Here is a 144,179-nt window from a genome sequence, read left to right on the forward strand (position 1 = left end):
TGAGGAGATTTTTGTCCATGTGAAACCCTAAGTCAGCTTCAAATCCGGCTCTTAGAGAGACTTTTGAAGGCATTTGGCCTATTGTGAGAGCCAAAGTCAGTTCCCTAGTAACTAACCTTACATGCAATGCTGTGGGGCCTGCACACTACATTCTCATCTCCTGTCCTCCATCGCCCTCTGCTGGTCCCTGTGCGATACTGCAAGCACTGTTGGCTGTGACCAAGGATCCTCACTTTGTAGACAGACTTGAGGCAGTTTTCTGACCAACACAGCAGGGCAAGGCCAGGTGTCTCAGGAAGACAGCACCTCGAGTCACAAAACACTTGCTCGTTTGGTTTTCCTGTCCCCTCTGCCTCGCCTCTGTTCCTAAGCTCTGAAGGGAATTCACAGTCATTGTGCAGCCCTTCCCGCCCCGCTAATAGCAGCTGACACATCTCAGCCTGGGGAATGCCCTAGAACATTCCGAGAAATCATTTGAAACAAATTCTGGTTCAATTTCTAAAGTTCTCGAGTTTGAATCACACTGTCTAAAATACTCTGAGGAAGGGAACTTTGTAGGAAAATTGTGTGTGTGTGTGTGTGTGTGTGTGTGTGTGTGTGTGTGTGTGTGTCAGTGTGAGAGCATTCTCCAGAAACGAAGGCTGGTTAAGATATGGCAGACACTAGCCGTTGGTGCGGTTATGGTGATTACTAAGCATTTCCCATATGCCAGTCAGCTAACAGTTTCGTTTATTAGTGACATCAAGCTCCAGCCTCAACTGTGTGGTTTCCACTGTCCTTCCATGGCCAGAAACTTGAACGCTGTCTGGCAGAAGGTGGGCATTTTATACAATGAAGGCACAAGACAATGTCACATCGTCCACCTAGAGCCACGGAGTGATGAAATCACCAGCTAGAGAAACCACAGGGATGGCTGCCTTTCTCTTGTTCTCTTTACCAGCCTTAGGTAGGGTCTTAGCAGAGTTCATTACACCCATAGAAAGGGAGCCAAGTCGTTGGCACCTGCAGGTCCCTTATGTAAGAGGAGTTTTCAGGTCACATATTTATAGACTTTTAGAGCTGGAGAAGACCTTAGAGATTATTCCAGTCCAATCCTTTCATTGCTGTAAAATGAAGTACAGAAAATGGAAGTGACATTCCAAGGTCACACTGACAGAGACACAGCTGGGATGAGAACCCCAGCTCCTTGACTGCTTTTCTTCTGGCTGATCTTGATTTCTGGTATCATTTCTAGCTGGAAAGTACTCTGGCTTCAAGGGAAGATTTTTAAAACTGATTTTTTTTTAAATACACAAAGGGAAAGAGAAGAAACCCACCACATAGTAGGCACTCAATAACTGGGTTTGTAGGTTTGGGTGTTATGGAATAATCTTACTTTATGCAACTTAACAAAATTAGACCCAATTAACCTTGAATTTGTTTCATTCTTTATTCTCCCCAATGACCCAAAGGTGGTTAGAGGCTTGAATCTCATCCCATTGTCCCATTAAGATTTTTTGTGTGTGGATCTGAGGTGATAATATGATGTTCACTGGTTCGAAGGAAAGGCTGCCTGAGGAAGGCACGTGGATTTAAAGTAGCTTACGTTCAAGCTTCTGGAGGTTTGTGGGATTCCAGAAGGACAGACACTGTCAGCCCGTGAGGTTATACCGTCTGTCTAGTGAGTTGGGACATAGCACAAACACTTCCTGAATCTATTTAATCACATACATGATTAAGACAGACCTGAAGAGACCCTTCATTACCTATTAGCCACTTGGGCCTTGGGCCTAATAGGTCTGAATTTGCTTATCATTATGTTTACAAATCACATTTTTTATCAGAATTTTCCAATGCATTTAGTGTTCTTCCAAACACCTGCAGGTTCCTTGTCATCCTGCGGCTTTCATAGATTCGTGTTCTTCAGGGCATGTTCCATGCTTCATGCGAGAAGAGTCCCCTGAGGGCTTTCTCTTCAGACCCTCTGAGACCAGGGTTTACAGTTTCCTGGTACATCAGTGACACACTGGAAAGGAACGACAGAGAACTCACTGCCAGGGTCTTCCCATAGCGCATGCCCCCTCCCACCCTCTGTACATGCCACCTCCCACCACTGCCAGCCACCATTCTAAGCCCAAACACCACTGTGCAATCCAAGCTGTTGGAGATGCCCCCTGGGAGGACCCCTTAATTTCCTAGTCATTCCCTTCTTTCTACTGAGCACTTTTCATGTGGCAGGCACTCTAGGAGGCTCTGGAGGTACAGGATGACCAAATCCAGAAGTAGTCCTTCTAGGACACAGTTTTTCAAAAGCATAGAACCAGCTGCTTGGTCAAGTCCCCTGCAGGGACTTTAAATCACTGGTGTGTTGTAACATAGCAAAGGGGCTCATTAAGTCACTGAGTTGTGCATCAGATTGCTTGCAAGGAGCTAACTTTGCAACCTGTGCAGTTTATAGGGAGCCATGCAGCACTTCCCCTCTTAGGGAATGGGGTTTGGGGACCTGTCAGCACTGGGGCCATGGTGGAAGGCACTGGGCTGTGGGAAAGTTGCTGCACAGCTGTGGGCATCCTCCCTGCCTGGTAGCTCCTGCCCCATAACTAACACTGTTGGCAGACCTGAAGCATGACCAGACTAGAGCCGCATCGGCCTTCCTTCTTCTCAGTGCTGAGGTCTGGGATGTCAGATGTGCCTGCCCGAGGGGCTCTCCTGTCCCCTCCCCATCCCTGGGACACTTTGGGTCCATAAGTACCTACTTCACCTCTCAACCCAAAGGGCCTATCAAATTTCCCACCAAATAATCCAGGAATACAACTTGGGGATTGGGAAGAACCTGGTTCTGCTACCTCAACAGAGGCTGCCATTGCAAACTCAGAGCCCAGGTTGCTTCGGAGGGTCTAACAGTAGAAGACACTGTCCTAGCCTGGCCTCCTGTTGCCAGGCATTGTCCACTATGAGTGCCACATAGGGCCGTCCCCAAAAGATCCCAACGTCCATGAAATTCCTGTTCTATTCTGCTACAAACATCTCCAAGCTGGTAACCCACATAATGAGATGACGTGGCTTCTTGAAAGGCTGAAAAGTCTTCAAGGGCACCCGTGTGTCCCCAGGATCTGCGTGGCACATGGTAATCACAGAACAACTGTGGTCATCTGATTATTTAACTTGTTCTCCTCTTTCTCTCCATCTCCTTTGTACCTCACACAGTGTTTCTAACAAAGAAGGGTTTCAAAACACATGCTAGTGGTGGACACTAACAATTAGGCTCTTCTGGAGCTTTATCCATCACCCTCACCTTCATGGAAAATAATGAAATCCTGTATAGACTGCCCTCCTTCCTCTAAGGAGGCCCAGCTACAAGCTGCAGCTTTAAGGGGAGTTATTGTTCTTTTCCTGTAAGAACTGCCTCAACCTGAGAGTGGAGGGTGGCCTTGGCCAGTGTGTGGTTGTGTGGTTGAAAGAGAGCCTAATACCTCTGTCCCCTGCAGAACTCGCCCCTGCAGTTCACGGGCCTGTGCCCTGGCCTCCCCCAGACTGAGTGGGTGCTCCAGAGCCATCATACCAGGGTGGTGAACTTGTCCACGCAGGCATTGCGGATCTTCTCCGGGGTGGCAGGGCTGTCTAGCCGGAAGAGCTCCTTCGTATTATTGTCTGCATGCTGAGCTCGGGCTGCACGGATGGCATCCTTGATGGCAAAGAAGATGGAGGCGGCCAGGAAGAGAGGCGGCTCCCCGACAGCCTGGGGGGACAGCGTGGGGGACAGGAACTCAGGCCGAGAAGCCCCAGCCTCCACAGCAGGAGGGACAGTGGTGCTGGAACGCCAGCCGCCAGCACTGACAGGCCTCAATCCATCAGGGGCTCAGAGCACTCACTCTAGTAAATGACTCCACCTGGTAGGCATATTTCTTTGAATTCTGACTGTGTGATTGCTTGATGACACCATGCAAATATAATGTACCATGAAATGTAATATTCAATAGTTACAGTTTACAAACAAACAAAACCTGGCATGAATTTTAACCCTTTCCTCACAGTGATGAGCCTAGGGAAATAATCTACCTGCAACTCCGACCTTACCACGTACCGGCATCGTAATTATACGCACACCATCTACAGGAATATAGGCACCATGACAAACATGAATTAAAACACTTTCTAGCAGAGGTGCTTTTGTCCCCCAAAGCGCAGATCAGAGATTGTGTATCAGAATCACTAGGGACACTTGTTAAAAATGCATGTTTCAGGGCCCGAGCCCAGATCTACAGAATCAAAATTTCTAGGGGTGGGCCACCGAGAACTGCTTTTTAAAAATATTTTTTAATTGATTTCAGAGAGGAAGGGACAGGGAGAGAGAAATAGAAATATGAATGATGAGACTCATTGATCATCTGCCTCCTGCACACCCCACACTGGGGATTAAGCCCATAACCTGGGCATGTGCCCTGACCAGGAATCGAACTGTGACCTCCTGGTTCATAGGTCAATGCTCATCCACTGAGCCACACCAGCTGGGCCAGAACTGCATTTTTATCATGAGCCAGTGGCAGGGGTTGCAAAGTGTCCCAGATGCTCCCATGGTGACATAACCCATGAGATGAGCAAATGGGTGGGTTTCATTGCTTTCAAATGATCAACTGTCTTCCTTAGACCTAGGACTAGATCAATCAGCTTGATTGATTTTCAACCATTTTTCCATACATATTGGGGACAGGGAAGAAACAGAGGATGGTTATCATCCTTCAGGCATGCTGATCCAGTCTTAAGGTCAGGGGGCAGCCCCTGAAGGAGGTGATGGGATGCACAGAGGGACTGCCCCGTCTACAGTGAATGTGCTGGTTCTCATAGGAGACAGGGGTACTGTATCTGTGAGATCGTGTCTAGGACCAAACCTCAAGGATGGACACCTGAGATGAGAAAGTAGGTCAGGGTTTGGCCTATAGGATTGGGTTAAGGAACTCCTCGCTGTACCCAAAGTGGCTGGCTTCTACCACAGAGAGGAGCTGTCATGGTCAATCCAGTTCCCTGGTTCTCAGGCAGGACTGCCCGCCCCTCCACCACCATTGCCAAAGTCAATATCAAGCCCTCTTCTCAGATGAGCCCCCTGCAGACCCACATGGTCGGGGAGATGGGGGGCGGCCTGTCACCACCCGGGGCCTCCCACAGTGCAGACAGGAAGGCAGCCCAGGCCCAGGGCGCCATTACCTTGGATGCGTAGATGGCCTTCTTGTTGGGAGAGTCACGGAGCAGGGACACCCTGAACTCCGTGGGGATACTGCCAAACGCCGGGATCTTGTAGGTGCTGGGGCCGCGGGTGAGCAGGTTCCCCTCGGGGGAGTAGTGCAGCTCCTCCAGTGTGAAGAGGCCCAGACCCTGGACAAATGCGCCTTCCACCTGCAGGGCAGACGGACACCGTGGACACACTGCCTCCCCACTCCCCAGACACAGGTCCTGCTTCCACCACGGGCACCAGGCCACCCGGAGTGGGGCCTGGAATGAAGCTGGCAAGCCCTGCACTGCTTACCTGGCACCCAACCACCCGAGACAACCTCTCCAGGCCTCCGCCAGGCATGGGCACTGAAGCTCAGTTTTAGAACTCAGCGGCGATTCCGGAGGCCCATGCAGTGGTAGCACAATCTCCCATTAAAACTTGCCACAGGGCAGTGCAGATGCCCCTCCTTGTCGCCACTGGGGAAATGGTCGCTCTGCACCGAGGCAACAGCTCACAGGCTAATGGGTGCTGAGTGTCCCTCGGAGCCCATGCTCCTCTGTGTGCTAAGTGGGACCTGCACTTCTGAGCAGCCCCAGGAGAGAGGAGGAGATTTTTGATAGTAGATTGCAGGCTTTTTGAACTCCCAGCCCTGCCTGCCCTCTGGGAAAAGGAGTGCCGCTGCTCTAGCTTACAGGTCTGTTAGGGGCACCTGCCTCGCTCTACTGGCCCACAGAGCCTCACTCTCACAATCGGGTAGGTGGTGCCATGTAGCCAAACAAGAGTGTTTAGGGGAGACCAGGTGCTAACCATCTTTGTGTCTGCGGTGCCAGCTCAGCGCCTGCGCAGAGCAGGGGCTCCCCCCATAGTTGTTCAATGAATGAATGAAATGATTGACTAGTGATGAGGTTTCTATATAGTCCATAATTGTCCATTCTAGAGAGATATTCATTCACATTTTCTACCAGGTGCTCAGTATTTCCGGTCCTGATTCCTCCCTCAGTCTCCTCCTGTTCCACCTGCTCTATCCAATACTCTCATGTTTTCCAAAAGTGCTTTTCCTTGGCCATTCCTTTACCTCTCTTGCTCGAACCCAGGCTTCAACACATTGCTGTCCTGGGTAGAAGAGAAAGGAGGAGGGGAAAGCTCGCTAACCTCAGACCTCACTGCCTGCACATCGATCCCAAACTCCAGCTCCATCTATGCATGTGTGTGCGACTGTGTGTGCATGAGTGTGCGGGCATGTGTGTGTGCATGCATGTGCATACCCAGTGTTTTCCCCATTCATCTTGTTCTCTGAGGAGAGAGAGCCCCCTCTAGATCCATCCACTAATCTACCTTCTGCCTCAAAAGGTGCGTGGGCTCTCACCCATCTAAGCATCACTCTGCAGAAGACACTCTTGGTAACATGTTCAGACCCACGTAAAAATGACATTGGACAAGATGCTATGGCTGGTGGCTCTGGGAAGGGGATGGGGCTCCTCAGTAGCCGAGTCCATCACCACCCAGGTTCCCTGTGAGCCTTACCTGCCCAATGTCGATGGCAGGGTTCAGACTGCAGCCAACATCCATGACGATGTCTGTGCGAAGGTTCTACGGTGGACAGGGAAGTAAAAGCAGCTTGAGAAGAAGGGGATGTGTGGAATGACAGGTGGGTCTCGGTGACCCTTAGACTATGAAGTGCCAACCCAGATGGTACTTCCACAAGCAGAGGGCTCTGGGCACCCTCAGGCAGTCCCCAGTCTCCACTGCCACCGTCACTGCTGAAGTCTGAGTTCTTAGGAGCAGGGGAAGGAGTGGGAGTGACCAGAGTCTCAGTAATCCAAAATAACTGTACACACACCCACGTGGGAGTGGGAGGGACAGGTTTGCCGGTTCCTGGGGCTTTGAACCTAAGTCTGGGTAGTTCATGTAAGGAAGGAGTCAACACACAACATTCCATGGGCTGAGTCCAGCTGGTCCCCTGTCTTTGTACAGCCTGTGAGCTACTAATGGTTTTACATCCTTAACTAGCAGACAGAAATAAGAAGAGTATGTGGTGATGTGAACACTGTGTGAAATCCACACTCAGTGTGCATCATAACGCTTTAGGGGCCCACAGCCACGCTCGCTTGTTTCCACAGGTCTTGGCTGTTTTGTGCTGCAAAGATAGAGTTCAGGCAGTGGCTCTGTGGCCCCGAAAACCTAAAGTTTTTACTCTCTGGTCCTTTAAAGAAAGTTTCCCAAGCCGTGATATAAGGCATTATTTTCCCAACCACAGATTTTGTCTTTGGTATTATAATTGAGTTGTTTCTCTTCTTTTTCCCCCCTTAGTACTGAAGTTTTGCAAACATCTTACCTTATGGTCCCCTGTTAAGCAGTCAATTTCCACTTCTGAGCAAGCCACCCCGTAGGTGAAGTAGTGGAAGGGGTTCCCTGAGTTGGTCTCAAAGCTGTAGCCAAGATTGGGTGTTCTGGGGGAGAAAAGAGAAGATATTGCATGTGTATTAAAATGAATATGCCTCCCCCCGTCCCCCGCTCCCCATACACACACAAATGGCTTGTCCCACAAAATCTTAAGACCCAAAGGCTTTATTTTTTTTCATTCAGCTGTTCTTCCCAGTAGCCCATGTGCTTTGGACATTTTAACCTGTGAATGAAACCCAGGAATTTCAGAGCACTGATCTGTTTTGCCAATGGCCCTCGGGTGAATCATTCCGTACAGTTGAGCGGTGTTTAGAGTCAGCGTGCTGGCCTCTATGTGGTGGAAACTGACAGAGTTCTCCCAGCTCACGAGGACGTGAAAGTCACACTCCAGAGGATCTATGAGCTAGAATTCAAGATCTCAGAACCGAAGGCTCCTGCGCTGACTCCTGGGCTGTTCCCACAGGCTCACCTGCCCTTCTTCCTCAAGGTGGAAGTTAATAAGATCAGTATCTCAGGCCAGCCTGGGTGCACCTTTAAGCAGCCTCTTGCCTGCATTACTCTTCATCTATTGGTCCCTTCTAAATTTCAGCAAATGATTTGAGGAAAGTGTTATTAATAAAAGCAGATGGCCTCTTACATTTTTTTCTTCTTCAACCCTATCTTATATAATTCTAATTTTGCATGAGTCCCATATACATGTGGGACTTCTCATGCAGATTCTGATCACGTTAGCTCAACGTGATTTCTGTGTGATGTACAGAATACCATAGGTACTACTATAAACTCTGGTGTGTGTGTGCGCGCATATATACTCACACCAGAGTTTATAGTAGTACCTATGGTATTCTGTACATCACACAGAAATCATGTGAGCTAACATGATCAGAATCTGCATGAGAAGAACGCCAATGCAGGGCTGAGGGAGAAGGCTTCTCCCAGGGGAAACCACCAGTTTCTTTGACCTCTGGCTTCCCCACCTTCATCTGGGTGTTTCTGTATAGAACCCGTTTGTCAACTCGAAGAATGGAATGTGAATTTGTGAGAAAACCTCCACTAGCTTATGTTTGTGTACGCCAAATGTTATATAACCCAGGGAGCACTGACAAAACATTACTTTGCCTACAAAATAAAAATACATATATACAAAAAAGACCTTTTGAAGTAAACACTGAACTGTTTGCCAAATCCATTGATCAATGAAAGAAAACGTCCTGGTTAAACTTCCCAGAGAAAGCTAAAACCTTGTGGCTGACAGTCGATATGATCCTGTCTTTTTACAGCTTCCAAATCAGATGGGATGGGTCTCTAATTCTTCATGCAGCTACTGAATTTTAAAGTTACAGAAGATACATGCTCTTTTCTAAATCTCACTTTAAGTTATGTTGAATTCTACATCTTGTAACAAGACCATGTACTCTAAATCTTCCTCTCATTCTCTTTTTTTATGTTTTTATTGATTTTTTAGAGAGAGAGGGAGGAAGAAAAATAGAGAGATGGAAACATTGATGAGAAACATCAATTTTCTGCCTTCTGCATGCCCCCTACTGTGTATTTAGCCCACAACCTGGGCATGTATCCTGATCAGGAATCAAACTGGTGACTTCTTGGTTCATGGGTTGATGCTCAACCACTGAACCACACTGGCCAGGCTTCCTCTCATTCTTTTGAAGGAAAGTCTTCATAAAGAAATCCGATACATGATAAAAGGAAGGAAGGAAGGAAGGAAGGAAGGAAGGAAGGAAGGAAGGAAGGAAGGGAAAAGAAAGTTAAAGGAAAGAGAGGAAAAGAAAAGAAAAGAAAAGAAAAGAAAAGAAAAGAAAAGAAAAGAAAAGAAAAGAAAAAAAAGAAAAGAAACCCAATGCATAGTACAAAGTAGCATGAGTAGGTAACTCAGAACATAGGACGCCCCTGGTTGTCACAGGGGAGTGCTGATGGAGGAGTGGTTGGTAACTGTCCCATTCTGTCATAAATGAGGTTACAGGTTCAGAGGGAATCACTGATTTCCCCAAGGGCAATAGTCCACTAAGACCAGAACTCTGATATGGCAGCTCATGCTTTTGCCTCCTGGGCACATAGCTTGGTAACCCCACGTATTTTAGAGCATCTTTACGTTGAAATGAGTGGAAGTACACTGAAGAGATCAGAGTTTTGGTAGAACTGTTCTCTCCTAACCACAGGCTGATAGAATTCAGGATTAGGAAGGACCTGAGAGGCCAGAATGACAGCACATTGTGAGATGGGTGAGATCACCACCATACATACTTGTAAAACCCAGTAGCAGACAAGCTCACTGCATCCTGGTAGGCAGCCGTGACCTGAGGAGAAGAAATGGCCATCAGGAAGGAGTGAGCATGGTGTCCAGTAATCGTGACCCAGCACTAAGCTTTTGTATGCTCATCCTCCTCATCTGGAAGTTGATCAACCCTTGACTGGTGACTCTCACTTCCACACCTCACCTCACACCCTCACCGCCACCTCCTGCATCAGGTCTTTGACATCAAAGCCTGGAGCACTACAATGGTCTCCTAACTGGTCTTCCCGCCTCAAGTTGCCTCCCCAACTGCTGTGTAACCCAGCCCAGCCGAGTGATCATCTTACCATACTGCACTGCCCATGTCACTCTCCTACTCTAGAGCTTTCGACGATTCCCTATTGCCTACAGAGCAAATACCTGATGTTAAGGACTCTAGTCTTCTCTGGTGTAGCACACATGCCATTGCCACTCCTCCGATTGCCTTGCCTCGGTCTTTACATCAGCAACTCTCTACATTGTTTATTTGATACCTATGTTCTTATGGGTACTTTCCTATTAATAAAGCTATCCATCTATCTATCCACCCACCCTATCTCCTTAACTACATACATTTTCTAGGTTATCCCTAGCACTGGCACAGCACTAAGATTTAATTTATTGTTGATATAGTTTGCATCATGATTATTGTCAATAATCAAGCTCTTTACTATGTACCAGATGCTATTGAATAATTTGCACACATCATCTGACTTAATATTCAGTACAACCCTATAAAATCAGTATTATTATTATCTTCATTTTATAGATGAGAAAACAGAGGTTTAGAAAAGTTTCTTTAGGATCCTTACCATATGTATATGGAATCAAATATATGCATATATAGTGGTAGTGGTATTAATGGTTTATTTTCCATACAGTACAGACACTGAAGAGATTCGGTGCCTATGATTCCTGGTCATGTCTTTTTGATCATTGCCTTTTTTGAGGTTATCTGCTTATAAAGAACACTGGACTATACAGCTAATGGTTGAGGACAAAGCTTAAGTCAACAGATTGTAAAGGCTGTTGTTGAAAACATTAACATCACCTTCCAAATCTACACTAAAACATAAACTACCCAAATCAACCTACCTCTATGAGGTATTTATGTGTGTGGTGTTATGAATGTGGGAAGGGAAGAAGAGGTTATGGGAGGCTAAGATGAAAAACATCCATCAGCTGCCTCCTGAACGCCTCCTACTGGGGATGATAGAAAGAGTTCATTTTTTGAACCTATTGTACTATCTGTGCAGTCACATATTATGTTACTGCTGTGACCAGATCTCCCATTCTGACACTGGGGGTGGTAAAGCAGGGCCACCATTAATAGTTCTGCCTCTTGGAGAAGCTGAAGTCTCCTATCTGAGAGCCTTCCTGCAGCTTCCCTCCCAGGGTTTCTCAAATGCAGTCCTGCCAACCAGAAATCAGAGAACCGGGTTCACTCTTATTAGGAGTGCTTGTTGTGTGACTCCCTAAACCACAGGAATGATATAACCCTTGTACAATGTCTTCCTCCCGCTCCTTCACAGATGGAATCTCAGTGGACCCGGACTCCAAAGCTGGGTAAGGGGAGAGGCTGGTAGGGGCAGACCTCTGAGAGAAGGAGTTTGAAGAAAACCCAGCTGATCAAGCCTATGGACAAATGAGGTGTGGGACCAAGCCAAGTGAAGAATTCTCAGTGAGGTGTGTTCACTGAGCCTGTCTTCTCAGGCTCAGGGTAGCCAAACCCCCAATTCCCACACAGCTGTCAAAATCCTGGATCCAACATTTTCCTCAGTGACTTCCCTCAATGAACACCACTGAGAAACGGGACCCAGCAAGGGTGAGCATCTACTTGTCCTGTAAAAGCATGCAGACTCCCTCAACTTCTCCCTGCTGTGTGACTAGATCAACACCTCCTATTCCTGCTCTTCATTTCACTCTCATTTGCAAAAGCGACTTGGAGAAGTTCAGACTTACCCAGTCTTCCCAGGAGCCGCTGGGATTCTTTCTCTTGAAGGGCTCCAGCCTCTTCAGGATCGTCTGACAAGCTTCCTAAAGAACACATGCACCACGCACCAGACCCATCAGCCCTGTGCATGCCCCAGTGCAGGGAAAGCCTGAGAGCCTCCACAGAGCCACCTCCCAGGGATGCTGTGCCCAGGGTGCCACTCAGCCTTGTCACCCTCTAAGACAGCATTCGCCAACCGGTGGTCCATGCACCACTGGTGGTCCGTGAGGTCTGAAAGGTTGGCGACTGCTGGTTTAAGGAAACCTTTAGAGCAGCAGTCACCAACCAGTGGTCCATGGTGGTCTGTGAGGTCCAAAAGGTTGGCGACCACTGGTCTAAGACATCACTGAGGCTAGGGTGGAAACCACTAGACCCTTCCCAAGGGACCACCACTGGCCTGTGCTTAGAGAGCACTCCTGAGCCAGTTCTCACACTGACAACAGGTAAAATGCTTGAGGGCTCTCTAAAGAGGTACTTTCTCACATTTGTTTGATAATATCCTCCACCTGGGAGAAGAAGCAGGTAGGTCTGACCTGGCCAACTCCATTTCAATTTCAGCCCATTGTCAGTTGGCCAGTTCTCACACCAATAGTATATCTTCCCAGAATCCCCTGTATTTCCCCAACTCTCCTCCCCCTCCTCCCCTCATCCTTCCTGACTCTGATGGAAGTGGTGGTGGTTCTCTCTTTTAGCTCAGCATTTGGAGGAGCAGGGTTCTCCTCAGTAAGAGAGCCCAAGGCATGGTCACAGCCAAGAGCCTGCAAGGGCCACTCCAGCTCCCACCCCAGGGACTCTGGGCCCAATGTCCTGGTCTGGCCCTCAGCTCTACTGGTTCCTGGGGCTCCTTACATAGACGGCCTGTCCATTGATGTCAGTGCTGACAGAGGCGGCCGTGGGAGAGGTGTTGGGTACCGTGTTAGTGCTTGTCTCACTGATGTAAATCTTAGAGGTGGGGATTTTCAGAGCTTTGCTGGCCACCTGCGAAGAAAGACAACATAAATAGGATAGAGAAGATTCTTTGAGAATGTTCCTTTAGGGAAGGGGAGAGCATGGGGCTTGGCTGCCTTTCCCCCAAGACAGGATTCGGGTTCACAGGTACAGGCAAGGAACCAATTCTGTAAACTATAATTCTGCTGAGGCTGGAATGTTCCCAGGTCTGCCTGAACTTGAAGCAGCACTTTATGGAATGGTTTGGATGGAGAAAAATGTTTAAACCTCATCGTGATTAAAGTGCCTTTTAACAAGTTGGAAGTTACAATATAGTCCTGGGGATGTAAATTACAGCATAGGGAATATGGTCAATAATATTGTCATAACTATGTATGGTGCCAGGTGGATACTGGAAAAATCGGAGGGAACACTTTGTAAAGTATATGATTGTCTAACCACTATGCTGTACACCTGAAACTATTACAAAATAACATTGAATGTAAAGTGCAATTGAAAAATAAAATTTTTGTCAAGTGCCATTTAAAGCTAACCCTTATTTTTTAAAAATCCCATTTGGCCAGTCCCCAGGAGCCAAGCAGATGTGCCCACTCTCATCCAGCTTCACCATCCAACTCCATTGTGAGGCGTCTCGCTTATGCGGAACTAGCTACCTTTATACACACAACACCCACCTAACACATAGTCACAGAACCCTAGAGTGTTGGTGACAGAAGTGACCTCAGACAGCACATGGCCAACCCCTTGGCACAAATGAGGAAACCCTTGCTCAAGGTCACATTTAAATGGGCAGCAGAGCCAGGGCCAGAGTCTAGGCCTGATTCTGCTCCCTGGATAGCCCATTCCTCCATTTCTCTCAGCATCTCCCCTAAACAGACACCACAATCCTCAGGCCGCTCACCTGGACCATCTTGGTGTGGAGGCCCTGGCCCATCTCAGTGCCCCCATGGGTCAGCAGCACGGAGCCATCTGTGTACACATGAATCAGGGCTCCTGCCTGAGGGGAGAGAAGAATGCCAGCCATAAAGGTAGTCAATTCTAGTTCAGCTTAAGACTTGATACAAAAGTACTGCAGCCCAGGGAAAAAGGAAGCAGCAGCAACATTTTGGATATAAACCCCTGACAAAAATTAAAACAGTATAAATCTCATGGTTTAACTAGGCAGCCCTTCAGCACTTTGCAAAATTTTTTTTTTTTTCTCTCTCTCTCTCTCTCTCTCTCTCTCTCTCTCTCTCTCTCTCTCTCTCTCTCTCTCTCTCTGCCTCCCATCCTCAGAGGGAGGGAGTTTAAATATCTTTGTCCTCCCTCTGTAAATGAAGAAAGAGGATCAGAAAGCTGAGTAACTGTCCATGGTCCTGCAATCAGGAAGGGTAAGAACTAGAATTTGACCCCAGGTCTCTGAGTCTCAGGCTGTCTCCTGGCATACTGGACAAATAAGAATATGCAAATTCATTTACACAGCAAAGAGCTCCTCTAGTCAGCTCTGTTATGAGGGGCAGTTGGCTTTCCCTTGCAAAGAGGGGGAAATGGGGCCCCAGTCTCCTGGAGATGGACAGAATTATATAAAGCAATTACCTGATTCAGAAAAGAAAGAGTGAAGGATATTCCAAACTTGGTAGGAATTATGCACAGCCCTCTCTTTTTCCAACAATTCTCCCTGGAGAAAAAGGAACATTCTCATAGAATCTTCTCTATCATATTTTCATCTGGTAGAACAAGTTTTCTGGCAATAACTTAAAATTGACATCAGGCATCCTCAGAGCTGCCCAGATAGTCACTGTGATATCTGCATCGTGTAGACAGCATGAGAAAGGCAGGGATTTGGGTTCTGGGTCCTTCAAGCAGCCAGAGCAGAGCCCACCCTAAGCATCTGACTTGAAAGTATCACCACTCTTCTTCTTCCCCGAGTGGAATTCAGATTAAGTCAGACTGTCCTGGTGACCTTGGACTATGATCGTCCCAGGGAGGGACTGTGGCTCACTGATGATAATGATAGCACCTCCTCTGTGCTTTATATTTGGTTTTCCCAATAATTTAGCGAAGAAGACAGAGCCAGCATAATTACCCCCACTTCGTATATGATGAAGCTGAGGCCCAAGGAGGGGGAGTGACTGCCAAGGTGACATTTATAGATTAGTGTTAGAGGCAGGCGCATAACTGTGGCATTCTCAGTCCTGGGCTGGTGTCTAGAGAATGTGGTATGACCAGGAGGCAGACAAACAAGTAAAGACACCACACTGAGGGGTTATGACATTGAATGCAGGCTGAGCTCACCTGCCCCGGGCTAAGATCATTTCACAATCTTAAAGGGATGGCTATGAATGATTTGGCAAATACAGCAACCTCATAAGTTATTCATTAAATTATTAGCTTTGTATTCTGAGTTCAGCAAAAAGGCTGTAGTATATAAAACTCCTCCCCTCCCAGCACTTACCTGTTGAACTTGTCAACCTCACTCCTCCGAGCGTGATACTGAGAGCTTGCTAGACATTCATCCCAGCACCTGGGCAAGGTGAACCCCTCAAGCTTCTGGTTGAAGTGTGTCAGGTCCCCTTCTTTGTACATGTTCTTCATCCGCACCTTCCCAAGGAGAGAGACACTGAGGCCTTGTTGGCGCAAATCCTACAGTTAAGCTTCCAGCCCCTCTCATCAGCCCCTGCCTGTCCTCTGCCCCCAGAGGAAATACCCAAAACACAAAGCCCCTGTCCCCCGAAAGTAGACTAGCCCACTATGACCTGTGCCACCAAATTCCCAGCTTACTTCCTCAGCAGGCAGCCCACAGGTCACTGCGACTTCACTCATCCAGTGCTCGGCAATGAGCATCCCCTGGGGCCCCCCGAAACCTCGGAAGGCCGTGTTGGAGGACAGGTTGGTCTTGCACAGCCGCCCAGTGCCCCGGATGTTGGGGATTTTGTACGAGTTGTCCATATGGAATAGAGCTCGTTCCATTATCTGAAGCAGAGGGAGCGAACATGGGAGAGAACTTTTTTATTTTTTTATTTTTGCATTGCAAAAAGTTTTATTGGACAGCATTGTTACAGACAAATAAAAATGAGCAATCTGGGTGTGCATGTTTCAAAATACATAATCTCAAAAATGTAAGGTTGATAGGAAAAAGGAAGCAAGTTGCAGGAGGACAACTAGAGTATCCTCCCATTTAAATAGGTTGAAAGGAATGGATTACAGTTGCCTTCAGGAAGGGAAGTGTGTGGTGAGAGATGAAGTGGCTGGGGGACTTCTCATATATGTCCTTTGCATCTTTTAAATGTCAAACCATGCAATTGTATCATCTATTTAAATTTAGTAAGAGAGCCCTAACTGGTATGGCTCAGTGGATAGAGCGTCGGCGTGCGGACTCAAGGGTCCCAGGTTCAATTCTGGTCAAGGGCATGTACCTTGGTTGTGGGCACATACCCAGTAGGGAGTATCCAGGAGGCAGCTGATCGATGTTTCTCTCATCCCTGTTTCTAACAGGGATGTTTCTAACTCTCTATCCCTCTCCCTTCCTCTCTGTAAAAAAAATCAATAAAATATATTTTAAAAAAATAAATAAATATAGTAAGAGAATTCTCCTGGCCCCCAACCAGTTCAAGATAAAGGCCCAATGTATGTACAGTCTGTTTGGACCTTGGCAAAACCATATTTATTAGTTATTTATTGACATCTTCCCATCAGGTTATTTAAAAAAAGTAATCCTATGTTTCTTCTCTGTGATATTCTTTATCAGCTATTTAATGAACAGTCATATGTCTAAGCATGTGCTTATATTGCCACCCATAACTTTTCCAGTTGTAGACTTTTGAGGACTTAATTTTCACCAAACGCCCTTTCCCTGAATGCATATCTACTTTCTGTTCCCAGTCCTTCCCATATAGTTAAATTTCTATCTATATTTTAATGTTATCATTACTTCTCTTGCTTGATAACATTTCCCCTTAGAGTTTATAAATTGTGTCTTTATTTTTCCATTTGCTTAGTTCTCTGTGCATTTATTACTAAGTCAACTTAAAAATGTATGCTCATGAGTTGGGGGAAACTGCTTGAATTACTTCTTGAGAGTTTCCTTCACTCTTTTTTCCATTCTTCCCTTTTGAAATTCTACTATATAGATCTTCTGGACTGGTCCTCAAATTTTGTTGTATTTTCTCTCCTACTTTTCCACGTTATTTCCTCTTTGGGGGGCAGAGCTCCTCCATGTTCTTTCAAAACTTCTGCTTCCACAGTTATGATTCACAAGAGGTCATTTTTATTCTCTGACTGGTCCATTTTTATAGCATACTGTTCTTCCCTTAAGGTATAATAACTCAACTCTCTGAAGCCGTAAATGGTAGCTTTTATTTGTTTCATTTAGGTGTGGGTTTTATTAGTTTGAGTTTTTAATATATTTTTTATTGATTTCAGAGATGAAGGAAGAGAGAGAGATCAGTAATGAGAGAGAATCACTGATTGGCTGCCTCCTGCATGCCCACACTGGGGATCAAGCCTGTAACCGAGGCATGCACAATGACCGGGAATCAAACAATGACCTCCTGGTTCATAGGTAGATGCTCAACCACTGAGCCACACCGGCCAAGGTGTTTCATTTGGGTTTTAGCTTACTTCCTCATGCATAGTTTCTCTTTCCCACAGATTACTATTTGTGTCTAATTATTTCAGTCCTAGCCATCCTAAACAATTTCTGTATGTCTCAGTTTCCTCTTTGCTTTTCCTTTGCACGCTATCAACTTGCACTTTTATTTCCTCTTGTCCATCATTATCTGCCTCCCTCGCCATGCCGGGAACTTCCTGAGGGCAGAAACAATGCTATATGCTTTTTCATGTTGCCACCTAGGTACTTGATAAATATTTGCTGGGTTGAATCTAAAAGCTTGTAAAATCTTTGGGGACAAGTACTACATCTTTTTCAACCTGATTTTTCTACAACACCAAGAAGCCAGAGTTATGAATTGTAAGAACACTAAAAATGTTTCCTCTTTTGAACAATTTTTACAGCAGAGCTGAAGTGTGAAGTTTCCTAATTGAGCCTATTAGAGAGCCCCTAGCAGGGAGGGGTTGCAGAGGCAGATAGTGAGAAACTTCTGCTTTTCCTGAAGTGTTTGACTTTATCTTTTTTAAAATATATATTTTTATTGATTTCAGAGAGGAAGGGTGAGAGTGATAGAAACATCTATGCTGAGAGAGAATCACTGATTGACTGCCTCCTGCACACCCTCTACTGGGGATAAAGCCCGAAACCCAGGCACGTGCGCTTGACCTGAATCAAAACCAGGACCCTTCAGTCTGTGGGCCAATGCTCTATCCATTGAGTCAAACCAGCTAGGGCTGACTTTTTCTTTACAACAAAAATCTATGTACATGTAACTAGTATGGTTATAAAATTAAGGTTTTTTAAAGAAAAAAATAACTTTAAAAGGAGTACCACCAAGGTAACTTAATTTTCAAGGTTGACACAAATATGTCTATACAAGACTCTTAGGAGAAGGTTCAAAGCAGCATTAGCCACAAAAGCTAAAAACTGGAAATAACCCAAATGTCCATCAAATAGTGAACAGAAGACCAAATATGGTCTATATCAAGAAATATTGTTCGTCAGTAAAAATGAATGGAGGAATGATGCATGCTGTAACATGGATGAACTCAAAAACATTATTCTGAGAGAAAAGCCAGATACAAAGGTCTACATAGTGCATGATTCCAATTATTTGAAAAGGAAAATCTACAAAGACTGAAAGTGGATTAGTGGACATCTGGACCTGGGCATGGGAACAAGTGTAACTGCAAATGGGCATAAGAGGTCATTTGGAGGTGATAGAAATGTTCAACACCTGGATGGTGATAATGGTGCATGACTTTAAAACCATGAAATTATATCATTCAAATGGGTGAACTTTGTGGTATGTAAACTACACTGAGTGACCAGATTATTATGACCACCTCATCAGTACTTCATTGACACTTCCAAAAATACTGAATATTGAAAACTTCCTAAGCAAATACTCTTAAGGTTTTATTATTATTATTATTTGCATAACTAATTCACTTCATTGTACTGATGGGGTGGTCATAATAATCTGGCTGGTCATAATAATCTGGCGAATCAGTATATATTTCAACAAATTGTTTTTTAAAAAGTAACTCAACTCCTTAATTAAAATTCAAATATCACAGAAATGTGCAGTGTAGAAAATGACAGTGCATGCCCCCCACACCCGCCCTTAACCCATCCAATCACTGTTTGGTGTGTCTTCTTTCAGACTTTTCCATGCATATGACTAGACATACGTGCACCCACACACAATGTCACCATATTATATATGAAGTTTTGTAACTAATTTTGCTTGCTTATTAGAATATCTTGCACAAGAAGGATGAGTTCCAATCAGAGAAGAAAGATGATCATCTCTGTGCTTTAGAAATGAACCAAGGATAGAGAATCTGAAGGCAGAGACCAGTTGGGAAGCTTTACAACATAACAGGCAAGAATGAAGGAGGTGTGTACCTGGCTGTATGAATAGGTTGGGGCCGGGGGGGGGGGGAGGGGGCACGCCCTTAACCTCCCAGTCACCTCGAAGTGCAGGAAGAGGCCCTACTTACACTCTGAGAGAGATCCAGGGAGTTCCCGGCATTGCTGTAGTGCTCCACCTCCAGGGCCACAATCTTTCCTGTCTTCATGAAGCCAACCTGACAAGAAAGAGAGTGGTTTCCCAACAGTCCCCTTGCTTGTCTATCTCTACCTCCCCCCTCCCACCCACGCTTCCTGGAGGAAACAGAAAAAGCAAGACACCACACCATGAAGAAAGGGGAACATAGGACATCATCAGAACCAGAAGAAAGAAACTAACATCTCCCCAGGGACGGACCCAGGGCTCAACCTTGGAACACCTTCTCCCTACACTCCTCCTCCTTTCTACCTGCTCCTGGCTTCTGGTTCTACCCCTGTCTATCTCTACCTCTTCCTTCCCACTTTTGCTACCTGGAAAAATATAGAAAATATAGTGTTGGTAATGACAGGGCAGGCAGGGAGGGCTGGGAAAAGAAACTGGGAAAGTAACTGGAGTCTCTCCTCATAGCTTTTGACCAGCAAACAATAAAAGCTACACTTTACAAGAGCTTCAGTGTACTCTGACACCCCTCACCTTACACAATCATCAAAACAAACTCTTAAGGGTCATTTGATAAGTGAAGAAACTGGGACCCCCAAAGACCAAGTTACTTTCTTTAAGCCCACAAGAATTAAGAGAAATATAATCCCTTTGGGGAAGTTTAATCATGAAACAATGAGAAGAGTTCAAAGTGCGGATGTTCAAAGCCAGCTCGTGGAGAGAGAGGACGCCCAGGTTCACAGAGCTGGAGCTAGACTGGAACCTGAAAGGTGATACTGGTGTGCAAGGGGACAGGATGCAGGGTGAGAACAGGAACTGGTCACCCATGGGAGCCCAGAATAGGCCTGTCTTACAGGGAAATTGGGCAATGCCCAGCCACACGTGATCTGGCAGAGCAGGTGCCCACCCTAACATGTGCCTCTAACAACTTGTGCCTGTCCAGGCCCTGGGAAGTTCTGTTTCTCGTTGTGAAATATTAAATAGTCATTCTGGTTTCCACAACCAGCTGTGAACATGTTAACACTAGGCCATCCTGCAGGAAGGATTTCCCCAGGTCTGCTGACAAATCATGTTTCTGAACCTGAGTGGACAAAAACTGAATTCACAAAAGCTGTGACACCACCCTGTGACAGGAGGAGGCCTACAGGAGGAGGCCTGCCAGATTCCACAGCATCACCCCTCTATGTTGGCCAATATGAATGTCTCCTGTGGCTATTTCTCCTTGGAACTTTTACAGATAGTCCTAAGAAAAGTGAGAGTCCATCCTAAGGAGATGGCACTGCCCGCCCTGGCACAGCCCCCAGCATCTGGAACCTTGTATCTGGCCAGGAAGGGATGTCTGCCGCCTGTGATCAGCATGTCCTCATCGCGATCCAGCATGCAGCGTACAGGGCGGCCGGTCCTAAAGGAGACATTGGAGGGTAAGAAAACTGGGGTCCCCGCAACAGTCTAGCCCTGTGAGTCTTGGGGGTGAAAACAGTGGGAAGTCTTCTTTTTCCACCTGGCACACTCAGCACACTTGGGCCGGGCTGCTTTGCTGTCTAGACACTGGGTCCGACAAGGTGGGAAAGATAGGATATGAGCTGTGTCCTTGCCCTCACACCCTCACAGCGAGGTGGAGAGATAAGGACACAGGCACCAGAACAAGAAGAATCACTTGATGTTATCTTCACCCCTATGCCCCAAAGTTCTAAAAACAGCAAAGTAAAGAGAATCTACTTCCCAAAGAGGGAAATCCAGGAAGCCTTCATGCCAGAGGCAGCCTTCTTCTTCCCAGAGCCCATGGGGAGGACTCACTTGTATGCAGCCAGGGCCACTGCCGTGGACACCAGGGTGCTTCGGGTCTCCTTCCCTCCAAAGCCTCCTCCCATTCTCTTCACTCGGACCACAATCCGGTTTTCTGGAACCCCCAACATGCTTGCAACAAAGCTCTGTGGGCAAAAGACAACATACTTGCTCTGAACACATCATCTGGACTTACTTCAGCCTTGACCCAGAGCCTGCCTGATAAGAAGAGGCCTAATTACTGCTGTGAATCTGAAATTCCCAGATTCGAGAGTCCACCCTCCTCCCAGTGCTGACCCTTGGGTAGTGGTGCTGGGGTCCAACACTAATGAGTCACTGGAGACTGAATTCAGACACTTGCTTTTAACCAAAGGGGCAAGCAGCTAGGCACAGCTACTTTCAGAGCAAAACTCATTCCACTGAGCCAAGAACTGGTGAGTCATGAGGGTAGAACCGGCTGCCAAAAACGCTGGCATCTGCTGTCACATAATAGGCAGTAGAGAAATGAGGACTATTCAAGCTGCTGCAGATAATTTAGTGATTCCTGTAGCTATCACTTACCCAACCCCTTCATTCTACACGCGAGGAAGCTTAGGCCACATAAGATGTGACCAAGGCCATATAGCACTGGAATCACAATAGCTAACACTAGGCTCTATCCAACTATTAAGACCCATCTAATCCAACCCTACCAGGCCCTATTTTATAGAAGAGATTGATTTTGTAACAAGCTCAGTGACACAAGCTTGTTGGTGATAGGGTCTGGTCCAGGACCACTACCCTCCAATTCCCTTCTGGACCAACCCAGGTCTCCTTCTTCCCATTTCCCACAATGCCAGGAGCTCCCTGGTGTCCTCGCCAGGCCCCTGAGCTGACCCCACAGGACACCTACCTGGGTCTTCATGGTGTTCTGTGTGGACACAAAGAGCTCCATCTCCCCTGCCTCGCCTTTTGGGACAGCGATGGTGCAGTGAGTCTCCAGGTAGAAGTGCTCTTGGCCACCAATGTACAACTCACCTGGGGAAGCAACAAGACCCCCACAGTGAGCCTGCTGCTGCAGAGGGGACACGTTTGCTTAAGAAGAGTGTGTACTTGCCAAGTGCCCAAGGCAAGAACCAAGTGCTCGCAGGTAACCTCTAGGTTCCCCAACTGGTGTGAAAAGGGGTCTCAGTCTTAGCAATCTGGGAGCTGAACCCCCACCTCAACAAAGAAACCAGAATGACACTGAAATGCATCAGGCATGAAGCGCTCTTCATGCTGCAGCCAGTGGAAATCGGAGACATTCAAACTATTACTGTAAAATGTTGGAAAAGATAAAGAAAGAATCAAATAGAGGTAATTGACAAGCTAAAAATACCTTCCAGAACGAAAGCTATCAGGCCAGTTAGTGAGCTAACTTACAAGTGACTTAGCGATGCACAATAGAAACATAGAAAATTCCAAAAGGGGCCTGTCTGCTCAGCAGCTTTACCCTGGGGTTAGAGCTATGCACCTGATTTCACAGTGTGGATGGTGGAGGAGAAGGAGGGGGGCAGGGGACCCGCTAGCTGAAGATGGGTGAGAAAGGCCTTTGCAGGGGAAAGGGGAGGGCCAGGAGTCCATGTGGCTAAAGGCCTGGCAGATCCGAGGCTGACCAGGCATCTGAGGCTATTATCTTCCCCAGACAAATCCACCACACTAATCCACCAAATCCACCACACTAATCTCTCTCTAGATCATTCAGGTGTCTCCCGTCCACAGTCAGGAGAGTGGAGATGACTGAAGGTCTTTCCCAGCCAACTGTCTACTATTTCCTTACAAACACCAGAGGAACTCTTCTGTTCAGAAATGATAGGAAATCACTTCCCTGCCCCAGGACTCAAGATACAGCTCTTGAATTTCATTCACAAGCCAGGGCCGGCCCAACCCCACTGCTGCACGTGCAGCTGTACCTGAAACAACGTTGTCTGCTTCCGAAAACCCCTTCTTGAGGTTTCCTTTCTCAATCTTCAGCTCCGGCCCCCAAAAGGAGTTGTTTTTTATCGCATCCTGAGGATCAACAAGAAGCTTCAGCGACTTGACTTTCAGAGGGAGGAAGGTGGTTTCTGAGTGCGGAAGAGAAGCTCCCAGAATGGTTGCCCTCTCTTCTCACATGGGCATCTCTGCAATCTTCTCATACAGATTTAAAGTAAGCTCATGGCAGAGAAAGATAAATATCACATGATCTCACTCATTTATGGAATATAATGAACAACATAAGCTGATGAACAAAAACAGATCCAGAGACAGAGAAACATTGATCAGACGGTCAAACCGTTCCTCAGACAGAGGTGGACTACCTTAGATCTTGAGGAAAAGCAAAGAATCCCTCAAGGACCCAAATGGAGCTGAAATTGGGTAGGAGGGACTTCAGGGTGGCTGTTAGTGGACTGAGTCTAGGATCACGATGGGGAAGGTTTCACAGGACCACTCAATCCCAGGGCCGGAAGAGATTAAAAAACCTATCTAGTCAAATCCCACCTGCTGCTCGAATCTTCACTAGAGGATCCCAAACAGTGTGCTCCCAGAGACAGGGAGCTCAGCCCTCTCACAGGCAGCCCGTTCTCATTACCTCAATGGAGATAATGGCTGGAAGTTCTTCATAGGTGATTTTCACTCCTTGAGCTGCTCTCTGTGCGTGCTCTGGGGTGTCCGTGACCACAGCGCCAATGATGTGCCCAATGCAAGTCACCTAGGAGTAGAGCCAGACTATTGAAGGACACCACAAAACTCCTCAAAAAGCCAATTATTTTGAATTGTCCAAAAGGGCAAAAAGCAAGTCCCCCGTCCCCACAATTTCCTATTAAGGCACATCGTAGGAATGCGCTGGGGCCTTTTCACGTCCTTATTCTATTATTTGGGTTGTGTGCTCCTTCATACGTGTTTAGAATCTGTGGGAGTAGAATGGAACTTGGAGATGACTAGTATTAGAGTGGCAAATTTACTTCATCTCGAGGGCCAATTCTGATGATTTAATACTGACAGCCTGTTGAGAAGCGGCCCAGGATAGAAAGTGGTGATTGATTAGTGATGTCTGCCTTGAGCAGCAGAATGGGAGATATAGGCAGCATGACCTGTATCTGTCAACTCGGATCTACTACAACCCCCTTGTTCTTCATACAAAGAGATGGAGACCCAGACAGCAAGATCACAATTGGCTTGTTACCAGCCCATGATTAAATCTTAGGCCCTGACTCCCAGTTTTATTTTCCTTCCACCACCCACTCTCTTTCATCTTCTGTTTGCAGATTTATACCAAAAAATCCTCACAGGCAGCCATCATGTCTTAAATTTACCTAGATGCCCAGAAGCAGTAGTTTCCAAATGCTAGTTCTTAAACTTGATGACTCATAAACTAGTTTTTTGTTAGATTTATAAAATAATTATTATCTTTAATTAATAGTTCAGTTCCTATAAAAGATTAATGAATCTCCTTCAGAGAGAATTTTCTTTCAACATGCCCCCCAAAATAAACAACAAACAAAAAATTTGTCCAATTCATCTCTTTGGACAATGAGGTTTCTGACAATAGGAACCAATACTTAGTATGCCTGTCTCTGATCATTGTTTCTTGAGGACCCTGTTAAGTTATTGACTTAATTGGTTAGTGCCGTGGTCGGCAAACTGCGGCTCGCGAGCCACGTGTGGCTCTTTGGCCCCTTGAGTGTGGCTCTTCCACAAAATACCATGGCCTGGGCGAGTCTATTTTGAAGAAGTGGCGTTAGAAGACATTTAAGTTTAAAAAATTTGGCTCTCAAAAGAAATTTCCATCGTTGTACTGTTGATATTTGGCTCTGTGGACTAATGAGTTTGCTGACCACTTGGTTAGTGCAATGGCTGTTGAACCTGAATGACTCTCACTAACCATCATGCTGGCTGTGCTCCTGGGGTTCTGGGAGTTTGTAAAGCAATTGGTTTTTCAAAAGCTCTCCCTCTGGAGTCCTGGTGCCTTGGGTCTACAGTTTTTCTTTTGCTTCTTCACTTTTACAGCAAAAATAAGGTGAATTTGCCCTTTAGCAAGACCAATCCACTTCTAATTTGCAACATTTGGAATTATAAAGTGACTGCTTAAGAAATACTCTGTAAGTATATGGATTTTGTAGCAGCTGTCTTAAATGTTTGGAAACTTGTGTTTTTGGCAGGACTTTGTATATAGTTGGAATCAATATATAGACTTTCATGTAAGTGAATTATCAGTACACACATAATGGTGGTATTGTGATTTCTATCTGCTTAGTTTATTTAATGTATTTTTATTTTCTTTTAGTAAAGGAACTCAATATCGTACCCTTAAGAACCTGATTGCTAGTCCAAATACAATCACCAGCCTTTTTTTAATGTCATGTTGGCATGGAGTCATTCTACTATGTACAAACAGCAGCCATCAATTAAATAAACAAATAAACATTAAATGGAAATAAAAAGTGCTACCAAGCATATTCTCTCCCTTTACTGATTGTCCTGAATATTGGCCAATGGGATGATGCCAAGATGTGCAAATGTTTAGTCTTTTCAATATGAGGGATTTGGAGGAATGTGCACAAATTAAAACTTAAATACTCATTTCACTAACTTTATATCTTAAAAATGCAAACCATACCTTATCTTTCGCAAAGACTGTTTCATCATTACCAAGTCCAGTTTTGTTACTCCCAGGAATATCATCAGCAGAGATAAAGCAAACAAACCCCGGCACCTTCTGAGCTTCTGAAATATCTATGGACCTGCAAGAATGAGCAGCATGAGGGGCCAGCAGGAAAACCAAAGTGGGAGACCCGCCATCCAACTGTCCTCATGTTCATGGTTTTCCTCCACTCTAACTTCTCCCTTCTCCACATGCTATTCTATTCTATTCTATTCTATTCTATCCTGTCCTATTTTATTAGGAAAGTATTGATTAAATGCTTACTATGTGAAGGCTGCTATGCTGAATACTGCTGGGAAGATAAGATGAACAGGACAGTCCTGCCCTCATGGACTTATCACTATGCCCTGTTCCAATGTCCACGTACAAGGGAACCAAATCATAGTGAACAGCAATGTAAATGCTGACTAAAACCCACCTCACAGCTAATACCCATCCAGAATGAGCATGCTAGGGCCCTTGCTGTACTCATCCAATGGATATGAGCATCGTCACACAGACAAATTTCTCTCCCCACATTCACAGAGCTATCCCGGAATGTCAGGGCACCCCGGTTATAATTAGACAATTCAGGCTTCCAAGGGAAAATGCGTGAAGAGTCCATCAGATATAACAATCTGAACTGTGTCCCGCTCACTCTGGCCCATGACCCGATGGGGACATAGAGCAGAGGCACCTCAGAGAAAGGTATGGGAACTGCTCTGTACCAACCACCTTTCAAATAGTTAATCCTCACCAGAGCCCCAGAAAGTCACTGTCATTGTCCCACTTTACATTTGGGGAAACTCAGGCTCAGGACAGTTAAAGAGCTTGTCCAAAGCCACCCAGCCAGAGAGCAGTGTAGCGAGATTAGGACTGGTGTTGAGTTGTGAAGAGCGCCAATATCAGGTCCACTTAAGCTCTACCGCACTCCCTCCCAGGTGTCGGCAGCGGGGAGAGCCCCATCACTGCAGTTACCACAGAGTCCCCCACCTCGCCCTCCCACATCCATTCAGACATGGCTGGAACAGAGCAAAGCTGTTTTGAATGGAGACGGTGCAGGTCGTGGTACTCTCAGTATGGGCTCTAGACAAGGGCAAAGGCAAATGAATTTACCCCATGGCTGGCAACCATATCATCTTAAACAAACTTTTTTTTTTCAGGAACCTGGAAGAGTTTCCCATTTCTGGGATCTTTCTCCAGGCTAAGAGTGTCAGCAGAGGAAAAATCAATGACAAGGAGACCCGATCCCACATCCATGCTAGGGTAAGACCCAAGGAGGGTCACTCTTCAGCGGGATGTGTCTCTAGGGCTCACCAGAAAATGAAGTTCCAGGCTCCAGCCTGAACACCCACCCAGAGGCAGGGCTGCCCAGTTGCTAACGCTACCTGGCTTCAAACTCTGGCTCTGCCACTTAGCAACCATGTGACCTGGGCAAGTCAGTTACCCTGCCTGTGCCTCCGTTTCCTCATCTGGAACATGGAGAGAATAATAGGACCTGCCTATAGGATTATTGTGAGGAATAAAGAAGCCAATATATGTAAAATGCTTTACACCGAAATGTGGTAATTAAGTTCCATATAAATGTTAGGGGGTTTGTTATAATCATTACTATTATTATTAATTAATTATTATTAACATAGAGGTGGCATTCTTGCCGTTCAGGCTCTCGAAGTTCCACAAGCAGCTACAAGTGACTATTTTCTGCTAGGTCCTTTGTGGACACTATCACTAACCCTCACAAAAGCATCCTATTACATACTAGTACATATGGGGGAACTAAGAGCTTAGGCACACAGGCCAAGGTGACGGTTTCAAGCACCAGAGCAGGCATCCAATCCCAGGTCCCTCACTCTAAGGCCGTGTTAGTGCGGACTCAAGTTCTTCTCTAATTTTCCATGGAAGTTTAGCCCAATCCCAAAGTGCAGATCTAACCTGATCCTGTTAAGGGCCTTTTAGCAGCTCCTCATTGCTATTTGGTTCAAGTGTAATCTCTCTGCCCAGCAAATCCAAGGCTTTGCTGATCTGGCCCCTGCTTACCTCTGCAAGTCCACCCTTCATCCTCCTAGCATCCCCAAGCCCCTAACCTCTCCGGCTCCTCTCCAGGCTGTAGTTTTAAGATGATCCCCATCTTCCCCTCTGGACTGACAAGGGAACCTCTCCAGTGCCTGGCCGGGTGCTCCCAGCGCCCTCCTCTCCAAGTCTATTTACTACACTCACTTGATCTTGGCGTGCGCCTGGGTGCTGGTGACCAGCCGGAGGGTCAGCTCATTCTCGTAGCGAGGGATGTCGTCACAGTACACGGCCTCCCCGGAGGCCTGCATGGCCGAGGCCAGGTGGGGCAGAGGCCGGCCCACCATATCCTCCTCAGACTGACCCTTAGGCACCTCCTGGAATGACATGGCCACCAGTCAGGCTGAGCTGGGGGGGACACTGTTCTCCCACAGGCCCAGGGAAACCATGGGGAGTCTCAGGCCAGGTGGCAAAGCAACCCTAAGGAGTGAGAATGGAGGGGCAGGAGGGGAGCAGGCGAAGGAAACAGAAAGGCACATGCTAAGTCTTCAGGAAGGTGGTCACAGGCTCACCCCACACAGGACCGTAAAAAAACAAGAGAGGAACCTTATGTCCATTCACTGGGGATTGGGTAAATAATGTTACTCTCATACAATGAATAGTATGCAAATGTGAAAACATACTTTGGAAGAATTTTAATTAGAAGGAAGGAAGCGCGTGTTAAGTGTAACAGGGCATAAAGCATTGTGTATGTGTATATGTAAAAATGATTTGAATTTCATAGTAAAAAAAGAGCATGTGTTATCAATATAGCATATACATGTCCATATATACATAAAAATGGTAAATATACAAAAATATAATAATGATTTTTCTCTTAGAGGTAAGATTTGGGGTGAATTTTATTTTCTTCTTTAGTCTTTTCTGTATTTTTCCAAGTGTTCTAACATGTGTTCATTTCATAATAAAATTCTGTCTTATGTTTTAAGTAAAACTGATAATGGACAATATTTATTGAATGTTTACTATATGCCAGGAACTACCTAAGCTATTTACTTTTACGGATACATTCAATCCTCAAAACTCTCCCATGAAAGAGGTACCATCATTATCCAGATCGTGGGAGTAATTAGCTTGCCCAAAGACACAGGAATTGAGGATCTTGTCTAAGCTTCAACGGTGATGTAATGGCAGAGTTGGATTGCAGTCCAGGCAGCCGGGCCCCAGAGTTCACGCACTGAGCCACTACATTCTAGTGATGGGCTGATGAACTGTGGCCCGTGGACCAAATCTGACCCACTGTCTGTTTTTATAAGTAAAGTTTTTTTGGAACACTACACATTCATCTATGTATTGCCTCTGGCTGTGCCACAATGACAGAGCTGAGGAGTTGCAACACAGACTAATATGGCCCACAGAATCCAAAATGTTTCTAGAAAAAATGACCCTTTACCTAGTACCTCTCAAAAAGATTCTGCTGGTAGAATGTTGGTTTTGTTGTTGTTCTGTTTTGTTTGCTTACATGATCCAGAGAACTCCTGGCTCTGCATATTAGTCCCACAGAGGGGCCAGAAAAGATAAAATGGGAGGGAAATTTCTCTTTACGGAGCAGGTGAAGATGAAAGTAATCCCAGAAGAAAAATTTAGGTGAGTAAGGGGGGGAAATAGCTTCACTGACATGAACATAGTTCCCATTTTCTTCCCTGGATACTTATGCACAACAGTACGGAGCTTTCAGCACCTACATGCAATTCAGGTAAGTCATTTGATGAACTCTGCAAGGGCCCCTGATGTTAGCCACACACTGTCTCCACTCACCTGGAAGAGCTGGACATTGGCCGGAGGGTCTTTCTGAAAGAGGAAGGTGGCACTGGCAAAGGTGGGGTCCAGTTTGCCACATTGCTGTGGAGGCAAGATAACAGAGGTGACCTTGACTATTTCCATCATTGACCCCAACCTTGGTTGTCCCCCAACTGGTAAAAGTAACAGCTGTTCCCCTCGTCTCTTCATTTGACACTCCTTCTCACACTGGCTGGATCTGTCTCAGCATCTGACCGTGGGCTCTGGGAGCTCAGTATTCACTCACAGCCTCTGCCTCTCTGCCCCCACCGTGCCCGCTGTGTAATGAGTGGCACGTACTTCCGCCCACACACCTAACGGCTTCCGTCCTCCCTGCATTTATGCATGCTGCGCTCTGTTGGCTATCCTCCTCCCAGCCTTCCTGGAAAAGTCTTCCTTTCCCTCATCAATTCTGTGGGAAATATTTAATGATATGGGAAATGCTCACAATATAATCTCAATGGACTCAAGGGGGAAATAAAACTGCATGCAGCATGACCTCAAATTTATTTAGAAAATGATATATCTAGGTAAAAAAGATTTTAAGATGATAGCTATATTGATGGATAGAAGGAAGGACAGAGAGAGAGAGAGATGGAGCAGACAAACAGAATGAGACAGATGGACAGATAAATATAGGGCAAAGTTCAGAGGAAGAAGCAAAAATATTAGCAGTGGTTTTCTCTGGGATTTGAGAGTGATTTCTTTATACAATTCTGTATTTTTCTACAATAAGTCTTTATTACTTATATAATCTGAAAGCATTGCCTCATGACGATTTTCAAAAGAGGAATTTTGCTCTGCTGTCCCCACACCTGTGAAGCCTCCCCTCCATCTCGGCAGTTATCACGCTAGACTGGCCTTCACTGTCCATGCTCTCTCCACACTCGGCTGCCCCCTGGTGCCCAGTGCAATCTTACCCCGTCTAAAAGGTGCAAAATAAGTGCTTGTTGGTGAACCCATCGGGGGAGCTGGGCCCACATCAGCCAGCACCCTCTCCTGAATGCACATCCTTGCAGTGGCTGGAGAAGCCCCACTTTGCATTCTCCTTCCACGCTCCACATTCTCATCATTCTCTGCGCTCCCATTCCAACTACAAAACCATGGTTGTCTCAGCTGTATGGCTGAAGGATCATCTGGTCTACCTGCCCCCCTTTTGCAGATTTTATAATTGCGACTTGGAGGTGTGAGCTATGTAAGTTCCCACGTGAGATAATGACACAGATGGAACAAGAACCCATACCCCTGACTCCCAGCCCAGGCCTCTGCCTCTCAGCCATCCAGCTGGATCCCATCTCCCTGTGGCTCCCGGGGCTATGTCCCAGGTCCTTGCTCCTCTGCCCTTTCACATCCACAGGAAAGAAGCAAGTTCACCACCTGGTCCGCAGCACTGTCTCCCCCACACCAGCTACCCAAATTCCCAACAAAAGTGCTGCAGAGAGTCCGTGCTTTGCCCAGGCCCCACACTCACATCTTCCGGGTGCTCTTTGCCCAGCTTCTGAAGCACCGTCAGGTAGAACTTGAAGAAGAAGCTGAGGGTGAGTGTGCGCCGGAAGTCCACCATGCCGCCCGGGGCGTCGGGGGGCAGATGCAGCTCCTCCGCCAGGCCTGCACACACCTCCTGCAGCAGCTTCTCGTTCCAGAAACTGCCGGAGAGCAGGTGTGGGAGAGCGCTCCCATCCCGCCCCCCGAATCATTGTGCAGGCGGTGAGCACAGGGCCCCAGAGTCATGTGAACCTCAGTTCGAAATCCGGCTCAGAGACTCATGGTTTTGTGACTTTAGGCAAGTTACTTAGTCTCCTAGAGTCTCAGTTCTCTCCTCTTTAAAAACAGATCCAATTTTAAAAGACCACAAAAATAATAGTTAAGTCTATTAAGTTCTTACAATGTCCTAAGTGTTTCTTATGAAGCATCATTTTTAATTTAAATAAAAATGTATAGTAGGAAAATTTTATACTCATTTTGCCAGTGAGAAAACTAAGGTGTTGTTGACTTGTTCTATACCCATCTGGTAAGTGTTGGAGCCAAGAATTGGAACCAAACTCCAACATTAAGATTTATCTATCCATACAGGTATGGTAAGGATTACATAGGATAGTGCCAGTGAAGTGCTTGGTTCAATTGCCCCCATATAGAACCTATAGTGATAGTAGTAGCCATAGTAATAGTATAGCACTAGTAATAACATTAATAGCAATACCAGCATTAGTGGCATTACTACTGGTAGTAGTAATACTAGCATTAGCAGATGCAGTGCTAGTAGTAGTACTGGTGGAAGCAATAGTAATAGTAGTAGTAGAAACAGAAGTATTATGGTAGTAGTAAAAGAAGCAGTAGTAGTAACAGCAATAGCAAAAGCACTAGTAGTAATAGTAGTAGTAGAAGAAGTAGTAGCCGCAACAGCAGTGATACCACTACTAGGAGTAACAGCACTAGAAGCAACAATTCTATATAATAAAGAAGTGATATGCAAATTAACCCTCATGCCCTCATAAGATGGCTGCCTATGACCAGGCTGGAGAAAGGTTAGTGAGGGACGACCAAACGACTGAACAATCAGGCTGCATGGGGCGACCAGATCGGCAGAGGAGTTAGTGTGGGATGACCAAATGACTGAACAGCAGGCTGCGTGGGGCGACCAGGCTGGTGGGTGACCAGGCCGGCAGTGGGGGCAGTTGGGGGCGACTAGGCCAGGAGGAGGGTCATGAGGGGTGACCAGGCCGGCAGTGGGGGCAGTTGGGGGCGACTAGGCCAGGAGGAGGGTCAGTTGGGGATGACCAGGCCAGCAGAGGGGGGCATTTGGGGGTAACAAGGCGGGCATGGGGGGGCTGTAAGAGGCAACCAGGCCAGCGGGGGGAGGGGGGGCAGTTAGGGGAGAAGAGGCAGGCAGGAAGATGAGCGATTAGGAGCCAACGGTCCAGGATTGTTAGAGGGATGTCTGACCGTCTATTTAGGCCTGATCCCAATGATCAACAGTCGGCAGTCGGACATCCCCCAAGGGGTCCCGGATTGGAGAGGGTGCAGGCTGGGCTGAGGGGATTCCCCCCTCCATGCACGAATTTTGTGCACTGGGCCTCTAGTAGTAATAATAGTTGTAGCTGTGTAGTACTAGTAATAACAGTAACAATGGTAGCAGCAGGAGCAGCAATGGTAATAGTACAGTAGTAGCAATACTATTGGTCATTATGCTACTAGTAATAGCAGTAATCACAGTAGTAGTAACCTTGCTAATAGCAGTAGTAGCAGCAATAGTAATAATGCTGGCAGGCACAGGAGGAGGAGCAGCAGCATAGGGCAGCAGCAGGGCTGTTTTGCTGTTAGCTCTTACTTCGACAGCTGCTTCCGAGTGGTCTTGAAGGCTGAGATGGTTCTGTCGGCCATTCCGCCATAGCAAAGGGCCAGCTCCTTCACCTGTGTGGTTCCTGGCTGGAACAGGACTCTCATGCCGCAGGTCACCTTGGCTATGTCATCTTCTCTCCGGGAGGCCTGCTTAAATGCTGAGAAAAACTCGCCCTGAAAGAGAACAGGAAGGGACCAGTTTCCCACCCTGTTTTGCAAGGACTGCAAATGGTGAGCCTGAAACACGGGGATATGAGGTGAGGTGAGGTGAGGTGAGGAGACAACACCATTGCACATCAGCAAGGAGCTGGTGACAGGGATCAATGATTGAGGCCTACCCATCACATTTTCAGAAGTTCCAGATAGCATTCCCCAAATCTGGGAGGGTCAGGGTTTCTCCCTATTAGTCAGGAAACAAAGTCGGGGAACAAAGAAGAACGGGGTGTTTTCAACCCAACAGTGGGGAGAAGGAAGTTTTCACCAAGTCTCCTCCAAGACCCCTCAGGACCGAGAACCTTCCCCACACTGGTGCCCAGTATCAGAGCACAGGGCCTCTCAGGGGCTGTACTGAAACCTCTGTTGGCCGGACTGCCTCTCAAGCAGATACAGAGAAATGCCCAAGAGTGTTTGAAACAGCCTGCAGCTTGCAGCCTCCTCACTGGCTCCCTAACCAGCTCTCCCACCAGCCTATGGGCAGTGCTTAGAAATCTGGCTTTCTGGCCGAAAGAACTAACCACACTATGAGGCAGTGGCTGCCTTTGTGCTTTGATCACCCATGTCCTGAGTCTAAGCCACCTCTGTCTTGGGGACAGGAGGAAAGCGTGAGTTGCTTTCCAGGTAAGGACCCTGTGCTATCCAGCCCTCTCTGTGTCAGGTTCTGCTTGAGGTTCGAACTCACCCTGGCAGCACAAACTCTGATTCACCTCCCAGGGGGAGGTGTAAGGAAAGGGCTGTTGGAGAAAGACCCACTGCTGAGGTCCGAAATGACCACAGGCTTTTGTTTGAAGAAGCCATAGAGGCCCCTCCTGATCCTAAAGCTGGTTCCACTTCCTGGTGTCAGACAGTCCCTGAGGACATGAGCCCAGACCTTGAACTTGATCCTGGGACAGAGGTTCCAGCTGCTTACGTCCAGGGCTGTGCCAGTCCCCTGTCACGTTTTCACTGGGCTGCCAGGAAATGTCAGTGTCGGCTCAATTGTTCTTTCTTGAGAAATCTCTCCTAATCCTGGGTGTTAACATGTCCTTTCTTTAAGGAGAGATATTTTATGTCCCTTGCCTGGCAAAATAAAAACTGGGCAGTTCTATGCCTGTTCTTGCCTCCTTTACCAACCTCATAATTTAACATTTTTTTTCTGATCTGTGAAATACAAAACTCTGGGAATCTCTGCTCAAAATGGTCTATATAAGGAGGAGCTAGAGCACCATTAAGAAACCACCTCAGGGATGTAATTGCTCTAATTTAATTAGCATTTTCATTAAAGAGGTTAAAATTAGCCAGGGTGAAACATGCCTTGTAACACTCAAGCACTAGCTGTGGAAAACCCTTAACATGCTCCCTTATCGCTGGTTCCCCAGCCTCTCACAGGTCACTTCCTACAAGGCCCATCATGGAATGATGTGCTGCTGAGAGAGGCGAGAGTCACGCCAGGTGAAGCCACCACAGGTCCCAAGGAACAAGAGCAAGGCGGCCAGAGGCGCCCTGATCTGCTGAACAAGCTGGAGCCGTCATCCACCCAGAGCAAGGTCAGTGAGTAAACACCTTGTCACGCCCAAGGTTGGCATGTGAAGGTCTGACTGACAGGCAGCTTCTTCCCTTAGCACACAAGCCCCACACTTCACCTGACAAAATCGAGTCTCCTCTGACCCGGGGAGGAATACTCGCCAGCAGGTTGCGTCCTTGAAACTGTGTTGCGAGTTACCAGCTGGTGATCTCCACCGGCTCCCAGCCATCCGCCAGGAACCTTCACAATTATTTTTCAGTCCTCACAATCACCTTCCCAGTAGGTGACATCGTGCCCATCGTACAGGTAAGAAAACTAAGGCTCAGAAAGGTAAATTGACTCACTTAGGATCACACATCTAGCTTCTGTCCATGAGGTATGCTCCCTACCCTAAAACTTCTCATTGTCCAGAGAGGAATATGGCTGGTCAGAGGCAAAGTTCAGAGACAAGAACATCAGTATTACAGTTGAGAGATGCTAAGGTTGGTCCTGAGGCCAACTCTGCTCTCCTTGTCCGGAGCCTGGTGGGTGTAGGAGTGATTCGGGCCCAGCATCTTACCTCCCTGCTATAGGGGATCTCAATGGAAAGCAGTATCTCTTCCGGACTTAGCAGTGTCTTTCTGTAGCCAGGGAAGAAGGTGTGGTCCATCGGAACCGTTCTCCTGGTGCCTGTACAGAGGCAAGATGAAGAGGGACTGATGTGAGAAAGCACAGGGCAACCCTCCAGTGGGCTTCTGCATCCTGGTCTCTGATGCCCACAGTCAAAGGGAGTGGATGACACAACTGGGGTCAAGGCCCTCCATCTGAAATCCTTCAGCAATGGTGCGCTGGTGGCTGGTTAACAATCAGCTGCTGGGGGTGTAACCTTGGTTTGCTAGTGTCTATGGTATAAATACTCCCACCATAGCCCATTTCAAGCTACCAGAATGACATTACTGATGTGGAGTTAGAAAAAGTGTAGCCGAGTTGAGTCAGCAGGCCTGCTGCCCTCTGAAAGGCCTGTTTACAAGGTGGCCTATTGGTGTCCTCTGGGAACGTGGGTCTCCAGAGGGTTCCTAGCATTCCCTGATAAGAATGGCTCACAGTTTGTAAAAACAACATGGCTTATGCGGAACACCTGCTTTCCTTCTGGGCCTCTGGACTTTGGTATGTACCAGGCAGACCTGTGTGTCCAGCCCCCAGTTAGATCTCTGGGTGCTGAGCCCCTAACGAGTTCCCTGGTCACCTGCACTTCTCATGGGGCACTTGCTGCTGGGGGAGTCAAGCGCCTCCTGTGTGATCCGCTGGGAGGCCCTGGGAGCTTGTGTCAGATTTCCACTGGACTTTGCTCCATGTGCCTTTCCCTGTGCTGATTTTGCCCTGATTCCTTCTCCTGTAACGAGTCGTAGCCATGAGCATGACTATACGCTGAGCCTGCGAGTCCTCCTGGCAAGTCATCAACCCAGGGGAGGTGCTGGGGACCTTCTGACAAGGAAGGAAGCACAGTAGCACACCACTACATAGCATCTCCACTGCAGACAGATAGATGGAAGGAGCCTCAACAGCACAGACAATAGTAAAATAATTAGCAAGTGGTGAATTTTGAGTATTCATTCCCTTTGTCATTAATATAATCTGTCTTATTGCATGCTTATATAATTTAATTTTTAATAACAGCCATGTTTCACAAACGCTGACGACCCAGCAATCCGCTGTGGTGAGCTGGTGCATTCTGGCTCCAGCATCCCACAAGGTAAGGCATCTGGACAGAGCCTGCTGTGAATTCTTAATAAAGAAGTCGCCCAGCTCTCCTGGCCCCCAACACGAGTGATCCCTTGTAGCTTCCAGGAATCCAAACCGTAGGCCAGCAGGGTCATTGGACCTTGGACTCTGTCTCTCCAGGAAGTAACCCATCTTGTGAGACTTTCCTCCCCCAGGACCCTCTGCACGAGGCAGCTCACCTCTGGACACGATGGTCAGCTTGGCCCCGCTGGCCATGAACACCGGGTTGAGGTCGGAGATGGGGCTGGCGGTAATGATGTTCCCTCCGATGGACTAGGACAAGCAGAGAGTGTGCGTGAGAGCCCAGCCCGGAAACCCGTGCTCACCCAGCTGGCTCCCAAACGCAGGGCGGGAGGATGACAGGTGTTATCTGTGAAGGGAGGCCCGACCTCCAGCCCCTGGAGACACAGCCCGGAGCTCCACAATCAGAACATCGAACTTCATGCGAAATGTGAGATCTGACCTCTTGGGATTGGGGTCCAGCTCTGAAATGTAGCAGTCAGTGCACCTCACTCAGTTAACCCGAGTCAGCCCCTTGAAATTCAAGTGCTTAATGTCACCCAACCTTTTACTGAAAGAGTTAAGGTGGCTTATCACAGAGGCCATAGAGAGTCAGTACAGCAGAAATAGAAGATAAAGTTCAAGGACAAAGAGGAGGAAGATTTAAGAATGAATGATTTGTTCTAATTGGGTCTGAGCTTCCTGGCAACTTGGCAAAGAATGTTGGGAGAACCAGACCCATCGTGCTCACTACTGGAAACGAGGGAGAAAGCGGCTGCAGGATGAAAACAAGTCCTCCCTGGGAGTAGATGCCAGCTGAGCTGGGGCCTCGGTAGAGGTTGCTTGTTTATATTTCCTCATCTACACCCAGAAGTGGCCGGGGCTTGGGGTAAGGTGTGGCGGGTGGAGTGGGTTATTTTGCTTTATTTTTTTTTAATTTTAAAAACCATTTTTAAAAAATAGAATAGAAGGATTAGCTTTCCTGTCAATACCATCAACAATTATGAGCCTCAAATGGCACTGTGTGCGAACGCCGCTTGCAAACTGGGAATCTGGAGTGTAGTCGGACGGCTGACTGTGACAGCCAGCAGGTGGAGCCCTCCCTCCTCTCAGGGGGTCTACCTCTGGTTCTACCCCCAATGCTGAAAGGCTGTGCCCCTCCCTGGTTTGGCTTTTCTCTAACTTATCTCTCATCCATCTGTTGAAAGCCTGGGCCAATCAGAAAGGGGGAGGGGGGTGGGCAGGAGGCCCCATCTCTCCAACCTCAGGGAGAAGACTGAGTCCAAGTGAGTGTCCTGAGTGTCACCTGGAGTGGCCCACAGACCACCTGCATCAGCAGCACCTGCAGGCTCCACCCAGCCCTTCCAGGCCAGCATCTCAGAGGCAGGGCCCAGGAATCTGCATCTTTAACAAACACTCAGGCAGTTCTACCCATTCAAGTGTGAGGCTCCTGGTGTGATGAAAGGCCCTGTCCCCTGGGCCTCAAGGCCCCTGAGCTGGGACTCACCGCCACAGACTTGACCTGCTTCCCGGCAAACCAGCGCAGCTGCTCCAGGACGCCTCTGAACACCTCTGTCTTGTGGGCAGGAAGCTCAGCAACGGCATCTTGCAGGGTCTTTTCCACAGAGTCCAGAGGGCAAGCGGCTCCAAAGGAGATACCTGGGAACACATGCTCAGAATAAGCGATCCCCTGCCCAGCGCAGAAAACACTTTCAGACACAGAGTCTCTGAAGCTTCGCAGCAACCTGAGTGAGGCTGCACCAGGACTCACATCCTTATCCTGATGAAGAAAAGTTGGCCCAGAGAGGTTAAGTGACTCGCCCAACACCACACAGCTATTGAAAGATCCAAGACTCAACCCCAGGCCTCTTGGCCTACAACCAGAGTGCTCTTTCACTAAACCAGCGGTTCTCCACTCAATAAAATCAGGTTTCTGAGGATAAAGTCCTGGAATATATTTTTTTAAAGCATCGAAGCACGCCTGCCCAAACCGGGTCCCTGACCCCATGAGTGATTCCAAGGTGAAGCCAGGATTGAGAATACTATTGGAGATCGCACAGCCCTTGCCCACTGATGCCTACCATGATGGAGAAAGGTGGTGAAGGTTGCCCTTTCCCCTGTGCACCCATCCCCAGCATCCCAGCCCCTCTGGGGGCCCAGATGAAACTCCCTTACCTTCTGGGCCGCGCTCCACTAAATTCAGCTCGGGGATCCAGGCTGGGCTGATGATCACAGGAAACAGCCTGTTCTTAAACTTCATCTCAATGCCTCGAGGGAAACAGAAAGCCTGAAGTTAAAGGTGTGTGTGTGTGTGTGTGTGTGTGTGTGTGTGTGTGTGTGTGTGTGTGTGTGTTTAGGAGCAATATTAGAAAACATGGGACATTAAAGTATGTCAGTAACTCTCCTAAGCACTATGTATTTTAACTCATTTAATCCTCACAACAGCCCTGGGAGATGCTGTGATTTTCTCTGCTTATAGATGAAGAATCCGAGGCACAGCGAGGTTAGGTTTCTTGCCCAAGTTACACAGCTAAGCATGGGCAGATTTCAGTACTTGAGCTATAATTAGAGCTGGGATATAACTAATAATGACACGAAAGTTTAACATTCAGAGAAAAAGGAAAATTGACTGAGAGAAAAACTTCAAATCTGCTAATCAAGGTAGAAACTCTAAGGACAGACTCGCCCCATTCCTCAGACTCAGTTACACAGCACCTCTGCCAGCCTCGCCCACGGGGCAATAGAGGGAAAAGGTAAAACGGAAATGACTGTGCATCGTCCCACGTCCTCCCTCTCAAGTGCCGTTTGGGATTTCTGAAGGAGGCCCAGGCTGTGGGGAGTCTGGCCTGTCTGAATACCAGCTCCCAGGACAAAGAACGCAGATGGAGACAGAAAGTCTTAAGTTTCTCTGTACACCCAGCTTCCCCAACACCTGCCCCAGCTGTGGGTGGTTACTCTGTAGGGTCTGTATAAGGAAGGAGGAGGTGGAGCCGATGGAGTGATCTTAAAAAATTATTTCTAGCCCTAGCTGGTTTGGCTCAGTGGATAGAGCGTCGGCCTGTGGACTGAAGGGTCCCAGGTTTGATTCCAGCCAAGGGCACATGCCCAGGATGTGGGCTCAGTCCCCAGTGGGGGTCATGCAGGAGGCAGCCAATCAATGATTCTCTCTCATCATTGATGTTTGTTTCTTTCTCCCTCTCCCTTCCTCTCTGAAATCAATAAAAATATATTTTTAAAAAATTATTTCTAACTTGAAGCTTATAAAATTTGGGGAATTCCTTTCTCTAAGAATCTGACTTGGTCCAGGATGTTTATGGCTCTTGGTAAGGAATCTGTCACATGTCAAAGGATCTTGAAGATTCTTCCATCCAGTCATTCTCCACTTTAACTCATGCTACCTGGGACCCTGGCTATATGGGCCATAGGATTGCATCACCTGAGGCAGATCTCATGGGCCAACCTGCCATCCAAGTGTCACAAAACTGGCTGGGACTCTGTACCACACACATGCTCATAGGGCATGGCCAGCTCTGTGCTCCATCAGCATAGAACCGAGCCAAGCTCTCTTATCTGTAGCCACAGAACCAACCAGAACCCAGGGTCCTTCCAGAACCAGAGCCATGAATCTCCCACAGGCTGGATTTGGTTGCTTAAAAGTATGTCAGGTTTCCCCAAAACCAGAGGTCCTCTGTGGCAGACCTCAGCTGTGCTACAATCTTCTCCTTCTGTCCTCTCTGAGCCTGGGAACCAGCAAAGTGGAGATGGGCCAAGCCAGGCTTAGATATGGATGGAGATGAGCACAGCCTTGGGCACCTCTGCTCCAGACCCTTCACGCACCAGGAGAGCTGCACAGCTCGAGTCTCCCTGACCTGTTGGCATATTGTGGGCCTCAAGTCCCAGGAGGAGACACCACCAGGACAGGTAGCCATGGTCATGGGCAACATAAACGATCACCCTTGGACATCTCCTCTCCTTTGCCTTACCACAGCACCCGCAGAAAAGGGTGGAGAAGGGAGTGACATGTATGGAACCCCTAGCATCCATCAGGCACCAGCCTGGACAGTTTACCTACATCGCTCCCTCCTGCCTCCGACTGGGAGACATGCGAGGGAAGGAACTGTGTCCAGTTCATCCTGGCACCCAGTACCTCCCAGGGTCCCTGGCACAAAGCTGGCACTTTGTAAGTGTCTATAGAAAACAGTCAACAAGGATCTCAGTTAATACTCAGGACAACTCTTGAAGGAGGCATTATTAATATTAACCCCACACATGAAACGGGAAAATGAGAGCAAGGGAGGAGATGTCGTTTTTCTAAGGACCCACAGCCAACAAGGGGTGGGAACAGGTCTCCAAAGCCAGGAGTTTTATATAGTTCAAGGGCCCCGGGTTCTTCAGTGGATCCCTGGCCCCCAGGCAGGCCGCGAGCCACCCCAGGCCCTTACCGATCTCCGTGTTCCCCACCACCAGCTTGGCCTCGGGGTGCTGCGCCTTGAGGTCCAATAGCTCCTTCAGGGTGGAGGCCTGGATCCAGGTCACACGCTCCCCTTCAAAACACAGCTGCTTCCGAGGTGCGTCTTTCAACCTCTGGAAAATGCCATTTTCCAATGAGCCATTTCCTACCCCCCACTCCATTCCCACCGCCATTCCCACGGCCCTTGCTTCAGGGCTACAGTGGGATCAGCTCTTCTGTGGACTTGTTTATTACTGACTTCAGAATGAAAATACTTGTCAAAGAGAAGGGAGAAAAACTACATGAATGGAGGCGGGAACTAGGTTGCAGCTCTTACATACATTAGCTCGCTGAGCCATCAGAAGACTTGGTGAAGGAGGCACTGTGAGCCGCATCTTGTACAGGTAAGGGAGAAACCTGAGGAAGTCATGTGACCTGCCAAAGGTCACTAGCCGCAAGGCAACCTGGACTGTCCCCACTGTCTCCAGGAGGAGCAGTGGACAAGGTATGGGTGGAGCCGGGGCAGCAAAGGAAGGGCTGTCAAAGGGAATGCAATGCAGAGCTGGTCCCAGTGCATGAGGGAGGGGTGATGCTGGGGAAGAAAACCCCAAAATCACACTGACGGTCTCAAGGTTGCACAATCTAGAGGAGGATATGCTGGCGGCCTGCTGCACAGCCCTTCTCTCTGGCCCTTGAACTCAGAGAGTCCTCATGTGCTCAACAGCCCCTGAGAAATCTGCACTTGAGAAGCTCTGAGGGTGGCTTGATTCTTTCCTCGCCATAAATGTTGGAGCGAAGGAACTAAATCATCAAGGGAAGAAAGGGTGTGTGAGAGGAGTCCTTAAAGCAGAGCTGCAGGCCTTGGGTGTGTCCTTTGAATCCAGCTTTGCTTGTTGGTTTGTTTGTTTGTTTGTTTGTTTGTTTATTAAATGGACTATTTGCTTGGGGGGCTTATGCATTAGATTTAGTCAGGAGGCCAGCAGATACTTCTGGAGCACTTCAGATACACAGGGCGCCAGAGAGATCCACTTCCTGTCCTCAGAGTGACACGTGTGAAAAGGAGAGAAATGTGGGTCCCCTGGGTGTCAGAGAAAGGAAGGCAAATTCAGGCTGAGACCTGAAGGACAAGGAGAAGACAACATTCCCAGGGGGTATGAAATAAAGCAGGTCTCCAGGGGCTCCTGGCACAGAGCCTCAATGGGCCTTTCCTTGGGGCATCACCTACCAGCAACTCTGGTGGGAAGATGGGCTCCTGGGTAGGATCCAAGGGCATGAACTCCTCTGGGTTGAATAAAGATGGAGAGGGAGTGACCTGCTGGAAAAGGGAACAGATGTGTGGTACAGTAACTCCCCGTTAAAATGCTCTATAGCACCAATGCAGCCCTTGGTCCAAGCAAGCTCACTCACAACCCCCAGGCAGCTCCTGGATACAGGAACCAGAAGTTCTTGCCAGAGGACCCAGAGCTAATGTACACAGTCACCACCCTCTCAGTCTGGGCTTAACTGTTTCCTCTTCCAGCCACCCTTGCTAAGAGTGTGTAGCGAGACCACTGGCTCCTTTGAACTGTGATTGGCCCCCAGATTTCCAGGGAGAGAAGGGCCCACTTACTGTGTGGTCTTTCTTCTGGTTCATGCAGCAGTTTGGGTTGTCCACATTCCCTCCACAGCACCCACCATCCTACAGAGATGACCAACATTCACACAAAAATATTTGCAAAGAGTTTCACAGAAGCTGAAGAATGTGCATTATTAATTTCCAGTGAAATCCAGCTCTGATACCTACTCCAGCATTAATGGTATTAGTAAATATCCTGTCCTCTGCTTTACCTACTTCCTCTTGCTTGGTTAATGTCGATTAAATAACTTGTGAATAAACAAATAAGATCTATCCTGGAAACAGCAGGGAAACTTAATGTTAAGAACATTTCTCCATAAAGATAGGTCCTCCTATTTTATCACAACACTAGAGGCCAGGTGCACGAAATTCGTGCAAAGCAGGGAGGGGGTGTGTCCCTCAGCCTAGCCTGCACCCTCTCCAATCTGGGATCCCTCTCACAATCCAGCACTGCTGGCTCCCAACTGCTCCCCTGCCTGCCTGCCTGCCTGCCTGCCTGCCTGCCTGATTGCCCCTAACCACTTCTGCCTACCAACCTGATCACACCCTAACCACTCGCCTGCCAGCCTGATTGATGCCTAACTGTTCCCCTGCCTGCCCGATTGCCCCTAACTGCCCTCCCCTGCCAGCCTGATTGCCCCTAACTGCCCTCCCCTTTAGGCCTGGTCACCCCCAACTTCCCTCCTCTGCCGGCCTGGTCACCCCCAACTTACCTCCCCTGCAGACCATGTCCCTCCCAACTGCCCTCTCCTACAGGCCTGGTCACCCTGAACTGCCCTCCCCTGCAGGCCCGATCACCCCAAACTGCCCTCCCCTGCTGGACTGATCACCCCCAACTGTCCTCCCTCGCAGGCCTGGTCCCTCCCAACTGCCCTCCCCTGCTGGCCATCTTGTGGCGGACATCTTGTGTCCACATGGGGGCAGCCATCTTTGACCACATGGGGGCGGCCATCTTATGTGTTGGAGTGATGGTCAATTTGTATATTACCTCTTTAGTATATAGGATTTCTTTATGCCCATTTCCCTCTTCAGTGCTGCTCCCTTAGGAAGCCGCTGAGACAGAAATTCCCTTGGTTCTCTCAGTACTCAAGAAACCACTCTTTTAGATCAACCAAGTTCTTGTCTGGGCACCTTCCAGGTTGGAGTCTTTGTGGGGCTCCCAACAAGAATGTCCAACATTGTTTGCTGGGTCCAGAGCTGTGTCCAGCAAGTGTGCCTGGGCCTCACCACGGCTGATTAGACACTTCTTGCCAGAAAGCTAAGCGCTCTTTATTCCTCATTGTGGGCCTGTTCCGGGGAGAGTGCATAGGTCCGATGACCCATTAACTATGAGGAAAGGACTTGACCAGGACCTCTCAGGGTGCCAATAGCAGAGCACAGAAGAGAGCCCAGCTTGCTGCCTCCCACCTGACTGATGTGCCCCAAAGAAAGCAGGACTCCCAGCTCAGGACCCCAGGGGACACTCCAGAATCATGGACTTGTGCTGAGAGGCAAAGTGGGGGAAACTTCCAGGCACAGCCCGGGCACATTTCCAGGGCAGCCAATTCCTGGAGGAGCTGACCGGAGGCAGCCCCTCTGCACATGAGTCACGGGAGACACCCTTCTATCCTGACATTTCCCAAAGGATGAGTCACAACCTACTTTTTTTTCTAAGAAAGCTCTCAGAGGGCCAGGGTGTGGCCTTTGAGAGCTGGAGGGCACTGGTAGACTTGGCATTGGGAGAGAAACCCTCTCTTGCCTTGACCCTCTGCAACGCTGCCCTAAGTACAGGCCCTTCTGGAATTCACAGCTTTGCCATCAGATCTCAGAGCTGCCCTGGTTTGGACCTTTCTATCCCCACCTTGTCCTTGCCCTTCCTTTTTAGACAGGAAGGAAGGAAGGAAGGAAGGAAGGAAGGAAGGAAGGAAGGGAGGGAGGGAGGGAGGGAGGGAGGGAGGGAGGAAGGAAGGAAGGAAGGAAGGAAGGAAGGAAGGAAGGAAGGAAGGAAGGAAGGAAGGAAGGAAGGAAGGTTTCTATAGTACCCCTTCTCATCTTTCTTCTTGGAGAAGGAGTGATGCAGGGAGTCACCAGGTCCCAAGTGAAGTGAGGGGCATCAGCCGCACTCACCCAGTGCTGGTGGGAAGGATGTATTTCACAGACACACATTTTTCCAGGGGATTGAATGCCAACATGTTCTTACTTAAATCTTTGCTCTTGATAATTCATTGTTGTTTATGACATAAACGATTGTGATGGACAATGTGTCACTGTCCTCAAGGTCTACTAAGGCTGGATAGGACTGCCTTCCCCTGCAGGGATTTCCACTTTTCTCAAGAGACACTGAGCTCAGGGCTGTTTTTATGGTTCCTTCCCTTCCTTCCTTGCTGCTGGATGGACACTGTCATTTCTCACTGGGAACAGTGTGCCTCCCCCTAGAAGATACTCCTTACCCTTTTCTAGTGTGTGACGTGGCCATGAAGACGAGATGGCCAGGTTTGTGAGAACTGTGTGTAAAACAGGAGTGAAAGGCTCTGCCTGGCTGGTTTGCTCAGTGATTAGAGCGTGGGACCCTCGGACCAAAGGGTCATGGGTTTGATTCCGATCAAGGGCACATATTTCAGTTGCAGGTTCAATCCCCAGCCCTAGACAGGGTGAGAGCAAGAGGCAACCAATCGATATATCTGTCTCATATCAAGTTTTTCTCTCTCTCTCTCTCTCTTTTTCTCTCTCTCTCTCTCTCTCTCTCTCTCTCTCTCTCTCTCTCTCTTCTCTTCTCTTCTCTTCTCTTCTCTTCTCTTCTCTTCTCTTCTCCCTCCCTTCCACTTGATCTAAATATCCATGGGAAAAATATCCTCATTCCTCAGGTGAGGATATTTGTTTAAAAGAGTGAAAGGCTCTGAATAACGGATGGGGGTCTCTAATGAGTCATGGACATGAGCTTCCAAGGACACTGTGTGCAGGGCATGTCGGCTGCTCAGAGAACTCAGCTCAGCTCAGCTCAGCTCAGCTCCACACTGACCTGCAGTTGGACAGAGAGAAACGCTGCCAAACAATGGAGTCAGGACCCAGTTACACCCTCGAAAAAAGCTACACTCAGAAGCCCTTCTCTTTTGAGAAACTAGGAGGGCTGGTTAAATTGTTTCTCTTTGAGCATCCTCCTATGAATACACTCATGGACAAGATTAACAATTCCTGGTTCTCAGGGAAGCCTGCACCATTTATAGAGATCAAGTATTAAGTCATGGAAGAAAAGGACCGGCATCGTGGTTCATAGTTGCCACTTACTGAATACTTAAGACATGCCCAGGCTTATTCTGAGGACACTTTGCAAGAAGTACTTTCAACATTCTTGATAAGGTAGGTATTATTATAATCCACATTTTAGAAATAAGGAAATTTGCCCAAGGCCATGAACCAGTTAAGTGATGAAATGGGATTTGAGCCTAGGTCTGGCAGACTCTAGATCTGAGTTTTCAATCATTTTTCTCTAAATTCACACCTCCTAGTTCCTCATCAGGGTGTGGTGTCTTCCACCCTTATAAGCCCCACTTCCATCTCCACCCCTGAGAATTATTTGCATGAAACACTCCTTTTTGTAATGCACTTACAAAAAGCTGACTCTACCCTCAACCCTGAATCACCCTGAGAGGAGGTGTTGGACTGGAGTCAGGATCAACCTGACCCAGTGGGAGAATCAGGTAAAATATGAGGAGATTAAGCCAAGAAAGGAGAGGCCAGCCATGAGTCCTCCTTGCCAGTGGCAGGTGTGTGCCTGTGTGTATATGAGCGATGCCCATACACCTGGCTGTGGCTTCTCACTCAGTATTCTGTGAACACTGCAGGGCTTCGCAAACTGGTGATTTGATCAGCAGTTTCATCAGCCCAGCAGAGCGCCAACTGCAGAAGGCAGCCAGGAGAGGAAAGGATGAGGCGCCTGGGTACTGAGTCATTCAGCACCTGTGCCATGGCCTGAGCAGGCCAGTCTCCAAGGAAGGCTGCCAAGCCTAAGTGCCCTGGAGGAAATTAGCTCTGGGGCACCATGCCTCTTCCAGGAACCAGTTCCCCAGGCTCTTCCTGGAGAAAAAGTCCTGGTACTGTTGGTGAGAACCCCTCTCTGAATAAGAATGGCAGAGTCTACCGCCCCTGCCAGGTAGCCGCAGTGGGAGGACCTGCCACCTGGCCATCTTCTCTCGCTTCTCTGTAATGCAGAGGCCCTTGGCATCCCTCCCAACTGTGATTGCAGGGTGTTGCTGCTTTAGGAGCAGGGCCACTGATGTCCTGGGGCACCCACTTACCCTGGCAAAGGTGCGGAAGCCCTGGAGGATGGGTCTGTAGCCTGTGCAGCGGCACAGGTTTCCTGTGGGACAGGGAACAGAGGCAATGTCAGTGCAGGCTCCAGGGCAGGTGAGGGGCTCTGGCTGAGCCCGAGGCTCAGACGCCTTCTGAATATTTTGTTTTCTCTTCCTAGAATGCCCCTCCTCCTCCCTTGTGCTGCTGGCTTCAAAACATCTACCACTTCTTCCAGGAAGACTTCCTGAAATGCCCTAAATGCTTCCATGGTGCCTAGTCATCGTTTTATGAGTGAAACTCTCTCTCCCTCAGAGGATGAACTCCCTGGAGTAGGGTTGTGTCTTTTATCCCCATGTCCCCTTGTTCCCTGTGTAGTGCCTGGCTCATGATAGGACTCAATAGAACTGGTTGAATAAATCGTGGACTGAAATGGTGAATGGACGGGGAGAATTCTCTATTCAGTTCAGAGAAACAGACACCTGGCCCAGGCTCCTAGGTCCCTGCACTGAGGGAACGTGGGAAGCCAACCCTGCCTGAGCTCAGAATCCTGGCTGCCTTCTCAGATGGGCCTTTGCCCTGCAGAGTCCTGTCCTGGTGGAAGCCGAGATGGAAGAAAATGTTATCACTAGGCCCTGTGGAGTTTCCAAATGGTCTCCCCACTGCCACCCACCCCAGTGCAGAGGGAGGGCAGGAAGGCACCTTGGGAAGACGAACACCAAGACTGTCTCCAACCCACCTGTGTGTTCCTCAAACTAAGAGAGGCCAGCCCTCCAGTAGATCTTAGCCAACACGTGCGGGTAGGCTGAGCTTCTCCTAAGGGCAGTGCCTCGGACTCCTGGCCTATCCCCGGCTTCCACTTGGGCCCTGCACTGACCCCCTCAGAGCCCCATCTGCCACCCTACGTCCTGGGCTGTGCCCGGGGCCCGTACCTTGGAAGGCATCCTCGATCTCCTCCATGGTGGGCTCGGGCTGGTTCCGGAGCAGCGTGTACATGCTCATGACGATGCCGGGGGTGCAGAACCCACACTGGGAACCGTGGCTTTTGGCAATTCTCTCCTGCAAGGGACAGATGACATGGACACCTGTGTTGGCAGAACCCCTCTCAGACTTGCTACGTGACTCAACTGAAGCCAGGCCACGTCGACCAGGCAGTGTGGGCGCTGCACTAAGTCAAATCCCAGTACCACCACTTGCCAACTGTGGCCTTGGGCACATCACTGAGCCTCTCTGAGCTGCAGGTCCCTTGTCCTGGTACTTACCTCTAGAGCTGTGGCGAGGATTCAATGAGATAATTCACAAAAACTCTTGCCATTATACCTGGCATACAGTGGGAATTCAAGCAGTGTTCGTTATTAGTAGGAAAGGCCCTTCATAGAAGAGTGACTATTAGAGCCAGAAGCATCTTCTCTCCCTCCATTCCCTTCACTGAGCAGAGGAGGAAGCAGGTCCATAGATTAAGAGATTTACCCAGAGACACTCACAGTGAACCGAAGAGCTGTGTCACCTTCTGTTACCTACACTGCCCCGCAATCCACCTCAACCAGCCTTTGTTCAGAACCAACTGAATGCATCTTATTCCAAACTACAATACCACTGTCTAGTGGTAACTCTCAACATCCAGTGGGGACATAAGAGCTGAGAAATGGATCATATAGAACATATGAGCCCTAACTGGTTTGGCTCATTGGATAGAGCATTGTCCTGCAGACTGATGGGTTCCAGGTTCGATTCCAGTCAAGGACATGTAGCTTGGTAACGGGCACATTCCCAGTAGGGGGTGTGTAGGAGGCAGCTGATTGATGTTTCTCTCTCATCTATGTTTCTAACTCTCTATCCCTCTCCCTTCCTCTCTGTAAAAAAAATCAATAAAATATATTTTTAAAAAATAAAAAAATAGAACATATGATATGCAATGATTATTACAAAATTTTCATTAGAACCTGCCAGATTTTCCACATTATTATTATTATTATTATTATTACTATGTCTCTTAAGAGTCTCTCTTGGCACTTACATTAAGTAAAATTATTAGAATATTGTATCCCCAGGCCTAGCATATCTATTCATTCATTTTATAAATAATTACTGAGAAACTATTATGTGCCAGGCATGGTAGGGGACCAGACAGTGAGGAAGAGAGATAAGGTCTCTGGTCTCATGAAGCTCAAGTCCTAGTCAGAAAAATATTGACACACACAAAAAAAGAAAATCCAGGAGGAGATCAGCGCTATGTAAAAATTAGTTCAGGATGACAGGACCCTGAGTGACCATGGCTCCTCACAGTGGTCAGAAGTGGTGGCTCTGAAAAGGTGACTTTTAAGTTGAATTTAATTACAATTTGGATCAGGGAAGAGTGTATTCCAGGCAGAGGAACAGCACGTGCATAGCCTGGTGTGCTAGAATGACTAAGGATCAGTGTGGATGGAACCCGCTGGAACAAGAGAAATTCTGGCAGAGATCACGTACCTCCTCGTAAGCCAGGGTCAGGACCCAGATTTTTATTCTGGGTGTGATGGAAAGCCATATTGGGATAAGATCTAATTTATGTTTTTAAAGAATCTTCTGGCTGTTGGGTGGGGAATGGATGGTAGGGGGGCAACACTAGAAACAGAAGATCAGGCAAGAGGGGATGGCGGCTCAGACCAAGCAGTAATAGGGAAACTGAGAGAAAAAGGAGGTGTCACTGTAGGATTGGGAGGTAAACACTACTTCTGGATGGAGTGGGGGTGGCGTAAAAGAGAAGGCATCAAAGGTGACTCCTAGATGTTTGTGTTGAGCAAGTGGATGGATGCTTTTGCCATTGACTCAGATGGAGACAGACTGGGGAGGAAAGAAGTAGGAAAAGAATGGGCCTTTGTTACATTTGAGACTAGACACCATGTAGTGATGCCAAGTAGGCAGCTGGAAATCTGAACCTAATCTCTGAGGAGAGGTCAAAGCTGAAGATATAAATATGCGTACTGTTCACATGTAGATGGTATTAAACTCACATGTAGATGGGAAGGGTGTGAAGATGGAGAAGGGAAGGGCCCGGGAGGGAGCCCTGGGGAGCTGCAGCCACAGGGACTGAGCAGAGAGGACCAGTGCATGGATGTTGGAGGAGAATGAGGGGAGTGTAGTGTCATAGAAACCAAGAGAAAAAACTGAGTAGACAAGGAAAAGTGGAATATAGCTCTACAGCTTATCTGGGAACCAAAATAAGAGCATGGGAATAAGGATTTGTGTCACTGGAAAGGCAGGGTTTTAGCCTAATTACACATACATGATCTCAGTATTTAAACTGTTCATTCTTTCTTTCTATTTGTCTCAAGGATAATTATAAGAAGCCCTAATGAACCTTCTCACATCTCCTTCAGGTTGGACAAGTTTAGCAATTTTCCCTTTTCCTGCCTAAGCTAAGAATGAAGTCACAGAGTGAAGCAATACCATCCCCACCCCGCCCTGGCCTCACCTGGCTGGTCCCAGATACTCCTCCCAAGGAGTATAACCAGCTTGCTCAACCGGATGCCTGGCTCCCACATTCACGTCAGAGCCCAAGGACAGCATGCTCTGGACAACTGGTCTCCCCGAATGGTCAAAGCAGGACGAAGACCTGGGTGTAGCTCTGGCACCCTCTGTGATTGTAATCTCGCAAAGACCTCCCTACCTCAGTTTCCCCAAACAAAAAGCACTGGGAATAACGGCCTTTTCTTCCCGCAGTGCTCTGCTCCCACGCATACTCCATTACACTTCACCTGAGAGCATCCTGCTTCTCGCCACAAAACCTCCCAGACTACTGCCCACTCTAACCCAAAAGCATTCCCAGTTTCAATCTGTTCCCAGGGGGTCTGGTAGCATCATGAAGAAAGCCTTGGTCAGACACTCGAATGTCTCTGTTCTCTTATTCAGGCCTTGTTTACCTGCATTTAATGAGGATGGAGGCCTAGCAGCCCACATTTATATAATCTGCGGGGGGCAGGTGAGAGGTGCAATGGAATTACCATTCGAGGGGGCAGGGAGTAAGTGGGCTTTTTATCAAGGGACACACAGCACCTGGAATCTTGAATCTGGGAAGGCAGGGGGTTTCCCAAGCATATTCAAGCTCAAGGTGAGGAAGTTCCCCCACCTCCTCCCTCCAGTTCTGGTGCAGCTGGACTGTCCAGCCACCAGATCCAGTTGACCTATTGGTCCCCTTGGAGTCATGCAATGTTGCATTCACTCCGCCACAGCATGGGCGCCTCCTCCTTTTTCTGCCTCACAGCCCACCCCCAACCCTCACCCCTAAGGAGATGGGGAAGTGGCCCGGTCACAACGCCTCCTTTGCCCAGAGGTGATAGCCCAACAACCCAAAGCAAGTCTGTAGCTTTGTCATGAGCTCCCTTTGCTCTGCTTACCTGCACGGGATGCAGCCTGGACTTGGTGCTTCCTATCCCTTCCACAGTCGTCACGGCAACATGGTGCAAGGAGCAGATGGGGGCCAGGCAGGCATTGGCAGAAAAGTGGCTGAAACCCCAGATTAAGGTCATTCCATTGTCCATGCAGGCCATCAGGATGGACCTGACTGAGTGCAGGGCCTGGGAGACTGTGATGCTGTGTCATTTCTTTCCACTCTACATTATGTCCTTTTCTCTTCTACAGCTGTTCTTGACTCTCCACCCAAGACTCGGACCGAGGAACAAAGGACACTCCCCCTCGCCCAACACCCACCCCCGGTGAGGCCTGAACCCTCCTGCATTTGGGGGTCAGGCAGCAGGGCACCCTATGCCTCCCAGCTGGAGCAAGGGAGCCAGGGTCACTTTCAGACGCCTCTTACTCAGCCCGACCCTGGAGTCTGAGTTAAGGGGAAGTTTTTGGCAGGTGCCAGACCCAACACGTGCTCCTCTCTCTGTAGGGCCCTTCCCTCGCCTCTTCAATTTTAGTACCTCCAGGCACTTTTGCTTTCCTGTTTTCACCCACCTCTACCTCCCCCATTTCTCAAGGGACATGAGATACCAACCCCTTAGAGCGTGCTTATATCCATTCCTTTATCCATCATTCATTCACTTGATCTGTTATTGATTGCCAGCCATACACCAGGCACTCTACTGAGGGCTGAGAAGTAAAGGTGAATAAGATGAAATCTCTGTTCTTTAGTCATTTGCAGTCAACCAGGAAATAAGCCAGTGTGAAGGTGAAATTTAAATATCTTATTATCGGTGCTGAGGAGGGCTGTGCACAGGGCACTATGGGACTAGCTCAGACAAAGGGCACCTAACACGTTTAAGAGATCAAGAAAGCCTTCCTGGAGGAGGTGGTATTTTTCCGAGTCCTCAAGACAGCAGTGCATTCTCAGCCTCCCAGAAGGAGCCATGTACAGAAGTCCTGGAAGAAAGGATATTCAAAAAGACTTGGAAAACAGCTTACGCAAAGACCAAGAGATTAGTGGGAATGGAATGTTAGTTGTTCACAATTGTCTCTGCAGGAGGGACTAGGATGCACTGATGAATGGAGTGCTGGGCCCATGGAGAGAAAGAAAACTGGAGAGGAAAGGTGGGGTATGTTGTGAAGGGCTTCGTGTGCTAAGCAAAGAGATTGGACTTTATCCTGGGGGTGATGGAGACCTGTTGAAGGATTTCATGGGATGTGAAATGAGACTGGATTTTAGAAAGGTCACATACACATACACTCACATGCTCGCTCACTCACAAGCTGACTCCTGCTTCATAGTCCGCACATGGGCAATAAGCCAGCAGGAAAAGGATACATGATCTTGTTCTGGAGACGATCATACTTGGAAAACATCACGGTGCAAGCTCCACAGCCCCCTTCTCCACAGCCCAGCTTGGTCCCGCTCAGCCCCACTGAATGGTCAAGGGTTAAGGAACACAAACTCAGAGAAAAAGCGTCTTTGCTGGGCTGCTGGGAAGTACTGGGCAGAGCTTCGAGTGTAGAGTCATCCACTGTCACACACAGGCCCCTCCACTAGGGAGGCAGCAGACCGACATGGCCTCCTCATCAGAGAGGCTGCACTGACCCCAGGAGGCAGGGATGGGGCCATGTACTTGACCAGGACTTGAATACTAGAAACTTTTCTTGGTGTCATAGTCTTCCAGGCATGGCCTTATAGCCCCCCAGTCCTGTGATCTCCCTAGGCAAGAGAATTGGGCACCTCAAAATCTGCGCATGTAGACAGCTGTCACACCCGCCCAGCAGGGTTGCCATGAAGTCACTCGGACCAGAGAGAGACGTTGATCTGTTCTGGGATTTGCTGAGTCCCAGCTTTTTATCCTGAACCTTTGAGGCTGATGAAATACAGTCACCCAAATTAGGGCTGGGCCTGGCCTTTTGAATGTCCAGTCCATAGGATATGTGAAGGGAAATTAAAATGATAATATTTTTGAGGTCAGAGACCAATATTGGAGCCATGTCTTACACATGCTTGCAGAAATAAATAATCTGATACTTTGCAGGCTCACTTCTGTGAGTGTAGAAACAATCCTTTGTTGTCCCCAAATATGTCACTGGGATCAGCCACTGGATATTCTTGCCTCTGGGAACAAGAGGTCAGGATGAGCATTGTCCTGACAACAGACCCCGGGAGAGTTTCCAGTACAGGTAGCAGTGAAGAGCATGGCTCTAAGCTTTAGTCTAGGTTGTGCCAATGTTTGCCCAGAATGCACGAGTGAGGAGGTCCCTCAACATGTGCAGACCTCACTTCCTCCTCTGTCAGAGGCATTGCTGTGGGGACCAGTGAGATAACCCACAGATATCACCTTGAACTCCCCCTGGACATAGTAAGTGCTCATTAAATGTCAGCTCCTGTTATATTTTTGTTATTGTTTTTGTTCCAGGGTCTCAGAATATTTTCCTACCCTGAAAGAACAAACATTACAAGGGCTCATTACAAAATATGGGGATATAAAGTACAGCATAGGAAATACAGTCAATAATCCTATCTAATAAAGAGGAAATATGCTAATTGACCCTCACGCCATTGCAAAGTTAGCAACGCCCACAGCCAATAAGGAGGGAATATGCTAATTGACTGCCCCGCCCTCAACAATGGCAGAACCCACAGCCACAAATGGTGGCGCCCAGTTCCCTCAGCCCCACTGGGGTGCCTGCCTCCAGAGTCCCCCAGCCCCCTCAGCCCCCCAGCCACCCAGGGCTGGCCCAAGGCTCAAGTAACCAGGGCCAGCCAAGGCTTGCGCTGCCAGCAGTGGCAGCAGCAGAAGTGTGATGGGGGTGTCACCTTCCCCTGGTCGCCGAGTAGCGTCCCGCCCCTGAGGGCTCCCGAACTATGAGAGGGGCCAGGCCTGGCTGAGGGATCCCCCCTCCAGTGCATGAATTTTCATGCACCGGGCCTCTAGTATTGTAATAACTATGAATGGTGCCAGGTAGGCACTGGAAATATTAGAGGGGAGGAGGGGAACACTTTATAAAGTATGTGATTGCATAACCACTATGCTGTACACCTGAAACCAATCCAAAATAATATTAAATGTCAATTGTAATTGAAAAATAAATAAATAAAATCTTTACAAGGTTTGGGGGCTCTTACTGGCACCCTCCCCACGCTCAATGAAGAGCAGAATCTGAAATCCCTGTCAGGTGTCCCCTGCCCAAGCCTCCCAGCACTGTCATTTCCACAATGGGTGGCACCTCTACATAGTTCCCCACCTCAGGCTTCTCTTCTCCAACACACACTGCTTCCTCTGACTTTCTCTCCACCTTCTCTGAACTGGAAACTTTCCCCAGGAAGCCCATTTAGGTTGCAGGCAGAGATGGGCTGAGGATGGTCCGGGTCCTCTGAGAGGGAATGACCATGAAGCTGGCCAGGGCTAATGAGTGCCTATGGGAGCTGCTTGTTTTGCAGGCCCAGGGTCAAACCTTGGTTTCACTAGAGTCTTCGCTGAAAGAGATCTTAAGGAGCACACAAGAATGATCTTCCTATTCAATAGCTGAGAATTGCAGACCCAGAGCTCAAATGACTTCCCAGGGTCACACGGCAGCCAAGTGCGGCTAGAATGCAGGTGTCCAGAGCCCCAATCCAGTGCTCCTGCCTCCACACGCCACAGCCTCCCCAGCAGTCACTAGGAAATGACATGCAACCCGGAGAAGGAGTCCCACCAGCCCGCCCCCTCACCCCACTCCAAAGTCAGGATACGCTTTCTTCTCAGGTAGGCCAAAAGGGTTGTTTCTGGGTCTGCATTTTTCTCCACCACCTACAAAATAACAGAAAAATATATCATAGGTGTACTTAGCCATTTTCTTACTGAAAAAAAAATTGTTAAAGTTAATGGGGATGTGTTAAATATCTTACAAAAACTAAAGGGCTTTCTCTTGAAAATTCCATCAGAATGAACATATTCACTACAAGCCAAACTACGTATGTGCTGACATCCTCAATCCTAAGGTTCTACAGTAGGACCCACCACGAGCACTTAGGTGTTTCACCTGCCGTGCTGGGCTGACCGAGGCAAAGCCCTTTCTAAATCAAACATGTCACCTCATTTCCAGCTGCTGATCTGTGAATGCCAGGGACAGCTGAGGTGGCAGTGTGCAGGCTCTGGGTTTTCCTCCTGGGGTGTCCACACTTGGACAGCGGAGAGCCAGTCCATGGACCTGTGCTCACAGTGGAGTATTGTGCTCACTGGGCTATCACAGTCAACAACATTAACACCTGTCAGAAAAGGAGAACTCTCCAACCAAAGGGCCACAAATGGGATTTCCAATAAAAGGGAGGAGGTTGTCTACAGAGCGAAGTGCGCATTCTACAGACACAGTGCAAATTTTCAGAGGAAATCCATGGAAAAACATTTCATGCCTCCTCACACATGATCAAGGGTGAAAGGGTTTGGGTGAGTGGGGTGGTTAAAGGGAGAGAATTTGTGATGAGGGTTTCTGTAGAGAGCCCTGTGGTATGACTTCCACACCTTCCTAAAGTCAGGAGAGAAGTATCTGCTCGCACCTCACACATCGTGAGGGGGCTTCCATAGCACCATGCAGGAAGCTAGCGTGTGACCTTTGCAGTACTGGGGAAGCGGTGGTCTGGCCCATCTAAACAGCCAGAGGCAGGCCTACCAGACAGCTGAAGAAGCAGCGTCAGCGTTGGGATTGGGGTGCACTCCCAGAGTTCGGGAGAGCAAAGCGCGTGAAGTGTTGACCATGGATGGACCTAATGGAGGCCATGCAAAATAGAGAGACAACGAGAGAGAAAGAGAGGCGGGGAGGAAATTAGGGAGGGAGAGAGGAAAAGAGAGGGAGAGAGAGAAAGAGAGAACTGTTTAAATCATTCTCCAAAAAAAACAACTACAGGTGATAGGACCTCCAACAGAGTCTGTGCAGAATGGACCTCCCAAACTGGAGGCTGAGAGAGAACAGCGGCCTGGGATGAGCGCAGACCCCATGTCAGAGCTCCCAGTGAATGTGCCCCTGGTGGGAAGCCACCTTATCCCAGCACCAATCAAATGGAAACCTTCTTGCTGCCCCCACCTCTGTCCTGAACTGAGACTGTGTTTGGCAACTCAGAAATGACCATAGGGTTTTTTATTAACCAAAAGTAGCCAAAGAGGTAACAAAATGCCAGAATTTGCCTCTTGAATCAAGTTTGAGGGAAAGGGAAAGATAGGATGAATTTTCCTTTTTTATTATACCCCACAGCTTATTCAAGGTCCTGGTTACAAAGTTTACAGAGAAACTATGCCTTTCCTCTTGGAGAAGAAATCATAAATGTACAAACTAAAGATCCCCAGCGCCTGTTCTGTAGACGGATGTAAGGGCCTTAGCTACTGTCTTCTCCCCAAGTGGGTCCTTCCTCCTTCCCTCCAGCTCTGCTTCCGTCACATCACATCGGTTCCCTGCTCTGCCTTCAGTGACCTGCAAGGTCTCCCAGGTTCCTTAGGCTGTCTGTCAAGGCCCTTTTCAATATGTCCCCCATCTTCATTATCAGCCTCCCCGCCCCCCAAACTTTCCCTGCCAAGCTGGTCTTCGTACTCCAGTGAAAACACACCATCTACCTTCTGACTCATACGTCTTCAACCATTTCACTCCTCTTCCATCTGCGTCTTGACTTATCAGAAGACCCTGGACACCTCCCTAGTAAGGCTTTCCATATCACCCCAGCCACAAGCCCACCTCCCTGAATTCCAACAGAGAATGGCTGTGCCACTCTCAGGGCCTGGCTGCAGGGTTTGCCCCCAGAAAACCCCATGGAACCCTCTCTCAATGGGACGCCAGTGGGTATCCCACAGGAAAAAACACTTTGTGGGGAAGGGGGCTTAGGAGACACTGGATTAGGCAGATTGTTTTAGAAAACCTCAATCACCAACACAAATAATGGCCAAAATGGGTTTATACTCCATTAAGTAAAGTTAAAACTCATGAGTCTGAACTCATAATTAATAAAGAAAGAAACAAATGGGAGAGAAGGGAAACTTTTCTTGGCAGAAGAAAACCAACTAATAAACATGACTGGCCATCTTATAACCTGCCCCATAATTGATCCAGTTGAGAATGATTAACATTAATGGATAATAAAACGAGTGTGAGTGTAAGTTTGATAATGAGATATGTACAGCCTCAGAGTAACTTCCTACATATCATTTACTAATGATAAAGGAAGCAAGAGTAACCTGACAGCTCAGAAACCTGAGCACCACCTCACCCAAGGAGCAAGTTCACACCCACTAACATGGACACTGACATGATATCCTTCCAAGAAGGTCGCACCACTTATCTGGAATTCCCGCCCACAGTGCAGACTCTGGATGGAATTATTAGGAAGCATGACACAAACTCAAAATGAGGAACATTCTAAAAAACAACTGACGTGTTCTCTTCATAAACATCAACGTCCCAAAAGACAAGGAAAGCTAAGGAACTGTTCCAGATTAAAGGACACTAAAGAGACTTGACAATTAACTGCAAGATGCAATCCTGGGCTGGGGCGGGATGGGGGAAGTCAGGAAGGACGTCACTGGACGTCCATGAAATAATGTTGCATAAAATCTATAGATTTTAGATCATAGTATTATGTCAACACTAAACTTCCTGATTTTTAAAATCTATGGTTCTGTTATAATATCGTTATTTTTAATTTAAGGGATAAGAGGGTATGATGTCTGAAATTTACCCTCAGATGATTCAGAAATAAAATGTTATGATTTATATATTTAGTTCAATTATTTACATACATAATAAGTATATATTTGTGTACTTATAATACATATACCTATATATCTATGTACATGCCTATAAATACATACATATATATGGAGAGAGAGAGAGAAATAAAATACAAATGTGGCAAAATGTTAACAGGTAGGAAAAGTCTATTTAATATTTCTTTGCATCCTTCCTGTAACATTTCTGCAAACTTAAAATAAAAAGTTTAAAAAATAAATTTCTTTGCCAGAAATTTATTATTATTCATCTATTCATCTATTCATCCCACTCACATGAACTAGGCACCTATTTTGTGCCAGCCCTGGGCTGAGTGCTTTAAGAATATCCAAGAAGGGTATCTCATGGGGATAGTTTCCTGTGAAATACATTTTGGAATATATTACTTTGCCTAACCATAATCCACCTCTGCAACTAGTTCATAAACTCTTGAATGGCAATGCCTCCAGCCCATGTACATCCACAAGCCCAGGGCTGGGAGGAACTTGCAAAATGTCAATGATGTGAGGGAGGGAGAGAGAGCGGCTCGAGTCACTGACACTGACTTCTTGTGGGGGGATCACTATTGGACACCTTCAGCTGCACCCTACATGCTAAACCTCCCTAGCTTCCTCCAAATGCCACAGTCTCCACTAAACGAGAGCGATTGCTCCGAAAAGCAAGGATCCTACCCTCCCAAAGGACTATCACTACAATAGCAAAACCCTGGGCAGCTCTTTCCCTTCCACTCTGACTTCCGATCAGAAGATGTGAAAACAACAGCCATCAAGGCCCATCACCTCCACAGAAGGCCCCCTGGGTACTTGATGGTTGGTATCTTACATCCTCCCCAGGACCCCAGCTAGTGAAGCAGAGGGAGAGTAGAAGGCTCACACTGAAGAGTGAGTCACCAAGTTCTGGCCCCTTGTTTGATAACGTCTGTGTATAATGTCCTGTAACAAAAGGTCTAGAACATTTGGGACTCCACCTGGGAATACGCTTACTCACACCTGCCTGAATTTGTTTGGGGATCCCTTGGCTGGGTCTTATTTTTAGAGTACTGCTTTTACGTCATCACTCATTGCACTGCCTGTCCTCTTCCCAGCGGTTTCTCAAACATGGGTATTCATCACCAAAACTGGCCATAATAGGTGGTAGGGTTTGATGTGACGATACCATCTACACATTCGAAATTGCTTTCCTCAAGTGAAAATAAAACTCATGAGGAAGCAATTTTTTCCAAGCCGGATTTCCCTTCAAATGTTCCAGTGCATCGGGGCAAACAATGTGTAAAGAACAGAAGCTTGTACTGACGCACAGGAATTGATGGCTCAATAAAAAAATCAACTTTAGAGGGGGCGTGGCCTTGGAAGTCATTAAGTCCAGCTGCTCATTCAATGTAAAAATTGCTTAGAACAATCCCACAGAAGACACCCTTCTAGAAAGCCAATTCAACAACTGTTTCTTAAATCTCTACAGTGTAATTGCTGAATGCAATAAAATTGTTGGAAATATTGGGTGCAAAAGTCCTACTGCCACCAACGTGGAAGCTTCGCCCTACCTCTTGGTTCGCTGCCAGATGCCAATCCTGGAAAGAAACTGGCACGGAGAGACAACTTTGAACCCAGAAGGGCATGGCTGACCCCGCTCCCCTGTGCCTCCCGGTGACTCCACTCACTGAATCCACAGCCCCTGGAGCACTGATGTTACGGTAGCTCATGGAATTTTCTCCACACCCTAACACTTAAGCACTAGATGTCCTATGAAGCACAGTTTAGTTCTTGAAAATTACTGGGAAAGTCACCCTGTTTTTCTTCTCAAAACTGCCAATACAACAAAACAAATAAAATTGCCTTTTGGGGGGGCCCACAGGCACATTATTCACCCACATGGTCACATGGCTATTTTCAATGTGCAACAATTTCTCTTACTGTCCCATTCATTCCCAACTGAGGAACTAAAGCAAGTCAGCAGCGGTGTAGGGAGGGCAAGATGAAGATGGAGACAATGTAATGTGCTTGCACCCTCTCTGTCTACACCTACATTACAATTTGCAAAGGTCCTCATCCTTCCAGTGCTGCAAGGACATGGTCCCCATGTCATAAGTCCCCCTCTGCCCCATCCTACCCTCACCTTCCCTAGGTCCCTGGCCACCCATGAAGATAATCCAAATGGTCCATTTTTATCAAAGGGATTTGCAATATTAATATGTAGAACTAAGGGCAGGGGCAAGGATGACCTTCATGAAAATAAATGTGTCTGCCACAAGATGTCAGTATATGTATTCCCACAAGTTAGCTGCTATATTTCCATACATGAAATATCAGAAGCAAAGGCTGCGTACACCTTATATCCTGATATTAGCAAGAAAACACCTTCCTGTTCCTTCCCTCGGTAAAGACATCAACAGAAACCTTAGGACATATTTGATTAAATACAGAAATAGAAGTGTGGTGGATGACCTCCAGTCTCACCTAGAACCCTGTCCTCCCTTCTCAGCTTCCTGCCAGTGTGGGGTGGGTGGGATGGGGGAAGATCACAGACACTTCTCTCCTCGCTTCCCTGCCCCTTATTCCTTTGCCCCTTGAGTATCTATCTTGACTCTGTTCTAGCCCAGAGAAGGTCTTCTTTCCCCAAAGTCACCCCAAACGCAGCCACACCTTTAAAGGGAGACAGAGAGAAGAGAACACGAAAGAGAGAGAACAGCCTCTTCCACAGGACACACAGCCCTTTCCAGGGAGCAGGGAAGCCAAAGCAAAGGTCAGCTCCTGCTTACCTTTTTGCCATTCACAAAGAAAACCAACTCGTCCGCTGTCATTGTCAACAGGTGGGGCCCCTGAACTCCAGGTACCTCACTCCCAAGAGGCAAGGGCAGTTATCACTCCTCTGTCACTTGAAAAGTACGCCTCCCCAAAATAATGAGACCAAGTAGGCCAATAGGAGGGAACCAGCGTACAGCCTCAGGGAGTAAAGTTCCTGGCAAAAGCCACCAGTTTGCATAATCAAGGAAAATGAAAGCGATCATTCACAAGCAAATCACACCCCCAACACCTGTGTCATAGAGCACAGAGGAGGACAGGGAATCAGCAAGGTTATCAGCCTTGGTAGTGTCTCCATGGTTTTAGGCACTGCCCCGTGGAACCTGCTTCATCCTCCCACTGGCTGAACACAGAGAAGGGGGAGGGGCCATTGTCAGAGTCAGGGCAGAAGGTCTGACTCACACCCTCCTTGTCTGCACTTGATGTTTCACCATTTATAGTTACAGCGACGCAGACTCAGCACTTACACGCAGGGCTCATCCTTCTGGAGGAATATGGAGGTCACAGATGTGGTGCCCAGTGATCCAGATGCAAAACCTGGCATTGGACCTCAGCCAGTTACTTATCTCCTTCAGAACTCTGCTGTGCTCACCCTCTAGGGCACACCAATGACTCCAAAAGCAGAAGGCTGAGGGACATATGATACATTTTGGAAGCGCTTTGTTAAGTTGCAAAGAACTAAAATACTGATTACTAATGCTGATGTATACTCAACAACACAACAAAAATAATTCAACAACTGTTTCTTAAATCTCTACAGTGCAATTGCTGAATGCAACAAAATTTTGAGGCTTTTCTTTTACTTACGTATCTCAGGAATATGCCCTTTATATGTCATCAGAGTAACTCATAAAAATATTTCGTAATACCAAATAAATTGAAATGCTCACACTACCTAGTCATAGGCCAAGTTAGCTCGGAGCTGAAAACCTGCCCTCATCCAGTATTCATTAACTCCTAATGTAAACACATATGCACATTGCCCACCTGGGCAGCACCAATGAGCTCTCTGCAGTCTGGCACCCAAATGCCCCTACCAGTCCATACACACACACACACACACACACACACACACACACACACACACACCAGCATTCTCTCTGGTCTCCTTTCATTCTAAAAGGACCCACACAGTTACTCAAACAGCCCTTGGAAACAGGTAACTTTCCCCATACTCCTGGCAAGCTATGTGGAGTGGGGTGGAGAGAAAGGAGTATTAAGCAGAAGTGCCTGGCACAGCAGCAGCTTAGAGAAACGGAAGACTACAGGACAACCGTGTTATCCACACAGGCGTGTCTCCCAACCACAGCCTTCATGTAAGCAGGAGATGAAATTCTATTTGTAGGGTGGCCACTCATCCCAGTTTGCCCCCCACCTATCCTGGTTTTAGCACTGAACCCCTTCAGTCCGGGGCAAACTATGTTGGTTGGTCACCATAAACCAATGATTCTTAACTGGGGTGGGCGAGGATTCCCAATCTCAGAAGCCATTCGGCAATGGCGGGGGTTGTGTTTTATTGCTATGACCGGGAAGGGTTGCTACTGGTATCTAGTAGACAGAGGCCAAGGATGCTACAAGACACTCTGTAATATACAGGACAGCCCCAACAACAAACAATTATCTGGTCTTCCATGTCAGTAGAGCCAAGATTGAGAAACCCTGCTCTAAAAGAAAGAAGGAAAGAGGGGCTGAGCCTGGGGTGGTGTTTGGTAATGGGTGACTTCTCCCTGACCTTTCGCCTCTGTGCTGGAGCGGCTTTTCCTCTATTCACTGATCCACCCAGCTATCCAAGCCCTTTACTTCCTAGCCAGTCTCTACCCAAAGTCCCAAGAAACTCTCAAGGTAAAGCGGGAAGGCTGAGGCAGGGCCTCAGGTTTGATGTAGGTAGACTGGCTTGAATATTAGCTCTACCACTTCTGTGAGACCTTTGGCAAAAATCCCTCTCTTGGCCTCAGTATGCTTATCTATGGAATGGGGGCGACTATACCTACTTGGTAAGAATCACTGTGGTGAGAATTAAATGGGACTTAGGTTAGGCGTGTGACTCACAGTAGATGCTCAGTGCATACATAGTGATTTACTTGTCCGCCGTCTGCCAGTCTTCAGCCTCTCAGAGATGAAGTTCCCCTTTACCGGGAATCACTGAAAAAATGAGAGCAAAATACATTTTCAAGAAGGACTCATGCTGTCTCTCATACTTTATTTCTGTAATAATAATTTATTTCTATAATACTGAGATTTAACCAAAAAAACCCTTTAAATTAGTATTACTTTTTATTCAGCAAAATATTTGTGACCATTTTTTTCTCTGTGGTTTTTCCAGATGTTATAAATTAGGGGAAAACAGTCTAAAATAAGCTTCTTTTTTTTTTTTTCCACAGATGATGCCCTCCTATATCTGTTTTCAATGTTGAATGAATTCCCAAATTTGGGCTGAATTAATGGAATTCATGGTCTGGGAATAGGCCAACTATAACTTACATTACATTCACTTACCGCACTTTTCAAAAGAACATGTTGCTTTATCATTTGCACCGCGTTGGTAGACGAGGTCCCAAAGTCCATGGAAAAGTCAGGTAAGCCCTGAGGCCCCCTGGACACAAACAAGTCTTCCTCTTGGAACAACACTTTCAGGAAATCACAAGAGATAAGAAGAGTAAAAATGCTGTGAAGAGCCAAGTCATAACTTCTGGCATAGTGAGCTCTCTGGGCCACGCATTCCCTGGAAGAAGTGTTTCAGAAAAGCGCTCGAAGGTTCTCTGAATGCCTGGCCAGGTCTGGTGCTCTGGCAGGTCTCGCTTCCCACGGAGGTCTCAGGGCCAGCCCTGTGCTGCTCACTCCCTCTCTCTGCACCCAGATGTGCATCTGTCTGTACCCTACAGGTGTCCTCTGTTCACTTACAACAAACTTCACTTGAACCCAGTCGGCGTGGCTCAGTGGTTGAGCATCGACCTATGGACCAGGAGGTCACGGTTTGATTCCTGATCAGGGCACTTGCCCAGGTTGCAGGCTCGATCCCCAGTGTGGGGTGCATAGAAGGCAGCTGATCAATGATTCTCTCGTCATTGATATTTCTATCTCTCTCTTCCTCTTCCTTCCTCTCTGAAATCAATAAAAATGTATTTTAGTAAAAAAAAAAAAAACTTTACTTGAGAAGGGAAAAAAAAATCACATTTCATGGTTCAGACTTTTCTTAATTTTCTTGCCAAAGACCTGATTTTCTTCCTACACATGCCCATTCTGGACGAAAGATTTCGCCACATTCTCAGAGCATCACTGCCCACCACCCAAGTCCTCCCTGGTTCTCCAAACATCCAGACTATTAACCAGTCCTAATGATAGCTCTTGACACCTGAAGAGCATTTCATTGTGCATGATGTGATTTCATTTGATCCTTATAAAAGCCCCGCGGGATAGGCCGGGAAGTTATTCTTATCTTTCCTCTCCAGACACGAGAGGCAGACAGTTTGACTTGCTATCTGACGGCGAGTGAGTGTCAGTTTCTACATCTGTCACCCACTCAGCAGCAGAGAAGTCATCTCTCTGGTGGCTCTTCACTAACTATGGAGCGTGAACCCCCAGGACTGTGAGCATAGCACTCAGAGTCTTTCTCAGCCCGGCTGAAATCCAGGCTTCTGGTTAGTGAAGCCCCTAAGACCAGGAGCAGAACCATGTTTCCAACTATATTGCTGGTGCCCAGCAGAGGGCCAAGTCTATAAAAAAAAAAAAATCAAAAATGCTTATGAGCTTGGCTGGTGTGGCTCATTGGTTGAGGGTCAACTTATGAACCAGGAGGTCACAGTTCGATTCCCCTTCAGGGCACATGCCCGGGGTTGTGGGCTTGATCCTCAGTAGGAGGCATGCAGGAGGCAGCTGATCAATGATTCTTATCATTGATGTTTCTATCTCTCCTTTTCCCTTTCCTCTCTGAAATTAATAAAAAAATATATATTTTTAAAAAATAAAATTTTAAAAAATGCTTATGAGTTGAGCCCACAATACAAGGAACAAATGGATTTCAGAAATGTCTAAGCCTCTGCCTTTTACCAAATGTGGAATTTTCTTCCATCATTCCACATATCAACACCATTGAACTTCCCTCACCAGCAACTTTCTTTTTATCATTGATATGAGGTAACCAACCGGTATTCCTCAACATAAAGGTCACATTATTACCAGGGAGGAAATCAACCCCTGATTGTCTACATGCATCTGGGAAGTAAGTTCCTTTAGAATCAAAAAGGGATAACTCAGAAGTGGACACAGCATCAAATCTAAATGGATGTGAACTTCAGCCTGAGTTAGTGCTGCAGACATATAAAAGCTAGAGGAATAGAAAAGGCCCAGAAGCAAATTCAACCCCACTTGACTGGTCTTCTTCTGTTATATTTTTTGAAAATGTCTTTCGCATTCAATAAGCTCTCGAACTCCAAGGTCATTTGTGGTGATGACAGCGTGGGTTTGTCTGCACACAAAGTAAAGTCTCTCTTTCCCATCTGAGCTGCTCTAGCACAATTGGGGAAGAAGAGCCTTTACTTCTTCACCCAAAGATCAAGTCATGTGCTCTGTAGACAATACGGCCCAATGAGTAACCATTGAGAAAATTCTTTTCACAACTGTTTGCAACCCCTATCCTCCTCCTCTGACTTTTTTCTTATTAATCATCTGAGATATTATACCATGACCTCACTTATGTATTTATGATCTCTTACCCTGCACCCATTAGAATGTAAGTGTGTAAGATGTCTCTGCCCCACAAATATCCATACCCTTCTTCTCTAGTGAAGAGTTTCTGCTGGGAAGTCACTGCCCAGCCAGGAATGACATTTCTCAGCCGCCTTCTACCTGTAGAAAGCCGTATAATTGAGTTCTGGTGAATGTAATATGAGAAAGTGCTGTTCACAATGTCACAGCTCCCATTCTCTCTCTCCCACAGTTGGATGGCTAATGTCAATGCCCAAGTGGACCTTGGAAGCCACACAATGAAGACAGCAGAGCTTCCATCAGCCAAAGTCCTTAAATAAATACAGTAATCTGAGCACTTCCCTCCCCCACTCTTGTCATGTATTGGACTTTGTAGGAGCAAGAAATAAGCTTGCATTGTGTTTTCTCACCAAGATTTCTGGATTTGCCTGTTACAGCGTCTAGTATTACATTCACTAATATATTAAGTTCCCCAAGGGCAGAGATGTTTATTTGTTTTCTTCAGTGCAAAACACAGTGTGGATATGTTAGACAGAGTACTTATTCAAGAAGTATTTATTAAACAATGAATGAATGAATGAACGAACAAATGAATGATAGCAGTGACAGAACGTAGTTCCAGTTAAAGGCAGGGGAGCATGGCTCAGATGTCTGGCTTGACCCACATGCAAAGCTGCACGTGCAAAAGATATCACTGAGGATCCTGGGCTCCTAAGCAGAAGACAACTTTGGTCTCATCCCTAAGTCCTTGGTCTTAAGTGTCTCCATCCCCACACTCTGCATGAAGGATGAGCTTTAGAGCAACTTCTACACTAGGTAATAGTCATACATTAATTCATTCACCAACTTTAGGAGACTCCGCATGTCTCGGGCACTGTGCTGGGCATTGATTAACTATAGGGTGGGTCAGAGAGGCTTAAAGAGCACCCTCATTATACCTTATAGACAATTCATGATCCCTGAGCCAACACTGTGGAAACTGACCCAAGTGCATCACCTTCTCTCCTAAATATCACTGCTCCCCTGAGGAAAGATGCAGATGCCAGCTTATAAATTGATATCTTTAAAATAGTTATCATATGAAAACTCGAGAGCTTCTTTCATACCTCCCACAGCTGCCTCCATAGTTTTAAGACAGTGGCCTCTACAAACTCAATTCAGAATGCAGAAATTTACAGGAAGATCACCTGCTGTTCCTGTTCTAATTTTGTCCTTGTACTAGAACACTCTCCACAGGAACTTAGTGTTATTAATACTGTTATTTGCTTTACTTTTCTTTTAAAAAAGAAGGAACCCCTTATCTCCAGGGGGAGGGGGGAGTCCATTAAACCACTTTCACAATCTGAGGCATACAGTCCAAAAAGAAAGCATAGTCCCCAAAGTGATTAGGGACAGAGAGCAAGCTGGACACCTCAGACCTGTTCTCTAGCATCTGTTCAGTTTTCCCAACACTCAAGGAGAGGAAAAGGAAAATGAAGTGACCTTCTGCATAGAGTCTTCCCTGCTGCATAAACCCTTCACTGGTGAACTTGTCCAGCCTGGCCACTGCTGTCCTCCATTGATGGGACCTTCCCTTTCATCGTTGGTTGCACTTTTGGAAGAGGTCTACCCCTCTCTCCAAAACCTTGAAGGCTAGTTGATCTGTGGCACACGTTGATGAATATTTGAGATTTTAGCTACTCGTGAGTAACACCAAAATTTCATGACATGATGTTTGCCATTTTTCTGAAGCAGGAATTTTAGTCTCATTAGCCACAACGCTGCACCCATGACACAGCACACTGAGCAAATCTTGTTGAGCAACTTAAGGGTATTACTTATACTGTTAGCTTTATTTTCGTGCCTTTTTTGATGACTGGGTACATTTAGACAATCACATTTTCTTACTGATCTAGCAAGTAATTTTAAGCTCTCTTAGAAGAGTATATAGTTCTATAAACACTGCAATGAGAGTCCTCCACTCCTGAGGCTAGTCTAAGGGTCAAGGCTATAAATCACCTCCATAGTGGAGACATTTGGAAAAGGACCTAGATTTACAAAGCTGCTAATATGTGCCAGTTTCCTAGCCTGGGCATTCTGTATGGATCTCCTTCCTTTCCACAATACCACTATGAGATAGAGATCATTTCTTGTTTTATAGAGGTGGAAGCAGCTAGGCTCTGAGAGGTTAAGTAACTCACACATCTGGGGAATCGATATTTGAACCCAAGTCCCTCTGATTCTAGAATCTTCTGACAGCAATCTTCTGGCAAGTGTGGTGCTCCTATAAAGTCATCCCAGCAACGCTGAATGGGAATATAGGCTTTCCTTAGCTAGATACCCTGCCACACACAATGGGCAGAGGAGGGACCACTTTATTGGCAAAGGATTCACTTAATGCTGAAGAGGTATCAGCAGTAAGGAACTCTGGCCTCGAGAGAATCAGAGGAAGGGGAGTAGAGAGCAAAACAGAAAGGAGGCTGGTGTGGGGCCCTGCAACCTGTCGCCTGAAAAACACAACAGCGATGATTTATGTCTCTGTTTTCACTCTGTAAAATGCTTTGAGGACAGAGATTATCCAGTGAGCAGAAATGGGGTTTCTTGGGAAATACTGTGATCTAAAATGAAATAGAGTGTAAAATGTTATAGGGAGAGAGAAGAATGAGACGGTGGGAAGTCAATACAATCCTAGCTGTCACCCATCAGACAATTCGGAAATTTGGGGATCTAGGAAAGGGCCCAGGTCCCAGCCTCACTCTGCCAGGAAAAGCAAATGAAATAGAATTTGTGACTCCTGCCACCTCTCCACCCGCACCACACCCCACCCACGGATGTGCAGAGAAGAGGCAAGGCAAGATTTATTCTTACAGGCTGCTCAGCACTTGAATCTGGACCTTTTTCTCTCAGGAGAATCAGGAGGCTTCAGGACAACAGTTCCCCTTGGTGGCTTGGTAGCTCCCTGGAACACTGAGGGACCGTGAGCCTGAATGGGGAGGGCATTAAAGCTGCATAATGACCCCTGTGGACCTGAGCAGAGATACTGATAGACTTAGACAAAAGCAAGCAAGAAGGGAGGCAGAAGACCCAAAGGAAGGAATAGTAGGAGTGGGTCCTAAGGATTATGAACATAGACTGGCAAGCATAGTTACCTCGGGGACCATGCCATGGCCTCTTAGTGAAGTCCCCACTCACTATCATTCTTGGCTGTCTTCTAGCTCCGGGTCAGTAGCCAAACCAGAAGTGTGAACAGTCCTCAGTGACCTGGCAACTATAATGTTTTAGTCTTGATCACTATCAGTGTTTCCACCGTATTAAATGCCCTCTATTCATCCTCTCTATCTTATTATCACCATTATTCCGAGAATCTCATATGGAAGTAGGAATGGGGGAACCAAGAATTGTGTAAATGAATCACACAGCTCCAATAGCCATGTCTGGGTGCCAATGAAGTAGCAGCTAGAAGCTCCTGGACAAAGGCATGAAGTACCTTGCCTGCAGCTAAATGGAAGTGCTTCAATGGTCAGTCTGTGAGCAGAGCTTGTGAATTTGTGTGTGTTTTTTAAAAAACCCACACAAAAAAAAACTTCTTCCTAGGCAAAATCCCACCAGCTCTGCCTTTGTTAAGAGCAGACAGAGGTCCCATTGGCCTGGTCTAGAGACTTTTGGCTACAAAACATTAGGTTGAGATGAAGCCATGCAAAGAGTTCCAGTCTAGGAGACAAGAGACTCAGGTGACAGCCAAGGGTCAGCTCCTCCCTCTAACCCTTTCAGTAAGACCCCTTCCCATCTGTAAAACGCCATGGACCCCTCCAGGTCTGACATCCCAGGGTATTCTGGTGTGGAAAAATACTTGGACTTTTTTTTCCATTTTTTCCAGAGGCAAACCCTACCCCAAGTGTGCAATGGCCCTTTTATTCATGTCCTCTGAGCCTCACCCATCTCTGAGGACATGGGTGTGCCTTGTCACAGGACAGTCTCCCTTCTAATCCATCATCGGTGTAGCTGGAGTGTTAAAGAAAAAGAAAACACTATCAGATGACGGAAGTGTTCTAGTTGATTTTATGCTTCTCATTTTCATGTATGTGCTTAGACCAGTAATTTCTAATATAAGTATCCTGAGTAAACTTCTCCTTAGTAAGCCTCCGAAATATTCATAATGTTTAGTGGCATTACAAAATACATTGTCTGCCTGATACTCCTGTCTACCCTGCGCATAGAGTGGACTCGCTTAAAAGATCCACGGATAAATTTGGGATGGGAATGGGGGGGATGAGGACAAATATGTGATACCTTAATCTATAAAGTAATTTAAAAAAAAAAAAAGATCCACGGATAAGAGATGGCTGATCACAGTCCCACCTTGAGGCCTACACAGAGGTGACCCTGCCCTGGACCAGCACTTTACAGGTTATGGAATAAGCTCATTGCCAGTCCAGGGACTAGATAAGGAGCCAGGCACTCCCCTGGCTGAGGCTCCTTTGTTTTAGATCTTGGTTGATTTCAGTAACTGGCCATTTGAGCTACTTGGTTTGTTGCTGTTGTTTTCTCTCATCATGCTTTCAATTTCGGCTCTTATGTTTTAAACTCACCAATAAAGAATGAGCCTACAAAACACTAGGCTCCCCTACCTTCGATCCCAATAAAAGCAGAACCCCAGGCTCACAGGCTCGTGCCCCATCCTTCCCCCAAGCCTGCGATGTCACTGTGTGGGCCCAGGTGAGTCATGTAATATCTAAGTCCTGTAGGTAATAGCCTTTTTTTTTTAAGTTTCCTCATGGTTTTTGCTGAAGGATGTTTTGCAATTACAATAAAAAACACGGCGGGGGGGGGGGGGGGGGGCGCGTTGACCTCAGAGGAAAGGCAGCACAAGGCTGCAACTTTTGCTCTCCCACAGAAATTTCAACAAGTTAACCATCTATAATTCAACAAAGAAAGCACAGCATAAACAGGGATAATTTGTGACAACAAAAACATACAAGGGGAAGAGGGAAAGGTCTCAACTGGCTAAGAAAGATGAAGATCAGCTGCACTCAAAAGAGAAAAAGCTACAGTAATATGCAACTTCATTCTTTATAAACCTAATGGTAACCACATACAAAAATCCCCAAACCAGCCCTGGCCAATTTGGCTCAGTGTATAGAGCATTGGCCTGCGAACTGAAGTGTCCCAGGTTCAATCCCGGTCAAGGGCATGTACCTTGGTTGCGGGCACATCCCCAGTAGGAGGTGTGCAGGAGGCAGTTAATCAATGTTTCTCTCTCATTGATGTTTCTAACTCTCTATTCCTCTCCCTCTCCCTTCCTCTCTGTAAAAAATCAATAATATATATATATTTTTTTAATCCCCAAACCAGGACATATAGCTTTAAAAAAAAAGAGGAAAGATATATGGAATACCTCCAAACAAAAATAACATATAAAAACATAAAGGAAAAGAACCAATGGAGGTACAGAGCTACCAGGCACAAAGCTAACTGATAAAATGGCTATAGGAAATTCTTATACATCAATAATTATCCTAAATGTAAATGGTCTGAATTCACCAATAAAGAGGCACAGAATAGCAGAGTGGATCAAAAATAAAAACAAAACCGATCATATGCTACCTATAAGAGACACATCTAATCAGCAAAAAGAAAGGTAGATTCAAAGTAAAGGGTGGAAAATTATTTTCTAAGCAAATAACATCCACAAAAAAAGCAGGTATAGACATACATATATCTGACAAAATAGATTTCAAAATAACAAGAGACAAAATGGACATCAAGAAACATAACACTGCCCAGCCAGCATGGCTCAGTGGTTGAGCTTAGACCTATGAATGAGGAGGTCACTGTTCAATTCGGTTTAGGGCTCTATTCCCAGTGAGGTGTTTGCAGGAGGCAGCCAATCAATCTCTCTCATCATTGATGTTTCTATCTCTCTCTCCCTCTCCCTTTGTCTGAAATCAATGAAAATGTATTTTTTAAAAGAAAACAACACTTTTTAATATATATGCACCCAACCGGGGAGCATCCAAATATATAAAACAACTATTCTCAGAACTAAAGGGAGAAACAGATAAAAACACAATCATAGTTTGAAACCATAATACTTAATTGATAGCTCTAAAAAATGACTGGGTCAAAGAAGAAATAAAAGATGAGATCAAAAGATAGAGAGAGACAAGTTTATATCATTACAGGCCTATCTCAAGAAACAAGAGCAATACCAAGTAAACAACCTAATATCGCATCTTAAAGTACTAGAAAAAGAAAAACAAAAGCAACCCAAAGTCAGCAGAAGAAAGAAATTAATAAAAATTAGAGCAGAATTAAATGAAATAAAGAACAAAAAGATATACAAAAAATTTAATAAAACCAAGAGCTGGTTCTTTGAAAAGATTAATAAAATCGACAGACCCCTGGCTATACTCATTAAAGAAAAAAAGAGAAAGGCCCATATAAACAAAATCAGAAATGAGAGAGGATAAGTCACCACAGACATCACAGATATGCAAAGGACCATACTAGAATATTATGAAAGTCTATACGCCACCAAATTCAATAACCTAGAAGAAATGGATAAGTTCCTAGAAATATATAACCTTCCAAAACTAAATCATGAAGAATTAAAATATCTAAAGAGACTGATTGGAACAACTATCCGTGAGGAAATTGAAACAACTATCAAAAGCCCTAGCCCAGTGGTCGGCAAACTCATTAGTCAACAGAGCCAAATATCAACAGTACAACGATTGAAATTTCTTTTGAGAGCCAAATTTTTTAAACTTAAACTTCTCCTAATGCCACTTCTTCAAAATAGACTCGCCCAGGCTGTGGTATTTTGTGGAAGAGCCACACTCAAAGGGCCAAGAGCCGCATGTGGCTCACGAGCCACGGTTTGCCAACCACGGCCCTAGCTGATTTGGCTCAGTGGACAGAGTGTAGGCCTGCAGACTGAAAGGTTCTGGGTTCGATTTCTGTCAAGGGCACATACCTTAGTTGCAGGCTCCTCCCTAGCAGGCCCCAGCCCTGATCATGGCTCATGCAGGAGGCAACCAACGATGTGTTTCTCTCACATCAATATTTCTCTCTACCTCTCTTCCACTCTCTCTAAAAATCAATGGGAAAATATCATCAGGTGAAGATTTAAAAAAACAAAAGTCCAGGACCAGATGTCTTCACCAGTAAATTCTACCAAATGTTCAAAGAAGATTTAAAACCTATCCTTCTCAGGCAGCGGGGCAGGGGGGGTGGGGGGGGGAGGGTCGGAGGGGAGAGGGGTGGATGGAGGTGGGGAGTCAACTGGGGAAAAGGGAGACATGTAATAATGTAAACAATAAAAAAACCTATCCTTCTCAAACTCTTCAAAAAAAATTGAAGAAGAGATAATACTTCCTAACACATTCTATGAGGCCAATATAACCCTGATACCAAAACCTTGCAAAGATAACACAAAGAAAGAAAACTACAGCCCTGGCCAGTTTGGCTCAGTGGATAGAGCGTTGGCCTGCAGACTGAAGGGTCCCAGGTTACTCTTTGAATGTATCAATAATTTGAAATATAAAAAAATCCAAATAAATAAGTTTGTATGAAAAGAAACTCTAGTTTTTTATTTTACTGCCGCGCTTTGTAAAATCTGGGATATTTAAAAAATTAAATCCCGAGTAGAATAAAGGAATCGAGAAAAAAGCAAGTGAGTGCAAAGGGTAAAGAAAGAAAGAAAGAAAGAAAGAAAGAAAGAAAGAAAGAAAGAAAGAAAGAAAACTACAGACCAATATCTCTAATGAACACAAAAATCCTAAACAAAATACTAGTAAATCGAGTACAACAGTACATCCAAAAAATAATACATCATGATCAAGTGGGGCTCATTCCAGGGGCACAAGGATGGTAAAACATATGTAAATCAATCAATGTAATACATCACATTAACAAAAAGGGATAAAAATCATATGATATTATCAATAGATGCAGAAAAAGCATTTGATAAGATACAATATCCATTTATGATTATAATATTCAATAAAATAAGAATATTTTTATGGTTTTTATTATGTTGAGGTACTTTCCTTATATTCCTCAGCTAATAGGAAACCACTGTGGAAAGCATTCTGGTGAGCCCTCAAAAAATTAAGAATACAGCTACAGTACGAACCAGCAATTCCACTCCTGGGCATATACCCAAAAAACTTGAAATCACGTATTCACAAAGATATATGTACCCCTATGTTGACTGCACATGATTCACAGTGGCCAAGACATGGAAACAAACAAAGTGTCCCACAATAGAGGACTGAATAAAGAAGATATGGTACCTGCTGGGGTGTGGGGGTAGCCGGGGAAAGGTCAATGGGGGAAAATGACACTTATGTAATACTTTAAACAATAAAAAAAAAATTAAATTTAAAAAAAAGAAGATATGGTACATATACACAATGGAATACTACTCAGCCATAAGAAAGGATGAAATAGCGCCATTTGCAACAAAATGGATGGACCTTGAGAACATTATGCTAAGTGAAATAAGTCAATCAGAAAAAGCTAAGAACCATATTTGGGATATAAAACTGAAATTCATGAACACAAACAGCAATGTGGTGGCTGCCAGAGGGAAGGGGTTGAGGGTAGAAGGGGTTCCTCATATAAGGTGACAGGAGAAGATTTGACTCTGGGTGATGGACACACGGTGCAATATACAGATCTTGTAACATAGAAACCCATGCCTGAAACCTATATGTTCATGTTGACCAATATCAATCAATTTAATAAATAAAAATAAATAAAACCACAGGGCTGGTCCAACCACAAGATTGGTTACTGATGGGCTGAGACCCACACACAATATATTTCCAGGAAAATTCATTGCTCCATGTCTATTTCCATTGTATTGTAGGTCTACCTCTATTATGGCATATAACACAGAAACCAGATCTTACTTATTTTTGTACACCCAGAACACATACTAGATAAATATTTGCTCAATGACCTCTGCTTAGCTGTAGAGTGCTGAAGGAAAGGGACCGGTAGGATTTGTTAAGTCTGCTTCCCTTCCAGCCAGAAGTGAGAGTCATCTTACTCTTGTGCTTATTCTTATCATCTCTCTTCTCCTTCTTCCTTCCTCTTCACCATCATTGTCATGATGCACTATGCTTTACACAATATTATGGTTCATTTGTATATATCAATTCATGGTATACTCATAAATATATGATATCATAAGCCCCGTCTTCACCTGAAAAAATAAGTTCTGAGAGTGAGTGAGGAGCAGAGTTTGAACTTGAACCCCACGTTTTAATTCCAGAGTCAATGCTCCTTCACTCTACTGGATCCCCAAGATTTTTTCTTAAGCGTACACATTGTTCTCAGAGCTGAGAAGATTGCATAGACTGGAAACTCACCAAGGCAGAGATCTAATCAACACTGGATGACAAATAAGGAAGCAGGGAGGAAACCTTCAACATTAATGAAAAAAGACAGCCAAAACCAACAATGAAAATCCAGGGATGAAGGTGACTTCACTTGAATAAACCCCAGTTACCAGAATGCTGGTTAGACTGGAACTTTCCAGAAAACAGAAGATCTTATGGGAGTTTCTCATGGTTTGAAATTCAGTCATGCGCAATGATTGCAGGGTGCTCTCATAAGGAATAGTTCAGAAGGGAGTTGAAAAGAATGTTTACTAAGGAGATGAATTGGTCCACAAATGGGCAAGTGAAGACTACAAGGAAGGGAAAAAGGGACAGGCAGGAAAACCGGTCTGGGCAGAGGATGAGGAAGAAAGCCAAGAAATAGCTGAAATAAAACCAACCCCAGCCAGAGGGAGAGTGAGCTGGGCACATCTGCTCACCTGTGTGTCCTCATAGTTTCTATGGCATGATGCCAACTTAACTATACTGTGTCAGGTGAGTCAGATCTGACAAAGAAGGAGTCAGACCCTGGGGTTGTCTGCACCTCCTCCATCCTGGAGAGCCAAGATAATCTCTTCTCACCTCCCTTCTGGTAAGGAGCAGCTGGGCTGCTGGAGCAGCTGTCCTTTCCCTCCAGAAGGTCCCACAGGTTCCCCTCAGAAAGCCAAAGTCCCCACACTCAAGTCCCTCTCTGCTTAGTCCTAGGGTAGGGCAGATGTTGTTCACTTTTACATTGTGTGGGAAGCAGCATGGTGCTGTACTGGCCTTTGTAGAGTGAGATAAGAAATAAATTAGCACCCAGCTCCTGTCAGTAAAGGCCAGTTGTCCAGAATATAAGGATATGGTATGAGAAGCAGACATCAACTCCAAGAAGCAGTAATTGGCATGTCCTGATTAAAGAGCCCAAATATGCTCCCATTTTTCACACGCCTAGCACCTGCCTACTGCCTCAAGTAAGGGCCCAGAGATCCAGCCCTTTTTTACCAGCATGCACCGAAAAGAAGGGACATGTGGGAGAAGAGGGAAGGAAGATGCTGTTTCTCTACAAAACTTAACATAACTCAGCCATGTCATTCAAATTCCCACCAACAACTAAGGCCCAAATGACTAAGGCAGGAACAGTGGGTGGTGACACTGCCCGAAATGTGGGTGCCGTGGCTGCCCCAGCATGTTCCCCTAATTATGGTGTGCTCTCTGACATGGGAAGCCCACAATTACTTCTGGGAAGTCACCTGGGGAGAGGGATCCTGCAGCTGGTCATCTGTCTGGAACAGTGGTCGCCAACCTGTGGTTCGCAGACCACTGATGGTCCATGAGTTCCGAAAGGTTGGCGACCGCTGGTCTGGAACATTCACTGCATTTAGATGGACACTATGTGGTGCCTCGGGTGTCTGAAGCATCCCTGGGAGGACTGCCCCAGGCCAGTGGTTCTCACTGGGAGCTCTAGGAACCCCTGGCCTCGCACAGCTACACTCGAGTAACTGACAGGAGTTGGGAAAGAAGGTTTGGCCATTTTGGTTCTCAAAGTTTGCCCCTCTGGGCTCTTTCACCTTATTTCTAAGAACTAGCTTTTGTTACAAAGGTACTGTTTCCAGGAAATTGAAAAATGTCCTTTAATGTCAGGCCAGAAAGAACTTCCAAGGAAAAGGTCATAGGGATGAAAGGAAATACTAAGAAATTAGTAGTGTTATGTGCAATGCCAGAGAGAGAAAGAGAGAGAGAGAAGAGAAAGAGGAGGAGGAGGAGGACAAAGAGAAAGAGAGGGAGAGAGAGAAGGGGAGATTTCAAATATTTGTGATCAAAGTCCAGGTTTTCCACTCAACAACTCTGTACCTATGAACAAGATCCCTATGATCTCTGCCCAGCCGGCGTGGCTCAGTGGTTGAGCATCAACTTATGAACCAGGAGGTCTTGGTTCGATTCCAGGTCAGGGCACATGCCCTGGTAGCGGGGTTCATCCCCAGTGGGGATGGGGGTGGGGGCAGGGGTAGGGGGCATGCAGGAGGCAGCTGATCAATGATTCTCTCTTATCGTTGATGTTTCTATTTCTCTTTTTCTCTTCCTCTCTGAAATCAATAAAAAAAAATTTAATGGGAAAATAAAAGATCCCTATGATCTCTGAACCGATGTCCCCATCTGTCTAATAAAGATATAATTTTCCTTACCTGGTGGTTGCAAGGACATGATGTTCATTAACTGCTAGGAATGGAACAGGTATACAGGGAATGTATACCTGTATACAGCAGAAGTTGAAGCTTGGTGCTCTTCTATACTGTATTTTAGCCATTCTCTTAAGAACCTCCTCACCATGTGCATCTGTCAGTAAGCCAATGATACCAATTAGGCATTTTATAAGGGAAAGGTTCTGAATCCCAGCAGGCAGGGAGGGAGCAGGGACTCTTCCTGGGAGTTTGCCTGGAGCCATACAGCTGCAGTAAGTACACAACATTCCTTCACTTCACTGGTGGAGAACCAAGGAGACAGGGGACTGAGTGATCTCTGATATCCAGGACTTCAGGACTCTTACAGATCGGCTCCTATCCAAGAAAATGCTGAGTAGCCCAAAGCCAGCAATAAGGATGTGGATGAGAGAGTCAAGGCCCATCTTCATTAGGTGAAAAGGGCCTTCTCCCAGTCAATCTCATTCTCTCTCTCTTCACAAGTCGTAAATATCTAATCTTCCCTACATTTTGTTCCTTATTTGTTACTGCTCCACTGCATTTGGACCCAGAGGCATGGCTTTTGAAGCCTAGAGAAATATGGCCAATCTCAACCCACCTAGAAGTGACCCATGTGACTTGTGCTCACATTTTGCTGGCAGAACCAATCACATTGGCCACATCCAACTTCAAGGAAGTGAATTTGTTCATCGGATTAGGTTGGGTTACACTGTGACAACGGTTTATTTCTCACTCATGTGACATGCTTCCTGCAGGTTATCTAAGGCCCTGGGATCCAGGCTGAAGGAGCAGCCCCTATGTGGTGCATTCTCATTCTTGTGATAAATGGAAATGAGAGTTTGTGGATTAATGCAATGGCTCTAATGTTTCTGCTCAGAAGTGGTACACCTCACTTCCACTCTTAAGCCATCATGAGTCACCTGGCCAATATATGACATCAGAGAAATATAATTCTCCTACAGGAGGAGTAGCCCAGGTCACATGAGCAAGCCTGATGACAAAGGGTCAGGAGGTATAATGATCTATCACATGGAGGGATAGCAGACATTGGAAACAATAATCCAACACAGTAGGAGAATGGGATATTAGTGAGTATTGGTAATGTTTAACATTAGTAGTCTTGTAAATATAAATTCAGAGGACTATAAAATAGAACTTTGTAGGAGGAGATGATACATCCTGCCTGTGGGATTAGGGAATTTGAGACAGTTACACAGAATAATAGTTAATTGATCTCAACCAAGGTTCGGAGAATCTATTGTTACCTACAATATACTCAACAATAAATTAATTCAACCAATATTTATTTTTGGGCCAGGAACTGTAATCACTGTTATACAGTGGCAAACAAAATAGGCCCTGGTCTGTACCCTCATGGAGATTAAATTTATTTAGAGAAAACTGACATTAAATCAATACACACACAAATAAATACATATATTTACAAAGTGGGCTGTTACAGTGGAAAATACTGGGCTGTCAAGAGACAGAGGAAAGAGAGTAGGCCAAAATGAGGACATTATGTTGGAACTGAGTGCTGACTTAGAGTTAGTCGGGCAAAGAATGTTCTAGGCAGAGTGAACAGGTTGTACAAACGTCCTGAGATGGAAAAGAGTTTGGTATACTTGAGGTACTGATGGGAGGAGAGAAGTCAGTGTCATGATTGAGTGGAAAAGGAGTTTCAGGGTAAGTTGGTGAGAAAGGTTACATTATGCAGGGCCTTCAGACCATGTAAAGGGTTTTATTTTTATTTTATTTTATTTGTTAATCCTCACCTGAGGATATTTTTCCATTGATTTTTAGAGAGAGTGGAAGAGAGAGGGAAAGACAGAGAGAAACATCCATGTGAGAGAAACATATCAATTGGTTGCCTCCTGCATGAGCCCAGATCAGGGCCCAGGCCAGGGAGAAGCCTGCAACCAAGGTACGTGCCCTTGAGCAGAATCAAACACGGGACCTTTTGGCCCACAGGTCAATGCTCTATCCACTAAGCCAAACCGGCTAGGGCCATATAAAGGGTTTTAGATTGTGTTTTAAGTGAAATAAGCCACTGATAGTTTTCAGTGATTCGGGGGCTGTTTATTTGTGACTATGAGACATTATCCTATACTCATTTATTCAATCATTCTGGCTGCTATATGAAGAGTGGATTGAAGTGGGGCAAGCGTTGAAACAGAAAGACCAATTTGGAGGTTAGGCAGGAGTCAGATAAGAGATGATGGTGACTTGGTTAGATCTGTGGAGATGGATAGGGACATGTCTGCAATAATTTCAAGACATATTTTAGAGATAGAATTAGTAGCAATTTGTGATGAATTAGACTGTGTTTTAGGGAGGTGAGGAGCAGGGAATGGAAGAAGGTAGCAGAAAAGATGAAGCTGGTGCTGCCTGAGAGCAGTTCTCCCAAGAGAGGAAGAATGAAGGAGTGAGAACGAGGCATCAAAGGTTTATTTTGAGACATTGAAATGTTGAGATTTCTGTGAGCCATCCAGTTGGAAATATCGAAAAAGTCATTGTGCCTGGCCAGCATGGTTCAGTGGTTGAGCATCGTCCTATGAACCAGGAGGTCATGGTTCAATTCCCAGTCGAGGGCACATGTCCAGATTGCTCAATCCCCAGTGGGGGGGGGGGGGGGGGGGGGGGCGTGCATGAGGCAACCAATCAATGATTCTTTCTCATCATTGATGTTTCTCTCTCTCTCTTCCCTCTCCCTTCCTCTCTGAAATCAATAAAAATATATATATTTTAAAAGTCATTGACTAAAAGAGTCTGGGGACCAGAAGAAAGTCTAGGTTATAGATATTCATTCAAGGGTCATAGTATATAAGTAACATCACAAATCATGGGAATGGATGGGATGAAGATTTAAAGGGAGAAGAGGAGAGGGTCGTGAATTGCTTTCTGAGGAACTCAAATATTAGAGTTCAGCAGAGGGGCTTGGATGTGGGGGAGGAAGGAATTGTTGGGAGGTGCTGGCAAAGGAGTGTGAGAATACCAAGGAGTTGGAGGAAGCCAGGAGAAGCAGCATAATATTCCAAGAAGTGGTTAAAAGCCTATAATGCCTCTAAAGGTCCAGTAAAAGGAGGACAGAGAAATCAATGTTGGCTTTGGCAGCATGAAGTGACCTAGCAAGATTGTTTTCTATGGATTGGGAGGGGGGGGGGGGGCGGGAGACAGAAGCCAAAATTAAAAACACTAAAGAATGAGTGAGAGGTGAGGGTATGCTGCAGACAGCTCTTGTAAGAAGTGCAGCTAAGTAAGGAAGCAAAAAAAGGGGGGGGGAGGGGAGACAATAGCTGGAGATTATTAGAATAACATTAAAGGGTGGTATGCAAATATTTGAATATTTGTTAGATGGATCCAATGGAGAGCTAACGGTTAAAGAGAGTGAAAGCCAAAACCCTAACAAAGGACAGATATCCCCTTAAGGTAAAAGGGGGTGGGACCCAGAGCACACATGGGAAGCCTAGCTTTGCAAAGGAGAAGGGACACCTCTTCTCAAACAAAGTAAAGGAGGAAGATTGGGGAGTAATGCCACCAGATGTTTGGATTTGGTAGTGGGGAAAAATGGATAGGGTTTCTACACTACATACTGATTGGTTGTTGTTTTTTTCAATTTAATAGGAAGCAAACTGAAAAGAACATAGAATGGGAGGTATACGACTAGAAAACTGGAGAATGAACAATTATTTGAAAAGAGTAAAAGAATGGTCTTATCTCAACAGTGAGACTGGACATCGTGAGCTTAGAAGTAAAATTGGTCATCACAGGACTGAAAAGTCCTATCAATCTACCCAATTGTGGGGATTTTTTTTTCTCTGAAACACTTAGATGCAGGCAGTGGCTTGGTTTATAGAAGATTGAGTTGCAACAGGTAAATGGAATAGAAAGAATAGAGGCAAAAAATGTTGAAGATATCTACAAGAAATTGTTAACAGACTAAAGGGATCCATTTGCCTGTGCACATCAAAGCCCAGTCAAATGCAAACAGGAGTCTGCAGTCAAGAAATGAAGGGTTTGTTTGAGGAGATAGGGCCACGCCTAGAGTCACGGGTCAGAGTAGTGTCAAAGAACTGGCTCCCAACAGCTTGTAAGGGATGGGTTTTATAGGGGACTAAGGTTCATGATCTCTACTGATTGGTTGGTGCTGGGGTAGTTGATCAGTGCATCTTGTCCTGATGTCAGCCATGGTCATCTGGTTTTGAAAAGGTGTGGTTGGTGGGGTCGTTCCACTCTTCTGGAGTCTGGAACTAAAATACAACTGAGGCCTAGATGTTGTCTGTAGTTCTATTGTCACTCTGTCTCTGTGATCAACAAACCCGAGGTTTTGTTCCTAAGGTTGTTTAATGGTAATCAGTGCATCATTGTTCTGAGGGCTTAATGATTAAGGGAGTGGGCATGCAAGGGAGAAGGAGACAGGCGAGTTATGGTGCTGGATGAGGCCAGTTTGAATCAAAAGGAAAGAATGGAAAAAGGGTTACATTAAAGAAATGAAGTTTCTACATAGTTACAGAAAAAATAATAATAATGAGCCATGGATATAGATAAATTGAAGAAACAAGGCTGGTGTATACAGAAAATGTGGTGGAGCCATCAATGTGGAGAGCTTCATGAGGTCAAAAAGAATGTAGGATCCGAGAGAAAGATGTTAGAATTTGTGATTTAGGACTTGGTATAATTTCTGGTGATTACCTTGTAATAGAGTTTTTTTGTCTTTTTAATTCATATACCAAGAGATGCACAGATCTTAAATTTATAGGTCAATGAGTTTTTGTTTGTTTGTTTGTTTGTTTTATTTTGTTTTGTTAACCCTCACCCAAGGTCATTTATCCCATTGCTTTTTTAGAGAGAGTAGAAGGGAGGGAGAAACAGAAACATTGATATGAGAAACAGCAATGTAAGAGAGACACACTGATTGGTTGCCTCCTACGCATGCCCCGACTTGGGGCCGGGGATCAAACCTACAACCCAGGTACATTCTCTTGACCAGGAATCAAACCCACAACTCTTTGGTGCATGGCTGACACTCTAACAACTGAGAAACACAGGCCAGGGTGGCCAATGAGTTTTGACAAAGGAATATATTCATATTAAACTCAATTTTTATCATTCTAGAAAGTTATTTAATGCTCCTTTCCAGCCAGTTCCAACCCTCTAGCCTCCAACAGGGGCAACCACAGTTCTGATTCCTATCCCTATAGCTTATTTTTGTCTGTTTTAGAATTTCATATAAATGGAATTATACAGTATGTGTTCTTTTGTATATTATTTCTTTCACTTAGCTTACTGTTTTTGACATTCATCCATGCTATTTTGTTCTCTACTTGTTCATTCTTTTTTATTGATGATTGATATTGCATTGTAAGAATGCACTACAATTTATTTATCCATTTTTCTATTAACAATATTTGTTTTTTCCAGTTTTTGACCATCATGAATAAGACTACTCTGAACATTTACGTAAAACTTTGTCTTGTGGACTGTTAGGGTCACCGAAGGAGGAACACGTGAAGCCAAAAGTGGTAAAGAATTATAAATGTATTGTTACATCTGCGAGCAGAAGGGCTGAGACCAAAATGGCATCAGCGAGGCAGAGTAGGGGGCGCGGGATATTTATGTCTCCTGTAAAGGTCAGAGTAAGCCGGTTGGACCAGGTGCAGGTAGGGGGCTGGGTCCACTGCAAACTGGGTGAGGCCATTTATGGGAAACTGAAGGACATTAGTCATGTCTTGCTAAATCTATGAGAACAACAGGAAAACTGCTGGGAGGGACAAGAGCCTCAAGCAGAGCATAATGAAGTGCAAGAATGTGCCTAACATTCCAGCCTCCCTATTTTTATTTTTATTTTTTTTCTATAAGCTGGGGTTCCTGTAAGCTGGGGTTGATGAGGAAGGCCGAACTCATTTTTCTGTAGCTTCTTCATGTTCAGGTAGGGTGTAGAGATGTCCCTAATTAGTCTGTGATTGAGGGAGGGGATGATATCTAGTGTAGGTCTGGAATAACATCATTTCCCCTATGGATCTATGGGTAATTGCCTGAATGTGGTTTTGGAGGAAGGAGGAAAAGGCTCTTAGGATGCATGGGCCAAAGATGAGTGCCAGGAAGAGCATTAAGAGGGGTCCAACTAGAGACAGAAGCCAGGAGGTCCAGTTAACATAGTGCGGACCAGTAGTTTTATTGCTAGCTTTACCCAGTGACCAGTTAAGTTTCTATTGAACAAAAAACAAAAAACAAAAAAAACCTTTTACAACCATTGGTTATGCTTATATGCATGCATACAAGTCCTTTGGTTGATCTCATCCTCTAAACCCCAACCTCCCCTACTTTCCCTCTGAGTTTTGAGCATCTGATCAATGCTTCTCTACTCAGCTGTGATAAAGTCAAGTCCTCTCTGATTTGGGAGGGTAACTGCTGCCAGTGAATCTGCCTGGTCCTGTACTGCAGTAATACTTGGGCAATTTCTTCTAAGCTATCTTCAAGGTCTTTTGATAGGCTCTGATAGTAGGAAAGGGAAGTTGCTAGTCCCCCTATCCCAATGCCTAGGCCTGTAGTTATTCCTAGGCCGGCAAGGAGGGGAAGGAGGGCAATGCCCCTCCTTGTCTGAGCATAAGCAGGGAAAGGAACCTTAAACAACCTGGTTATTAGGGGTAATGTCTATTTCATGGGTGAGATAGATTAGGGTGCAGGTCCCCATCCAGTTGGCTGGGAGACAGAGATAGGTATTGGTGCTACACAGAAAGAAGATTCCCTGATTTTCTAAGCAGAAAATGTTCTCAATGGTAAAGAGGTTGTCCTCATTTTCCCAAACAGAGAAAGTTCCAGCCAAGGTTGCCCCCATAAGGACCTTTGGGATTGACCTGTGTAGCCCTAGTGGTGGTGTTCTCAAAAAAATATTTTTTTTTCTCTCAGCCTCCACCCAAGATTTAGAATGTGTGAGACCATGGGAGGGGAATCAGCGGCAGCTAGATTGTAAATGTGAATGGCAACTCTGCCATGAGAAATAGCTAACACAGGAAAGGGGTCAACCTAAATAGAACTGGGAGGTATCAGTTGTTGAGATGATGGGCCAGGCTGAGAATCAAAAGGGTTTCAGAAAAGGGGCTGTTTGGGTGACAAAATAGCCCAGTCAGAGGAAGGCTGAAGGTTGAGAGTAAAGTTGCATAAACATTGATCAAGAGGTCCTAAAGCCTTTCCTGCAGGGAGTGTGCTATGAATGCAACGCGGTGCCTGATATGCTAGGACACGGTTGGTACTGGTCCTAAGAGGGGGACCTTGTTGGATGAGTGTTCAGGTATGTTGTTTAAATGTGACTGGAGTAACTGAACAGCTCTGCCTGTGAAGGTTCCTCCTGTCATTTCTGTGAGTTGGAAGTTATAAACTTCATCAAGGCACATGAGTTGGAACAGGGGGCTTCCATGTATCTTATAGTGGAAGCATAGACTGGAGTTGTTCCATGCGTGTAAGGAGGTTGGGGCTGCTGTGTAGCTAGTTGATGAGAGGGGAAGACAGAGCCAGCAGTCCCTCGAGAGAGTAGGGTTGGTGGTGTGAGGAGGTGATGTGTTAGGTTGAGGGTTCAAGAGAGACAGTGAGGACTCTTAGGAGAAGTTTAAGAGGTATTGGGTAGACCTGTGTATATAATAAGAGGAGGTGAAGGCATGGGGAGGGGGGGTCATTGTATATTCTAACAGCAATAGCATAATTCCAACCAGATGTTAAAAATTAAAAAATGACAAGGAAGATCCTGAGAAGCACTACCAGCCAGAATAAAGGGTGAGTAAGGGCCTCCCAGGCTAAATTCTAGTTAAATTAATCCCAGAGTTGACTTCTAGCCAGGAGGTTATTTGGCCCCAGGAAAAGGCTCCTTGAAGAATTGTTCTGCAGTAGGTCATTGGGGAGGGAGGGGGCTGGCCCAGGGCGGGAGCCGAGAGACAGGGACCAGCACAAACTGGACAGTGAGGGGTGATGGGAGAAGCCTGGCTCCTAGGGATTACAGTAAGAGTCCAGGTTTATGGTTCCTCAGAAATTTTTATAAGTTGAGGCGAGTCGGTCCAAGTGGGGCATAATGCAAGAATGTGCCTAACATGGACGGATCTCTTTTCATTTTTCTTAAGTAAATCACCAGTGGTAGAAATTATGGAAAGAATTCTAGAATTGGTGCATGTTAAACTTCATAAGAAATTGCTAGCTAGTTTTTCAAGATAAGTGTATTTTACACTCCCACTGGCAATGTATAAGAATTGTAGCTACTCCACCTTTTGTCCAATATTCAATGTGTCAGTCTCTTTAATTTCAACTATTTGAGTAAATGTAAAATGGTTTCTCATTGTGGTTCTAATTTTCACTTCCCTGATGACTAATGATGTTGAGCATCCTTTCATGTGCTAATTGACGACTTGTGTGTCTCCTTTTGTGGTGTGTCTTTTAAATTGAGGTTACCCTTAGTTTCTTGGCTGTGTGTGTTTGATTGGGCTTTGATACGCACAGGCAAATGGGCCCCGTTAGTCCAGTAACACCATGTATTTAAGCGTTTGGTATATCTTTTGCAAAAGAACATGGCTGAATTTTGTGTTACTGTTTTTAAAACCATCCTAAGTCTATTTTAGCTAGTATATTTAAGCTACTTACATTTTATTGATATTTGGGCTTATTCCCACCTTTTTACCTTGTGCTTTATTTTCTAATGTCTTTCTCCTTTTTATGGTATTGGGTTTCTAGCATATTTGTTTTCCTATTCCATTTCTTTCTCTTTTTTGGTTGGGAAGTTTTAATTTTTTTAATGGTTGTCCTTGAATGTTGCCATTTCCAGGTGTTTTTAAAACTGCTTTATTTCACCTTTAAATGTTCTATTCTCTTCTAAAACAGCTGAAGTTTTAAAACTTCCTCCTTTTCTAAAAACAATTAAAAGTGGCAATAGAGGAACCAAGATGGCGCCATAGGTTAAACACCTAACCTGCAGCCGGGCACAACAATTTCAAAAATACAACTAGAGGTCAGAACGGACATCGTCCAGAACCACAGGAAAGTTGGTGGACTGAAATGCCCACAGCTGGGGGGAAGGAGAAGGCCACGGGGACAGTCGGGGAAGCCGTAAAAGCCTAAGGTATGGAGAAACGGGCGGAGACACGAGCACACGTGCCTGCGGGGAGGATGGAACCGGAGAGGAAGGGGCGGCTGATGACCTGGCCGGCGTTCACTGGCAGGAAGGAGATAAAGACTCCGGAGTGCGCTGAGCGACGGCTCCGATTGCACTGAACCCCATTCCGGGCGAAACCCTGGGAAACTCACTCACTTTCGCAACTCCGCCGCCCCCGCAGGCCGCCCGGCCCAGGACGCTGGGGACGCCGCTGCAGAGGCGGTGCCCGGAGCCCGGCGGCCTCCCAGCACCCGTCCCCACCGCGCAGCCCCCGCGCGCCTGGTGCCGCGGGCCGCGGGCCGCGCGCCCCGCACACCGGACGGAGGCCCGGGCGCCCTCTCCGTGCACCTCCCGGCGGCGCTAGACTTCAGTAGAGTTGACTGAATTCAAGGGATTAAGAAGTATAAATTGGGGGGACGCCGCGGCGGCGACGTCCGGAACGCGGCGATGGCAGTGCCTGGAGCTCGGCGGCCGCCCAGCGCCCGTCCCAGCCGCGCGGCCCTCGCGCGCCTGGTTCCGCGGGACGCGCGCACCGCGCACCGGACGGAGGCCCGGGCGCCCTTTCCGTGCACCTCCCGGCGGCGCTAGACTTCAGTAGAGTTGACTGAAATGAAGGGATTAAGAAGTACAAATTGGGAAGTTTGAAAAAGATGGCGGCGGAGGTTAAAGGCTGTTCTGTTGCCTCGCACCCAGCGAAATCGGAGGGGATGAGGTGTGGAGGCGCGTGGGTCTGGCTGGTGGCGGGGGAAAGGGGCTTTTGTTCTAAACCTAGGGGAGATTAGCTCTCCATCACCCTGAAATCCATCTTCTGGCGAACCGCGGGAGACCCAGATGCCTGCGGGGAGAGCCGGGACTCTTGCGGAGGTGCGCCCAGCAATCAGTGTTTGCTGCGCTGGAGTGCGGAACGAGGGGACTTAGATACGTGGAAGGCAGAAGGACCAGACTCACAGCCATCGCGGCTCGCCGCACCATGGCCTGTTGGCGCCCTGAGACCCCGCCCCGCCCTGGGACCCGCCCCGCACGTATTGAAGACCTGCCCCGCAAGTCTTGCAGGCACACCTGCGCCCCAAGCAACGGCTTATGCATGTGGGTGGCCTGCCCTCTGGCAGCGGACCAGATGAACTGCTGTTCTAGTCGGACTGCTCCAGGGCCACTCAGACAGGAGGAAGAAACTACAGTTTTTTGCTGTAATCCTTGCTGAGTGCCTAAGGCAGTAGCTGATCTACACCCCATTGGAGACCCAGAAACGAGGGCATCTAGTGGTCTGTGGGAGATGACACCAGATTTCAACCACGTGCATAAGGGACACATTCAACAGGAATATTCAGTGAGCGCCAAAGCTTTGCTGCACCAAGACCCGGCCCATAAACGTGTCTCCTGCACAGCAACTCTTCCTTTATAGACAAAGAGAGCCCCCCCAGTGACACCAACAACAATCAAGACTTAACTATACAAAGGAGGACCAAGATGGAGGCATAGGGCGGAAGCCTGATTGTTGCCTACCACAACAACTTTGAGACTACGACAAGAGAGCAGAGCAGACACCATCCAAGACCACCATAGGGCTGGCTGAGTAGATGCTCTACAACTAGAATAAAAGAGGGGTATGTGGGATGATGCTGATGCCAGTGACCCAAAGACCACACTTTAAGAACTACGGCTCAGGCGACACAAAAGAACTATGGCTCAGGCGATACAACAGTGGCCTGGAACGTGCTCGGCGCAGTTCCCCCGGCGGTCTCCGGCTGAGGGGACGGCTCCACTGGCAGCCAAGCACGGACAGACGAGCCCCTATGAGACATGGGGTGGGAGACTCCGCGCTTGCTGACCTCCGAGTCCGTCAAGAATCTCAACGCCCCGGAAGCGGCCAGGTGCGCATGCTCGGCGACCGGCCACCGATGCAGACCCAAGGGCCGACGCAGCGACGCCAGACCGGCCCACCGCCATGCACCGGGCGCACCGGAGCTTCGCCGAGCCGCCGCCCGACGAGTTCTGCAGCAGCCATACTGGAGCTCTGGAAGGATGGCCAGGGGAATTGCTGAGGGGGGATTGACCGGCAGGAATTGGGATCGGGAAGACGGGGCCTCGCTGAGACCCGAGTGCGGGTGGGGTTGCGCGCCTCTGGGCTAGGGTGTGGTCACACGCCTCTGGGTATAAGTGAGGCCTCACGTCCCTGGGTCTAGGTGAGGCCACATGCCCCTGGGTCCAGGTGAGGCCGGACTCCGGGTCCGGGTGAGGCCATGTGCCCCTGGACCCGGATGACGCTGGATCCCATGCCCGGGCGAGGCCAAGCGCCCCTGGGTCTGGGAGAGCCCACACACCCCTGGGTCCAGGCGAGACCATGTGTCCCTGGATCCGGGTGAGACCTCGTGCACCTAGGCATGGGTGAGGTCACGTGCCCCGGGGTCTGAGAGGCCAAGCGTCCCTGGGTCCGGGTGAGACCATGTGTCCCTGGATCGGGGTGAGGCCGCGTGCACCTAGACCCGGGTGAGCCCAAGTGGCCCTGGGTCTGGGAGAGGCCAAGCGTCCCTGGGTCCGGGTGCGACCATGTGTCCCTGGAGCCAGATGAGGCCTCGTGCACCTAGGCCCGGGTGAGGCCACGTGCCCCTGGGTCTGGGAGAGGCCAAGCGTCCCTGGGTCCGGGTGAGACCATGCGTCCCTGGATCCGGATGAGGCCTCGTGCACCTAGGCCCGGGTGAGCCCAAGTGGCCCTGGGTCTGGGAGAGGCCAAGCGTCCCTGGGTCCGGGTGAGACCATGTGTCCCAGGATCCGGGTGAGGCCTCGTGCACCTAGGCCCGGGTGAGGCCAAGTGGCCCTGGGTCTGGGAGAGGCCAAGCGTCCCTGGGTCCGGGTGAGACCATGTGTCCCTGGATCCGGATGAGGCCTCGTGCACCTAGGCCCGGGTGAGCCGAAGTGGCCCTGGGTCTGGGAGAGGCCAAGCGTCCCTGGGTCCGGGTGAGACCATGTGTCCCAGGATCCGGGTGAGGCCTCGTGCATCTAGGCCCGGGTGAGCCCAAGTGGCCCTGGGTCTGGGAGAAGCCAAGCGTCCCTGGGTCCGGGTGCGACCATGTGTCCCTGGATCCGGATGAGGCCTCGTGCACCTAGGCCCGGGTGAGGCCACGTGCCCCTGGGTCTGGGAGAGGCCAAGCGTCCCTGGGTCCGGGTGAGACCATGTGTCCCTGGATCCGGGTGAGGCCTCGTGCACCTAGGCCCGGGTGAGCCGAAGTGGCCCTGGGTCTGGAAGAGGCCAAGCGTCCCTGGGTCCGGGTGAGACCATGTGTCCCAGGATCCGGGTGAGGCCTCGTGCACCTAGGCCCGGGTGAGGCCAAGTGGCCCTGGGTCTGGGAGAGGCCAAGCGTCCCTGGGTCCGGGTGAGACCATGTGTCCCTGGATCCGGATGAGGCCTCGTGCACCTAGGCCCGGGTGAGCCGAAGTGGCCCTGGGTCTGGGAGAGGCCAAGCGTCCCTGGGTCCGGGTGAGACCATGTGTCCCAGGATCCGGGTGAGGCCTCGTGCACCTAGGCCCGGGTGAGGCCACGTGCCCCTGGGTCTGGGAGAGGCTAAGCGTCCCTGGGTCCGGGTGAGACCATGCGTCCCTGGATCCGGATGAGGCCTCGTGCACCTAGGCCCGGGTGAGCCCAAGTGGCCCTGGGTCTGGGAGAGGCCAAGCGTCCCTGGGTACGGGTGAAGCCAGATCCTGGGTCCGGGTGAGGCCGTGCGCCCCTGGATCCATCCGGGTGAGGCTGGGTCCCAGGCCCGGGTGAGACCACACGCCCCTTGGGTATGGGTGAGGCCACGTGCCCCTTAGTCCGGGTGACGCCGTGCCCCTGGGTTCGGCCGAGACCAAACCAGAGGGAGTCGGACCTCCATTACCACCATTTATCCACCATCCAGAGCTGAGGGGTCAGTGCTGACATGTACACATAAGGAACTACTGGACACTGAAATTGGGTCTCAAAAGAACTGTTGGTCCAGGGGGAAGCTCGCTACAGATTGATTCATTTGCCTGTCAGCATAACTATTATTGCTCGTCTCACATTCAGTTCTTATTAGTATATATCTAGTGACATATGATCTCGCTCATCTAGGGGAAATGATGAACAACATAGACTGAGGAACAAGAACAGAACCAGAAACAAGGAGGCATCGATCGGACTATCGGGCCTCAGAGGGAGGATAGGGGAGGGTAGAGGGAGGGTGGGGGGAGGGGGAGAGTTCAACCAAAGGACCTGTATGCATGCATATAAGCCTATCCAACGGTTAAGTTCAACAGGGGATTGGGGCATGCGTGGGGAGAGGGGTGGGATGGGAATGGGGGGATGAGGACAAATATGTGACACCTTAATCAATAAAGAAATTTAAAAAAAAAAGTGGCAATAAAAGTGGCAGAAGAACAATAGAACTGTTAAGAAAAGTGTTCGGTTGATATGAAATAAAAACACTATGCAAACTGCAAATACTTATAAAACAGGAAATATCTAGACTTCAAAATCTTTATAAGATAAAGACAAATATATATTTGCCAAGGAAAAGGAAAATTACCCCTTTTAGCTGGAAAAATGTGTGTGTTTTTTAAACTGGAAGGACCTTTTGCAATCTAATCCAAGCTCTTTATTTTAGAGCTAGGGAATATGAAATCTAGTACGTAAACATAATTTGCCCAAAATGTTCATCTGTGAGAATTAGATGCACTGTGAGATCATTTCTTTTTCTGCAACTATTCCCAGATGGAAATTCAGGAAAAACTCCAGGCATAAGGTAAAAACTACAAAAGCAAGACCATTTCTTACATTCACTTCTCCATTCAAGCTGGACTAATACACCACTTGTGTCAGTCAGTGGCAGAAAGAAAAAAAAAAGCCAATTGTAAGACAGTTACTGTCACCTGACTGATTTTTATTTGCAAGTCACATGCCTCCAGTCCAGGTGGCTGCCCACCCCCACCCGGTGACAGTGGTTGTTTCCATTTTTTACAAAATCCAAACAACTCATTTTCAAGTCAGAGCACCTGTCTACACAGAGAGCTTTTTATATATGATCTCATTACGAAACTGACAAAGCATCACAGGGTAATTAACCTCTAATTGCTAATCTCTAATTGTTAATTACAAAGTTCACTAAGTATATCTATAAAGAATTGAGCTTCCAAAGTCCATGAAGGAAACTACCCATTTCTTTCCAGACACATATACTATATAGATTGGAGGAAATTTTGAATAGTGCTTTTCAAACTGATATTTTGCAGGTAGTTCTAGCAGCATTTAAGGGCTCTCTGGGAAAAGGTGTCAAATACACATGTGAAATGCGGGACTAAACAAAGCTTAATAATTTTCGATGGGGATCTCGTCCGAGACTTCTCTGTGATGGATGTGTTTTGTGTACAGAGGGTTCCCTGGCTGATTCGTCAAATAGAGTCTTTTTCTCATGAATGCTTTCATGGGACACACGTTGAAAAATGTGATTTAAACAAATGCAAACTTTTGCCAATAGCACAATATCTTTCTCACCAAGTTTGTGTGTGTGTGTGTGTGTGTGTGTGTGTGTGTGTGTGTGTGTGTGTGGTAAATATACACTAGCATTTTGAGTGTACAGTTCAGTAGCATTAAGTACATTCATATAACTGTGCAGACATCACCAACATCCATCACCAGAATTTTTTTCAACTTTCCACACTGAAACTTTGTACCCATTTGTTGATTGTAAGCAAAAAGTCAGCCAGATTTTCCTCTAGCAAAATGGGTTTATTTGGAAATAACAAGGAATCGCAATCCACAGCATGCAGTTCGCTAAGACGCTAAAACAAAGAAGAGGAAGCCCTTTTGTAGAGGCGAAAGGGATGTTTGGAAGGGCCATTACAAAGAGTTTCCCCCATTGTTCTTCAAGATCAGCACGGGGCCTGAGACCTCCCTCTCCCAGCATTCCTACTTCACTTTAAATGAGGTTGCTATTTATTAATTTTAATTCACACATTAAACAATAATTTCATTTCCCCATCACCACAGTCCTTGGCAACCACCATTCTACTTTCTGTCTAGGAATGTGACTACTCTAGGTATCTCATATAAGCAGAATAATGCAGTATGTTTGTGGCTAGATTATTTCACTTAGCATAATGTCTTCAAGATTCATCCATGCTGACATATGAAAAGATGCTCAGAATCACTTATCATCAGAGAAATGCAAACTAAAACCACAATGAGATACCACCTCACACCTGCCAGAACGGCTATCATCAATAAATCAACAAACAAGTGTTGGTGAGGATGTAGAGAAAAGGCAAGCCTCGTGAACTGTTAGTAGGAATGCAGACTGGTGCAGCCACTGTGGAAAACAGTATGGAGTTTCCTCAAAAAATTAAAAATGGAACTGCCATATGGCCCAGTGAGTCCACTTCTGGGTATATATTAGAAGAAACCCAAAATGCTACTTCAAAAGAATATATGCACAGCTGTGTTTATTGCAGAGTTGTTTACAATAGCCATGATTTGGAAGTAACCCAAGTACCCATCAATAGATGAGTAGATATAAAAGCAGTGGGACATATATACAATAGAATATTACTTGGCCATAAAAAAAGAATGAAATCTTACTATTTGGGACAGCATAGATGGACCTAGAGGGTATTACGTTAAGTGAAATAAGTCAATCAGAAAAAGACAAATATCAAATGATTTTACTTATATGTGGAATCTAAAGAGCAAAATGAATGAACAAACAAATTTTTTTAGAAAAGGAAAAGAAAGAGGATCCAAGCCACTGAACTGGCTTGAGTCTAGGACAAAAGTGAGAGGACACAAAGACAGGGTGGTGACACAAGTTCAGTGCCTCCTGTCCAGATCTCTAATGTTTCAACAAATTATATTTGTTGCTTTAGTGGACTGCCCATCCACCAGTCAATAGCCACCATGGGACACCACATTTGGATTGCTGTTCTACCCCTACTGACCATTTTAGTGACTGTTCCCATGTTGTCTCAGCCACCCTGGGGATGAGAGTGGCATCTATCTCTTTCATCCTCAGCCAGCAAGAGACAGGCGGTACAGAACGTTACAGAATTATGGTGTTTCTTTCACCAATGCATTTCTGAATGCTTTGGGTCTGCCTTGGACTTAGTGGAATATGGAAGGATCACACCTGAACTATGCATTTCAACCTTCCTCTCTCTAAGCCTTTGGATTCCATCCTTTCCATTACACCAAAGAAGTTAGGGCACCTCCACCTCATTAAATTAGTCTCCTGCGGAGTCAGGTTTCAGTCAACTAAAGAAGCAGAGTGCCAGTGATCACTCCAGCTGCTCAAGATAACACAGAGATGTCAAAATCTCTGGCAATTTGCAGCTTTATCAATAAATGCAGTTTGATCCGATGTGAGGTGCCCTCATCCTTGGTAGCAAATACTGCATCAGTCAGGATTTAGTCAGAAAAATTGAAATCAGCTTGGGTATTTTCAGCACAAAGGGATTTAATACAGGAGATATTGGTTAAAAGTCTTGAAAGGACTGGAGGACCAAAGTGGGGAGAGAGGGAGAGAGAGGTACTAAAAACCAGAGATCGGGCACTGCAAGAAGTCACTACCATCTGTATTAGTCTATTCACACTGCATACCATAAAAGTTATAAAACAATTGGAATTATCAACGGGAGTGATCCTGGTGGCTGGGTTGGAGGTGATAGCCTTAGAAATGGTTAGAAGAGGGATTTATTGATGACTTAAATGTGGAGTGTAAGAGAAAGTGGCCCTTGATCCATGGACCTCTTTTCTTCCCTCCCTACACTCACTCCCATAGTGATCTCACCCAATCTCACGGATTTAGATGCCATGCATTTCTATATATACCTCCAGCCCTGATATCCAACTCATGTATAGTATCTTCAGACTTGACATACAACTGTCTTCCCAAAAATTGTACTTGGATGACTAATAGATACATCAAAGTTATTATGTCCCAAATTAAACTTAATTCCTCTTCTATCTTTTCAAAATGTTTCTGCTCTGATATTCCCCCATGTTAATCAATTGCTCAGGCCAAAAAAAGGAAAAAATCTTGGCATTATCCTTGACTTCTCTCTTTGTCTCACACGTTATCTCCAACCCATCAACCATGACATTAGCTCTATTTTCAAAATACAATGTAAATGCAACCACTTGTCACTACCACTCTGCTTCTCACCACCACTCTATCTCACCTAGACCACTGTCATAGCCCCCAGCTGGTTTGCTTCATTCTATATTTGTGCCTTTATTCTCTGCTAGAGGCCCGATGCACGAAAATCCGTGCAAGAGCAGGCCTTCCTTCCCCTGGCTGTTGGCACCTGGGACCCGGGCTTCCTTCCTCCGGCCGCCAGCAGGCACCCAGGACCCAGGCTTCTTCCTTCTGGCTGCCTGCAGGCACCTGGGGTCCAGGCTTGGCTTCCCTCCAGGGCCAGGCCTCATCAGAAAGGACGTCCAGAATGACATCCGGAAGACGTCCAGTCTAATTAGCATATTACCCTTTTATTATTATAGATTCCCTGCTAAGCAGGCAGAGTAATTCTCTTAACACTTAACTCTGATCATGTCTGGCATCTGTCCACTTCCTGCTCCTTAATGGATACAACATACTCCACCACTCACCATTCACAACAAGTGAAATCAAGAAACTACAAGATCCTTCCAAACACTCAAACACATAAGCTTATGCCTTCAGGAGGTTTGCCAGCCCTGGTTGGGCTTTGTATTTGGTGCTCAGCCCTTTAAAATGCTATCTCTTAGCCTGTCATCCTCCTTAGCCCCAACCTCCCTTGCACAAGTTTCTCATCAAAAACCTGAAGTGAGTGGGTCATAATCCTTCAAACTTGTTTCTTCTCATTCTTCCTCACTCTCCGGGTAGTAATAGAAAGATTACAGGTCTGGGGGTTAGCCAGTCAGCCTCTCAAAGTCTCCTATCTTTCCTTCATCAATGGTCTGAACACAATATCTACTGATCAGGGTTTTATAACATTAAATGGGATAAAATATACAAGATGCCTGGCTATAGTCAGATTTCAATAAATGTTTCCTTTTCCACTCCCTTCTCCCAACATCTACTTACTTTCCCTTTCTTCTTTTTCTGCTTTCTTCTTGGATCAAGTACACATCGGCCAAGGGAGACCTGCCAAGATAAAATGGAAATTGAAGCAGGTGGCCCAGTTGTGACACTCTCAAACCCTGCTTTTAGTAATGAGAAGTAAGACTCAGGTTCAAGTCTCAGGTGAAAGCAGCAAATCATGCCATTTGAGACTAACTTCATTCTGTGGCTTTGCCTGAGTTGGGAAGACCAGGTTTTACCTCCCTACCTGTCCAGGCTGAATTACTGTTTTAAGAGTGACCCATTTGTGTGTGTGTGTGTGTGTGTGTGTGTGTGTGTGTGTGTGTGTGTGTGTGTGTTTTCTGTTGCCAAATGTAATAAGATCTCAGGAACACGGTGGCTCGGGGAGGGGAATTCAGTATGGAACTAATTTCATTTGATAGGTTACTTAAATCTCAGGGCCTGCAGAGAAACTATTTTGTTGAAATATGAGTGCATTTGGCTCACACCATGTTTTTATTTATGCTCTACAGGTTAGTATAGTGAAAAATATATTATAGGCTGACCTTCAAAAAAACAATTCTGAAAATGTGTCCCCCATTTTCTGAGAGGCAAAGGAGAGCCATGCACAAATTTCTGTATGGGAGTGAAGACCCCTGAAATAATTAAGGTCCTGGACCTTCATATGTAGAAAAATATACTTGTAAATACAAGCAGCAAACTGCTGGCAGGCAAGGTGACTGCCAAATGTTATCAGGAAACCGAAGCGGATTAAACAGACCATCTATCACGTAGTAGCCGTTTCCTTTCTTTATTATCTGTTCCCAAATGCTATTTATCCCTGATGGAATAATTTTGTTTGAAGTTTTCTTTTTCCTTTTTTTTTTCTTTTTCAATTACAGTTTGCATACAATATTATATTAGTCAGGCATATGTTTGTTGTTTTCAAAAGCATCGGTTTTTGTTTGGTTTATAAAGAAGCGGTTGTTCAGGCTTGGCTCTGTGCTCTTGGCATCCCTGTGGCATGAAGCTGAGGCTACCAACCTTGACCTTGTGGGAAGCTGAGGCTACCAACCTTGACCCTGTGTCTGAACAGCCTGGCACTGTCTCTTATTGGAGGTGCAGCTCAGTATGGAGCTGAATCTCCAAGAAAGGTGACTGTCCCCCTTCCTGGGGCGTGACTCCACCCCCACTGGATGGAGCCTGTGGTGGAGAAATGGACACAGAGCGCCTATGAAAACTGATGACCAGGAGAAATCACTGAGCAAACTTATGTGACTTGATCATTGAGCTCGGGTGGGGCCTCGCCATGGTCCATATGTTCTCTTTCTAAATGCTGTGCCAACACAAATTATCAGGCAGTTTATCTGCCATGTTCATCATTAACAGCAGGGGCAGAGAGCAGCCACCACAGAAACTGAAAGGAATCCGTATTCCCTTATCCTTGTCCTTGACCTTGACTTCGTTTTCCTTTACTTAAAGGTGAGCTGGAGCAATGAAAATCCCAGGGTTCCTATATGATTGCAATAGTGTGTATATTTTTTGCACATGCAATGAATACTTCTTCAACATTTTCTAAGTACCAGCATGTTTCCAGACAAATTTATGACATGCCTATGACAAGGTCTGTGCAGGTAATAAAAAAAAATAGTAAAGCACGCCAGGTATATTGTCGGAGGGTGGGGAAGAGGCAGTAGTGGGGACCGTGGCAAATTGCTCAGCAGATTGGCTGGCGTGTGCGTAGAATAAAGGGAGTAGCCACCCCTCGGCTCCCAGCTATTGCTGTCATGTGGAAGTTCAGGTTTCAAGAGTAGATGAAAACATGTATTTGTGTGATTGGTCATGTACTGTAAACACTCATTTAAACAAGCAAAATGTTTTTGAGGCTCCTTGGTTTGCAACCTCTGATTCAGCCAATCACTCTGACATCAATGAGACCTCTGATGTTGGGGAGCAGTTGAGGTCCCATGCCGGTCACTGACAAGGTATGAAGGGACTGGAGGACATCCTCCAGATTACACCAATACTGAGGAGGCAACATGAGGAGGAGGAGGGAAGACTGGAAATTAACAACCCAAAAAGTAGGAGGAAAAACCAAGAGGGGAAAATCACAAATACCAAGAGGGAAAAGGAGGTGGTCAGGTGAGAGAACTCCTACACGAGGGCAAAATCCCTTACTTGGTGTCTCAGTCAGTTTGGGCTACTGTAACAATAATACCATGGTCTGGGTGGCTTGAACAACAGACATTTCTCACATTTCTGCAGACTTGGGAGTTCAAGATCAAGGTGCCAGCCAGTTCAGTTCCTGTGAGAACCTACTTCCTGGTTATGAAACGTAAAGGTAAGCACATTTTTCTTATTCCTGAGATTTAGCTATTAAATATGGTGCTTGCTGTGGTGTTTAAAAAATGCTTTTTGTCAAGTAAAGAGAGGAGTTCCTTTTATTCTCAGTTACGAATTTCTTTTTTTATCATGGCTGAGGATTGACATTTCTCAAATGCCTTTTAAACATCTATTCAAATCATCATGAAGCATTTCCTTTCAGCTGATAATGTGATGCATGACACCAATGAATTTTTGAATGTTGAACCACCCTTGCATTTCTGGAGTAATCCCTCTTATTGTGATATATGTTATTTATAAATATATGTTATGCAAATATTTTATTTGAGATTTTTGTGTATCTTTACCTATAAGTTGACTATGATTTTGATGTCAAGGTTGCTCTGGTCTCATTATATGAACTGTGTAGCTTTCCATTTTAAACCATGTTCATGAGTGAGAAAGTTCAGTAAAACCTACCTGTAAATCTTCGTCTTTTGGGGTGAGGCAATTTTTTAACTAGCAACTAATTTTAATAATGGTCATTACTAGTGTAAGGACTCTGGTTATTACAATGTAATCTTTTTAATCACTCTGAGTCTCAGTTTTATCATCTGTACCCACTCCTACAGTTTATTATTACTCATTCATTCCCTCTTTCTTCTTGAGACAATTCGGTCTATTACACTTTTAGAAAAAATGCACTTTCATATTTATTGGCATATAGATTTTGTTACTTGTCATATTGCTTTTCTATGTGTAATTATGTCTCTTTTTCTTATTAAAAAAATTGCACATGCCATTTTTTTTATTTCACATTAACTCTTGCTTAAGGTTTGTCTAGTTTTTTCTCTCCAAATGACTACTTTTTAATATGCTGAGCCTATCTAAATTATTTTTATTTTCACAATTCATTATTTTCTATCCTTATTATTTCCTTGCAATGACTTGTACTCAAATATTAGTAGCAGCTTTATAGGTAAAGCCAAAATCTGGAACAATGCAAATGCCCATCAACAAGTGAATTAATAACAATATTCACGTATGGTGGCTCATGCATTCAATGGCACACTACTCAGTAAAACAAAAGTATTGATACACACAGCAGCATGGCTATAACCCAAAGACATCATGCTGAGTGAAAAATGAGTACACACTCTATGATTTTATCATATGGAATTTTGAAAAAGACAAACTAATCAATAGTGACAAAAACACTCAGTGGTCGTCTGAAGTTGAGGTGAGGGTGGGTTCATTATTGACTGGGAAGGGGCACAATCTCCACATGACGGAAATGTACTATATACTGCAGTGTATATACTATATACGGGTTGTGGTGGTAGTTACATCAGTGCATACATTTTTAAACGTCATCAAACTCACCCTAACTGGTTTGGCTCAGTGGATAGAGCATCGGCCTGCAGACTGAAGGGTCCCAGGTTCAATTCCGGTCAAGGGCATGTACCTTGGTTGTGGGTACATCCCCAGTGGAGGGTGTGCAGAAGGCAGCTGATGGATGTTTCTCTCTCATCGATGTTTCTGACTCTCCATCCCTCTTCCTTCCTCTCTGTAAACAATCAATAAAATATTTTTTAAAGTCATCAAACTGTAGTTAAAATATGTATATTTTGTTGTGCGTAAATTATACCTTCATAAGCTTATTGTTCAAAAATACTATAAGATATCACTTCTAAGCCATCTGAACTGTTGATCTTAAAAAGACTGACAACACCAATGTTGTGAGGATGTGGAGCAATTAAAACTCTCATCCATGGTTATATGAGGGTAAAGCAGTACCTCCACTTTGGACAACTCTTTGGCAGTTTCTAATAAACATATAGCAATCTTATTATCTAGAAGTTCTGCTGCTATGCATACACCCAAGAGAAATGCTGACATATGTCCACAGAAAGTATTTTCCAAAAATATCCATAGCCGCTTTCTTCACAACAGTCAGAAATGAAAACAACCCAAATGTCCATCACTAAGTGAAAAGAGATGAATCAATTGTGATACATTCATAGCAAGAAGCACTGTTCATTTAAAATGTAGCACATCACTGATGCACACAAGACCTGGATGATCCAGTACATACAGCTATCTTGTGTGTGGATCTGCTAGCAGGTGCAACGGGTCAGTCACATGTTCAGCAGCCTAGGATGCCTGCCCTCTATTCCCACCTCTCTCCCTTGGGCTTCTGAGAGGCAAAGGAGACAACTCACAGTATTTATTGTCTGTGAGATGTTTTTGGATGGCTTGTGAGATCATTCTGGTGATTCCTCTTGTTTGGAAACCCCTTACCCTGTCCCCTAACCAGCTGAGAAGCTTTGGACACCATGGTGAGAGTCATACATACTCACGTAGGTGACCTCTGAGCCAGACCTTAGCAGGAAAAGTCCTTCTTCCTTTAGTCATTGATGATCTTTTCCTTGATTGTACCTCTCTTCACCTCTCCGAACCTGGGAAGCTGAGAACAGGGAGTGGCCCAGAGAAAAGGGATCAAATGGCCCCTTTACCTACTTTTGATGTCAACATTAGCCCAATTGAAGCTGACTGGCGAGCCAGCTCACCAAGTATTTAAAGGAAGAACCACAATAATGCAGTGTTTTTTGCCTGGAGTTTTTCCTCTGTGTAGCTCCCTGGGGAGCCTGGGCTGGTCATAGTGACTAATCTCGTGGGACCCTGAGAGCTTGCCAAAGGTCACCTCAGTTGAACACACAGCTGACAGAGGAATCCTCGTTCCCCAGACCCGTGTTCACTTTTACAAGACAGGCACCCTGAGGACAAAAACAGTATGACAAGCATCTAATAGCAGCCCAACCTTCCTCAAGCGCTCTCTTCTCTTGCTCATCCCAGGAGACATCAGCTTTGGCAGCCTCTGGCCCATTCGAAAGGATCCATTAGCTAGCAGACCAGCATTAGACTTTTCTCCTTCATTCCAGGCTGCAGCAGGGCAAGGCACTCATAATAAAATGGATGGTCAAAAGAAAGATTCAGAGAATCATTGAGCTGTCCTACTAATTATGATTTTCCTTTGCACAAAATATGGGCTGTTTCTGGTATGGAAGACCAACGTAACAGAAAAAGCCCAAGGAGAATTACATCAGATTTCTCTTCTTTAGATCTCTTGGTTCCAGAGCCCTTTGCACTCCAGCTAAGCTTCCAATGTCTGTTTACAGGAGAACGTCTTCAGGAAGCTACGAAGATATTTAGTCATTATGCCTTCTTGGTTACAACATTCTAAGCAGATAAGGCAGCAAGTTACTCGCAGGGATAAGCATGAAGGGCAGGAGGCCCGGCATGGTTTTAGGTTCTCAGTGAAGGAGATGAAACAATGGATAGCTTATAGAATAGAGACATGTGTTGCAAGAACACATGCCACCCTACCCACTGTTTCATCAGCTATATCCTTGGTCAGATACCTACATCTCCCAGTAGGAAAAGTTCTACTGTTTACACCTGCGGGAGGCATATTGGGATCCAAATTACCACCGGCATTAGATCGACGCATGATAAGCTGGGGAGTGTTTGCAGGAGAGTGTTCATGAACTTGCATAACCTTAGGGGGAACTCCTTCCAAACTTTCTCTTGTGTTGACACCTAGAACTTAAGAGTTGAGTTCAAAGCTGATGAGTATAGGTTTAGTCTGAAACTAAGGGAACCTGAGATTATGGATCCTTGTGGATTTGTGAATAAATAAAAAAATGCAGAGCAAAGATTCAAAGGAACAGAAGTGAGTTGAACCGAAGTGAGTTGAGGGAATTGTGAAGCAACCTATCAAATCAACTGCAGTTACGGAGCCTTGCGTGATTTCACACAACACTGATAAAAAGATACAGCACCAGCTGGTGTGGTTCAGTGATTGAGTGTTGTCCTATGACCAGGAGGTCACAGTTCAATTCCTGGTCAGGGCACATGCCCAGGTTGGGTTGTGGCTGGATCCCCAGTAGGGGGCATGCAGGAGGCAGCCAGTCAATAATTCTCTCATCATTGTTTCTATGTCCCTTTCCCTTCCTCTCTGAAATCAATAAAAAAAGAAAAGATATAGAAGTGTGAGACAGGGCTCTGGACCACAGAGGGGACAAGACATAAACCCATAAAATTATGAAGAAACCATCTTAGGGAGCACATAATTCGGGCCCACGTTGTATGGGACCACTGGGAATTGCATGAACAACAAAGCAGCAAAGGGAGCGAGTCTGGCCTCCCTCCAGACCTCAGGGGGGGGTGTAAGAAGGGAGTGAGACTTGAGCAGGATGCTGAAGAAGAATTTGGATTCGCTGTAAAGAAGAAATGGGGAGGGGGAGCCAGTCCTGGTTTTGATGGAAGAGGAACAAAGCTTAGAGGGGGTATTGAGTGCAGAATATTCATGTGATGAGATGAAAGTAGAGAAAGAGCGGCGATGGGGGTTCATATAGATAAGGGCTAAGCCTATACTTACAAGTTGATGAGTTTGTTTAATTTCATGCTTTAGGAATTACAAAGCTTTATTAGTAAATCTATCAATTCAGGGGATTGGAGTGAGGCAAATGAGGCAGTGAGGTTCTTGCAAAATTTAAGGGGACACCAAAAACCTCAGTAAGTAATCAAGATAAATAATATTCTAGTGCAGCATTTAAAAGACAAATTAATGTAAAAATATCTATGATGAACTAAATATCAAGGTTTTAAATACAGGATCAGGTATAGTGGCATGATGAACCATATTGAAGTCTGAGACAAAAGCAATAATAAAGTAATATTGATTTTGTCTTCATTTTGGAAATTCATAACATATATTAGCATGTTAAAGAAAAGGACCCTATTCAACTTTGTTTAATCCTACAGATCCCAAATGAATTTAACCACACAACCTTTTTGTAAGCAACATCTCATATCACTGTAGAATATGTTTCAACTCAGGCTAATATACTTTAATTTATTTTTACTGGTAAAGAAACCAAGGCATTGGCAGTCAGCAAGATCTTTCTAATTAACTAAGAGCAAATCAATGAAAATGTTGTAAATGTATGAGTTTTCTTCATTAATATGTGTAATATAATGAACAGTTTTTCACCTTTCTTTAATTCTTGTTATAGACTTCAAGTCATTATGTTCATTAATGCATCATATGAATATGATTGTATAAACTGTTAAGGGATTAGTTAAAATCTGTTCTGACTTCAAGGTAAAATAATACCCTTAGTTTCTGCTTATTGTGTTGGGAAATGAACATATAAAAAACTGATTTTGCTACAAATAAGAGTTATAATATCTAGAAAAAATACAAAAACAACCACCTGAGACTCTACAGACAAAACAAAAGTAGGAAACTTTTGGAAGACAGTTGAAATTTGCATCAAGGAACACAAGGGAACACAATGAGTTTCCATTTTTTGTGGCTTTCCTCTGAAGGCCGTAACCTGAGGATGAATCAATAAAAAGTACATAACAGGATAAAATGACTAGAACCTTATAGATATATGAACCAATTTCAAAAGGTCTTACATGTGTGTAAATGTAGACAAAGAAAGAGGAAGGAAAGAAAAGAGGGCTGAAAAAGTATTTGAAGAAATAATGGCCCCAAACTTCCAAAATGTCATTAATGACTTAAATTTACAGATTCTGTAGTTCCATAAGCCCTAAACCAAATAAATTTGAAGAAAACTATTCCTAGGAACGTTATGCTCAAACAGTTGAAAACCAAAGACAAAGAGAAAATTATAAAATCATAATTGCTGAGAAAATGACTTATCACATTCAACAACTATATGAATGATCACAGTTTCTCCTCAGAAACCAAGGAGGAAGGCATACAGTGAAACATCTTTAAAGCACTGACCAAAAAAAAAAACACCCGTTAATGAAGAATTTTTATCTTGCAAAAAATATCTTTCAAGAGTGAAGGTGAAGTAAAGGTATTTTCAAATAATGGAAACGGAAGGGATTCATTGCCACCACACTTGCACTACAAGAAATGTTACAGTGCGCTCTTTAGACTGAAGGTAATGATACCACAGAAAACTACGAGTAAATTTGCAGCTGGAGATATAAGACTGTTTCTTCTCTTAATTTCTTTATAATGCTGTGTAGACATTGAATCTGACCTTCCGCAGCAAGTCATCTTGCAGCCTCTTCTTCAACACTCTAGTGATGGGGAACTCACAGCCAGGTTTTTGTCTTCCTTATGGTTAATCAAACCTTTCTCCCTTGACGTTTTCTTTTTAGCCTCTCTCCCCAGTTCCTGGGGTGCCCAGAGTTCTCACTCCAACCCCGTTTCCCAACACCCTTTCTACACATCCAGGCAGTTCCCACCAGAGGGCACTCCAAGCACTGCTCAGTCTCTCATGTCTGCTTTCATTTCTTCACCCAGCTCTCTGTCTTGCCACAAGGGGTCCACCAGATAAACGAATCCCTGCCAAGAGGTACTTGTTATTTCAGGCAACTTGGTGCTTTAACCCAGCTAAAAGCAGATAGACGCATAGAATTGGAAATGCATTAATGTATTAATGCATTAATGATTTAATTAATGAAATTTAATCAACCGTGTTCACTTTCTAGTCCATGCTGGGGGGAAAATGCATCTCTATAAGGAAGGTCCTTTTCTTTGGGCCTCTGGAGTAAAGGAAAACAGAGACCGTGAAAAGGGACACGCTGTTGGCTGCTGTCCTTCAGGATGTTCTCATCTTCTCATTGGCTGCACCGAACTTGGACACTGCACATGCTTCTCAACAATTCCTTCAACTCCTCCTCACCTGTGTCACAGCGGCAGAGACGTAAAACCACATTTATGAGGTGAGAGGACATAAATATGATTAAGTTATATATTGTGAGGCACAGCCATCTGGCTGCTGTTTAAAGAACCTCAGCTTCTTCCCTTATGAAAAAGGAGCTCAAAGAAGAGCTCATTCTCTCTCTCTCTAAGGGGCTCCTGTCCTTTGGATGACAGGGAAGGGCTCAGACTTAAAGGCTGGGCACATGGGAAATGGAAGAAGGGCACTGTGCCAGAGAGGGCCCCTTTCTCCCAAAGTCACCTGCCTCACCTCATTGTCAATCCTCCCCATCCTATCCCCACCTCTCCCACATAAGTACCCACCTTCTTCCAAGGTACCTTCTCCCTCTGTTCTCCTCCTCCTCCCAGCCAGCCTGCCAGGTGGGAGAGGGTATTGGATATCCTTCACCTACACTCTGACCACACTGAGTAAAGCCAATCCCCGAACTCAAGAAGGTTGGGACAAAAGGAAATAACACCGCTTAGTACATATTTTCACCTTCCCCAACAATGTATTTCACTCATCCAAGTCCCAAGCTATGGTTGGTGGGAAGGAATGAGGAACAATACAAATAATATATAAGTCAAGATCACAGCTCAGTGGACTTAGAGAAAGAATGAGAAAATCTCTTTCTTAGGTATTAAATGCACTCAAAGGCTATTAAATCGTCCAAGCACCCACATTACTGCCTGGCGCCATGCCTCTCCTTTTATCATGGGATATAGTGGAGGCTATAAAACAATCAACAGCCTTCTCTAGAAGGTTTTGCTTTTCATTTAGCGTTACCGTGCTTACTTCCCATGCCTGGATCTCAGCTCACAGCCTATTAGAGAACTCAAAGTCCAGGCAAGAAAGGAAATGATTCTTTTTCTAATTGAATTTATTGGGGTGACATTGGTTAATAAAATTATATAAGTTTTAGGTGTACAATTCTATAATACACCACCTGTATATTGTATTGTGTGTTTAACACCCCAAGTCAAGTCTCTTTCCATCACCATTTATCCCCCACTTTATCCTCATCTATCCCCACCCCTATTTCCCTCTGGTTGTCTGTATCTGTAAGTTTTCTTTTTTTCTTGACTTAATCCCTTCTCTTCATGAGTCCATTCCTTCATGTGTCAAGAGCTTTCCCCCTTGCTTCTTGGTGAGATGGCCATGAGGTTACCACAAGAAGTCAGGATGGCTATTGAACAACTACAGGGCGGTGAAATCATGGGTTTACTTATTTGTTCTGAAAGGGTTTAAACCACCTAAATCACTGTTGAATTGCAAATTTCTCATTAGAGGTCTTTTCTCCTTCAGAATTCAGTGGAGCTAATGTTACTTATTATATTGAGGGTAACGGGGGTTTGTGACTTAAAACCGTTTCCAAACTAAATATGAATGTCATTTCTACTACACTAAGATCTCTACTACACCTTCATTTTATCAGATACGTTCATGATAAGGGCATCAGCCTGGTCCTCCCTATAGAGCAAGGGAACTTGGTTCTACTCAATGGGCATGACAATCAGTGGGTATCTAAAATATGGTATAACCCTAACCGGTTTGGCTCATTGGATAGAGCATTGGCCTGCAGACTGAAGGATCCCAGGTTTGATTCCGGTCAAGGGCATGTACCTTGATTATGGGCACATCCCCAGTAGGGGGTGTGCAGGAAGTAGCTGATGGATGTTTCTCTCTCATTGATGTTTCTGACTCTCTATCCCTCTCCCTTCCTCTCTGTAAAAAAATCAATAAAATCTATTTTAAAAATAAAATAAAATAAAAAATACAATAAAATATGACCAGTCATGGAACCTTGGAGGCATTCTAACACCATGGATCTCAGTGTCTCCAGCTATAATATGAAGGGGTGGGACTAGCTGATGTCTAAAGTGTGCTTCAGATCTTTCAGTTCTGAAAAACAAACAAAACTCCCCAACATCCCCTACCTACAAGGTCAACAGGAAATCATTCTGACCATGAAAGTTTCAGCAAGAGCAAGTCAAAGTATCTTGTTAGTTAATAATTAGACACTTGCATTATTCTAACCGAAAACGACTCCCTACAAATTTAAATTAACCATATTTTTTTGCACTCTATTTTTAGAAGAAAGAAAATATATTTAGGGATGAGCACACAATCAGACTTTATTGTATTCAATCTATGAACATATTCTTACCCTAAGCATTGAAAACAATGGTTATAGAGCACTAAAAATACCCTAGTTATCAAGGAAAGGTTTAAGATTACACAGAGTTCATTCCACGTTATGTTTAAAACTCTTAATAAACATGTAAAATATGTTATTGATTTTTAGAGAGAGAGGGAAAAGGGAGACAGAGATAGAAACATCAGTGAAAAAGAAACATCCATTGGCTGCTTCCTGCACGCCCCCTACCGGGGATCAAGCCTGCAACCCCAGCATGGGCCCTGACCAGGAATCAAATCAGTGACCTTTTGGTGCATGGGTCAATGCTCAACCAACAGAGCCACACTGGCCAGGCTCATGATAATATTAACTCGAAAATGACAATAGTTATTTTTTATTTCAAATATGTAAGTTACCTTATCAAAGCAAAGTTGGCCAAAATAACATTCTAGAAAGAACCTTTAGTGGCAAAAAAATGTAATTGCTAAATCACAGTTTTGTCTTGAAGTTACAAGTACTGGGCAAATAATACCATTTATTGAACACTGCTACATTGCAGACTCGCGTGGAGCGAGCTTTCTGTGGTTGTAAAAGACTTAAGAATGGGACCCGCCCCGCAAGTCTTGCAGGCGCACCAGCGCTCCAAGCAACGGCTTGTGCATGTGGGTGGCCTGCCCTGTGGCAGCTTGACCAGATGAACTGCGGTTCTAGTCGGACTGCTCCAGGGCCACTCAGACAGGAGGAGGAAACTACAGTTTTTGCAGTAATCCCTGCTGAGTGCCCCAGGCAGTAGCTGACCTGCACTCCATTGGAGACCCAGAGACGAGGGCATCTAGTGGTCTGTGTGAGATGACACCAGATTTCAACCACGCGCATAGGGGACACATTCGGGAGGCAGATTCAGTGAGCGCCGGGGCCTTGCTGCACCAAGACCCGGCCCATAGGCGTGTCTCCTGCACAGCAACTCTTCCTTTGTAGACAAAGAGGGCCCTCACGGCCAATTGGCCTGGAGGACAATTCCTCCCGGTGACGCCAACAACAGTCAAGACTTAGCTATACAAAGGAGGACCAAGATGGAGGCATAGGGCGGAAGCCTGATTGTTGCCTACCACAACAACCTTGTGACTACAACGGGAGAGCAGAGCAGACACCATCCAGAACCACCAGAGGGCTGGCTGAGCGGATGCTCTACAACTAGAATAAAAGAGGGGTATGCAGGATGATGCTGATGCCGGTGACCCAAAGACCACACTTTGAGAACTACAGCTCAGGCGACACAATGGCGGCCTGGAACGTGCTCGGCGCAGTTCCCCTGGCGGTCTCCGGCTGAGGGGACGGCTCCACTGGCTGCCGAGCACGGACAGACGAGCCCATGGGAGACATGGGGTGGGAGACTCCGCGCTTGCTGACCTCCGAGTCCTTCAAGAACCTCAATGCCCCGGAAGCGACCAGGTGCGCACGCTCGGCGACCGGCCACCGCTGCAGATCCAAGGGCCGACGCAGCGACACCGGACCAGCCCTCCGCCGTGCACCGGGCACACCGGAGCTTCGCCGAGCCCGCCGCCCAACGAGTTCTGCGGCAGCCGTCCTGGAGCTCTGGGAAAATGGCCGAAGGAATTGCTGAGAGGGAATTGACCAACAGGAATTGGGATCAAGAAGACGAAACCCCGCTGGGACCCGGGTGCGGGCGAGGTTGCGCGCCTCTGGACTCGGGTGTGGTCACACGCCTCTGGGTCTAGGTGAGGCCTCACGTCCCTGGGTCTGGGTGAGGCCACGGGCCCCTGGGTCCAAGTGAAGCCGGATTCCGGGTCCGGGTGAGGCCATGTGCCCCTGGGTCCGGGTGAAGCTGGATGCCAGGTCCGGGTGAGGCCATGTGCCCCTGGACCCGGATGACGCTGGGTCCCATGCCCAGGTGAGGCCACGCGCCCCTGGGTCCGGGTGAGGCCGTGTGCCCCTGGATCCGGGTGAGGCCACACGCCCCTGGGTCTGGGTGAGGCCACGCGCCTCTGGGTCCGGATGAAGCCGGATCCCGGGTCCGGGTGAGGCCATGTGCCCCTGGATCCGGGTGAGGCTGGGTCCCGGGCCCGGGTGAGGCCACGCACCCCTGGGTCCGGGTGAGGCCATGTGTCCCTGGATCCGGGTGAGGCCTCGCGCACCTAGGTCCGGGTGAGGCCACGTGCCCCTGGGTCTGGGAGAGGCCACGCGCCCCCCGGGTCCGGGTGAGGCCATGTGTCCCTAGATCCAGGTGAGGCCTCACGCACCTAGGTCCGGGTGAGGCCACGCGCCCCTGGGTCTGGGAGAGGCCACGCGCCCCCGGGTCCGGGTGAGGCCATGTGCCCCTGGATCCGGGTGAGGCTGGGTCCCGGGCCCGGGTGAGGCCACGCACCCCTGGGTCCGGGTGAGGCCATGTGTCCCTGGATCCGGGTGAGGCCTCGCGCACCTAGGTCCGGGTGAGGCCACGTGCCCCTGGGTCTGGGAGAGGCCACGCGCCCCCGGGTCCGGGTGAGGCCATGTGTCCCTAGATCCAGGTGAGGCCTCACGCACCTAGGTCCGGGTGAGGCCACGTGCCCCTGGGTCTGGGAGAGGCCACGCGCCCCCGGGTCCGGGTGAGGCCATGTGTCCCTGGATCTGGGTGAGGCTGGGTCCCAGGTCCGGGGGAGGCCACGCGCCCCTGGGTCCGGGTGAGGCCATGTGTCCCTGGATCCGGGTGAGGCCTCGCGCACCTAGGTCCTGGTGAGGCCACGTGCCCCTGGGTCTGGGAGAGGCCACGCGCCCCTGGGTCCGGGTGAGGCCACGCGCCCCTGGGTCCAGGTGAGGCCTTGTGCCCCTGGTCCCAGGTGAGGCTGGGTCCCTGGGCTCGGGTGAGGCCACGCACCCCTGGGTCCGGGTGAGACCATGTGCCACTGGACCCGGATGAGGCTGGGTCCCTGGGCCCGGGTGAGGCCATGTGCCCCTGGGTACGGGTGAAGCTGGATCCTGGGTCCAGGTGAGGCCGTGTGCCCCTGGATCCATCCGGGTGAGGCTGGGTCCCAGGCCCGGGTGAGGCCATGCGCCCCTTGGGTCTGGGTGAGGCCACGTTCCCCTTAGTCCGGGTGAAGCCGTGCCCCTGGGTCCGGCCGAGACCAAACCAGAGGGAGTCGGACCTCCGTTACCATCATTTGTCCACCATCCAGAGCTGAGGGGTCAGTGCTGACATGCACACATAAGGAACTGGTGGACATTGAAATTGGGTCTCAAAGGAACTGTTGGTCCAGAAAGAAACTCACTACAGACTGATTCATTTGCCTGCCAGCATAACTATTATTGCTCGTCTCACATTCAGTTCTTATAAGTATATATCTAGTGATATATGATCTCGCTCATCTAGGGGAAATGATGAACAACATAGACTGAGGAACAAGAACAGAACCAGAAACAAGGAGGCATCGATCGGACTATCGGGCCTCAGAGGGAGGATAGGGGAGGTTGGGAGGAGGGGGAAGAGATCAACCAAAGGACTTGTGTGCATGCATATGAGCCTATCCAACGGTTAAGTTCAACAGGGGGTTGGGGCATCCGTGGGGAGGGATGTGGGATGGGAATGAGGGGATGAGGACAAATATGTGACACCTTAATCAATAAAGAAATTAAAAAAAAAAAAGACTTAAGAATGGCAGTTTTCAGTGTCATGGAGAGAACTGGAAGTCTTGTTTCACAGAGCCCCAACTATACTTTAAGGTTCATTTCAAGGAGTGTCTCCCGCACCTCTGTGTATTCCTGAACTCTAGGGTAGCACAATCTACGTAGCACAATTCCCTGCGCCTTTACCCCACCTCCTTGGAGTCCTGAACTGTGGAGAAGCTCTGCAAGTCATTCTTCATTTTGGTTTCAGCTCAAAGCCCCTAATTTCAAGTTGGCAAAGCAAAGACAGAAGAAGCGACACTAAAACTATGAAAAAAGAGGGGGCAAAAACCACAGCTCAATATCTTATAAAAATCTTCATGAGTCCAGGGGTCTTTTAATTCAAGCAAAGTTACTTAACATCCATGATTCAGGAGGTATTTAATGAACAGCAAAAACACTTATTTACATGATTACAATTTGTATTTTTCAGTAATCTGCAGCATCCTCAGATCATCCAAGAGTCTTATGTGAATTTCTGTGTATAGCACCACATCTGGTAACACTGGTGTTCATTTCTCAAAAGAGCTTGCTCCATTTTAGCAATGCTTGCTACAGACCTAGGTCAGAGGACACAAGTACCTTCATACATTCTCATTACAGGTTTACAGCCCTTCCTCCCACAGCCCATCGTCTCAGCACCCAGGCTTGGGTGACTCTCCACACAGGTTGCCAGTTCCAGTGAGAACTAGCTGATTAGTCCCCGTTCTTAGCAGGCTCCATGAGCTCAGGTCCTCCAACTTTTTAAAGAAACTAGAATGGCCCTAGCTGGTTTGGGTCAGTGGATAGAGCGTCAGCCTGCAACTGAAGGGTCTCGGGTTCAATTCTGGTCAAGGGCACGTACCTTGGTTGCAGGCAACCAATCAATGTGTCTCTCTCACATGGATGTTTCTCTGTCTCTCTGCCTCTCCCCTTCCCTTCTACTCTCTAAAAATCAATGGAAAAATATCCTCTGGTGAGGATTAACCTCCCACCCTCCTATCCACCCCCCATCTCCCCCCCAAAAAAAAGAAGAAAAAAAGAAACTAGAATGCAAAAACCTCCTCAATTTTAAATTTTGGAAACACTGAATATAAAAAAAGAAAATCAAGATGCTTGTAAATTACTAACTGAGCCCCCACCCCCCCCCCCAAAAAAAAAAACACACAACAACAAACAAACAAACAAAAAAACAGGCTTTCTGCCCCGATTCCTCCTTATGGTTGCAGCTCTCAGCTTCTGTTCTGGGCTCCTTTGAGAGCTGATGTTCAAGATGCACCTTCTAGATCAGGTCCTGGAGATGTGGGGAAGAAACCCAGATGAGAGTTGCTGGGTTCTTCCGATTTGCTTCACTGTCACTGTGGACACCTCGTTGAGGCAAGCAGCACCTGTCCTTAGTCGTCTCCTTACTTGACGCTCGCTCATTATTTGGATATTTCCACCGGTTTCCAAGGATAGGAGGGTTTGCAGTAGCCACTCTAAAACTCTTCTGCACGCTCTCAGGAGCCATCCCCTGCCATGTCTTTTTCTTTGTGATCATTGAAACCATCGGGAAAACCCACACCCCTTCTCTGCGTTAGGCTCTGGGACGTCTAACAGAGGGAATGAAATCCTCAGGAAGACAGAGGCACTAAGACATTGCACACATTTGAAATGGGGTCAAGAGGTGGTTGCATTTGCAGCAATAGGAAGAGAGGGCTCCTCTGTTAAAAGGCTGCCTAATCATCTCGTATCTTTCCTAATTAACTAAGGAAAAGGAAGATGTGACTGCGTTTTCATTTGGCAGATTTGCTCAGGGGCCGTGCAGCTTCAGAATTTAAATCTCTCATTCATATGGGTGTAGAATAAGCATCTTTAATTAAGTCTATAAAAACTGCCCTCAACCCAAAACTTTCTTGACTGCAGAGCTTTCTTACATTGATATAGAAGGGGTATAAAGCCACATGAACTTGGATCACACAAAGAAACACAATAGGGGAGCCTTGCACTTTCTAGGAGGAATAGCGAAGGGCATGGTTGAAGCTTCAACAGGAGATCCGGATCAAGAGCCCCGGGAGAGGGTATCACGCAGACGCTCCAGCTGAAAGAGCTCAAAAGCCTACCATTACGTATATCATATATATATATATATATACGAACTATTACATCATAGATATGTGGACCTTAAAGGTTATGGGTTAAGCAGCATGGTGATTTTCAACAACATTGTGGGAGTTTTGTTCCTTTTTTAATTTGGTTTCTTTAAAAGATAAATGGAATGAGGGCTTTCCGAAACTTGGGGTAGTTCTCAAAGATCTTGAGGTAGAACCTAAAAGACAAGAAACAAATAATTAAAAATATAATCAAGCAGTGGTCAGCGGTTGAGGTTTGCTGTATCTGAAATCTTTCTTATAAATCAACCTACATTTATTCAGGGCCCAACTCTTCCCGATGGCCATTGGTCCATCTTCTCCCTCCTGCATCCTACTCTTATCAATGTTGAAGCTTTGTGTGCTGAGAAATAATTCTTCCTATCCATGAGTATGGTATATGCTTTCATTTACTTGTATCTTCTTCTGTTTCTTTCTTCAGTGTCTTATAATTTTCCGATTACAGGTCTTTTACCTCCAAAGTTGGAGGTATCACGCCTACCTGATATCAAACTATACTACAATGCCATAGTAATCAAAGCAGCATGGTACTGACATAAAAACAGACATATAGATCAATGGAATAGAATAGAGAGCCCAGAAATAAACCCATGCCTATTCGGCTAATTAATATTTGACAAAGGAGGCAAGAATATACAATGCGGTAAAGATAGTCTATTCAGTAAATGGTGTTGGAAAAATTGGACAGATACATGCAAAAAAATAAAACTAGACCACTTTCTTATACCATATAAAAGAATAAACTTAGAATGGATTAAAGACTTAAATGTAAGACTCAAAACCATGAAACTCGTAGGAGAAAAATTAGGCAGTAAAATCTCAGACATTTCTCTTAGTAACATTTTTTTCTGACATACCTCCCCAGGCAACGGAAACAAAAGAAAAAATAAACAAATGGGACAACATTAAACCAAAAAGTTTTTGCACAGCAGAGGAAACCATCAACAAAATAAAACAACAACCCACTGAATGGAAGAACATATTTGCCACCGATAACAGCGAGAATAAACTCTGAGAGACTAAAGCCACGCAGTTTGTGGTCATCTGCTTTGGCAGCCCTAGGAGACCGATGCATCTTGTAAAAAGGCTTTACCCTTAAGTGGCCTGGCTGTCCTCTTGAAGCTGGTAGTGCTCAGGTTATAATCATGGTACACTCTGTTAAAGTGCCTTAATTTGAACTGAGGGACAGATAGAAACAATACACTCCCAGAGGTGGCTGGATGTTGGAGCTATGACTGGAGAGGTGTGGTGAGCGGCCTCACACACAGAGTCCAGTTAGCCCTGCAAGAAAGACACCGCTTGCCCTCCCTCTGGGGATGCTGACATAAAAGCATAAGGGCTCAATTCAGATTTTGTTGCTGCAACAGCTGGAATCCTCAGATATAATTGCTGTCCTTCCCCTGACCAAGCCCAACTCAATCCATGCTTCAGACTACCGACTGACACCTTCTCCTTCTCACATCCCCTTGGCCTCAGATGGGCAACAGACCCTGAGTGGGGGATGGTTACACGGACACTCTTACCATCTGGGGAGCCTCTGTTGCCCTCCACCCACTCCCCAAGTCTAGGAGGTGGCATGAGCAGGTCTTGAGGAGAGCTATTGTTTCATTCATTTCTGACAGGTCTCTGCATAAATTCCACTCTGAGGAAAAGGACACATCCTTAGTGTAGCCTTCAAGACTATGAAATTAAGTAGCTGGACTAAAACGTCTAGACAGGGTCCTGGTTCCAGGTCTGTTTCCGTTCCTTCTCAATTCTCTCTCTCTCTCTCTCTCTCTCTCTCTCTCTCTCACTCACACACACACACACACACACACACACACACACACACACACACGTCACAGGCTTTCTCTTTCCTCCATGTGCAAAAGCCATTTTAGAGAAAGAATCTGAAATTTGCATTTAAAACCTGATAACATCTTAGCATGTTACCCTTTCCCTGCCAGTGACACTTTTAACTCTCCCCATCCCACCTGAGGTGCAAGGGCTGGGAGGGAGGTGGGAGTTCGGAAAGCTTTAGGCTAACGCTAGACGTACAGAGAGGGAAGGTTGCAAACCCCAGCAATTTGCTGGAATTTCCCATAGGTAGAACAGTCCTGAAATTTCACCACACGAGTAATTGCTTACCCACCTTCCCAGAAAGCCAGCAATGGGCTTAGCTATGATTTATGGAGGGTGAGGCTAGGGGAAGAAGGAGAGTACCCAAATAAGCCCTGGTATTACAGAGATTCGGGGACATGATCCTGGCGTCTCCAGGATTCTGTGCTAAAAGCCCATTAGGAGTGGAAAGCTATGTGAGGACTGCATTGTGGGTTGACAAGTTTACCTATGGTGGTGCAAAGCTCGCAGCCCAAGGAAACAAAGTGAGAAAAATGCAAATGCAAGTGCTGGGAGGGACCAGGTGGCCAGGGCATAGCCGATCCATTCGATGATCTCACCAAGGAAATTGGCTCCAGAGACATACGTGAACAAGCCCCCTGCGTGCAGAAGAATCAAAAAGTCAACCATCAGAGCTGCATCACTGTGACATGAAAATCCCTCTGCTTTGCCCCAAAATGGTTAAGGGTGGCTAGATCAAACGTGGGCCTGGGGACTCCCTTCCCAGTCATCCCAGCTTGCCAGAATCCACTTGGGGAGAAAGGAAAACAAAGCCACAGCAGCCTGCTGTCCTCAGAACATCCTGCAACCGTGAGGAGTGGCCCAGCTGCTTGAGATCTGGCTCCATCCAGATCTCAAAATGATGGGCCCTAGCTGGTGGGACCCCTGACTCCCCACAGGACAAGGATGAGGGATGACAGGAGGTCCAGGTTTTGTTTCATTCTATTAAGTAGCGATTCCAGGCCACCTTCTCACTCCTTCCCTGCACACCCTACTGCGGGTCAGCATATTTCACATTCACAGTCACAGGGGAAAACAACGGACTCGGTGGAAGTAGTAATATGATGTGAGAAGTCATTCAATTCTCCTTTGGCCCTTGCCCTCCCAAAGCAGTACATTGTGTTCAAGTTTACAGGAGGGAGTAGGAGCTGCAGGTCTCTGACCTCCTGGAGGCCAGTGAGGTCTGATGCAATTGATTTTTTTAAGGTTTTTTTTTTTTTTAATTCAACCATGTATGTATTCTAATACCAGAACTATACCAGAAATCGCCACTTTCAAGTCATAGTAAATGTATCTGCACCCGAAATTTCTGCCCCGCATTAAACTGGCAAAGTGTCACCTAAAACAAGTACTTTCTTTCCATAGTTGCATAAAGAACATTTGTTTTTAAATCATTCTCTAGTGTAATTCAATAGTTGGAAACTACCCTTGGCAATCTAGCTTTTAAGAGCTCTCTCTGCTCTTCTTTGTCTAGTTACTAAGTGAAGCTTTAAAAATTGAAACCCCTTCAAGTTACCTTCCTGAGGCTGACATTGCATCAGCGGTTTCCGGCCTGTGATTCCCCAGGCCCCAGGAGGAACCACGGGTCTATTGCAAAGAGGCCATAAATTGTCTGTGATAGCAAATGGTACATCTCAACCTATTATTTTTGTTTGATGTAGATACTGTTAGGATGCCAGCAACACATATGCATTTAAATGTGCTATTGAATTCATAGTAGCATTGTCATTATTTTCTTAATCAATGAATATTAATCCTAAATAATTATTCATTATTAATAACATCATTAATGAATAATTATCACCATGTCATAAGTCAGGAAAAGGTTTAATGTAAAGGGTTCTATTTACATAAAAAATGATGGGCCCTAGCTGGTTTGGCTCAGTGGATAGAGCATCGGCCTGCGGACTGAAGGGTCCTGGGTTCGATTCCGGTCAAGGGCACATGCCCGGGTTGCGGGCTCCATCCCCAGTGCAGGGTGTGCAGGAGGCAGCCGATCAATGATTCTCTCTCATCATTGATGTTTCTATCTCTCTCTCCCTCTCCCTATCAGAAATCAATAAAAATATATATATATATTTAAATGATGGGAGCCACTATCCCACACAAATACCTCCCTACAAATATTGAAGGATTACAGGATTGATTCATTCCCACCTGCTTATATTTGTCAGCTCACACCCTGGTTTCTTGGGAGCAATTGGAATTTATCTCTGAAAATGCACTTGTAACACATCTCATCCTAATTTTTAATTAAGTATATAGGATTCTCTACACCTTTGAGAGTATAAAAGTGGCAGGAAATATGCAAATGCTACCCCTGACTACTCATTAGATAAATTTAATGAGACTTCATTGAAGAGGACAGAGCTGCTGGTCATGCATAATTCAGCTCTATTTGCTGCCTAGGAAGTGTCAACACTCTGTGTACACATGATAGTTCATTTTTTGTGTCAACTTGAATGGGCCATGGAGTGCCCAGATATTTGGTAAAACATTCTTGGTGTGTCCCAGAGGGTGTTTCTGGATGATACTAATATGTGAATTGATAGACTGAGTAAGCAGATTGCCCTCCCCATGGCAGGTGGACCTTGTCCAATTCACTGAGGGCCTGAATGGAACAAAAAAGGTCGAGCAGGGAGAATCATGCTGCCTGACCAGCTGAGCTGGGAGGTCTGTCCTCCCCTGCACTCTGGCTGGAATGTATACCTCCTGCTCTCCTGGGCCTCCAGCTTGCAGAAGGCAGACCCTGGGCCCTCTCAGCCTCCATAATCATAAAAGTCAATTCCTTATAATAAACATTATATATTTATATTTATACCTATAGCATATTGGTTCTGTTTCTCTGAAGAACTCTTGTACCTCTCTGGAACTTCAGGGTTCAGATCAGAAATGCACGTATTGTGGGGTGAGGTGGGATGGGGCAAGAAGTCCCCGGATTGTCTGTACACCCTCTCCATTTGTTACCGCATAATTCCTGGGACAGGCTCCCTAGGAGGAGTGAGAATCTGGAGGGCAGGGGAGACATTACCTTGTGGAATCTGATAGATGACTTCTCCAGGCTTCCTGAGCTGGCGCAATACATAGTCACTATGAATGTTGATTCCCATTCCCAAAATAAATAAGAAAACACCTAGGCAAAGAAGAGAGAGGGAAGTGAAAAATGTATCCTGATTTTGATGTATTTTGCACAAGCCAAGTTTTTTTTCTGAAAATGAAGGAAAGGGCATTTAATTTCGAATTCTAAGAATAGTACTAAGATACGCCCCCCACCACCACCAAAAAAGGGACAAGCACACAGAGATCTTTTTTGCTTCTGTTTGTTTTCCTTTGTTTTTGTGGTTCTAGCATACTCCATTGTGCACATGTTTCAGCATTCATACAACTGATCTTCTGGTTGTTTGTACTCTCAAACATTCACTCTGGCTGCTGTGTGGACAAGGGGTTACTGTAGGCCAGTTTAGTTTGAAGGTCACTGTGGCAGTCCAGGCATGAGGTACTGTGGCTTGGACCAGGTTGAAGTAAGTACCACTGTCACGTTTTGGATCTACAGGCAGCAGTACCAAGCTGATGGCTAGAATGTGATATGTGATGTAAAGAGAGGAATTGAGGGCAATCCCTAGATTTTTGGTCTGAGCCATCCTATCTAATAAAGAGGGAATATGCTAATTGACCATCATGCCCTCACAAAAATGGCAGTGCCCGCAGCCAATAAGGAGGGAATATGCTAATTGACTGCCACACCCTCAAAGATGGCAGTGCCCACAGCCACAAGATGGTGGCACCCAGTCCCCTCAGCCCCACCGGGCCGACAGGCATGCAGCTGCTCCACACACCTGCCTCCAGAGTCCCCCAATCCCCTCAGCCCCCCAGCCACCCAGGGCCGGCCCAAGGCGCAGGCAAGCTTCTGATGGTGGCTGCCCAGCCACCCAGGGCCACCCGAGGCTCAGGTAAACAGGCCTGGCTGAGGCTTGCAGCAGAGGTGTGATGGGGTGTCACCTTCCCCTGATTGCCGGGTCGCCTCCCGCCCCTGAGGGCTCCTGGACTGTGAGAGGGGACAGGCGGGCTGAGGGACCCCTCCTCCAGTGCACAAATTTCATGCAACGGGCGTCTAGTAATAACACATAAACAGTTGAACCTTCCTGGCCTTTAGTTCCTCTTGCAGATAATGAAACAAATTCAATAATTAGCATTTTCTACGACTATAGATAGCTGGTCAGGGAAAGTCTATTAGAGGAGGCGTAGATTGATAAAGACCCAAATAAAGTGAGGGACCAAGCTTCGGGAACATATAGGGTCCGAGTATTCCAGGCAGAGCGAGTGGTCTGCACAGAAAAGCTCTGAAGCAGCACAAGCTTGACCATTTCAGGCTCAGCAGGAAGGCCACTGAGGCCACAGCACAGCAATGAGGTGCATGGAGGCTGAAAATGAGGTCGGGAAATGGGGCTGAACCAAGGACACATGGGTTTCATAGGCCGTGGTAAGGAATGTGCATTTTATCCTGAAGCCATTGGAGAGTTCTGAGATAAGGAATGAATGACTTGATGTTTTTCAAAGCTCTCTCAGGTTGCTATAGAGAGAAAAGATGAGGGTAAGGGTGAGAGGAGGGGAGAATGGAATCATTGAGGGGTTACTGTGATAGGGTGGGCAGAGGTGATGGTGAGTTAGACGGTGGGGAGCAGTGTTGGGTGAAAAGCGGTCGGACGTACTTACCCAGGATAAACCGTATGTCTGTGTACCACTCGGCAGGGTACTCAGCGCAGTAAGTCAGGTAGTAGCCTTGCAGGAGTCCGTTTCCCGTACAGAAGACAAAGCCTTTGAAGAGCACCGCGACGGGAAAAGGCCTCCCTCTCATGAGGAAGGGGTAAACAAACGTCCTGGGGCATAGGGGGAGAAAGGTCAGGATCCCTTGTTAAAAATATATATATATCAACAGAGGAAAGGGTTTCAAGCAGATCATCACATCAAACCTATTTTTTTAAAAACATTTTTCCTTAAATTTGTGCAACAAAAGAACATGCTCTGGCTCTAAAACGTGTATTTATGATATTGTTTGTCTTGTTTCATTAAAAGCCATTGTAGTCACCATTTAGTATCTTATTTTATTCTTACAGCCATCCTGAAAGGTAAGTGTCATGCCCATATAGTAGTTAGTAAACTCAATCCTAGGAGCCCAGGATTGGATGCTGATACTTTCTATAGACCAAGAAGTGAAATCCAGATGATATGGGAAGAAAGGTACAGCCCGGCTTACCCCATCTGCCAGTGGAATGGCATTTCGATGGCAGCCACTTGACCATATGGCTTTCCATAATGTCTCTCTTACGTGATTTCATTACTGATATTATAGCATTATCTATCAAGGGACTACAGAATCCCTTGAGCAAACAGAAACATCTCTAAATGTTAAGAATTATGGATCTAGAGGAATCTAGGAAGAAGCACCTAAAAATATAAATAACCTCAAAATAAAATATTGCCCAAGGTGGGCTAAATCCTATACATCAAATTACATCCTCTTCATAATTTTTCTTCTCTATGGTGTAATGCAACAGGAAAGCTCATACACCTATAAGAATAGTTTAATGAATCACTATCAAATAAATGCACACTTCATCACTAAGTCAAGAAATAGACACCCCTATGTTCATAGCGGCACAATTCACCACAGCTAAGATTTGGAAACAGCCTACGTGCCCATCAGCAGATGACTGGATTAGAAAACTATGGTTAGTTATTTAACTCATCATTATGTTTCTGATACTCAAACATATTGTTGTGTATAGCTATACTTCATTTATTTTTATTGTTATATATTATTCTCATGTAAGAATATACCATATTTGTTTATCTGTTCTGCTTTGATGAATATTTTGGTTGTTTCTAGAGTGTATCCACTCAAACACAATTTTGTTATAACTCAAATTTTCTCATTAGTTTAATAATGTTTTATGTTTAAAACTTTGATACATCTGGAGTTATCTTGTTGTAAGAAGTTCAATAAGAATCTAACTTGCCCTGGCCAGTGTGGCTCAGTTGGTTGGGTGTCTTCCTGTGCATCAAAAGGTTGCCGGTTTGATACCCAGTCAGGGGCATGCAGGAGACAGCTGATTGATGTTTTGCTCTCACACCAATGTTTCTCTCTCTCTCTCTCTCTCTCTCTCTCTCTCTCTCTCTCTCTCTCTCTTTCTCTCTCTCTCTCTCTCTCTCTCTCTCTCTCTCTCTCTCTCTCTCTCTCTCTCTCTTAAAAATCTTTAAAAGAAAAAAAGAATCCAACTTACTTTTTTCCCTAGTAAATTTACTAAATATCTCTTTCTCGGAGACATGAATTGCCCCCAACTAAGCCCAAAGACAAAGTCCTTGCCTTTTGAAAGCCCAAGATACAGTGCATGTAGCCATGCTTTCAAATTAAACCATGTATCCTCCCACCCCTATCCTCTGGACCTCCTAAGTCTGAATGCAAAGTCAATACTATCGCATCTCAACCAAAGGAGTATGTATTGATCGCAGGCTCACCACTATAATAAACAATTCCAAAGTCTCAGAGATCCCACATGGAAAAGCTCATTTCTTGCTCAGGCCACTGTGCAAACCTGCTCAGGGGTGATGCTCTGCCCCGCAACCCGGAGCCAGGCTCTCCCAGCGCATCTTCCTCCTCCAGCCAGCAGACATGGGAGGGAGAGAGCAGGGATGACGGTAAAGGTCATCCAAAGGGCCAGGCTGCAGGCTGGCGGTGGTGTCCATCACTCCCATCCTCATTGCTTTGGCTTCACCAAACTACAGGGGCCCTGGCAAATGTAGCCTAGCTGGAGCTCCCAGCAGAAGGAAAGGAGGTTGGTGAACACAGCACCAACAAAAGGCTCTGGAGAGGCAGGAGTCCTGGAGAACAAATACAATTCTTCTGATCCAGATCATTTTGAAAATGAAATTTTCAAAGCTGGAAGCAGTTCAAAATAAATGTTTCCATGTAGAAAGCAACACAAACAATGATGAGGAAGAGGGAAGAAGTCAAGCAACCCAAGGGGCTGAAATTAATGCTGTGAAGGGTTGCAGATGACTTTCACCTTCAGATCCCATGGCCCACACATGGCCTGAGACTCAGTATCCCTGATTTGAGAGCACTTCCCTTTATTTCTCCCTTACATTCCTCATGTAAGTTTCCATTTTGTGTGTGTGTGTTTGTTCTGATGCAGAGACTGATAAGTACTCTGTAAATATAAAATTTTCTATCACTGCTAAGTAAATATTCATTCGGGGGAACTCTTATTGGGAAGGGTTAACTGAAATTGCAAATCCAATTTAAACCAAAGAAACAACCTTTAAAATTATACATCTTGCATAGACTAATTCATATTCAACTAAGTCTTCTTCAAATATAAATGCTATTGCTAAGATTACCAAGCTTATTGAAGACTTTTCACTATATGAAATTTTAGACTTGATTGTCAATCAAAATAAATTCAAGTTCTATATCTAAATACAAGGTTTCTATACATATATTTAATTCTTATATACTCCTTCCTCCCCCTTCAACTACCACCCCTCTTTTCTGTTTTCCTTTACAACAAAACACCCCCAAATAGTTGTCCATATTCACCATCTGTCCTCTCCTCTTCTTTCCTCCCTTCCTCCCCCGTACAGAAACTCATCTTTGCGAGACCACCAGAGACTTCCACATTTCCAAATCCAAGAGCCAATTTTCAGCTCTCTTCTTATTGGACAAGGTAATCATTCCATCCTCTGGAAACACTTCTTCATTCAGCTCCCAGAACAACACTTTGCCTTGGTTCTTCTCCGACCTCGCTGATTTCTCTTCATTTTCCTTTACTGTTTTCTCTTCACCCCCTTGGCCTCTAAATATTGGCATGCCCCAGGGCTCAGGGCTCTTTTCTTCTTTATTCATAGCCACTGTGTATGTAATCACATCTAGTATCAGATCTTTAAATATCATCTATAGAATGACCACTCCCAAATTTATGTCTCCAGACAGGATGGCTATAGTCCTTGAACTCAGACTCATATGACCAACTTCCTATTAGACATCCAGTTTAAAGATATCCTGGTCTCTATCCAAACAACCAGGAAAGGAGCAATCCAGCACAATGGAACTTAAGGAAATAGCTGCTCTACTACAGTCAAACGCCACCAAAAAAAACTGTGGCCCCACCCCACAAACACCAGCAAATGTTGATATGGAGCCAAATAAATAAGAACTATAAATTAGTTCAATAATGTTGTAGGAAATATGTCCCATGTTCATAAACCAGAATACTTAATATTGTTAAACTGTACATAATATCCAAAGGTATCTGTAAATTCAATACAATCGCTATCAAAATTCCAATGGTATTTTTCATAGAAATAGAGAAAGCAATCCTAAATTTGTATAAAACTACAAAATGCCCTTAAGAGCCAAAGAAATTCTAAGAAAGAAGAACAAAGTTGGCATCACACTTCCTTATTTCAGACTATATTACAAAGTCATAGTAATAATTAAAAAAGCAGTATGGTACTGGCATAAAAACAGATACATAAACCTATGGAACAGAATCAAGAAGCCAGAAATAAACCCACACATATGCTGTCAACTAATATTAGATAAGGGATCCAAGAATACTCGAAGAGGAAAAGATAGTCTTGTCAATAAATGGTTTAGGACAGTGGTTGGCAAACTGCGGCTCGCGTGCCACATGAGGCTCTTTGGCCCCTTGAGTGTGGCTCGGCATTAGAACCACTTCTTCAAAACTGACTCGCCCAGGCCGAAAACCGACTTCTGCGCATGGGCCACGAAGTTTCAATCGCACTGTATGTGCGTGCCCGCACGTGGTATTTTGTGGAAGAGTCACACTCAAGGGGCCAAAGAGCCACATGTGGCTCGCAAGTCGCGGTTTGCCGACCACTGGTTTAGGAAAATTGGATATCCACATCCAAAAGTACGATACTGGACTTACAAAATTTAACTCAAAATGGATTGAAGACTTAAATGTAAAAACCAATACCTTAAAACTTCTAGGAGAGCCCTGGCCAATGTGGCTCCTCCTGCTTCCCTCTTTCTCCTACTTTCTCAGGATCCCAGTCATGCATGACATAGACATGAATGTTCACACCCTAAACAGTTTCTTTTTCCAGTCTTCAAATCATTCTAGTTCTTTTCTGGAAACCTACCATTCCTTTTTCCCAATCCTTCAGGATGTTCTACCTCCTATTACCTTCGAAGTGATAGCTAAAACCTATGGCCAATACGATTTCAAAAGTGGAGTTAGCACCTGTTGTGGATACATCTGCAACTGATCTTAGGAGACTAGAAAGAGAACTAAGAATCCTGCTCAACAAACCTCTTACACCAAAATAGAAGATTGAAGATGAACGCTATTCCTTGAAAGAAAGTTGGGCCTGTCACTCACTCATGCCTTCCATGGTTGAATCACTATTTAATCAAATAGTGATCAGATGGCACTCCCCTACCTAATATCTACTTCACTGTGAAAATGAGAATTGTGATTAAGGAGGAGACGTGTCATCTTGCAACTGGAGACCCTTCGGGAAAGAAGAACTATAGACATAATGTTTCAATGTAGATATTCCTTATGGCATTGGGTATCCCTGGGGAACATGAAGACCCTGCCTGAGTGACAAAAGAAGTTGTGAGAGAAGAATCCTAAAAGATGTGGAAGGAGAGAGCATTTTTCTGCAGGTCTTGATGGTTGGCTTGCATGTGGCAATAAAAATCATCTCACAAGATGACTTTGTCTGGCTCATCCCATCCAAGATGGCATGTGAGTAGTAGTCAATGCTGGAGGATTTCATGTTGCCTCTTCTTGGGATCAACTTGCATTTTTACCTGGCTCCCTGGAAACACATTGCTTTGAACCAAATGAAACATTTGAACGGGAGGAATTTCAGATATGTTTTAGGACCACACACAAAGAGTTGTAGGGGCAAAATGGATTTTTTATATCAATCAGAGTGTGTTCAGGGAGGCCTATTCTATTTATGCATCCTGCTGATGATGGTCCTAATAAGAAGACATCTATCCTGAGGGGTGTGTGTGTGTGTGTGTGTGTGTGTGTGTGTGTGTGTGTGTGTGACCACTGGGCCAGTAAAGCATATGAAGCTCACAGAGGCGTGGTAATTTTTCTAAAGCCACACAGCTAGCTACAAAGGGCAGCAAAGATGGGATTTATATGAGGGTCCTCTGCTTCAAAACAATTCATTTCCAAGTGGAAATGAGAATTGAAATAAAAGTGTAAAACTGGGGGGAAGTCCCACATGCCCTTCAAGAGAAGACAGGTTTGGTTTTCAGTCATTTCAGTCCAATGATCTTGTTGCATCTATAGTAGTCATCTGTTATATTTGCCACCCAACATTTAGTCTTCCTTCTTACAGTAACTACCATGTTTCTCCACCAGGGACCCACCTCCTCACCCAGTCTTAACCCATGAGAGGGTTCATCCTCTCCATGCTCCTCAGCCAATTAGAACAGTGATTATTTCAAGGATGGGCATGTGACCCAACAAATCCCAATAAGCTTTTGTCTATATTTTTTATAGAACTACTAGCTTTCCCGTTGCAGGAAAAATCCTGCAATAGGATTTCCTGCTGCACTCTACCCCGCCTCCATTCCTCCCTTGTCCCCCGCCTCACCTTCTCCTCCAGCCCGCCCGCGTTTCCCTTTGCCCCCGGCCCCGCCTCCGCTCTGCCATTGTCGCCCGCCCCGCCTTCTCCTCCAGCCCGCCCGGGTTTCCGTTCGCCCCCGGCCCCGCCTCCGCCCCACCCTTGTCACCCGCGCCGCCTTCTCCTCCAGCCCGCCTGCTTTTCCGTTCGCCCCCGGCCCTGACTTCGCTCCTCCCTTCTCCTCCCTTCCCCCCCCTTTGGACGCTGTCTGGATATGCAAATTAGCCGCCATCTTTGTTGGGGTAATTTGCGTACTCGTCCTGATTGGTTGGTGGGCGTGGCTTAGGTGTAGCGAAGGTGCGGTCAATTTGCATATTTATCTATTATTAGATTAGATTCTTTCCCACATGCCTTGGATCTGAGAGGATATAAGCTCTTAGATTCTACCGTTGTCTTGTCACCCCAAAGGACAGCCTTTCTGAGAATAAGAGCCAGTAGAAGAAGTAGAGCCAAGAGCTGAAGAGAGAAACCAGGTCCTGATGGTATCTATGGAACCACAGCAGCAATCTGGAGCTGAAGTTGGAATTTTCCAGTTGTGAGAGTTAATAAGTTCAGGTTTTACTTAAGGCTATCAGAATTGATTTTTTTGTCACTTGGAACTGAGAGTCCTAATTAATGCATCATCACACTGTTCTCTTTTGAAATAAGCACCAAACTTTTCCAAATTTAAAGCCAGAATTTGTGAAGGTTTTAGGTTGCATTCAACCATAAAATAGAGTTTCCCCCAAATGATTCCCTTTGGAGCAGAACCCACCAAGATGCCTTTCCTTGTTGGAGCCTCTCCGTATGCCAAAGGGCCTTAGGCCAACCAGCCCTCTGAGCCCTTGGCCCACTTCCCTGAGTCCTTCCCAAGAAATAACACTGGCAATAAACATTCACTTGTCTGTATACTCAGATCATACCTCTCATTATAAATAATGGTTTTGGACAGATTAGAGAGTGGGATGTGTAGGCCAGCTGCAAAGGTGACTAAACACAGAATGAATCAGTGGTGCATCCCATCTGCTTACATTTCACCATGACCTTGTGTAGTGGGTTGAATGGTGGCCCTTAGACAAGATATTCCCACTCCCTAATTCAAACAACTTCTGAATATTACTTTATTATAACAAAAAAAGTTAAAATTATCTTATATGGTAAGAGATGTGATTAAATTAAGGATCTTGAGAAGAAACTATCCTGGATCATCTGCATGGAGCGTAAATGAGATCACATGTATCCTTAAACAAGAAAGGGACAGAAACCAAGAAACGGGGGAAAAAGCGGGGGACAGAAAAAGAAGCAAGACCCAGAGGGGAAAAGCAGTGGGAAGACAGTACGGAGAAGCAACGACAAGACAAGGAGTGCTGACAGCCACGTGAAGCTGACAGGGGCGGGGAATGAATTTTCCTGTAGAGCTTCCAAAGGGAGCACAGCCTGACTGACACCCTGCAGACTTCTGGCCTCGAGAATGGTGAGAGGAAACTGTCTGTTACTTTAAGCCACCCAGTTTGTGGTCATGTGTTACAGCAGCCACAGGGAACTAAACACCTTGTTAGAGTAACATTAGGCCATTGAAACTAATTTCAGTTCAGACATCCAGTTGAGGAAATACCAGCAAAGGATCATAGACTGCTAATATTTTTATAGTGCCTACTATGTTCTAAGTAATGTTCTAAGTATTTTGCACACATAAAGTCATTTAATATTTATAATAACCCCAGGAGATAGGTATTCTAATTGCTCCCGTTTTACAAATAAGGAAACTGAGGCACAGTGATAGTAACTTAGCCTAAGGTCATTCAGCTATGAAAGATCAGAGCTGGGATTCAAGTCCAGGGGAAGCTAGTTCCAGGGTTTATGTTATTGAGTATTTTGCTCTCCTATAGTTACTGTGTTTGTTTGTTTGTTTGTTTGTTTGTTTGTTTAATGAATCAGTTGCATGAGCACTTGTCTACCTCAGAGGTTCTTACCAGCTGCATAATAAAATCACCTGAAGGGCTCTAGGAACACTGAAAGGAGGAAACACACTGAAGACAAGTTAATCAGAGCCTTAGGTATAGGGCACTGTGCATTTCCCCCAGATGATTTCAAATGCGCAGTCCACACAGAGAAATTAGATTGCCTATCTAGTAGAAGAGAGGCTCAATTCAATAAAACCACATTCTTTTTTTCTCAGCCATAGAATGGTTAACCATTTTCTATCAAAAGTAGTATCAATGGCCCGGCCGGCATGGCTCAGAGGTTGAGCATCGACCTATGAACCAGGAGGTCACGATTCAATTCCACATCAAGGCACATGCCCGAATTGCGGGCTCCATCCCCAGTGGGGGGCATGCAAGAGGCAGCCAGTCAATGATTCTCTCTCATCATTGATGTTTCTATCTCTCTCTTTCTCTCTCCCTTCCTCTCTGAAGCCAATAAAAATATATTTTAAAAAAGAAAAGTAGTACCATGGGAAAAATTCAATGTGAACTTTCCCCCCAAACCTCCTGGAACAGCACTGAGATTTCAGACAGCATTGGGATTTCACCAGCCCAAAACCCCATTGCTGCAACATTCCTACACATCATGGTGCCCTGAGACTGAGGCAACCTAGACATAGTGGAGATTCCCTCCTCCCCAGGGGAAATAGGGCATTTTCCACTACCCTACAGAGATCCAAGAAGCCAGGGTACAAACGTAATTAAAAGACTTGCGCTTCAGCACCACCTACAGTAAAACAAAAGAAAAACTTCTTATCCTCCTGCTAAATAGAGAATGCCACTCAAAGGAAAAAGCAGATTTCATTCCCATAGATGAAATCTTTAACCTTTTCATTTTATGGCACACAAAACTAAATACTAAAATTCTGTGGCACACCAAAAAAATGTACATTTCTTGCCAACTGACAAAAAAATGGGTACAATTTTTATTCATTCACAACAGAAGGCTATTGTTGTGTTGGCTGTTGTCTTTTTTTATTATTATTTGACAACCTAAGGAAAAAGAGGTCAGTGCCCCTCACTAAATAGTCAGGTATTGCATGTTTTAAAAATTCTGTGGCATACTAGTGTGCCGCAGCACACGGTTTGTCATAGATGCCTAAACAGAGAAGGAATCCATCAAATACCATGAATAACCAAGATAACGAAGCACCTCAGAAAGAAAATGAAAACTCTCCAAAAAGAAACTTAAAGACATGGAAATATGTGATTTAAATATCAGAGAGTTCAAAATGAACTGCCATTTGACCCAGTGATCCCACATCTGGGAATATATCCTAAGAATCCTGAAACACCAATCAGGGAGAATATATGTACTTCTATTTTTATAGCAGTGCTATTTACAATAGGTAAGATCTATAAACAGTCCAAGTGACCAGCAATAGATGAGTGGATAAAAAAGCTGTGGTACATTTACACAATGGAATACTATGCAGCTGTAAAAAAGAAGGATCTCTTACCTTTTGAGACAGCATGAATGGGCCTGGAGATTATTACGCTAAGTGAAATAAGCCAGAGAAAGACAAATATCACATGATCTCACTTATATGTAGAATCTAACGAACAAAATAAATTGATGAATAAAATAGGCTCAGACACATGGAAGCATGGAACAGACTGATCTCAGAGGGAAGGGAGGAAGGATGGGAAGAGATTAACCAAAGAAATTATATGCATATGCATAGCCCATGGATACAGACAATAGTGCGGTGAAGGCCTAGTGGGTTGAGATGGGAGCCTGAAGGGGGTTGAGGGAATGGGGAACATCTGTAATACTCTCAACTATAAAAATAAATTTTAAAAAATATGATTGCAGTTCTGGGAAAAAAAAAACTCAAGATACAAGAAAACACATATAGGCAGTTTAATGAACTCAGAAATAAAATCAATGAACAAAAGAAGTAGTTTACCAAAGAGATTGAAACTACAAAAGAACCAAATAGAAATTCTGTAACTGAAGAACTGAATAAGAGAGACGAACTAGTAAGCTTAAGAAATAGAGTTGACCAGGTGGAGAAAAGAATTAGTGATATCAAATATAGAAATCTACAAATGACACGGATGGAAGAAGAGAGAGACTTGAGAGTAAAAAATAAATAAAAGAACTCTACAAGAATTATTTGACTCCATCGGAAAGAGCAATATAAGAATAATGGGTAGCCCTAGCCAGCTTGGCTCACTGGATAGAGCATCAGGAGTTCTAGATCCTCCACCTCCTCATCAGCACTTAGTATGGTCAGTCTTTTTAATGTTAGCCATTCTAGTGGCTGCATAATGCTATCCCATTGTGGTCTGGTTTGCATTTTGCTAATGTCTAATGATGTTGAGCATCTTTTAATGTTCTTCTTTGCCACCCATGTGTTCTTTGGTGAAATATTTGTTCATATCATGAGGTGCAGGAGCAATTTTTTAGAGGAAGAAAAGTATTTTCAAAAAATGTTATGGGAACAATTAGCTATCCATATGCCCCAAAAAAGAACTCTGATTCATACTTCTAATCCTATTTAAAAATTAACTCAAGATGGATCATAGACATAAATGTAAAACTTAAAACTATAAATCTTCTATAAGGACACTGAAGAGAAAACCCTTGTGATCTCAGATTAGGCAAAGATTTCTTAAATATGATATCAAAAGCACAAAAACAAATAGAAAAATTGGACTTCATCAAAACTTAAAACTTCTGCTTTTCATAAGGCACTGTTAAGAGAATGAAAAAGATGAGCCACACAGATTTGAAGAAAATATTTTCAAAGCATATATCTGGTAAAAGACCTTTATGTCGAATATATAAAAAAACTTTCAAAACTCTATAAGGAAAAAAGGGACCCAATTCTCTAGTATTTAGCTGTGTTTATCAGATATGTGACTTTGGGCAAATAAAGAATATTCACTGAAAGACTGAAGTGAGGGCATACACTACTGTTAAAAGAGGGCAGATAGAGGCAGGAGATAAGTCAGAGACTATACACAAAAATGGATCTTGGGATGTTTCATCAGGTGGGAAAAATGACAAAAGCAAATTGTCACATTTTCTTCACAGTAACTTCTAGGATCAGCCTTCACAACATGAAGCAAGTACGATGGAAGAATTCTGAAAATGACCCAGAGCCTGATTTAAGGCTTAGATAGTAGAATTGGATCTTGTGCACAGATACAAACAATATTTGGAAATTAAAAAGAGGAGAGGAGCCCTGGCCGGTTTGGCTCAGTGGATAGAGTATCGGCCTGCGGACTGAAAGGTCCCAGGTTCGATTCCAGTCAAGAGCACATGCCTGGGTTGTGGGCTCGATCCCTAGTGAGGGGCGTGCAGGAGGCAGCCAATCAATGATTCTCTCTCATCATTGATGTTTCTATCTCTCTCCCTCTCCCTTCCTCTCTGAAATCAATAAAAATGTATAAAATAAAAAAAAAGAGGAGAGGAATTCAAAAACAAAGTACATGGAGGGCAATTTTCAGTCATAGGTCACCAATCAGGCCCCTTTCCTGACTGAACATCACATTCCCACCCACAAATCTGGAAATAGACCATCTTTGAGGACCAGCTTAAGTGCTTGCCCATCACTCCCACTCACTCCCACCAATCACAACCATCAGATAGAGTGCAGTCGCTTGTGAAATAGGATTAATAATAGTGATCATCTCGAGGACTAAAATGAAATAACCAATGTAAAGCACGTAATGTAATTTCTGGAACACCCAGAGCTCAATAAATATTGGTTTCCCCTTCCCTTATCCCCCTTCCATAACCGCAAGGCAAATTGCACTGTTGGCCTCAGTTCAGAGGATTTTAAAGGCTCCTGGGTTGTGCATAGCAACTTTTTAAATAACTTGATGTCCCTGTTGTCATACATGGCAGGGAGTCAAAAAGCAGAATGGGGAGTTGCCAGACCAAGTTGCCAGGCTCTGACAAAAACCAGTAAGTAGACAACTTTTGTATTCTACCTGATAACAGAACACATTCATGCCACCCCCACCCCCGTCCTTCTTGCTGAGGGCTCTTCATTAAAGCATCCTTCTTAGCCTTTCCACAGTTCCTCACCCATTCCTCCCCAGGGAAGGAGAAGTGAATTACATGATTGGTAAATTTGAAAGGTAAGGCTCAGCCCTAGTCTCACTCTGCTGTCTTTTCAGAACAGGTTCCACTGAGAAAAGCCTGTAGTTGTTCAGGCATGGTTATTGATGAGTATTTTTGAGGTACAGGTTTAGGAGACCCACATGATCCCCAATGTAATCCACATTCTCACCAACCAGCTTCACCACTAGTAAGGGGCCATCTGTCTCCTAGGTCTATCTCACTGTTGATTCTGAACTTGGGTGGGGAAGAGGGATGCTGTTTATTGGGTTCCCTCACAACCCACTTACCCATCTGCCCTCTATTCCACGCACACTCACACCCGGGCAGGCACCAGAAACCTCAGCATGTTCGGTGGTACGACCATGGTCCCCATTAGGTTCACCTCTCCCTCAATTTGCCTTTTCCTACTTTTTCTGGGCCTCTCGGCGTGAGATATTGCTGCCACCCAACTTTCACACCAGAAAAAGTGACAGACACACAGGATAGTTCTTTCCTGCCTTCCTCCTGGAGTATAAGCATCAGGGATTGGATTGCTTTTGTGTTTCCCATAGGACTTAGCACAGTTCTGAGCATGTGAAACTCTGATAAAGAATCAGGAGACCTGTGAACTCTGCCCCTTTCTCACCACGTGACTTTGTACACATTACTTTCTCAATTTGTGTACTTCCAGGGCACTTAATTTGTCTGTTCTTTTTAAGTGACCTAGATTTTAAATGAACCAAAAGTCAGTAGGGGGGAAAATGGGACATCTGTGATACTTTCAACAATAAAGATAATTTTTTAAGCCGAAACCAGTTTGGCTCAGTGGATAGAGTGTCGGCCTGCGGACTGAAAGGTCCCAGGTTCGATTCCGGTCAAGGGCATGTACCTTGGTTGCGGGCACATCCCCAGAAGGGGGTGTGCAAGAGGCAGCTGATTGATGTTTCTCTATCATTGATGTTTCTAACTCTCTATCCCTCTCTCTTCCGCTCTGTAAAAAATCAATAAAATACATTTAAAAAATTTATAAAAAAAGTAATTTTTTAAAAAAAAACTCACAGATCTGAAATAATAAAGGATGAATTCTCATTAAAATACATAAATTTTTAAAAGTCAAATGGACAAAAAGTTGATCATTTCTTCAATGTGGTAAAAGTGAATGGTCAAGATCGCTAAAGCTTGTTTCCATTTTTGGCAAGCACAGCTCTAGATTTGTCAGATGTGCTTATGATGTTAACCCACTTACAAGGTAAACTCCTAGACTCCTACTATTCCCCACAAAGGTTCAAATAAAGGGCCTGGAACCCATGAATACTCAGAAAATTCTGTTTACTAATTAATTTCTACTTAAATGTAGCAGAAATTTTTTTAAAGCACGCTTACTGCTTTGCTTTAGAATATAACAAAATTTCATTATAGAGTTAGCAGGGCACTGAATATAAAGCTACGTCATTTGTGGTTTTCTTAGGAAGGGCTGGCAAAATATGGCCCACAGGCCAAATACTGCCTGTTTTTGTAAACCAAGTTTTATTGGAACACAACTCTACTCATTTGTTTACAATGGTCTGTTTTGCTTTCATGCTGTCACAGCAGATTTTAGTAGTTACGACAGAAACTATATGTCTACGAAGCCTAAAGTGGTTACTATTTGGCTTTTTACGAAAAAAAAAAAAAGTTTGCTGACCATCATCACCCCCTCCATTCTAAAGAACCCTCCAGTTAATCTTAATTGATCCAAATTATCCCTCATGAATGTCCTAAGCACGTGATTAAGTGATCACAAACATGTGGCTTATCCTGCCTGGGCCTTTCCTCCCCCGCATCTGCAAGAGGAGAAACGTATCCAGATGATGGCCAATGTCGGCATCAACCATCATTCTGATTCTCAGCCAATGAGTAATGGCCTTCGTGATGCTGATTACTTCCGAGTATCTGAGACACCTGCACCTCGTATGGGATTGTAGAAACACAGGCAGGGCACATCAGGAGTTTCAAGTTCCAGGGCCCTCTTTGCCCCTAACTGACAAGCAAACCTCTTGGCGCTTTGCTTCTATAAAATAAAGAGGCTAGACAGACGAGGATGAAATTTCCTTAAAGGCCACCCTGGCTGCTGCGAAAGCCCAAGGAACCGCATCACACCTGGATTTACAGAGAAGGGACTCAGGGAAGGCTTCATGGAGGAAGTGGCGCCTGATCTGAGTCTTGAAGGATGAGGAAGAATTCACGCTGCTGGAGAATGGACTGACTGATAAAGCAAAAGGCAGATCTGAAATAATAAAGGATGAATTCCCACTAAAATAATTTTTAAAAAATAAAATGTGAAGCCATCCTTTATGTTTTGGCTGGTTAGAAAATGTCATTTGTCTTAGCAGCTAAGCCCCAGGAAAGATCTCTTTAAATTCACACAGACTCTAATGTGTGCATTCCACTCTGCTTCTGGCTGTGCATTGTGGAAGGTCACAGTACAGTCACCTTTGTGTTATCCAAATACTAAGATCACATCCAAGCTGGAACATGGCATCAGCTGCTACAGGCATAGGACATGTGATAGCCATTGCACAGGACACCAAGGCTGCTTGGGAACATGAAGTCCATCAGAGAGTGTTGGGCAAAGGATCATTCCAGGATTGAAGTCAAGGTCAACAGGATGTGAGATAAATTTAACTTCAAACAGTCTCGACAGTGGGATTAGGTAACATGCTTATGCAGCAGTCATTTCACGTGATTAAACCATCCAAACATCCACAACCATAGATTCCAAAGGGAGGGGAATTCTCTGAGTTGACCTAGCTTACGCCGCCTCAGCAATAATGATGTCTAAGCAGTCGCTAGCTCCCCCACAATTCTGCCTGTACTGATGTCAGAAGTAGAAATCATTCATGCATTCAACAAATTTTAGTGCCAGCTACGTGTGAGTCCTTTTCTGTACACTGAAGACACAGCCATTAAAAAATGAGTCAGATGCCGAAACCAGTTTGGCTCAGTGGATAGAGCGTCGGTCTGCGGACTGAAAGGTCCCAGGTTCGATTCAGGTCAAGGGCATGTACCTTGGTTGCGGGCACATCCCCGGTAGGGAGTGTGTAGGAGGCAGCTGGTCAATGTTTCTCTCTCATCGATGTTTCTAGCTCTCTATCCCTCTCCCTTCCTCTCTGTAAAAAATCAATAAAATATATTTTTTTAAAAAAATGAGACAGAAATCCTTTTCCCTTTTGCAACTTACATTCTAGTGTCACCCTTCTGTGGAGAAAAGTCCAGAGTTTTGACCTCTATCCAACTGGATGTAGAGCTGCTCTGAATAATCTCGGGGGATATTTTGCAAAAGAGTCTAAGCCACACCTGAGCCAGCCTTCTTCCTGAGCCCTTGTCCCTCCATCATGTTCTCTGTGTAAAGCTCTGCACAGGCCAGGGTAAAGCCAAGGCAGCCTGGTGCTCTTTCCTTACTGAACCATCATCAAGCCACAGGACTCCTAAAGCCTCAAAGCAAACGTGCTCTTGGAACCTCCCTGGGAGTGTTGACTAGGAATACAGTCCTAGGTTCTGAAAATGATGTAGATGGAAAAACGTGCACCACAGCTTTATTTAGCCTAGCTCCTCCTCTCCACCCACATCAAAAAAGGGGGAAACTGAACGTCCAACTATAAATTAATGATAGGTAAATGATCATGCTTACATGAGATAAAATCACAAGCCGCCATTTAGCCGCCGCAAAGACTCCATAATGCGTGAAAATACTTACTATGAAATTTTAGGTAGTCGGGCAGGAAAAAAGCCATATACCGTATTTTCCGGCGTATAAGACTACTGGGCGTATAGAAGATTTTCCTGGGTTAAAAAGTCGTCTTATACGCCGGAAAATACGGTACATATATGTTCAATATAACCAGTGTAAATATAACAGGTGTAAAATTCTGCTAGGAAAAATAAAAGCCTGGACTGCTAGTCAAGATGGTGGAGTGGGTAAAAGTCTGTGTTCGCCTCTCCCACAATCACATCAAAATTACAACTAAATTATAGAACAACCATCGCTGAGAACCACCCAAAGACCAGCTGAAGTCCTGTAACTGAGGATGTAAAGAAGAAACCACCAAATAACTTCCAATGGCTGGTTTAACTAATTTTTCAAATTGGCATGGACCAGATATTTTGGCTTCTCCATATTCTATGTCCACACAGAGAAATTAGATCTCATAAAATATTGCGTATGGTGTTAACAGACAGTAGTAAATTTGAAGATAACAGTAATTGTCTGGTAGAATCATATTTTTTCTGTCAAATGCCTGTTCCAAAAACAGTGAAATCAAAAGTTGATCTCTTATACCCTACACCCAACATCCCTCTTTCTGTACAAATTAAAATATCTAAATCTGGGTAAAACAAAGTGGTTAATAACGAGTCCTTCACTTTGCTCCCAATAGGCTTTTAGTAAATACTTGTGGAAAGGACACCCATTTCTGAAATTGTGGTTCTTATTGCTTGCCAACATTTCTTTCTAAAAGAGTGAGAATTCAGCTAAGATTGCATAAATATTAAACCGTGACCAATAAAAGAGATCCAGGGGTGAGAAACGATTATAAGGAAAAACAGGTTGAAATTAGTTTCTCTACATTTCCTCCTCCTGAAACAGGGCATCACTTTTGCCTTATAAGAGCGAGAGGATTGTGCCTTTCAGCTCCCAGAGGCATCCTTTACCCTGATTTCTAATCCAGATTTCCTTGACCTTTGGGTCCTAGAAATTCTCCACTCAAATATAAGGCTGTGCTTCTATTCAAATTCTTGGCCTGGTTTGGCAACCTTTCTCTGTCCACGGACTCTGTTTTCTCCTTGCATAGAGTCTCTGCCTACATATCATGGTGAAAAGGTCTTGAACCACGGGGTTGCTCAGGCTTACATTGGATCTGGCTGGGCAAAAGCTGTATCATCTCCATTCAGTCCCTCCATCTTACTCAGCCTCACTTGCTTTGTCTATAAATGCATGTCTCCCAAGGTTACAATGGGCGTGGATGAGACCCACTCATACTTATGCCCCGCGGGAACTGGAAAGGTAGATTAGCCGGAGGGGAAGGCGGTCCCTCTTGGGTGAAGCATGAAAAGTGGGGCTCTCGCTCAGGCCAGTGGGTTCCCATCCGCTTTCTTTCCCGCCATTGAAGTCCGGGTCTGGCTCTGCCCCCCTCCCTCCTCAGACCCGCAAAGATTAAGTTGGTCGATCCCTCTGAGCTGTTTCCTTCTGGGGGTGCCAACACTTAGAGTCTCTCGTGACCCCTGTACCAGCCCGCCCCTGTCCTGCAAAGGGAAGGTGAGAAAAGAAAGCAGAGGGGTAGGGAACACCGGACCTAGCGGAGTTGGAGAGGGAAGGGTCTAGGTCAACAGCTCTGCCCAGACTGGAGTTCTCCGGCTCCCCTCCCGCCCCGTGCAAGCTCCTTCCCCGGAGCGGCCAGAGGATTGGGACTGGAACCAAGACGAGTGCGTCCGCTTCTCCTTCTCCGGGCAGCCCCGGCCCATACAGGTGCGCCCTCCCCGCCGGCCAGCTCTGCGCTCCCGGCAGCCGCGCGCCCCGGGTCCCGGGTGAGCGCTGCGCTGTGCGCCCGGACGTGCAGAGACGGGCCTCGCACCGCCGCCCACCCGCGGGGAAGCTACCTGTGGAAGTAATGCGCGCAAAAGAGGCCCAGGAGCACCGTCGCAGGCGGACCAGAGAGGGCGGGGGACTGCCTGACGAGCATCCCCACCGGCAGCACGAAGGAGGGCAGCTCCTGCAGGAACCAGGCGGCGCCTGCGGGCAGGTGGGGGGCCGCGGCCAGGCTCCCCGTGTACTTCCCGTAGCTGGAGGGCTCCCTCAAGTACAGCACCAGCGCCCCCAAGGCCGCCAGCGCGGCGCTGCCCGCCAGCACCGGGCTCTGCTGGCAGTGCACGGGCATCGTGCCGCCGCGCTCCCCGCCAGTGGCCGCTGCGGGCGCCAAGAGAGCGAGGCCCCCGCCGCCCCTTTATGGAGCGGGAGACACCCCGCTGCGTCCGCCCCTTTAGCTGGGCTCCCCCCCGCCCCCGCCGTCCCCCACCCCCTTGCCTCCCACCTGGGCGCCAGCCGGTCTCTGCTCAGCGGCAGCGCCCCTTCCGAGGGGCTGGCGCTTCAGGAGGCGGCCAGGGTGGGAGGCAGGACCCAGGCTTTCGTGGGGCCAAAACCTGTCCTGGGGCCGGGGCTCTGACTAGCCGGGACCCGCGCCCCCACCCACGCGGCCTCTCTCTTCCTCGCCTGCCACTGGTCTCCCCCTTAGACTTGTTCCTCACGCATCGACCTCTGAAGCTACAACTTCGGGCACTAGGAAAAGAGAGAAAACCACAGAAACGGATCAGCGGGGAACGTTCTCCCGCGCCCCCCACCCCCACCCCCACCCCACCGCTCTGTGCGCACCTGTGCGCGGTAGCCACGCAGTCCCCACCCTGGAACCACCCCGAGCCAGGGTCCCCCAGCCGCTCTGGTTCCCTGCGCTCCTCCACTGCCCGCCCTCTCCCTCCCCACCCTGCCTCCTTCTTCCCGCGCTGGGCCCCACACCCGGCAGCGGACGGACGGACGAACATTGAGCATCGTTCTGAGTTGGGACGTTGAGTGAGCCTTCGCCACTCTCAGCATCAGTGCCCCCTCTATGCCACCACGTCCCCCAGTCAGGTGCCAACCTCTCCCAGACCCAGTTCCTCCTTGGGTTTCTCTGGAGCCCCCCCCGCGCGCGCGCCCCTGGACTCCTGGAGCTGGCCAGGTTCAGGCAACATCTAGGGCTTCTCCCAAGAGGCGCCCTCTCCCAGGTCCTCCAGCTGATGAGTCCTGATGAGTCGGGTCCCATGCGGTGATGCCGCTGCGCTCTCAATACCCACACGCAGGTTCTTGCTCTTCCTTCTGTTTGCCGCCCTTCTCGCATTCTCCACCCCGTCGTTCTCCAGCTTCGTTCATTACCTGTTTCCTCTTCCCTTCTCCGGGGAAGGAAAGAGGAAACAGGTAATGTTTGGCTGCCCTCCTCCTGTGCTTTATGCCACCTTACCTCTCAGCCTTTCTTTGGCATAGCGTTCCTCCTGCTGGGCTGGCCTCTTCACACCTACTATTGTACAACTTTTTGTCCCACCTTCTTTGATCACTTGATCCCTATTCATTTTCTCCTGTGGTCCCTACGAGAGAGAGAGAGAGAGAGAGAGAGAGAGAGAGAGAGAGAGAGAGAGAGAGAGCTCTGAGTTGGGACACTGAGCTCCTTCGCCACTCTCAGCATCAGTGCCCCCTCTATACCCTCCCTCTCGCTTTCTTGGGTGCTGCAACTCATTGCCTCTCAGTGGCACCACCCAGTATTTCCATCCGCTCCTGCCCTGTTGCACTGGCTGTTCCAATGAAAGGCAGGCACACTGTCCCATCTGCCCCGTTTGGAGGTTTCTAATTCCTGGGACACGTGGTACATGATGACACTTTAGTGCTACAGGGCACCCTCTGCTTGTTGACTAAGAGGTATTTATCATCTCCCTGTTAGGTAATACATTAAATACATTCTCTCTCTCTCTCTCTCTCTCTCTCTCTCTCTCTCTTTCTCTCTCTCTCTGAGGTAGGGACCACAGGAGAAAATGAATAGGGATCAAGTGATCAAAGAAGGGGGACAAAAAGTTGTACAATAGTAGGTGGGAAGAGGAGGCCAGCCCAGCAGGAGGAACGCTATGCCAAAGAAAGGCTGAGAGGAAAGGTGGCATACAGCACAGGAGGAGGGCAGCCAAGGGAGTCAGATGCTGAATCAGAGAAGGGAAGAAGAAATAGGTAATGAACGAAGTTGGAGAACAACGGGTACTTCACTTGTCCATTGCTCGCCATGTGAGAATCACCCATGCTGACTGAAGCGCTTTGCACGGAGTGATCAGGTGTTGGCTCTCACAGCTTCTTGGAGCTGTTTCTGCGCTGGCTTTCCAGTGCAGACCCAGTCCCAGCTTCCTCACTTACTACCTGCTAGTTGAGGACAGCCAAGTCTAGATGTCCAGCAAAGACCTGAGCTTCTGATCTGCATTTCCTCCCTGCTGAACAACTCCACTTGGATGTCCTTCATGATGTCAAATTCAACCCTACCCAAAGCTGAACCAGTGTATCTTCCCCTCGATGCCCCATCCATACCCAGATTTTTCCTCTGCCATTCCTGGTTGTCATGTCTGTTCTCAACAGCTATAGCCTCCCTGGGAAGCTGGCACATAGACACAGAAAACCATAGATCTCTTAATGCCGCACAGTATCAGGAGAATAAGCAATGTGACGTTTCAAACACAACTCAGGGGAGAACTTTTTTAAATGAAATTTCTTCTATCTCAATTCCCTCCTCTCCATTTTTCTAACTTTGGCCTTCATTGATTTTTTTTTTCCACTACTGTACCAGTTAGCTTTTGCAGCATAATAAACTACCCTAGAAGTCAGTGGCTTCACAAAACCAATTATCTTCACTTTATGCATCTGTGAGTCAGGTGGGGGTCAGCTGACCTAGGCTGGGTTTGGCTGATCTTGACTGTGCTCATTCATTCATCTGTGGAGCAACTGAGAGCCCTGCTCCAGGCTGGGTTTAGATGGGAAACTTTTGCTGAGGCAGCTCTATTCCACATGGCTCTCATCCCAGGATGGGTGACCTAGTCCCAACGTATCTTCATAATTCCAATAACAGAAGCACAAGAGTACAAGAAACACATAAGACTTCTTGAAAGTCAGGCCAAGAACTAGTACACTCTTACCTCCTATTCATTCTATTGGCTACGTCAAATCACACGTTGGATTCCAGAGTCAGAGTGGGAGAGAACTGCAAAGTTAGATGGCGAAAGTCAGGGATACAGGGAGAGATAAAGGCTTTGAACCAATAATGTAACTGTTCAGTATTACATACATACAGAAAGTATCCAAATTGTAATATACTGCTTGATTGATTTGCACGAACTAAACACATTGTTGTAACCAGCACTTAGGTCAAGAAACAGATTATTAGCATAACAAAAGCTCCCCTCCTGCCTCCTTATATCTCCTCCCAGAATAATCACTACTCTGACTTCTAACACCATAATTCTGTTATGCCTGCTTTTTTAAATTTTATTTTTCAATTACAGTTGACATTCAAAATTATTTTTATATTAATTTCAAGTGTAAAGCATAGTGGTTAGACAATAATATTATCTGCAAAGGGAACACCCCAACATTTAAAGTTTGAACTTTTTATAAATGTAATCATATAGTATTTACTCTTTGTGCGTGTGTTTAATGGTACCTGAGATTTGTTTTAATCAGGCATGGTGAGATACACAGACGTAGAAATGACTGTCATGAATGAAGTTTATACTCACAGATCCCTAAAAACAGGAGGCATAGCATGCCACACAAAATCACTTGGGGAAGAACCAGGATAAGTCAGAAGGCAGAGGGAATGAAAGGAAAATGTGGAGAGCAGCTTTTATTGTGGTTTCTACAGGAAGGAATGGACAAGGCAGGGTAAAAAGGCTTAGGATTGTCTAGTTTAACATCCTGGTTTGAATAATTTCAGTGTGCTTTTGGCTTTAGGGACTATCTCTCATTTTTTGGTACCTGTCTGTGGGGTCATTAGAACAGGTGAATAGTGGTCCAGAGTGAGCTTGATGTAAGAGGTGGTATGAAGAGAGAGAGAGAGAGAGAGAGAGAGAGAGAGAGAGAGAGAGAGAGAGAGGAAGGAAGGAAGGAAGGAAGGAAGGAAGGAAGGAAGGAAGGAAGGAAGGAAGGAAGAAAGGAAGGTCACCTGGAAAATAGTGATCCCAGAGGGTCGTATTTTACTGGGAGGAATTTTTAGAGTGAAGGTATCCTTCCTAACAAAATGTCAAATCAATGCCCCAAAAGGATGAAGGTGATTCTCAAGTAATTTAACTAAACCCAACCCTCTTGAAAGTAAGAGGTAACCTTCATTATATCCAATATCCATCTTATAGATCCAAGAACATTGACAAACCCCAAGCAAAATGAACACACACAACCAAATCATACCAAGGCATATCATAATCAAATTGTTAAACAGGTTGCATTGACTTCTGAGACCAACTACTGTAGTCAAACCAACTTTCACAGGTTTAGGACACAGTCCTGCACAAGACTGCCCTCACTTCAGACACCAGCAAATTCAGGGGTCTTCAGACCACACACACTTGGGAACAACTGTTTATAAATTTGAGGGTTCCCACTAACCCTTCAGGTTCAATAATTAACTAGAACAACTCACAGAACTCAGGAAAGCACTCTTTTTCTGATTATGATTACCGTTTTAGTTAGAAAAAAAGAAATCAAAACCAACCAAAAGAAAAGATGCATAAGATGAGGTCTTAGAGGGTCCCAAACATGAAGCTTCCTTGTCCTCTCCCGATGGAGTCGGGATCCACTACCTTCCCAGTACATCATGTGTGACAATATGCAGTGTATTGTCTACCAGTGAAGGTCACCCAATCTTCCAGAGTTTTTTTAAGTTTTCATTATGTAAGCACAATTGATTGAATAATTGGCCAGGTGGTTGAACTCAATCTTCAGCCTCATTCTGCTCCCCAGAGGTCAGGTTGGTATCACTGAGTCAAAGCCCCAATCTCTAATTACATAATTTGTCATTCCAGCATAGCAAGCCCCATTCTGGGTCATCTGAGTTAGTACAAACTATCAGAGGCCCCATGAATAGCAGAGACACTCCTATCACTCAGGACATTCTAAGGATTTAGAGCAACTTCACAGGAAGTGGGGATAAGGCCAGCCACTTTTTTCACTTAAGAGTTTAGATGCTATCCCCTAAGAAGCTGGGACAAAGACCAGACTTCTCTTTAGCTAAAGTTAATTCTTCATTACACACATATCAAGAAGCAGAAAAATGTGACACATAATCAAGAGGAAAATAAATCAATAGAAACAGGCCTAGAGATGACAGAGGTGATGTATTAATAAATAGTCTAAAATGCTTATTTTAAGTATGCTCAATATGCTTAAGGATTAAAACATGAACATAAGAAAAAAATGAAAGGTATAAAAATGTAACCTCTAACAAGGAAAAAAGTTTTAAATGAAAAAATTCACTGGCTTTTTAGCAAAGGGTTTGCTGCCAGAGCACAGATTTCATGAACACCACCACTAAAAGCCAACATTGTCATCACTGGACACACAGATTTCAGAAAGTCTACCACTACTGGCCACCTGATCTACAAATGGGGCTGGATTGACAAAAATCAAAATCAAAAATCAAAAATTTTGAGAAGGAGGTGTTGAGTTATAAAAGGGCTTCTTTAAGTATGCCTGGGTCTTGGATAAACTGAAAGCTAAAAGTGAGTGTGGTATTACCATTGATACCTGTGGGAATTCAAGACCAGCAAGTATTATGTGAACATCATTGATATCCAAGACACAGGGACTTGATCAAAAACACGATTACAGGCATATATCTGAGCTCTAGTTCTGGGGCAACAGCTTGAAAGATGCCAGGGACATACGAAGAGAAACTGTATTGTCTGGCTTTGGAACAAGGGCTAAAGGGGCAGCTTTCTCTCAGACAAAAGTTCTGGCAAAGGCCATTGTTCTTTTGCTCAGCCCTCCCCATACACAGCCAGCAGGCAGGTGCTATATCTGAATCTCCATCAACCTGACTAACACTGATCGCCATACTCTGATGATTCCCTGAGACACCCTCCCTCCCAACTTGTGAGCCCACAGAAGCCACTTCCAATGGCTTTTCCAGAGAAATGGCATGTCTTGGCTCAAATCTAAACAAACCTAAAATCTCTCTAAGGTTCCCAACCCTAAACAAGCAGCATCTGGCCTCAGCATGCCATGTAACTCTTGCTAAGTGACCCCTCACCTAACACTAGTGGCAGCCAGCCTTGGTTCACAGCTTGGCCTCTCCTAGGCACCTCCAAGCCCGGCACAAGTAGCAGCCATCTGCAGGTCACTCTATAGCTCACTCCAAGTGGCCCTGGGCAGGGCACAGGTGGCAGATGATCTTGGCCTGTACCTCCTGAGAAGCCCCAAAGCCAGTGCACCCTGTGAACAACTTCAGACCATGCCCGAGCATTATGCAATCATCTCCACAAGTGATATACTCAAGGGGCAAGCTAGGCAGGCTCCAGAGCCATGCTGAAGCAAGTCCTGCTCAGTGGTGTCAGCCCCTGCACAGCAGCTCCTCCATTAGAGTTGTAGCAGGTCCTCACAGCCGATTGGCATGGGGGTCAGTCCATCCCACTGACATGCCAACAAGGCTCAACTTCAATAGGAGAGTACACAGAACCCACATGGGAGGACACACCTAGAATGCCTGGTTCAGGTGACCTGGGAAGCTGCACCACTAAGTCCTACAGGACATTACTACATAAGGCCACTCTTCCAAAAACAGGAGATATACCAACTCTACCTAATACAGAGAAACAAGCATGGGGAGGCAACCAAAATGAGGAGACAATGAAACATGTCTCAAATGAGAGAACAGGAGAAATCTCCAGAAAAAGAACTGAATGAAATGGAGGCAAGCAAACTACCAGACACAGAGTTCAAAACAATAATAGGTTTGCTCAAGGAACTTAGGGAGAAACTCAAAAGCATTAAAAAAAAAAAAAAGACGACATGGAAACCATTTAAAAAGTCAGAAATGAATAATCTTATCTAATAAAAGAGTAATATACAGATTGATCATCACTGCAACACACAATATAGCTGCTCCCATGTGGTCAAAGATCCTGCCCCCTATGTGGACACAAGATGGCCACTACAAGATGGCCAGCAGGAGAGGGCAGTTGGGAGGCACCCGGCCTGCAAGGGAGGGCAGTTGAGAGGGACCAGGCTTGCAAGGGAGGGCAGTTGGAGGTGATCAACCCTGCAGGAGAGGGCAGTTAGGGGTGACCAGGCTGGCAGAGGAGGGAAATTGGGGGCAAACAGGCTGGCAGGGGAGCAGTTAAGCATCAACCAGGCTGGCAGCAGAGTGGTTAGGGGGGTGATCAGGCTGGCAGGCAGAAGCGATTAGGGGCAATCAGGAAGGCAGGCAGGCAAGCAGTTGGGAGCCAGCAGTCCTGGATTGTGAGAGGGATGTCCGACTTCCCGTTTAGGCCCGATCCCACCAGGATCGAGCCTAAACAGGCAGTTGGACATCCCTCCAGGAGTCCCAGATTGGAGAGGGTACAGGCTGGGCTGAGGGACAACCCCCGCCGTGCACGAATTTCGTGCACCGGGCTTCTAGTACAATAACTAAAATGAAGAATACATTATAGGGAATTAACAGTAGATTAGAAGAAATAGAAGATCAAATCAGCAATTTGGAAGATAAGATAGCAGAAAACATCCCATCAGAACAACAACAACAACAACAACAACAAAAGAATCAAAAAAATGAAGATAGTTTAAGGGACCTCTGGGAC

General features: G+C 46.0%; 2 protein-coding genes across 2 annotated transcripts; both read right to left on the minus strand.

The window, feature by feature from the left end:
• Positions 1-1,367: 1,367 nt before the first annotated feature.
• On the minus strand, positions 1,368-60,796 carry XDH (xanthine dehydrogenase). Its single transcript, XM_054728521.1, has 36 exons — positions 60,755-60,796; positions 54,983-55,040; positions 52,580-52,676; positions 51,231-51,339; positions 47,787-47,913; positions 46,863-46,924; positions 42,583-42,651; positions 42,199-42,285; positions 40,966-41,107; positions 38,699-38,791; positions 38,031-38,182; positions 36,703-36,796; positions 35,322-35,431; positions 33,032-33,216; positions 31,175-31,349; positions 29,683-29,766; positions 28,072-28,241; positions 25,828-25,951; positions 23,800-23,919; positions 23,141-23,237; positions 22,102-22,226; positions 21,222-21,355; positions 20,739-20,826; positions 19,417-19,503; positions 15,583-15,774; positions 15,257-15,402; positions 14,398-14,479; positions 13,724-13,819; positions 12,724-12,852; positions 11,844-11,918; positions 9,854-9,906; positions 7,524-7,638; positions 6,713-6,778; positions 5,182-5,370; positions 3,542-3,718; positions 1,368-2,005 (listed from the first exon to the last, which is right to left on the minus strand). The coding sequence occupies exons 1-36, from the start codon at positions 60,794-60,796 to the stop codon at positions 1,955-1,957; spliced, it is 4,002 nt and encodes a 1,333-aa protein (XP_054584496.1). The 3' UTR covers positions 1,368-1,954.
• A 51,521-nt stretch (positions 60,797-112,317) lies between these two features.
• SRD5A2 (steroid 5 alpha-reductase 2) lies at positions 112,318-136,711 on the minus strand. Its single transcript, XM_008162263.3, has 5 exons — positions 136,434-136,711; positions 118,818-118,981; positions 117,136-117,237; positions 114,553-114,703; positions 112,318-112,384 (listed from the first exon to the last, which is right to left on the minus strand). Exons 1-5 carry the CDS (start codon positions 136,709-136,711, stop codon positions 112,318-112,320), a joined length of 762 nt encoding a protein of 253 aa, XP_008160485.1.
• Between the last annotated feature and the right edge of the window lie 7,468 nt (positions 136,712-144,179).

Source organism: Eptesicus fuscus, chromosome 16 (assembly GCF_027574615.1).
Source record: "Eptesicus fuscus isolate TK198812 chromosome 16, DD_ASM_mEF_20220401, whole genome shotgun sequence".
Taxonomy (NCBI): domain Eukaryota; kingdom Metazoa; phylum Chordata; class Mammalia; order Chiroptera; family Vespertilionidae; genus Eptesicus; species Eptesicus fuscus.

Bases quoted from the DNA above. Each gene is read 5' to 3' on its own strand.
- XDH (XM_054728521.1), bottom strand. From the start codon at position 60,796: ATGACAGCGGACGAGTTGGTTTTCTTTGTGAATGGCAAAAAG. The intron at 51,340-52,579 runs GTATCCTTTTCC...CTGGGGTTTCAG, and splicing joins CGTCTCCAGAACAAGATCAT to CCACTTTTCTGCCAATGCCT. The intron at 23,238-23,799 runs GTAATGAGAACG...GTTGATCCTCAG, and splicing joins CAGCCATTATCTCCATTGAG to GATGCGATAAAAAACAACTC.
- SRD5A2 (XM_008162263.3), bottom strand. From the start codon at position 136,711: ATGCCCGTGCACTGCCAGCAGAGCCCGGTGCTGGCGGGCAGCGCCGCG. The intron at 118,982-136,433 runs GTAGCTTCCCCG...CCTATGCCCCAG, and splicing joins TGCGCGCATTACTTCCACAG to GACGTTTGTTTACCCCTTCC. The intron at 112,385-114,552 runs GTAAACTTGTCA...CTTGTCTTTTAG, and splicing joins CGAGCTTTGCACCACCATAG to GTTCTACCTCAAGATCTTTG.